This window comes from Lampetra planeri, unplaced genomic scaffold (genome assembly GCF_965212315.1).
Source record: "Lampetra planeri unplaced genomic scaffold, kcLamPlan1.2.h2 scaffold_138, whole genome shotgun sequence".
NCBI lineage: Eukaryota > Metazoa > Chordata > Hyperoartia > Petromyzontiformes > Petromyzontidae > Lampetra > Lampetra planeri.
The window spans coordinates 8,827-150,000 of NW_027614099.1; the positions used below are offsets into that span (position 1 = coordinate 8,827).

Sequence of the window (141,174 nt, forward strand, 5' to 3'; positions counted from 1 at the left end):
TCCGATGCACATTTCGTCGTTTCTTTCTTCTCTGCTCGTCATGTGCATTAGCGACATCGTCACAACAACTGATGACGTCACCCTGCTGCTGCTCTATATAAGAACGGGAGACACAGCAGAGCCTCACCATTCTGGCGAATTGCCCGATGATGCTGGATGCAATTACCAGCGAAACGTCGTACTCAAATTGTAAATGTTGTGGCTTCAACACACCGGTGGGCTAAAGCAGTGAACTATTTGTCTTTTGTCAACGTGACACATTTTTGCTGATTGGCCGTGTCGGGTGGTGGAGGGTTACGACACATTTATAAATAACGCGATCTAAACCCAAAAACGTTGATTATGAATAACATTGGTCGCGAAAGCCTACGTGTTAAACTGACAACTGACCTACTGAATAATAACAACAACAATAGTGGAGCTGCTCACCCCGAGCTCTCATTACTCTGGCAGTGCGTTGTCTTTGAACTGTGCGCCTTTTGGCGTCATCTGGTCGAACACCATATGAGACTAGGCTCTAAAGAAAGCTGTCTCTGGTGTGGACCAATCAATTTCAAAGACAATGCATACATTATCATAGTATTGTTTGCATTTGACTGCAAGAATTGTGGTTAATGTAAGCATGATTCCTTGCAAAAGGTGTCCGTTTTGTTGCCAGAAAAAAAGGGGGAAAAACCCTATTAGTATATTTTGGTACTGGCAAAGGAGGTCCCATGATAAAACAACAACAATAGTGGTTTAAAACAGAGAGAGAGAGAGACTCAGGGGCGCGAGGAGGAGGAGGGGGAAGAGGAACCACTGACGATAAGCGAGAAGGAAGCAGCCACGCGTTGAGTAACACGGAGCTACCAACAATTTCCCAAGCTCTGCATGTCCTCTATATATATTGGGAGTGTCACCGGTCAATTGATGAGCGTTCACACGCAGGTGGGAAAGCCGAGCAGCCGCAGGAAAACCAAGCGTGCGAGGGGGAAACACTCTATGCCACACAGACGGAGCATACTCTTAGTTCTTTCAGGTAAAGTCACGTAGGTAAAAAATGAAATTAAAGTTAATAAAAAAAAATGAAAATTACGACGTTTCGGAGGCAACACAAGCTTCCGTCTTCAGGTGCATCTGCAGCGCACACCGCTTGCTGTCCTCCCCACATGTTTTCAGTGTTGTGGGTTTACTCTCCGACACACCCGGTCACTAATTGGCACGTTTTGTCTACGTGACAAACCTCACTAATTGGCCGTATCGTGCGGTGGTGGGTTTTTACGACGCATTTATATTTAGGCGATCTTACACACACACACAAAAAAACACGTAATTGTGCAGCGTTGTAGAATTGTAGTCAATACGACCGCGTGGTTATGAAAATGAAGAGGATATCGTCTTTGGTGCTTCGGGCAAGCCGCAGGCCAGAGAGTAAGAGCGGCAGATTTAAATTGATGACCGGACATTGGGTACCGTATGTACTGTACGCATGTTGAACTTCTTTCGCGCCGTACGTAGCCAACGGTGGTTAGCACCACGGTGACGTGTGATCTTGTAGTCGACGCTGAACCGGATTGGGGGGGGGGGCCGTAGAGGAGGGTGGTGATGGGGGGGTCTAAGACAAGGCCGTAGCCATGGAGTCAACATTGGGGGGGACCAAATCTTCCAGGGGGGCTGGAGGTCCCTCCCCCCCCCCCCCCAGAAAAAATCTAAATTTGAAAACGAATTTCCTGCCATCTCCGGCCTAAAATGTTAAAACATTGGACTTTTTATTTATTTTTTACAATATTGTCTACTAGTGTATTGTATTACATTCCTCTGTTTTTTTTCTTTATTACCTTTTCTTGTTTCATTGTATGTAATGGCAGAGATTAGGGATCAATAAAGTACAACCATAACCACAATCACATAAACAGAAATCTATTTTATAGCAATATATTTGGGGGAGGGGACATTTTGAGCGCAGGGCCGGTCCAGATAATCGTCACCGGTGTTGGCCGTGAGCGGGAATCGAACTCGGGTGGCCGGGTTCGTAGCGCAGCGTAGCGCTAACCACTGTGCCACCGTTCCCCACTGCATACACAAAGACAAAGATCCCCTGTATAGACTTAACAGACTGTAGGGGCAAGTGCTGTTAGCGAGTACCTCACACACTCGCACACACACACACTCTCGCACACACATAAACTCCCACACACACAATTGCACACACACGCACACACAAACTCGCACACACACGCACACACAATCGCACACACATACACTCGCACACACACACACTCGCACACACACAAACTCGCACACACACACACACTCGCACACACACACTCGCACACACACACAAGCACACACACACTCGCACACACACACACTCGCACACATACACTCGCACACACACACTCTCGCACACACACACTCGCACACACACACTCGCACACACACACTCGCACACTCACACTCGCACACACACTCACACTCGCACACACACACACTCGCACACACACACACTCGCACACACACAAACTCGCACACACACACACTCGCACATACACACACACTCGCACACACACACAAGCACACACTCGCACACACACACTCGCACACACACACTCGCACACACACACTCTCGCACACACACACTCGCACACACACACTCGCACACACACTCGCACACACACAAACTCGCACACACACACACACACACTCGCACACACACACACACTCGCACACACACAATTGCACACACACGCACACACAAACTCGCACACACTCGCACACACACAAACTCGCACACACACAAACACACACTCGCACACACACACACACACACTTGCACACGCACAAACACACACTCGCACACACACACACACACACTCGCACACAAACACACTCGCACACACACAATCGCACACACACTCGCACACACACACACTCGCCCACACACAAACTCGCACTCACTCACTGGCGAGCGTGTGTGCAGCTCATCTCCACTTGATGCTGGAAGGCGAAATGGAAATACATTGAAATTGGAGTCAATCGCTATCAGCTGCGTGTGTGGCGGACATGTAATCCTCTCTCTCTCTCTCTCGCCCCCCCCCACTTCCCTCGTCCCAATTTTGTTCGCCCGTTCCACGCTGCTGCTCTTCGTATGCGGGCAGCTCGGTGATTTCCCGCTGCCCGCAGGGTGTCCACTCGAGACTCGCGAAGGGGCAGCAGCAGCAGCAGCATTGACGGGGTCGTCAGGACCATCTGACCCCTGACCCGTCCCCTCTGCCGTGCCCGGGGTACCAAATGCCCCAGGAGTCGGCAAGCTAAGGCCCCGGTGACGAATGCGGTGGATATTTTGGCTGCCCCTTTGCGGGCAGCCGTTGAACAACAACAACAACAAAAAACGTAAATCTGAAAACACAATTTGACGTAATGATAATTGATTTCATTAAAAAAAACTGGCAGGGAATGATGGGTCACTATGGAATGTCTTGGTGACGGCAAGATGTACAAACCCGATTGTGAAATAATTACTAAGGTGGGAGGGCAGGGATGAACGCCTTGTATTCCATCACCTGTTGTGTATGAGTCAGCTTGTGGTTGTTGTTGTTGTTGTTGTTGTTGTTTATGAGTCAGGTTGTTGTTGTTGTTGTGTATGAGTCAGGTTGTTGTTGTTGTGTATGCGTCAGGTTGTTCTTGGTGTGTATGAATCAGGTTGTTGTTGTTGTTGTTTATGAGTCAGGTTGTTGTTGTTGTTGTGTATGACTCAGGTTGTTGTTGTGCATGAGTCAGGTTGTTGTTGTTGTGCATGAGTCAGGTTGTTGTTGTTGTGTATGAGTCAGGTTGTTGTTGTTGTTGTGCATGAGTCAGGTTGTTGTTGTTGTTGTTGTGTATGCGTCAGGTTGTTGTTGTTGTGTATGAATCAGGTTGTTGTTGTTGTTTATGAGTCAGGTTGTTGTTGTTGTGTATGACTCAGGTTGTTGTTGTGCATGAGTCAGGTTGTTGTTGTTGTGCATGAGTCAGGTTGTTGTTGTTGTGTATGAGTCAGGTTGTTGTTGTTGTGTATGAGTCAGGTTGTTGTTGTTGTTGTTGTGCATGAGTCAGGTTGTTGTTGTGCATGAGTCAGGTTGTTGTTGTTGTGCATGAGTCAGGTTGTTGTTGTTGTGTATGAGTCAGGATGTTGTTGTTGTTGTTGTTGTTGTTGTTGTGCATGAGTCAGGTTGTCGTTGTTGTGCATGAGTCAGGTTGTTGTTGTTGTGTATGAGTCAGGTTGTTGTTGTTGTTGTTGTGCATGAGTCAGGTTGTTGTTGTTGTGTATGAGTCAGGTTGTTGTTGTGCATGAGTCAGGTTGTTGTTGTTGTGCATGAGTCAGGTTGTTGTGTATGAGTCAGGTTGTTGTTGTTGTTGTTGTGCATGAGTCAGGTTGTTGTTGTTGTTGTGTATGAGTCAGGTTGTTGTTGTTGTGTATGAGTCAGGATGTTGTTGTGTATGAGTCCGGTTGTTGTTGTTGTGTATGAGTCAGGTTGTTGTTGTTGTGTATGAGTCAGGTTGTTGTTGTTGTTGTTGTGCATGAGTCAGGTTGTTGTTGTTGTGTATGACTCAGGTTGTTGTTGTTGTGCATGAGTCAGGTTGTTGTTGTTGTGCATGAGTCAGGTTGTTGTTGTTGTTGTGCATGAGTCAGGTTGTTGTTGTTGTGTATGAGTCAGGTTGTTGTTGTTGTGTATGAGTCAGGTTGTTGTTGTTGTTGTTGTTTATGAGTCAGGTTGTTGTTGTTGTGTATGAGTCAGGTTGTTGTTGTTGTTGTCTATGAGTCAGGTTGTTGTTGTTGTTGTGTATGAGTCAGATTGTTGTTGTGTTTGAGTCAGGTTGTTGTTGTTGTTTATGAGTCAGGTTGTTGTTGTTGTGTATGAGTCAGGTTGTTGTTGTTGTGTATGAGTCAGGTTGTTGTTGTTGTGTATGAGTCAAGTTGTTGTTGTTGTGTATGACTCAGGTTGTTGTTGTTGTGTATGACTCAGGTTGTTGTTGTTGTTTATGAGTCAGGTTGTTGTTGTTGTGTATGACTCAGGTTGTTGTTGTTGTGTATGACTCAGGTTGTTGTTGTTGTTTATGAGTCAGGTTGTTGTTGTTGTGTATGACTCAGGTTGTTTTTGTTGTGTATGACTCAGGTTGTTGTTGTTGTGTATGACTCAGGTTGTTGTTGTTGTGTATGACTCAGGTTGTTGTTGTTGTGTATGACTCAGGTTGTTGTTGTTGTGTATGACTCAGGTTGTTGTTGTTTATGAGTCAGGTTGTTGTTGTTGTGTATGACTCAGGTTGTTGTTGTTGTGTATGACTCAGGTTGTTGTTGTTGTTGTTTATGAGTCAGATTGTTGTTGTTGTGTATGACTCAGGTTGTTGTTGTTTATGAGTCAGGTTGTTGTTGTTGTGTATGACTCAGGTTCTTGTTGTTGTGTATGACTCAGGTTGTTGTTGTTGTGTATGACTCAGGTTGTTGTTGTTGTTGTTTATGAGTCAGGTTGTTGTTGTTGTGTATGACTCAGGTTGTTGTTGTTGTGTATGAGTCAGGTTGTTGTTGTGTATGACTCATGTTGTTGTTGTGTATGAGTCAGGTTGTTGTTGTTCTAGAGTCAGATTGTTGTTATTGTTGTCGCTCTGCTGTGTACTCGCTGTGTCTGTGGCTCAAGTGGCTTCGCGGCGTGTGACGCGGCTCTCCAACTCTGTCGGTCAAAGACAAAAACAAACGAAATCATGTCTCCTTCTCCTCTCCTTCCTCCTCTTCTTCCTCCTCCTCCTCTTCTTATTCTCCTTCTCCATTGAAAGGTTGCCGAGCTCTGCGACACCCCGAGACGTTGACGCGAGGCGAGAGGCGTTCCGTGCACACAGACGACCTCGTACTCTTTAGTTCTTTCGGTAAAGTCACGTGGGTAGAAAATAAAATAAATAAAATACATATATCCAGCAATGCAACTGCTGGATATTTGTATTTTTTTCCGCCTGAGGATGACCGCTCGTGTTGCGCCCGAAACGTCGTGATTTATTTTATTTCTCTACCCACGTGACTTTGCCGAAAGAACCACAGAGGATGGATTCCTGCAGTCACGAAAGCTTCAAATCGAGATTGAGCAGCTGCTTGCCCTGCGCATTGTCCATCACACGTGGCCGTGATTCGTGGGATCGCCCCCATCGAGCCGCTGTTGTTGTTGTTGTCTTCATTGTTGTTGTTGTTGTTGTCTTTGTTGTTGTTGTCTTCATTGTTATCGTGGTTGTTGTTGTCTTTGTTGTTGTTGTCTTCATTGTTATCGTGGTTGTTGTTGTCTTTGTTGTTGTTGTTATTGTCTTCATTGTTATCGTGGTTGTTGTTGTCTTTGTTGTTGTTGTTGTTGTTGTCTTCATTGTTATCGTGGTTGTTGTTGTCTTTGTTGTTGTTGTCTTCATTGTTATCGTGGTTTTTGTTGTCTTTGTTGTTGTTGTGGTTATTGTTGAAGTTGTTGTCTTGGTCGTTTTGTAGCTGTTCATGTAGTTCTTGTCTTTGTTGTTGAAATTATTGTCTTCGGTGTTTTTGTGGTTGTTGTTGGAGTTGCCGTCTTTGTTGTTGTAGTTGTGGTTTTTGTCAACAACCGCAATTCGTCACCACGGCGCTTGTGCCAGGCTACGTGCATGTTAAGGCGACGCGAACTGCCCAACGCCCGCTGGCAGCAGGTCACGGGAGAGACCCAGCAGGTGCCGTGGGTCGACTGACCGAGATGATTGGCCGATGCATCAACAACAAACAAAGATCCCCCGTATAGCCTGAACAGACTGTTGGGGCAGGTGCTGTTCGCGAGCACCTTTGAAGGCCGGCAAGGCACACGAGGGGGTGGGTGGGCAGCACCACGCCCGGTCACCTTTGTCTCCCTAGTGGTGATTTTTCTACACCGCAACCACGGACTCATTTAAGGTTGAGTCGACCTAGGGGAGGCTCAGAACCGATGCTGATAATCGTCACTGGTGTTGGTCGTGAGCGGGAATCGAACTCGGCACGCCGGGGATCGTAACGCAGCGCGCTAACTGCTACACTACCACTGCCCACACACACGCACGCACGCACTTTAATTCCAGATTAAAAGCTTCGTCCAGATCGCAATTAATCCAGTAACACGTGTACACGTGGGTTGCCTTTTTGGGTTTTTTTTGCCTTTCCATAAAAACACGGATTGAGCCGTTGTGTAATCCCACAGATGGTCCGGGCCGTTCCCGCCACGGATTTAGGGGGAGCAAGCAAAATGGGCTTAGGATCCCCGTTTCCCGATTTGGGGTTCTGACTGCTTCGTGCCGAACACAGAGCTGGTGCCACGGTCGAGGGGTTAAATGGTCGAGTGGCTGAGTAATCTATTGGTCAAGTGGCCGAGTGGTTAAGTAATCGAGTGGTCACGTGGCCGAATGGCTTACTAAGCGAGTGGTTAAGTGGTCGAGTGGCTGAGTAGTTGAGTGGTTACGTGAACGAGCGGTTTTAGTAGTCGAGTAGTTTATTAGTAAAGTGGTTTACTGGTCCAGCGGTCAAGTGGCCGAGTGGTTTACTGGTCGAGTGGCTGAGTAATCTATTGGTCAAGTAGCCGAGTGGTTAAGTAATCGAGTGGTCACGTGGCCGAGTGGTCTCGCGGTTGACCACGTGTGGCAGACGTTTGCGGATCGTCGTGTCGCGCTACAAATCGCCATCAACAGGCGGCCCTCTCGCTTGGCTACCGTTTGTTGGGTGCCCGTGAAAGTTTAAGTGGAGGAAAAATTACCTGGAGGGGGAACCAAACACGGATACAATTTATATATATATACACGACCTGCAATGACGTGATTTATGCAACATGTTCAACAACAACAAATAGCAACAAAATACGGAACTAAAGTTTTTTTAAAGCGTGCAAAGAAGCGTGGAGAAATGCGTGCTTGTGGAATTAGACTGGGAGACGGACAGAGGAACGCGTGGATCAGAGAAGATGCGCCGGTTAATGGAATAATCTGATGAGGAAGGCCAGTGGTGCTTTGGGAAGGCCGCGTCTCGGATAGACGGGACATTGGTGAGCGGTCAAGAATAATAACGGAGCGGCAGCCGAGGGATGGAAACGCTTCCTAGACGACGTCCACCATCAGTGGATGGACCACGGCTGATGATCACTATATACAGGATCTGACGAGAGTGCTCGTGATCTCAATGCGCAATGTTGCGGTGTGTGTTTGTTTGTCTTTGTGCCTGTTTGTGTCGGTTTGTGTGTGGTGCTGCCCCCCCCCCCCCCCTCGTGTACCGTTCTGGCCTTTCATAGGTGCTACTCGCTAACAGCACTTGCCCCAACGGCCTGTGAAGGCTATACGGGGGATCTTTGTCTTTGTTCCATACCCTGCTTTATCATTCATTGGGCAAAGTCGGCCACGTGCAGTTGTATCAACAGAAGCCCGCTGTGGTTGTGATCTGGAAAATTAGTTTAACAACAACAACAACAAAAACATTCAACTGAGAGAAACTAAATCCGAGAATCCTATTCGCAACGTAAAGAATTCCTGAATCGACCCCAAGACAATCGATTGTATATATTTATTCTGGAGGCTTCAAATATAGATTTCACGAGAGATTCCGATAATTAGGCCCAAGATGTATTTCTTAAGACCGCAAGAATTGGCGACGGCTAGGGGAAAGGCCATCATACAGCAGTGGATCTAGAATGGCTGCTGCTACTGCTGATCATGACGATGATGACACAAAGTTTACAATAATTAGAAAGCATATTATCAGTATCCGCCTTGTCCCATGTCTCGATAAGAAAGTTAAAACGAGTCCGAGCGATTTCATGCAGCTCACATGAGCTGCATTGAAGCATCGGTGCTCATTCATTTCTTGTTTACAGCCCTGCAAGAGCCCGTGGTGGAAATTCCACATTCCTATGGCAGGGGCGAGTGTTTTCATAGGACACCCGCCGTTCATTTCTCCACGAATTAGGACCAATGTTTAATCCACACCTCCAAACAAGATTTGACCTCACAACCTTCTGACTGCGAGCCATTCGATGTTGCGCTGGCCGGCAAAACAACCGAGAAAATACTCCGAAATATAACAACAACAACAACAACAACAATAAACAAGGTACATGGATATACATTTACAGCAATACCCCGATTAACATCTCCTCATTTTACGTCGTTTCGAAAACACGTCCTCACCTTATCTCGAACATCGCCACTACCCGAATTGCGTCACCTCAATCACACACTCACGTCGCTGACGGCATCGTCCCATCCTGTCTCGTTATCCGTCGCCTCTCAGCCTTCGCCTCCACCACCGCCGTACCCTGTACACGAACCACTTTGCGTCGTGCATCAAGAAACGCACCGCAGAATGCAATATATTATTTACGTTCGGTATGTTGCGTGTGTGCAGTGCACGTTGAACTTCTTTCGCACCGTGCGTCGCCGACCACGATAATCGGAGGCGCGGGCAGAAGGACAACAAATCGAACAGAAACAAAGGCAGTTCTACAGGCACCAGTTTTACATTTAGATTTAAAAGTGCGTAACTCGAGGGGCCTTTTGGTGAAACATCGCTTCGACGGACGTCTTCTCGACATCCGCCGTCGAAGCCGCACCTTCCAAGAACGCGTACCCGACGGATGAACACGGCCTATTGATTCTAGATTTGAAGCTTTCGTGACTGCAAGGATTCATACTCGTAGGTTTTTTCGGGAAAGTCACGTAGGTAAAAAATAAAAAAAAATTAAAAAGATTACTTTTAGAAATTTTTATTTAATAAACATTTTTATTAAAATTACTTGTATGAATTTTTTTTTTTTCCCTACGTGACTTTACCGAAAAACCCTAAAAGTACGGCCTATTGTTGTCCACTCGCACTGGACAGTGAACGCGCGCTGCAAGCGGTGCTGGCGAGCGCACCGTGTCGGTAGCGCGGGTGCCTCCGACTCGGTGTCATCTTCATTCGCGTCGCTCTCGGGGTCGCGGAGGTCACGGAGGTCACGGGGTCACGGCTCTGCGCACGTTCAACCTCCGGGCGAGACGCGAGCGGGGGGGGGGGGCGGTCGGAACACAACGCGGGGCGATGGGTTTTGCTTGGCTTTCATTGGACGGGACTCTCCGATACGATCTTTTCATTACCATTCAACGCGTACCACCGAGGGCGCGAAGCTATCGCGGCGACATAATTGTTGTCGGATGGTAAGTTTAAACAAAAAAAAAATATTTACGGCCCGTGAAAATAAATCATCGAGGTTATTCCAACCACCCTCCCCCATCCCCCAAGTCCCAACCAGCCCCCGGTGAAACACAAAGCCGCAGGCACCGTCCGTGGGCGTTATCTGGCGGTCCGCGCGGCGCGAGAGTGTGCCGGTCATTATCTGAGCCGTAGATCAACCGGGCGCATTCGACGGGAGCACACGTTTCGCCGTGCGGCAGACGAGGAGGAGGGGAAGGAGGGTGGCGAGAAAGAAAAAAACCCGAACAAATAGCTCCATACATCAGCGGCCGGTGACTGGCTGAAAATGAGCTTTCTGGCCCGGAGCCAGAGAATAGGCCCTGGCCGTTTGTACGCGCGGATACACACTTTGGTGGGACATCGCCCCCACCACCACACACCCACCACCCACCCACCACACACACAAATGTATTGGCTGAATGTGGCTCGCGGTGGCAGCGGCGGCGGTGGTGGTGGTGGTGGCGGTGGTGGGGAGAAGAGACGGGGGTGGAATTCTGGCAGCTGGTGATGTACTCAAGACAGCATAATAGATAGCGGCTTTCATGCGCGCTCAGGGATTGCGGAGGCGGTGGGGAGGGGGTGGGGGAACCCCGAAGAGTATCGGAGATATGCAACCCGAACCACTCACCGAACAGAATCGTTAATACTGCCTTAGCACCTTCGGGGAATTGTTATTTTAAATATGCATGTGTATTGTTCCTGATAATAGGTGTTTTCCCTTTTTTCTGGCAACAAAACAGGTTAAATTTGTATTTAAAGCTTTCGTGACTGCAGGGATTCATATTATTGGTTCTTTCGGTAAAGTCACGCAGAAGGGAAATAATAAAATTATAAAAATATAAAACAATAAAATTCTCACGACGTTTCGACTGCAACACAAGCAATCGTCATCAGGTGTGAAAAACACCTGATGATGATTGCGTGAGAATTTTATTGTTTTGTGTTTTTTATTATTTTCTTATTTTCCTTCTACGTGACTTTACCGAAAGAACCAAGAATAACAAAACAGCTGTGTTAAGATGTTAAAACACCAAACTGAAACCTTTTACGAGGAATCACGTCTGTGAAGTACCGGTGAAGACGCTGGACACCCAGGTTGAGGCACACGTATATTTATTTTAGCTTGTCGGTACAGGACAACACTAGAGGGGGTAGCGGCCCCCTCACCCGGATAACTGGGGATACCCCCTAGCTACTCTCACCTATCCCCAAGTCCTCCTCTAACGGGCTAGGGGAGGCTAACTGGCCCGACACTGGTGAGACGGGCTACGGTCTCCGGAGTCCCAGGGTCTAACCCTGGTTCACGGAACCACGCCTCTGGCTCGATCCTCTGCAGCCCTGACAAGGGCGGCGTCGAGGGGAGTCCAGGGCTCTAGCTAGAGGATCTTCACTCTTCCTCCTTCGTTCCCAGACTGAGCCCCGAGCTCTCTCTGTCCTCCCCCTTTATACCCCTCACCAGGATCCCAACCCCCCAGGCTGCCTGACGCGGACGTCGTTGCGGGCACCCCCCGTGTACTCCCGTAACTCCGCCCACTGTGTTTGTTACCCATTGGATCGTATGCACTTACAGCCCTCCCGTAACAGCCCTACATCACCCCCCCCATTACAGCTCGCAGCCGTCCCGGCTGCAACAATTCCAAATAAAGGAACATTTACCCCTCGACCCCGTGTGTGCCTCATTTTTTTCAACAAAATGCAAATTGAAGAACAACAACAAGAACACCAACCATACCCCCGAAAGGAATGTCCGACGCACCCCCCCCCCCCGCATAAATACGAAATCCGTAAAAGCACGTATATACAACTAGCCAGGAACTCCCCCCAGCACACACAGCACACCCACGACACACAACGCACCCACAACACACACACCGCGCCCACACAACACAACACACACAGTGTGCAAGGAGCACACCACCGACGCAGCATACAGTAACCATGACACGTGAAGGAAAATAAAATAAAAAAAAGTTTTTTTTTTCTTCTTTTTCTTCCTGCTGTATATTATAAGAGTCTGCGCATTTTAGCGCGCGTCCTTGCCGCAGGCCCGTCACACGGGGCAACCCCGGACGGCGGACCATCCGGTGGCGGCTGTCCCATTCGAGGTGAGGTCGCGATTGAAGTCGCGCGACTGTCGGCATCACCTGTGGGGGTTCCAGGGCGTGAGCCCGTCATTCCCGGTGCACCTGTGGGTGGGACAGCCGGCAACACATCAGGCGAGAGCAGCGACGGACCCTCCGAGTCGGTCGACCCCCCACATGCTTGGCCTCGCGTGCGTGGCGTGGGCCCCCGCACCGCAACAAACGGCTTCAGCCTAGAGGGGTGTACAAACCACCGGCGCCTCCCCCATTGGATTCGAACGCACTGAGGCCTCAAAACCTCAACAACCTCGACGGGGCCCCGCCACGGGCGTACGAGTTTAGAGGAGGTCGCGAGTGGTACCTGGGGACAGTGCAGCCATGCCCTGTCCCCCGGCTTCCACTGCAGCACGTGCGCGCGAGCCAGTCTGAGGCGCTCGTTCGCCTTCTGACGCCTGTCAGAATTTAGCCTCGCCGCATCCCGCGCCTCAGTCAGTTTGTCAAGGTTAAATTTAACGTGATCGTCCAATTTAGATTTGCCCAGCGGCACGGGGATCTGCAGCTGTGCCCGAACAGGTGGGTCGGGTTCGCGGCCATACATAAGAAAGAAAGGTGAAAACCCCGTCGCAGCATGGGGAGCCAATCTGTATGCCGCTAGAACCCCTTGAATTTGTAAGTCCCAATCAGCCTGTGAGTCCGAAACTTGCTGCGACAACATAGACGTGATGGTGCGATGCAGACGCTCGACCATCCCGTCCGTTTGCGGGTGATAGGGAGAGGTTCGAATTTTTTTCGTTCCTAGGAGATCACAGACTTGTTTTAGGAGTTTCCCCGAAAAATTTCTACCCTGGTCGGTCAACAACCGCTCCGGGGCACCTTTGTCCATGACATAACCTTGGACAAAGGCGTCGACGATGGCTGCTGCCGACTGATTCGCCAGGGGCCAGGCCATAGGCCAGCGCGTAAAATATTCGACCCCAGTAAGCAAATATTTATTTCCCCTGGAGGTGGCGGGGAATGGCCCCAGAATGTCCAGTGCGACCAGTTCATTTATTCTGGAGACCTGGATGGATTGCAAGGGCGGGTTCGACTCCCGTGCCGGTGGTTTGCGCTGCGCACACTGAGGGCATGCCGCCAACAGATCAGCGACATCCCTTGTCATACCCGGCCAAAAAAAATTCAGCTGGAGCAAGGCGAGTGTTTTCTGGGTACCTAGGTGGAGGAGGCGCTCATGAGCAGCCCACACCACCTTACCCCGTAGGCCAGAAGGGACCACCAGCCGGTGACGCTGGGATTTCCCGTCCCAATGCATAAGTAAGCCCGCATGGGTTTCCCATGCGTCGGCATGACCCGTCACACGCCCCCTCTCCCCGGCGCGACGACGCAACGCGAGGAGGGAGGCATCCTCCAACTGGAGGCGCCCCCATTCATCAACGGGCAATCCAAGCAGGGAATCTCTCCCCTGTTCGGCGATATCAATGGGGACTACCGTTTCATCGTCGGCGGCCGCCGCCAGGACCGGAACCATCATGTCCCCTACTGGCTTGCAACGCCCCGACCCCAGGAGGCATGCGCATTCGGAGGCGGTTGGCATCCGCGACAGAGCGTCAGCGTTGGTGTGGCGAACGCCCTTACGATAAGTGGTTTCAAAACTGAAATCCTGGAGGACCTCCAACCATCGGGACAATTGTCCCGATGGCTGTTGAACCTTCAGGGCGTACTGCAGTGCCGCATGATCTGTGCGGACGGTGAAATGCCGACCGTACAGATATGGGCGATACTGTTGGATGAAATAGACGATTGCCAACAGTTCCCTACGGGTGACACAATATCTTTGCTCCGTTGGAGACAACACCCGACTGCCGTACGCGACCACCCGTTCCACGCCGTCAACCACCTGGGAAAGCACGCCTCCAATACCTGTGTTGCTCGCGTCGGTGTCGAGCAAAAACGGCCTCGAAAAATCTGGGTAAATCAAGGGAGGAGCCTTCACCAGCGCGTCCCGAAGGGAGCAGAAAGCGGCTTCCTCATCCTGACCCCAGTGGAACCGGACCCCTTTTGATGTTAACGCGTGTAGGGGTTTTGCAATCGTTGCAAAATTAGCGACGAAGCGTCGGTAATATGATGCGAAGCCAATAAAACTCCTGACCTCTCCCACCGTGGTGGGAGTCGGCCAGGAGCTGACACACTGCGTTTTGGCGGGATCGGTAGCAATACCCGAGCGCCCTACGATGTGCCCCAGATAACGCACCGACTCGCGTAACAAATGGCATTTCTGGGGCTTAAATTTCAAATTAGCAGCCCGCATCTTTAGGAAAACCGCCCGCAACCTCTGGAGATGTTCGTCAAAAGTTTTACCAAAGACAATAACGTCATCCAAATAAATCAGGCACGACTCCCATTGCAATCCAGCCAAAACCAATTCCATCAATCGCTGGAAAGTTGCCGGCGCTGAGTGTAAGCCCATCGGCAACCGGTTGAATTGGAACAGGCCGTGCGGTGTACGGAAAGCAGTTTTAGGCTTAGAATCATCGTCCAGAGGAAGCTGCCAGAATCCCGAAAGTAAATCTAGTGTGGAGAAGAATCGCGCTCCCGCCAAGGCGTCCAGCGATTCGTCCATCCGTGGGAGCGGGTATGCGTCGGCAACCGAAATTTTATTAAGGCGCCGAAAATCCACGCAAAACCGCAACGAGCCGTCCTGTTTTTTAACCAGGACGATCGGCGCTCCCCAAGGGCTGGTGGAGGGAGAAATGATGTCGGCGGCTAACATGTCATCAACAGCCGATTTGACATGGTCCTTTTCGGCGGGACTTAACCGAAACGGATTTTGGCGAATTGGCGGGCTGTCACCCGTGTCAATATGGTGACGCAGCAGGTGAGTGCAACCCAAATCATATTTATCTCGACTGAAAACGTCGGAAAATTCCCTCAGTAGCGTTCTAAGCTGTTGGCGCTCTGAATTTGTCAGGTCCGTCGATCCCGCACAAAGCGCGTCGAGCCACCCTTCATCGCTGTCTGAATGTGGGAGCATCCGGGAAGCAGTGCCAACGTGGTTCGCGACAGGTTCCTCGCAGGGCACTGGCGTCGCGTGAGCGAGCACCGTCCCTTGAGGAACCACCACCGTCTGCGATCCCACATTGAGGACCGCGATGAAAGGGTCCCCGTCCCCTCTTACGACGGTCTGGGCCGGAATCAAATGAGGCCCATTAACCCCGGCCCTAGACGGTCCCAGCAAAACACCCTGATCCCCTATGCCCTTAGCGAAGGGCTTACGAAGTTTCAGAGGCACTAGCATTTGAGCTCCCGGCGGCACACGAACAGTTTTAACGACGAACGCCGGTACCGTCGCGAACGCCGACCGAGCCGCCGCAGGGGATGGCAGGAACGCCATGCGCCGCCCCGATGGAAGCTCAATGCATCCTTGGTCGATCAAAATACGAATGGGCATTTTACCTAAGAAATCCGTCCCCAGCAGGCACGGAACCGCCAGCGAGGAGGAAACGAAAATCGGCCCCGACAATTTGATGTCCCCTATAGAAATTTGCGCTCGAATCTGTCCCATGATGCCGAGAGAGCCCCCGTTAGCGGCATAGAACGGGACGTTAACCGGCAGTAAAGGCCGGCTTTGTACGGGCAGAATATTGTAAATTAATTCCGAAATGATTGTCGCCGATGCCCCCGTATCGACCAAGATGCGTACTTCTACCCCGTCAATGTGTCCGACCACGGCCGACGACCCTGACGACGCGGCTACCACGCGATGGGCCAACACGGACCACTGTTTGGGCTCGATTTGAGTCCCCGCAGTGATCCGCGTTGGCCCCTCGCAACGCGACATCGGCCCCCCGTTTGTTGTGGTGCGAGAGCGTGCAACGGGTAGGTGCTTTGGCCAAACATGTGTGGTGCCGCGACTCGCCGGGTCATGTTGCTGGAGCTTGGGAGGAGGAGGCCCGGCGTCCCGTCGAGGCGTCGTCCCGCGCTGTCGAGGAGAGCGGCACCCCGAGGCGACGTGGCCCCGGACGCCGCAGTTGAAACACCGCGGGAGCCCCGGTGGAGACGACGGGCGGTTGAAACGGCTTGACCCGTCCCGGGCCGACCGTACTTCTTGCGCCTGTTGCCGTCGATGGTCGACGGCGAAGAGCTCCTCCGTCGGAAGGGTGGCTGCAGCCACCGCACGCCCTGCCGATGCCCTGCTGGCTTTCCGCCGCAGGGACAGAAGGTTGGCGTGAAGGAGGCGCGCCGCCTGAAGAGAGGTCATCTCGGCGTCCTCCTGTGCGACGACAGCGATGTCCAGGTCGTCTGCCAGGAGGAGTATTTTCTCCGTGACCATCGCGTCCACGCCATCGTCGTCCATACGGGGAAAAGCCGTCTTAGCCAGCGCTAGGAGGCTCGTCCTGTATGCCAGGGGCGACTCCTTCTCACCCCGCTTGCGCTCGTAGAACTGCTCTCTGCATTCCGCTGAAGGTCCATAGACCCCGGCCAGCAGTTGTAGTGCCTTCGGCAGAGTAGACCGCTTCTCTTTCGGCGCCGATGTGAGGGCGGCGAGCGCGTCTGCGTCGAGGAGCGCCGGCAGCGCGCAGAGGGCTTCATCGTCGGACCACCTTGCCATTTCTTGGTGGGCGATGAAGCGTCGCTGGAAGCCGCCCCAGTCGCCCTCTGCACCAACAAATTCTTTCAGCGGAGGCAGCCGTTGTTGCAGCGCAGCGTTCGCCTTGGAAGTCTGTAGGCTGCTATCCTCGGGACTCGGCTGTGCGTCGGCGCGAATGGCAGATGGAATCGCCTGTCGCGGATGTGATGACGCTCCCTCCGCTGGAGATGACGCCGCTGTCCCAGCGAGAGCGGTGTCGGACCCAAGGTTGAGCCCGGCCACGCCCTCCGCAGCTGCCGTGACGATGGCGGGAAATTCAAAGTTGGAGTCTTCAGAAATGGCGGGAAGGCGCTCAGGTCGACGACTCCCCTCGCCCCGTGGTGGACCACCAGCCCCCAGCCGCGTGATGTATTCCAGCGTGGCGGCAGCGGCGTACAGTAGCTCCGCCAGTCTCTCGTGAGCCAGCCGTAGCGCGTCTGGCCGCGGCCCCTCTTCATGCCGATGCCCCGGTAGGAACGCGTCGGCCCCCGGCTGCGCCATGTCTTGGTGAGCCGCCTCGGGCTCAACGACTTCAGCAGTGTCCTCCTCCGGTACTCTGGCTCGAGCTGTCTGACGTGTTTCCATGTCCGTAGTACTTCTGACACCAGATGAAGTACCGGTGAAGACGCTGGACACCCAGGTTGAGGCACACGTATATTTATTTTAGCTTGTCGGTACAGGACAACACTAGAGGGGGTAGCGGCCCCCTCACCCGGATAACTGGGGATACCCCCTAGCTACTCTCACCTATCCCCAAGTCCTCCTCTAACGGGCTAGGGGAGGCTAACTGGCCCGACACTGGTGAGACGGGCTACGGTCTCCGGAGTCCCAGGGTCTAACCCTGGTTCACGGAACCACGCCTCTGGCTCGATCCTCTGCAGCCCTGACAAGGGCGGCGTCGAGGGGAGTCCAGGGCTCTAGCTAGAGGATCTTCACTCTTCCTCCTTCGTTCCCAGACTGAGCCCCGAGCTCTCTCTGTCCTCCCCCTTTATACCCCTCACCAGGATCCCAACCCCCCAGGCTGCCTGACGCGGACGTCGTTGCGGGCACCCCCCGTGTACTCCCGTAACTCCGCCCACTGTGTTTGTTACCCATTGGATCGTATGCACTTACAGCCCTCCCGTAACAGCCCTACATCTGCATCCATTTGGTGTTTTAACATCTTAACACCTGTTTTGTTACCAAAAAAAAGGGGAAAACCCGATTATCATATTTTGGTACTGGCAAAGGAGGTCGCATGCTTTATTATTCATCTTCATTATCTTCTTGTTTCTTCCTCTTCTTATTCCTCTGCTTGTTCCTATTCTTCTTCCTATTCTTATTAATAATCATAAAAATATCGCACTCCTGCTGACAAAGTCTCATAGGAATGGTGGCGCTTCGAGACTCAAATTGCGTGAACTGCGTGCACGTGGACATCACTCTGCCACAAAAAATGATGTTTGATGTTTTCCTCCATGCTGGGAGTTTCTTCGACGATGCATGCATGTTCAACTTCTTTTGCACAGCATTGGTTCGAGCACGGAATCGACCTCGTTATCATGTCTAATGTCTATCTATTCCTGTTCCATAAGCTCCTTATATGGGCAAGCACACGCTCAGGATAACGTGATTATCCCGCACCGCCGATGAGCACGCTTAGCTATGTACGGTGCGAAAGAAGTTCAACACACATCACAAGCTCTGCGGTCCTACATGCATGAAGGTGTCATCGCCATCTCCTGACGAGTCAGGGTACATCACACCACGCCCACAGTTTGGAAGGTAACAGCAGCCCCAAGTTGTCGAACACCCCGTTCGCTTAGCAACGACGCGTTCCCAATTTCAAGTGCGACATCGGTAGAGGGCCAAAGAGCGGCCCCGGGCAGTGACAGGGACTCGAAATCGGCCCAGGAATTTGTAAACACAGCGGCCCCAACTTCGGTCTATGGGTAATCAATTACACTGGTCAACACACTTTTTCTGGCATAAGGTATTCCAGCGGGTTTAAGGTAATTTTGGGGTGCTGATTCCAAATCTGGCATCAGTTTTTGTCTATCACAGGTTTTTGAGATATCAAATATTGCATTTTCAATAAAAACTGCAGAAGAAAAATATTAAATAAATGTGGAAATCTACATAAAATGATATTATAAACACACTATCCTAAAAATACAGCACCATATTTTAACACTAAAGCAGTCACTGACTCGCAACAACTTGCAATCATAAGTGACAGAGTTAATTTCGGGTAAAATCAATGAAAATGGGGTATGCCGATAGCTTAAAAATGAGATGTGATAGAGCAAATCTGAGATCAGATTTGGAATCAGCACCCTGAAATTAGTCTAAAACAGCTGCAAAAGTCCAGGCCAGAAAAAAATGTTTTTTTTTGTTGACCAGTGTCATTTATCTGCATTCATTTCAACGGTTGTAGTTACTCGTCGTAAGTTGCGAGATGTTGCGATGGTGACGACGTTCTCGCGTGATCTTCGCCGTGAGATCCTCATTGATGCCATTCGGTGCTGGGTCCAACAACAACAAACGCAAATGGGGAGCCGGTGAGGGAAAATCTTTGGGGCTGCCCCGATATGGGGACTTAAAATGCCAACTGAGAGCGTAAATGGGCAATGAAGCGTACACAAACGATGTAATTAAATACATGTTATATTGAAACAAAATTAATGTTTGTATAATGTGTGTATTTTTTTATTATATTAGTATGTTAATATTTATATCTGAATATTATTATTGTTTTTACTCTGATCCCCCACCCAGACCGGGCTCACTGGCCATGAGCCCCATCACCCACCAGCCATGAGCCCCATCACCCACCAGCCATGAGCCCCATCACCCACCCGCCATGAGCCCCATCACCCACCCGCCATGAGCCCCATCACCCACCCGCCATGAGCCCCATCACCCACCGGCCACGAGCCCCATCACCCACCCGCCATGAGCCCCATCACCCACCGGCCACGAGCCCCATCACCCACCAGCCATGAGCCCCATCACCCACCGGGCATGAGCCCCATCACCCACTGGCCATGAGCCCCATCACCCACCAGCCATGAGCCCCATCACTCACCGGCCATGAGCCCCATCACCCACCGGCCATGAGCCCCATCACCCACCAGCCATGAGCCCCATAACTCACCAGCCATGAGCCCCATCACTCACCGGCCATGAGCCCCATCACCCACCAGCCATGAGCCCCATCACCCACCAGCCATGAGGCCCATCACTCACCAGCCATGAGCCCCATCACCCACCAGCCATGAGCCCCATCACCCACTGGCCATGAGCCCCATCACCCACCGGCCATGAGCCCCATCACCCACCAGCCATGAGCCCCATCACTCACCGGCCATGAGCCCCATCACCCACCGGCCATGAGCCCCATCACCCACCAGCCATGAGCCCCATCACTCACCAGCCATGAGCCCCATCACCCACCGGCCATGAGCCCCATCACCCACCAGCCATGAGCCCCATCACCCACCAGCCATGAGCCCCATCACCCACCAGCCATGAGCCCCGTCACCCACCAGCCATGAGCCCCATCACTCACCAGCCATGAGCCCCATCACCCACCGGTCATGAGCCCCATCACCCACCAGCCATGAGCCCCATCACCCACCAGCCATGAGCCCCATCACCCACCAGCCATGAGCCCCATCTCCCACCAGCCATGAGCCCCATCACCCACCGGTCATGAGCCCCATCACCCACCGGCCATGAGCCCCATCACCCACCAGCCATGAGCCCCATCACCCACCAGCCATGAGCCCCATCACCCACCGGGCATGAGCCCCATCACCCACCAGCCATGAGCCCCATCACCCACCAGCCATGAGCCCCATCACCCACCAGCCATGAGCCCCATCACCCACCGGGCATGAGCCCCATCACCCATCGGGCATGAGCCCCATCACCCACTGGCCATGAGCTCCATCACCCACCAGCCATGAGCCCCATCACCCACCAGCCATGAGCCCCATCACCCACCGGGCATGAGCCCCATCACCCACTGGCCATGAGCCCCATCACCCACCAGCCATGAGCCCCATCACCCACCAGCCATGAGCCCCATCACCCACCAGCCATGAGCCCCATCACCCACCAGCCATGAGCCCCATCACCCACCAGCCATGAGCCCCATCACCCACCAGCCATGAGCCCCATCACCCACCGGGCATGAGCCCCATCACCCACTGGCCACGAGCCCCATCACCCACCGGCCATGAGCCCCATCACCCACCAGCCATGAGCCCCATCACCCACCGGCCATGAGCCCCATCACTCACCAGCTATGAGCCCCATCACCCACCGGCCATGAGCCCCATCACTCACCAGCCATGAGCCCCATCACCCACCGGCCATGAGCCCCATCACCCACTGGCCATGAGCCCCATCACCCACCGGCCATGAGCCCCATCACCCACCAGCCATGAGCCCCATCACCCACCAGCCATGAGCCCCATCACCCACCAGCCATGAGCACCATCACCCACCAGCCATGAGCCCCATCACCCACCAGCCATGAGCCCCATCACCCACCGGGCATAAGCCCCATCACCCACCGGGCATAAGCCCCATCACCCACCGGGCATGAGCCCCATCACTCACCGGCCATGAGCCCCATCACCCACCGTGCATGAGCCCAATCACCCACCAGCCATGAGCCCCATCACCCACCTGCCATGAGCCCCATCACCCACCCGCCATGAGCACCATCACCCACCGGCCATGAGCCCCTTCACCCACCGGCCATGAGCCCCATCACCCACCGGTCATGAGCCCCATCACCCACCGGCCATGAGCCCCTCACCCACCGGCCATGAGCCCCATCACCCACCAGGCATGAGACCCATCACTCACCGGCCATGAGCCCCATCACCCACCTGCCATGAGCCCCATCACCCACCGGCCATGAGCCCCATCACCCACCAGGCATGAGCCCCATCACTCACCGGCCATGTGCCCCATCACCCACCGGTCATGAGCCCCATCACCCACCTGCCATGAGCCCCATCACTCACCGGCCATGAGCCCCATCACCCACCTGCCATGAGCCCCATCACCCACCCGCCATGAGCCCCATCACCCACCGGCCATGAGCCCCTTCACCCACCGGCCATGAGCCCCATCACCCACCGGTCATGAGCCCCATCACCCACCGGCCATGAGCCCCTCACCCACCGGCCATGAGCCCCATCACCCACCAGCCATGAGCCCCATCACTCACCGGCCATGAGCCCTTCACCCACCGTGCATGTGCCCCATCACCCACCGCGCATTTGCCCCATCACCCACCCCTGCGCCATGGCCCAGCCATGACCGATTTGGCACTTGAATTGGGAGAAAGACAAAAAAAACTTCACTGTTGGTGAACGGGGTGTCCAAATCGACAACTTGGGGTTGTTATCTTGTTGACCCGTGAACGTCGAGGCTCGCCAGGGGATGGCGATGACAGCTTCACACATAGAGGACCGCAGAGCTTGTAGTGACGGTGTGGGGGGAGAAATGGTCCCTGATGCGTAAATTATGATAGTGTGTCATGCCCAAATATTCACGTATGTTGAACGTGTTTCACACGGTACGTAGCCAACCGTTGTAATCGGAGGTGCGGGGGGGGGTTAATAAGGTTGCCCTGAGTGTGTGTGCTTCTCCACACGAGGAGTTATGGAAGAGGAATAGAAATAACTAATAGTGATGTCGATTCCATGCCCGATCCCACGATCAAATACACACAACACCTCCGACTCATGCTCGAGCCCATGTTGTAACCGAAACGAAGGCGCATGCATTAATAATCCCACCACTTTGCATGTTTCACCACAATTACGTTCTGCTTAATGCAGACTTGATTCCTTGCAAAATGCATCTATTTGGTGTTTTAACATCTTAACACATCCTGGCTTATTGCCAGAAAGGTTAAACGCTATTCTTGGTTCTTTCGGTAAAGTCACGTAGAAGAGAAATAATAAAATAATAAAAATAAAAATAAAACTTTATAAAATAATATAATAAATTATGTTTTCTTTTTATTATTTTATTATTTCCCTTCTACGTGACTTTACCGAAAGAACCAAGAAGATGTGGCTTCTTCTTCTTCCTATTGACATCGTCTTACAGCTGCTGATGTCGATGTAGAGCACCGACTACAATGTCACGTCCAGGTGGACAAGCTCAGACAACCGCGTCAGGAGCAGCAGAGTGTACCACCGTCGCCGCGGTTTGTGGATCGGGGCATCGCGTCGTTACACATTGCACGGTCTGTTCTGGATGACAACAGTCGCCTACTGGAGAGTGTGTCAGCTTCCGCTTGTGAATCAGGGTATCCGCGTGTCGACTGCCATGGCCTGCGCAGTGGATGCGGTTGAGGATGGACCATGAGCTTCGTGGAAGATCAAACCCAGAGGGATCTTCTGCGTTGGCTCTTTCACAGCAAGGCGGTGTTTGTTCGCGAGTTCTTTTGAACTCCGTTCAGCTCTCCAATCTCCATCGAGGGGGTTGAACTTGCACCGTTCGAAGGTTAAAGCGCGCGGGGTCCAAACGCGGCTTGCGGCGTCACTTGAAGCGAGGGGCGTTACTGAGGTCCTGGTGGATGGGAAGGCGAACGGTTTCCTCGATTCGCACCACTTCCCAAAGGGTTGCAGCATAGCTCCTACTGCTGCTACTGCTGCTGCTACTGCTGCTCCTGCTGCTGCTGCTCCTGCTGCTACTACATTCCCGCTCCCTCTCCGTGGTTCCTTCTCCTGGCTACTCTCAGTCGCCCTCCCCCCTCCCCCCTCGTATATTCGAGAGCGAGCAGACACCGTGGGGCGGTGGTGGTGGCGGCGACGCAGCCTTGCAAGTTGAAATAATGAAGCTGATTCACGAGTGTAATATACCTGTGAGCGCAGGTGGAAGGAGCGCGCATTCGTTGACTGCACTCTCCCAAAAATAGAGTCTCCCTTTTCGCGTTCGGGGTTGGTGACAGAGACACGCGCGGATGGCTACGGGCGTCATGACTCACGGTCTAAATACACGCGCGAGCATGTACCCGGGTGCACGCGTGCGCACGTGTGCACACGTGTGTGTGTGTGTGTATATATAGAACGGTGTGCTCATCCGTGTTGTTGTGTTGTGCATGGTGGAGTGGCTACGAACCCCGGCGACCCCAGTTCGATTCCCGCTCACGGCCGACAACCAGTGACGAGTGTGTGAACCGGTCCCTTGGCCTCCCCCCTGGGTCGACTCAGCCCTAAATTAGTGACTTGTGCGATGTGTGGACATTACTACTGGCCACTCACCCTATCGTGTGCCGTGCCCGCCTTCATAGGTGCTCGCTAACAGCACTTGCCCCAAAAAGTATGTCAAGGCTATGCGGGGGCTCTTTGCTTTTATTGTCGATGGTAAACGCACGTGGTGGTGGTGGTGGTGGTGGAAAAAAGCGATGAGGACAAGAGACAGAGTTGCAACGAAATGGGAGAAGTGTGGGTTAAACAAAGAGGCGTAATGAGATGAGAGCGACGAGAGATGGAGTGAATTGGCAAGAGATACACAAAGAAGAGATACAGAGATGGAGTGAGTTGCGAATGGAGATAAGGAGGAGGGGGATGGAGTCAAATGAGAGAGATTTAAGCACGAGACGGGGGCAGAGTGAGTTGAGAAGATAATTGCTGTATACCTTACATGAAAGAGAGAAGCAACGCATTGCTACAGATGTAAACAAGAGCGGAAACGCAGTGAGTCGAGGCGCGTATGCGAGAGATTAATTAAAACTCACTATGCTAATGGTCCAGTTGTCTTCACGAGGGTCTGAATTCCAGCTGATGTTTGAGGCACCCCTTGTATTTATTCTTTCCGTCATTCAGCGGCACCGTGAGCTGCTTAGGAGACTCTCAGCATCTGCCGTGTGTCCTCACGCCCAACGGGGAGGCCACCACGTATTTAAGAAGAGCTGTTAAAAGCCGCATACCCAGTGACGGACTGGGCCTACGACAACAACAACAGCAACAACAACAACAGCAACAAAATGCGCCCAGACATTTTATTAATCACACAGCTGGACCTAAATGTCCGTACCGATCTCATTGGGCATCCGACTCGTCCCCCTCTTAATGTAGTAACCCGCACTGGCCAGCGTGGTGAAGTATGGTCAAAGAGCTGCCCTGAGAAGGCCTTAACAGATTGTTGGGGCAAGTGCTGTTAGCGAGCACCTATGGCACACGAGAGGGTGGGTGGCCAGAACCACGCCCGGCCGCCTTTGTCTCCCCAGTGGCGATGCTTACGCACTGCACCAGGTACTCATTTGAGGCTTAGTCGACCTTGGAGAGGCCCAAGACCGGTTCGTAGAATCGTCACCGATGTTGGCCGTGAGCGCGAATCGAGATTGGGATCATCGGGTTCGTAGCGCAGCGCGCTAACCGCTGCACTACCGCCCGAAACGGTATTTAAAACGCACACACGCGCACATACACACACGCACGCGCATGCACGCACGCGCCTGCACGCACACACACGCACAAAACACGCGCGCACACACGCGCACACACACGCGGACATACACACACGCACAAAACACGCGTACACACACACGCACACACGCACACACACGCGCACGCACGCGCACGCACGCACACACACGCGCGCACACACACACGCACGCACGCACACACACGCGCACACACGTACACTCACTCGCGCACACGCACACACACGCACGCGCGCACACACACACGCACACACACACACACACGCGCACGCACGCGCACGCACGCGCGCACACACACACGCACGCACGCATGCACACACGCACACACGCACGCACGCGCGCACACGCGTACACTCACGCGCGCACACGCACACACACGCACGCGCGCACACACACACGCACACACACACGCACACACACGCCACAATGCGGTGCTTAATGGAGCTGTAGGTCCGCGTGGATGTTTATCGATTTGCATCGCAGTGTCCAAATGACTCCTGCGCGGCGTTCAGCCATCGAGTGGCAGCGAATAATGGATAAATAGGCCCACTTAATTAGCAAGGGGGGTGGAGCCATTGAATGGTTCAGCGTAATCAATGTTCATTGCATTCATCTAGAAGATTGGATATTTTTTTCTTCCTCTCTAACGCGTTCGCGTGGCCGTTAAATAAATGTGTCCGTGTAAACAAACTGTTGGCCTGGAGGATGCGAGCGATTGAGAGATGAATAATTAACGACGACGCAAGGGGGAAGCGAGGCGAACGTCGATGGAGAGTGATGATCATCTGGCCGTGATGGAGATGATCTGTGGCAAGCCCTACGTGCTGCTGATAATGGAGATGATGATGATGGATGGATGTTAGTGTTGACGAATGGAGGCTATTAATTGATGATAGTGTTGATATTGAAAAAAAAACAGATGGTGGTAGACTCTTGATTTAAAGCTTTCGTGACTGCAGGGATTAATATTCTTGGTTCTTGTGTTGCAGTCGAAACGTCGTGAGAATTTTTATTGTTTTATATTTTTATTATTTTATTATTTCCCTTCTACGTGACTTTACCGAAAGAACCAAGAACATGGTGGTAGACTCGTTCGCTGCTTGTTGCAGAGAGCGTGCGGTTCGAATCGGGCAGGCAACCCTGATTTATTTTTTAATGTTTCACCATCATCATGATTACAGTAAAGTATTACGTGCCACCTGCTTCCCAGTGGATGTCAAAGGTCCCGTGATGTCATGCGTCGCGGCGTCATTGGTCCGAATATGAAACGTCGGCGATGATGTCGATGTGGGCGCTCCGTTTCATGAGCACGGGTCTCCCGTTTGAGTCGCTTAGCGAGTCACGTGTCGAGTTTGGGACCAAACCGCCGGTGCGCATGGGGCCAACTCTCTCCCGAATCACCGTCGCGGATCGAATCTTCGTTAATCCCTCTGCCGATCTCGACGAGGTGCATCGAACCGTCATCCTCGTAGCAGCAGTAGCGGCGGCTTTTTACTCAACGCTCGAGCAAAGACGGCGGTCATCGCATCGCGCGCTTTCAGATGCGCCTCTGTGGCCGTCTGGAACGCTCTTCCCTGCGATATTAGGAAGACACTGGAGCTGCGCACTTTTAAATCGTCATCTAGATTGACAAACTTTTTTCTTTAGAACTGCTTTGTCCGTTCAGTTTGTTGTCCTTCCCCCGAACCTCCGATTATCACGGTTGGCTACGTACGGTGCGAAAGAAGTTCAACATGTGTACATCATGTGCGCATCATACATATCCACCGTGACGCAAACGGCACGTGGTATTTCACGATTAATCCACCGCCGCGGTATTACCCAGTTCTAGATTTGAAGCTTTCGTGACTGCAAGGATTCATATTCTTAGGTTTTTTCGGTAAAGTCACGTAGGTAAACAATTTTAATTAAAATTAATAAAAGTAAAATAAAAAAAATAAAAAAAATCACGTCGTTTCGGAGGCAACACAAGCTTCCGTCTTCAGGTGGAATTTCTCATTTGATACAGCAATCGTTCTGTGACGGTTCCACCTGAAGACGGAAGCTTGTGTTGCCTCCGAAACGTCGTGATTTTTATTTTACTTTTATTAATTTTAATTTTAAATTTTTACCTACGTGACTTTACCGAAAAAACCTAAGAATACGTATTACCCAGGTCGGCCGCGTGGGTTCGAACCGCGACGAAGCCTCGTCGCGTCACCCGCCGACGTCAATCGGCGCTGTTTGTTACCGTCCGCTTCGTGTTCAGTTGGCCACGTGGGCTTCGTGCTCTCTGGGGCATTTGGACCCGTGCTCAGTCAACATGATTACAAATTGTTTTTATTTTAAAATACCACCGATGGCAAGGCAACCCGGCGACCCTGGCGCGTGACTCCTCCTCAGTCACAAACAACCACGAGAATTTTAAATTTCGATTTAAAGCTTTCGTGACTGCAGGGATTCATCTTCTTGGTTCTGTCGGTAAAGTCACGTAGAAGGGAAATAATAAAATAATACAAATAAAACAATAATATAATTCTCACGACGTTTCGGCCACAACGCAAGCAGCCGTTAAATCGAAAGCCCACTTCGTTGAGTTGTCATCTGTGATGGCAGAGCTTCTGAAAAAGAGCAACGTAGCTCAGTGGGACATTACCCGGTAAAAGTAAATAAATAAAATGGTTGAATCATGTTCATAGTTTTACCCCATTATGTTCGTTATCTTTCCCGTCGCCCTTCCCTCCCCGTAGCAGCTTCCTCGTTCTCGCTCGTGGTCCCCACTTGGGTGTGTGGGGGGGGGGGGCAGAGAGCCCCCCATCGTCCCCACGGCCCCCTCGTTAAGCCCCTGGCACTCCGACCTCGGGGTTTTGGCTCGCGGAGTTTGGGTGGTCCCCAACCACCCCACCCACCGGCACTGTGACCGGTGCTGTGTACTGGGCTCGCGTTGAATTCTCAATTGAAACAAAACAATAACAAACCAAAAACAAACAACCATTTGCATAGAAATAATGGGCTGGGACGCAGGGAGCCATCGAGCGCAGCGTTCCGTGTTCAGCGGTGACGGTGGGAAAGTGAACTCTGCTAACGAGCGGTCGTTGTTGTGCGCCAAAAAGTGATCGCGATGATCGTGAAGGGTGGCCTGACCTACGGGGAAACAAGCCCCTCAACAAATGAAATTGACAACACGACCGCCGTGCACACGGGTGGCTTGCGCATGGAACGGGGGCGCCATGGTGGCTAGGAGATGTTAAATACTTCGCCTGGTATACAGGAGGTCGTGGGTTCGGTGCCGACTCTGACGCTTGCTGTACATTTGGAGTTTGCGTGTCTCTCTCTCATCATCATCATCATCACGGTGGCTAGGAGACGTTAACTACTTCGCCTGGTATACAGGAGGTCGTGGGTGTTCGGTGCCGACTCTGACGCTTGCTGTACATTTGGAGGTTGAGTGTCTCTCTATCTCATCATCATCACGGTGACTAGGAGATGTCAACTACTTCGCCTGGTATACAGGAGGTCGTGGGTGTTCGGTACCGACCCTGACGCCTGCTGCTGTATATTTGTAGTTTGCGTGTCTCTCTCTCTCTCTCTCATCATCATCATCACGGTGGCTAGGAGATGTTAACTACATCCCTTGGTATACAGGAGGTCGTGGGTTCGGTCCCGACTGACGCTTGCTGCTGTATATTTGTAGTTTGCGTGTCTCTCTCTCTCATCATCATCATCATCACGGTGACTAGGAGATGTTAACTACTTCGCCTGGTATACAGGAGGTCGTGGGTTCGGTCCCGACTCTGACGCTTGCTGTACATTTGAAGTTTGCGTGTCTCTCTCTCTCATCATCATCATCATCACGGTGGCTAGATGTCAACTACCTCGCCTGGTATACAGGAGGTCGTGGGTTCTGTGCCGACTCTGACGCTTGCTGTACATTTGGAGTTTGAGTGTGTGTCTCTCTCTCTCCCCCCGTGGTTTTTACCGCAGTGTTTAATATGTGGCTGCTGTACATTTCGACATCAATAAGCTACTTCGCTGAGGTATAGCCATGTGTGGCCTGGTCGCCTCTGAAACAGCGCTATATAGCTCAGTGGGCTCCACCTGGTAAGTAAAATAGCTTAGTTTAATTGTGTTGCGGTCTCGTCAACTGCACCGTGAAAGAATAACGTGAATGCATTTCACTTTAACGACAGTTACTGTTCCACGATATACCAATTTCAAATAAACAAAATCACTTTTTCTCACCACTCCCGCCCACGCAACATTCCTTTCCCCCATTGTGTTTTTTCGCGACAATTATTTTTCTCTCTCTTTCTCTCTCTGTCCATAACGGGGCGGTTGAAATGGAAACCATTGGGGCCGCACACGGGAGACGCGACGTCGCATCTCGCCTTGGGGTTTCTAATCGCGTCGCCTTTCTTCGTCCGCGATTGTCGGAGCCGCCGCTTCGGCAACTTCGCAGCGATCCGGCTGGTGGGTGTTCATATACTTAGGTTTTTCGGTAAAGTCACGGAAGGTAAAAAAATAAAATTAATAAAAGTAAAATAAAAAATAAAATAAAATCACGACGTTTCGGAGGCAACACAAGCTTCCGTCTTCAGGTGGAACCGTCACAGCACGATAGCTGTATCAAGTGAGAGGATATTTGATACAGCTACTCGTCGTGATTTTTATTTTATTTTTATTTTACTTTTATTAATTTAAATTTTTTCACCTACGTGACTTTACCGAAAAACCCCAAGAATATACATCCTTGCAGTCACGAAAGCTTCAAATCTAGAATGGTGGGTGTTCTTTTTATATTTTTTCACGGCTGCCTCTGGTCACAGCGGTGAAAGGCGCAGCCCTCCAAGAGCTTTGCTCGCGCCAACCGCCGGCGGATGCACCTCCACTCAGAGGATGCTTTTAGAGAGGGACATTTTTCGTTTGTTTGTTGGCCTTCTCTGCTGTTGCGTGATAAGACGGCGCCTAAGATGATAAAATAAAAAACAATGTTTATTTGATCAGGTAAGGCCCCACTGAACTGTATTGCTATTTTTCAGAAGCGACCTGGCGTCTATCACAATTTATGACTCAACAAAGTGGCTTGTCATCACGTGGAAATTCATAGCAGCCAAATACTCTCAAAACGCGCGATGTTCATTCTAAACGTGGAGAGAAAAAACCGGAGGTACACGGACGAAAAATCCACGTGACCACGGGGAAAGACCGTGCAAATAGAGAATACAGCAGGCGTCAGAGTTGGGATCGAACCCACAACCTCCTGCATACCAGGCGAGGGAGATAACATCTCCTAGCCACCGTGGCGCGTCTGTGAAGGCAGCAGCTTGGGAAAGATTTCATCAAACAGTGTATCGACCATGGCTGACGATGGCGACGTTGACGATGATGCTTGTTGGGCTGCACGACAGGCAGATGAAACAAAACGCTTGAGAGCCCTGACTTTTAAAAGTCAAAAAGTTCAGCTTTTTCATGTTTGATATATGTACGGCTGCACCGCTGTCCCTAAGCACGAAATTCTGCGATGTTACGCGGCCACCACAGCCACCTGTAGTGTGCTGATCTTAAAGGTGCATTGAAAAATGTTGATATTCCGACTGATGCTCATGCTGTTGTGGAGTGACTCATGCAGCCAGCTATGATTCTAGATTTGAAGCTTTCGTGACTGCAAGGATTCATATTCTTAGGGTTTTTTCGGTAAAGTCACGTAGGTAAAAGATTAAAATTAATAAAAGTAAAATTAAATTAAATAAAAATCACGACGTTTCGGAGGCAACACAAGCTTCCGTCTTCAGGTGGAACCGTCACAGCCACGACAGCTGTATCATGTAAATGATACGGAAGCTTGTGTTGCCTCCGAAACGTCGTGATTTTTATTTTATTTTACTTTTATTAATTTTAATTTTTTACCTACGTGACTTTACCGAAAAAACTTAAGAATATCAGCCAGCTATGGCTGCAGAATTTGGTAGTACATGTTGTTTATGTCGTTTATTGTGAAAAATCGGTCACAGTTCCTATGACCTGCACTGTTTCATTGCTTTTATGGCTTTATTTTGGTGATTTTCGATACGTTTTTTGGTTTGGCCATGTTTGTTTGTTGTAGTACAGAGTTAGACTGATGGCCTTAATTTAAGTTGTCTTGTGGTTGTTGTTGTTTGACTTGCATCCCACTGGGATTTTTGCACATTTTTGTGTACGGTGCTTTTTCAGCAATATTTTACTGTCTTTTCTTGGATTTTCTGTTTGCACTCAGTCACATAGTCACTTTAAGATGTTTTTTGTTCATGTTTTTGTTTTTTATTTGTTGCGGTTGCACCCGATTCAAGAGCCGAATGGCTCACAGGACTATACTTAATAAATGAACTTGAACTTGAACCTGCTTAGCAAGTCAGGTACAGACTGACAGTCCACCTGAAGCTAATTACGTACGCGAAGGAAAGTCATATTTACGACGCTGTTAATGAAATATTTGTTTTATCTATTTTTAATATATATACACACACATCAAGCGCGTAATGAACATGTCGCCCAGAGAATGAAATCATAAATAACGCAGAAAACGCGAGCGCATTTATTCGAGCAAAAAATATATATATATATTTTTTTAAACACAAAGTAAGCTTGAACCAAACATTGTAAAACACCAACACAAAAATTCCCCGTACATACAGCTGCACACGTGACCCTAAGAAACGCTAATTCTGTTGTCCCGCTACGTACAACAACAACAAACACAACGATGCAACGTGACGCAACGCTTTTTAAAACTTCCCAATTCGCCCCTCGGCTGTGCCATGAGAAGGGCTTCCCGCGCACAGCCGAATGGCTCGCCCAGGGTCAGACGTCGCAAACGGATTTTGATTCCTTACCCGTACCCGGCCGCACCAGGGTCGCAAATGGGTACCCGTACTCGGCCGGGTACGGGTACCCGTTCCCTACCCGTACCCTACCCGAAATGAGTGACAAACGGTTACTCACCAGTGACTCACGGCCTACCCGTACCCGGCCGCACCAGGGTCGCAAACGGCTACCCGTACCCGGCTGGGTACGGGTAGCCAGGTATCGGGTAGGGTACGGGTATCGGGTACCCGGTTGCGACCTCTGCCCAGGGGTCGCCAACAACGACATCGCAGCCGCGAATTCTCTCGCTCGCTCGCTCGGCGTTCTACAGCAGCGCCCGTCACCTCGTCACGTGCACAACAAAGGTTGTGTTGGGTCAGATCGCGTCAATAATAACTAAGCTAAAACAATTGTTTGTTTTTTTTGGATTTTTTTCTTTTTTTTAACCAGGTTAGGCCCCACTGAGCTATTTAGCTTTGTTTTTTTTATCCCCGAAGCGAACCTGGCGATCACAAATGATAGCTTGCCATCGTCACGTGGACATTTATCGCAGCCAAATCAGTCGAAACGCGTTGACGTTGATTCTAAATGTGAAGCGAAAAACCGGAGGACCCGGAGAAAAATCCACGCGACCACGGGGAGAACATGCACACTCCAAATATACAGGTGAAACCACGCGCTCCTGTATACCGGGCGAGGTGGCCAACGTGGTGCCCCAAATGTGTCGTGAATATAATCATATACATTACAATAGATCATGTTCATCTGGGAATATGCAGTAACCTAGTATCTACTGAGTTAGTCACAGTTAATCAACACGCAGTGGAATGATGTTTGTGGTTGGTGTCCTTCCACACACCTCCGATTAGCGCGGTCTGCTACGTACGGTGCGAAAGAAATTCAACATACATACACGCCCTCCGTGTGTACCTGCATCGTTTGTTCAATTACATAAATTACGTTAATCCGTGAGTTAACGACACATTTATATTTACGCCATCTAACCCGCCCCCCCCCCCCCCCCCCAAAAAAAAAAAAAACACCTTTACTACGGATAATATCGGTGGCGAAAGCCTCCGTGGTAGACTGACGAATCTTGCCATGTGCGTCGGAGGTGGATTGTTCTCCGCAGAAGAGCATGCGGAGGAGCAGGAGGGAGGGGGAGTGTGAGGTGGGCTGGAGGTGGGGGGGGGGGGGCTGGGGGGGGGGCCTCCCTCCCCCCCCCCCCAGCCCCCCATGCTTCTGCCACGCTCAGAAATGAAGCGCGACTGACGATAGGGGAACGTGGGGCGGCCCTCGTTGAGTGACAGAGAGGACAATCGGTGTAATGGGATGTCAGGATGGGCTGGCATGCGAACAGGCGAGTTGGTCTGTTTTTCACGGGAGAAGCCCTCCGTGTCTGGCAGCTGATGATGCTGCTGCTGATGCTGATGCTTGCCCGTGGCGGTGGTAATGGTAAGCACGCCGCCGCATTTGCGATCGTGAGGTTTGACAACTTCGATCTCTCCGTGTGGCAGTTTCGTGTGCGAGTTTTTAAACTGTCCCCCCCCCCATGTCTACCCAACGATATAGGTGAGAGCGCGCCACAATTTGTCGTTTGGCAAGCCGCCTTCGATTTCATCTCCCGTCGCGGGAATTGTCATCATCGGCTGGAAACCGGAGGTTTTTTTTTCATTCAAGAAAAGCAAAATAAGTTTGTTGGCAAAACAAAAACGAATCCTGCCGTGGTGTAAATCGTGAACGCGCTCGATCCTGCAATCCGGATGGTCGCCTGTTTGGAATCCAGGAGATTCAATTTTGGCGATGTCAGAGTCAGCTGGCAAAGAGAGGGCTGGGCTTGCATTGCAAGAGAGCCACTCTGTCGGGCCGATGCCGCAACTGTGTCACGATTCACGCACTGAACTTGCAATCCAGAGGTCGCTGATGAAATCTCTCTGCCTCTCCTGAGCCAGCGGTATAAATGGGTGCAGCAATGCATATCGTGTGCGTGGTGGGGTAAAAGTGTGGGTGCTGCTCTCCCCTCTTCCAAGGTGTACGGCTGGCGGAAGGGAGTTCTAGACCAAGGGTCAGCAAGCAAAATAACAATAAGATATTTTTTTGGAATTCGGTAAAACAAACTTAATACAATAAAACCTTGGATTGTGAGCATAATTCGTTCCGGAAAACGTGCTTGTAATCCAAAGCACTCGTGTATCAGTTGTGATCACGTGACGCTCGGCAGACAAAGCGTATTCACGTACTACTCGTATTGCAAGGCCTCGCTCGTTTAGCAAATTAATATTTATTAAAAAAATTGCTCGTCTTGCAAAACACTCGCAGACCAAGTTACTCGCAATCCAATGTTTTACTCTATTTCAAGAGCCGCAATGCACTAGGGTGGTGCCTACGATACGTTGCTGGTCCTTAATACGTAACGGTCACGAAGCAAGTCCTTAAAGAGCCGCATGCGGCTGCGAAGTATCACTGTTCTCGACGATGGCAGGAGGAGCAGCCGAGGAGAAGGAGCGACCTCCTACTGAGAGAAGGTTGCCTGGAGGGGACTTCGACTTGGAGCCATTGGTTGGTGCCGCGAGAGTGGAGATTCGTGAACGAAGCATCTGTGTACTTTCATGACGCCTCCTTTGCCAGTACCAAAATATAAGAAAAGGTGTTTCCCCTTTTTTCTGGCAACAAAACTGAAACCTTTTTACGAGGAATCACGTCTGCATTAACCACAATACTTGTGGTCAGAATGCAAACAAAAAACACGCTCTGATAATATATGAATTGTCCTTGAAACTGATTAGTCCACACCAGAGACAGCTTTCTTCGGAGCCTAGTCTCAAAACGGTGTTCGACTTTTGGCGTCCTCTGGTCTAACACCGTTTGAGACAAGGCTCAAAAGAAACTTGTTTCTAAAGTGGACCAATCCGTTTCAAGGACAATGCATATATTATCAGAGTATGTTTTTGTTTGCATTCTGACCACAAGCATTGTGGTTAATGCAGACATGATTCCTCGTAAAAAGGTTTCAGTTGTTAAATTTCGATTTAAAGCTTTCGTGACTGCAGTGATTCATCTTCTTGGTTCTTTCGGTAAAGTCACGTAGAAGGGAAGTAATAAAATAATAAAAATAAAACAATAAAATAATTCTCATGACGTTTCGGCCACAACGCAAGCAGCCGTCCTCAGGCGAAGACCAGGTCTGTCGGGGAGACTGCCAGACAAAAAGTGGAAAACTCTATTCTTACATCTATTTACTCTTAAGCTGGACTATTTTTTAATCTCTTTACAGAAATACTGTCCGTCACAGGCCGAGGTGAATGTATAGAAAGGCATTCTGCCGTAGAAGGGCACTGCAGATCGTAGATGGGGCGGAAGAAATATTTGGAGTGCAGCTGTGCCAAGATGTTAACTAGCTCGCCTGGTACACAGGAGGGCATGGGTTCGATCCCGACCCTGGCGCCTGCTGCTGTATATTTGGAGTTTGTGTGCCTCTCTCATCATCATCATCACGGTGGCTAGGAGATGTTAACTACCTCGCCTGGTATACAGGAGGTCATGGGTTCGATCTCAACCCTGGCGCCTGCTGCTGTATATTTTGAGTTTGCGTGTCTCTCTCATCATCATCACGGTGGCTAGGAGATGTTAACTACCTCGCCTGGTATACAGGAGGTCATGGGTTCGATACCGACCCTGGCGCCTGCTATATATTTGGAGTTTGCGTGTCTCTCTCTCTCTCTCCGTGGTCGCGTGGATATTTGCCCGGGTCCCCCGGTTTTTCCCTCCACATTTAGAATCAACATCACGCGTTTAGAGTTATTTGGCTGCAATGAATGTCCACGTGATGATAAGCAACTCCGTTGAGCTGTCATTCGTGGACCGGACGCTTCTAAAAAAGAGCTACATTAGCTCGGTGGGCCTTACCTGGTTTAAAAAAAATATCGTGAAGAGTAAACAGTAACAACAACAATAACAAGAACAAGAACCCCAAGCTACCCATCGATAAAGCCTCGGGGCGTTGTTTGGAAGTACCGCACGATGCATGCACTCACCCTTCAGATGAAACCCTCTCTGCCCACATCAATTTCACTCCCCCAGATCGCCACCATAACCTTTAACAGGCTGTTGGGGCAAGTGATGGTCGCGAGTAGCACCTATGAAGGTCAGCACGGCACACGATGGGGAGAGTGACCAGCACCACGCCCGACCGCCTTTGTCTCCCCGGTGGCGATGTTTACACACCGCACCAGGTACTCATTTGAGGCTGCGTCGACCTAGGGGAGGCCCAGGACCGGTTCAGATAATCGACACTGGTGTTGACCGTGAGCAGGAATCGAACCCCGGTCGTCGGGTTCGTAGCGCAGCGCGCTAACCACTACACCACCGCTCCCCACGCACAGACACACACAAAGACACACACAAAGACACACACAGAGACACACACAAAGACACACACACAGAGACGCACACAGACACACACGCACACACACGCAGAGACGCACACAGACGCACATACAAAGACACACACACACATAGACACACACACACAAAGACACACACAGACACACACACAGAGACGCACACAGACACACACAGATACACACACACAGAGACGCACACAGACACACACGCACACACACACAAAGACACACACAAAGACACACACGCACACACACACACAGAGACACTCTCACACCGCGAGCACCCACCCCCACCCCCGGGGTGGCGCCAGTGATTGAAGAGAAGGCGGCGAGCGAGTGGCGTGCCCAGCCCGCTATGAAATTGAGCGGCGCACGATGGGCAAGCGAGCGCCGCGTCGGCTGCAGGCGCGGCCAGGTGGCAGCCGGGGGGGGCGGAGGGGGATTGGTGGCGATCGCAGCGGCCAGGTTAGTGCCACTTGCAGGGAGGGAGTCGGAGGGAGGGAGTTGGAGGGAGTTGGAAGGAGGAAGGGAGTTGGAGGGAGGGAGGAAGGGAGTTGGAGGGAGGGAGTTTGAGGGAGTTGGAGGGAGGAAGGGAGTTGGAGGGAGTTGGAGGGAGGGAGTTGGAGGGAGTTGGAGGGAGTTGGAAGGAGGAAGGGAGTTGGAGGGAGGGAGGAAGGGAGGGAGTTGGAGGGAGGGAGTTTGAGGGAGGGAGTTGGAGGGAGTTGGAGGGACGCAGTTGGAGGGAGTTGGAGGGAGTTGGAAGGAGGAAGGAAGGGAGTTGGAGGGAGGAAGGGAGGGAGTTGGAGGGAGGGAGTTTGAGGGAGGGAGTTGGAGGGAGTTGGAGGGACGCAGTTGGAGGGAGTTGGAGGGAGGAAGGAAGGGAGTTGGAGGGAGGGAGGAAGGAAGGGAGTTGGAGGGAAGGAGTTGGAAAGAGGCAGTTGGAAGGAGTTGGAGGGAGGGAGTTGGAGGGAGGGAGAAAGGGAGTTGGAGGGAGTTGTAGAGAGGCAGTTGGAGGGAGTTGGAGGGAGGGAGGAAGGAAGGAAGGGAGTTGGAGGGAGGGAGTTGGAAAGAGGCAGTTGGAGGGAGTTGGAGGGAGGGAGGGCGCGTCATTGTTATTAAAGTTTTGCTACCTTAGGTGGTCCAAAAAAATAGGAGGGAGGACCTCCGTTGGACGTGAAGGCACGGAGACCAGACGCAGCAGCATCAGCAGCAGCAGCAACACGTGCCGGCTTCCGATCATTTATTTCTGCACGCGTGTCCTCAAAGGTGCAAAGCACCACTGGGCCTCCCTACGGTGGCATCGTCATCGGCCATGGTCGCTCCACTGCTGGATGAACATCGAACCTATATGCCCAATCTATTTTGCGTATTTAATTTTTAAGCAAAATATTTTTTTTTTCGCATCGTTTTTTTCTTGTTTAGTTCTGACCCGGTGCCCCCTACCGGACATCTGTGCGATAAAGAGCTCCATAGCTCATCGGATTCCTCGTGGATTCTAAATAAATATTGTGATTCTGATCTAGATTGTTATTTCACGTTGTTACAAAAGCGACGTGGCCGTGACTATTGCCCCACGTGGCCTGCATCTCATTTTAGGCGCGAGGCAATTATTTTCTTTCCAAGATAGGAATTTCTCATCTTTGCCAAGCGCGTTATGGGAGTATAACAACTGCGTGCGCGCGTTATTTGATTATTTAATACGCAGTTGTTCAAATCCCGGCCCAAAGTCAACTCGGGACACGGTTGCCCCCCAGGGGTCAGAGTTGATTATTCTGGCATCGTAACGCGCAACTCACTGCGCGTTTGCGATGGATGAGAGAAACGTGGGCAGAAAAACTCGGCGTTGCCCCCACACACAGCCACGCGGAGCCACGCTGTGGTGGTGGCGATGGTGGTGGTGGTGGAGATGGTGGTGGTGGAGGTAGTAGTGGTGGTGGTGTTGGAGGTAGTTTTGGTAGTGGTAGAGGTAGTGGTAGTGGTTGGAGGTAGTGGTGGTCGTGGTGGAGAGAGTGGTGGTGGTGGAGGTAGTGGTGGTGGTAGTAGTGGTGGTAGTAGTGGTGGTGTTGAAGGTGGAGATAGTGGTGGGAGTGGTGTTGAAGGTGGAGGTAGTGGTGGTAGTGGTGGTAGTGGTGGTGGTAGTGGTGGTGGTAGTGGTGGTGGTAGTGGTGATAGTAGTGGTGGTATTGGTGTTGAAGGTGGTGGTAGTGGTGGTAGTGGTGGTGGTATTGGTGTTGAAGGTGGTAGTTGTGGTGGTGGTGGTGGTGGTAGTGGTGGTAGTGGTGGTAGTGGTGGTAGTGGTGGTGGTAGTGGTGGTAGTGGTGATGATAGTGGTGATAGTAGTGGTGGTATTGGTGTTGAAGGTGGTGTTAGTGGTGGTAGTGGTGGTGGTATTGGTGTTGAAGGTGGTAGTAGTGGTGGTGGTAGTGGTGGAGGTAGTGGTGGTTGTAATGGCGACGCTGCTGCTGCACGCGGCTGTCCGTAATCCAGCACTGTGGAGGTTGGTGGATCACCGCGTGAATGTTGTGAGACTCCCTTCGACCCGTGGGTGTCGAGGAGGAGCCGTAGCCCCCGGCTCACCAGGAGATGGCGGTAATAGCAAGAGTGTAGACTCCATCTGTTCCATCTGCACGGGATCGAGCATTGCCCCCTCTCACGCGTGCGTTTTCTCTGGGTGTTCCGGCTTCCTCCCACTTGTGACCACTCATTAAAACCACTCGCTAATTGGCTGAAACATCTTAATGTGGAGAGGACCGCAGAGCTTGGGCAGTTGATGCCCCCCTACATCCTAATCAGGATTCCAAGTCGCAATACCTTGCGATCGTCAGCCGCTCGCTCGAGCGCTGAAGTCAGCCTGCCTGACAAGACTCAGCATCGCCAGCGGCGAATTTAGACTCACCTGCCAAACGCCTTGTCTCCGGCCACTGTGTGTGATTAACTGATGCGCAGTATTTCAATTCTAATTTAAGAAGAAATGCTAAGTTTGATAAATGGGATTTTTAAGTACATTTTAATTTAAATATATAAACTCTGAAATTGGAAAAAAAATGCATTCGAAGGTTTAAAAGCGACGAGGTTCTGATCCCCCCAACAACATTGTTATCGCTTTGTAATTGCTATTCCAAGCTCGAATTCCGACTTAAACATTCAAAGGGACAATTATGTGCGAATACAATTATGAAGCCGAGTAAAAAGACGCCAATTTGTTGGTTCCAGCCGCTCAGGTTATAATGCAATCGTAACTCTCCGCGCATACAGAGGGGAAACTAACTGTGGGCCTAATAGCCACGGACTCCACGCAGTCAGTGCATATATTTGCTTGCTATGGACAAGAGAGTTCAAGTTCAAGTTCATTTATTAGGTATAGCTCTGTGAGCCATTCGGCTCTTGAATCGGGTGCAACCGCAACAAACAAAAAACAAAAACATGAACAAAAAAACATCTTAAAGTGAATATGTGACTAAGTGCAAACAGAAAATCCAAGAAAAGACAGCAAAATATTGCAGAAAAAAACACCGTACACCAACGCTGTGTGCAAAAATCCCAGTGGGATACAAGTCAAACAACAACAACAACCACAAGACAACTTAGATTAAGGCCATCAGTCTAAGTCTGTACTACAACAAGAGGCGCAGATTACGTAACGAGCACAAGACGCAAAGCAGCGGCGTTCAAGCCGCACAGGCTGCGGCATGGATACCGTGCAAGATAAAAAAAAATGTAAACAAAGATCAGCCCCACAGGCTGCATTGACAACGCTTATCGACAACGTGAAATTAATTCCTTATCAACACAAATACACTGATGTACAATGTTAAACGCGTGCCGTACTAACACGTGACTTGCTCGAGTTTCCTGTCTGGCTGCTGTCAAGGCTCCTGTCCAATCCCAACGGTAACTCGATAGCCAGGCGGCTGCGGCCCGTTGCCGCGAAACTAGCCGGGTAACTGGCGAAACGGAACGGAAACCATGTAACCAATAAACACTGAGTTCAAATGGCGAAAGAAAAACTATGAATTCTAGATTTGAAGCATTCGTGACTGCAAGGATTCATATTCTTAGGTTTTTTCGGTAAAGTCACCAGGTAGGTAAAACATGTCGTGGCTGTGACGGTTCCACCTGAAGACGGATGCTCGTGTTGCCTCCGAAACGTCGTGATTTTTATTTTATTTTACTTTTATTAATTTTAATGTTTTACCTACGTGACTTTACCGAAAAAACCTAAGAAAAAGAACTATGAACTATAATTTGTTTTTCATTTGACCGGGTAAGGCACCACTGAGCCACGTAGCTCTTTTTCAGAAGCGACCCGGCCACAAATGATAGCTCAGCGAAGTGGCTTATCACGTGGAAATGTATAGCAGCCAAACACTCTAAACGCGTGACGTTGATTCTATAAATGTGGAGGGAAAACCAGAGGGCCCGGACAAAAATCCACGCGACCACGGGGAGCGAGAGACACGCAAACTCCAAATATACAGCAGCAGGTGTCGGGATCGAACCAACAACCTCCTGCATACTAGGCGAGGTAGTAAACATCTCCTAGCCACCGTGATGATGATGAGAGAGAGACACGCAAACTCCAAGTATACAGCAGCAGGCGTCAGGGTCGGCATTGAACCCCTGACCTCCTGCATACCAGGCGAGGTAGTTAACATCTCCTAGCCACCGTGATGATGATGAGAGAGAGAGAGAGAGACACGCAAACTCCAAATACACAGCAGCAGGCGTCGGGATCGAACCCCTGACCTCCTGCATACCAGGCGAGGTAGTTAACATCTCCTAGCCACCGTGATGATGATGAGAGAGACACGCCAACTCCAAATATACAGCAGCAGGCGTCGGGATCGAACCCACGACCTCCTGCATACCAGGCGAGGTAGTTAACATCTCCTAGCCACCGTGGCGAGATGGTTCTTCAACTCGTTGAGTGCTAAACCCTCGTTCGGTGCCACGGTCGTCTTCGACGCGGGCAAGGAGTGTTGCTGCCATCTGCTGCCAGCTTCTCAAAGTGACGTTCACAAAGCCACGGCACATGCGGGTGGAGAGTCGAGTTTCTACCACCCACAACAGCATTCAATTGACCCTCTCAATGAAGTCGAGCCAACGCGGTGTGAGTAAGCATCAGTTTCACGTTGTGCGTCAGTGTGTGTCGTGTTAGCAAGCCACGTGTTTCACGTTGTGTGTCAATGTGTGTCGTGTTAGCAAGCAACGTGATCCACGCTGTGTGTCAATGTGTGTCGTGTTAGCAAGCCACGTGTTTCACGCTGTGTGTCAATGTGTGTCGTGTTAGCAAGCCACGTGATCCACGCTGTGTGTCAATGTGTGTCGTGTTAGCAAGCCACGTGTTTCACGCTGTGTGTCAATGTGTGTCGTGTTAGCAAGCCACGTGTTTCACGTTGTGTGTCAATGTGTGCCGTGTTAGCAAGCCACGTGTTTCATTCTGTGTGTCAGTGTGTGTCGTGTTAGCAAGCCACGTGATTCACGTTGTGTGTCAATGTGTGACGTGTTAGCAAGCCACGTGTTTCACGCTGTGTGTCAATGTGTGTCGTGTTAGCAAGCCACGTGATTCACGTTGTGTGTCAATGTGTGTCGTGTTAGCAAGCCACGTGTTTCATTCTGTGTGTCAGTGTGTGTCGTGTTAGCAAGCCACGTGATTCACGTTGTGTGTCAATGTGTGACGTGTTAGCAAGCCACGTGTTTCACGCTGTGTGTCAATGTGTGTCGTGTTAGCAAGCCACGTGATCCACGCTGTGTGTCAGTGTGTGTCGTGTTAGCAAGCCACGGGTTTCACGCTGTGTGTCAATGTGTGTCGTGTTAGCAAGCCACGTGTTTCACGCTGTGCATTTGCGCGCTCTGTCTCCCCCGCTTGGCTCACATCATTGTTAACGCATTAACACACGATTCTCCTGCACAGTCTCCACGCCGCCGCCGCCGCCGTAGCAGCAACATTGGGTCCCCCTCCTCCCAAGAGCATCGTCTGTCCGGAGCGCAATGATTTCTAGTCAACAGCCGCGCGCGTGAGCGCGAGGTTTCGTGTCCGTCTCGCTGCGCCGTGCGGACCACGCATTCAGCTCGTCGACAAACAAACTCGCATCAAGCAAATCGGTCGATCGCCCGCCTCGGGGGAGGGGGGGGGTGGCGGGGTTAACCATCATCGTTCGCGTTCTTTGTCGACTTGTTTATCGGCCTTGAAAAACAAAAGTCGCGCCGACGATTCGGACGAGCGCTGAACGCTGCGAACATCCCGTCGCCAGATGTCGCGAGGTGCCGTCGTCCCTGGCTGGCTGGGGGATATCTTCCGCGTGTGCCCTCTTCGCGTTCTTCCTCCCCACGTGTCGAATTTTATTGTCGCATTTCGTACGGGGAAAAAAACATGCTTCGATTCAAGTCCTTTCGATTTGCGTTCTTGTTTCCAGGTAACGCATCGTGGCCGTATACCGGGTTTTGCCTGTGTTTGGCCTATTGGTTCATGGTAGCCGATCGTCTTGGAGGAGCTGGGAGTACCCACAATTTACCTCCCCCTCCCACCCTGCCGACCCTCGACTAACTGTGCTACTGAGAGGACGAAAGCCGACGTGGATCTGACAACCTTTGCGCCGTTGCTTCGACCGCCCCGCCGGGAGAGAGAATCGAACCGACGATGACATCTGGTTCGCAAGGCTGGCGTTCAGACCCTTACAATTTATCTTCCATTGAAAACCCCCTGAAAAAAACCACGCAAGCTTATCAATAACTATCTTAGCAACGTGAACAAGTGTGCCGCACCGCGGGTTAAACATTTTATTTGATTTCTGTTGGCGCGGGCCAATTTGCTCATCACGTTTATATTTTTGATGCTTTTGAAAATAACGACCTCCCCCCCCCCGTAATATTCGCCCACGCGTCTTATAAACTTGGCTCGAAAGCTTTGCACTTTTCTTTTTAAATATTCAGACTCTGGGAATCTAATGGGGAGTGGTGGTGTAGCGGTTAGCGCTCTGCGCTACGAACCTGACGAACCAGGTTCGCTTTCCGCTCACGGCCAACGCCAGTGACGATTATTTGAACCGGTCCTGGGCCTCCCCTTGGTCGACTCAGCCTCAAATGAGTACCTGGTGCGGTGTGTAAACATCGCCACTGGGGAGACAAAGGCGGCCGGGCGTGGCGCCGGCCACCCACAGCCTCGTATGCCGTGTCGGTCTTCATAGGTGTTCGCTAACAGCACTTGCCCCAACAGTCTGTTACATTCTATACGGGCGATCTTTGTCTTTGTGCTATTTTCAAGGCCATGTGATGCTTGCAAGGCAGCCCTGCAACCATCGCATGTCTTTGAAGCAAAGTTGGTGAAACAAAGATTTAAAAGGCGTGCCTACTTGAGCTCGCACGGCTTTAATGGTCCCAATTACCATCGTTTTTTTTTATAAACAGGTCCCTGCGGGGTGGGCTGGTAGGAACGAATAACCAAAGAATATAAACATAATAATGTATTATTACACTTGTTTAGCCAGGAAAGCCTCACTGAGTCTAAAGGTTTTTGTAGGGTCCTGCCAAGTGTTTGCAGTAGGGGGCGATGTTGCTACACGGACGGACGGACGGACGAAATCATCTATTGTAGGCTGGTTCACTTCGTTCCTACCAGTATAATCACGATGACAACTTTGTCACGCAGCGTCGCCGCAGCTCCACAGTAGAGAGCGAGAGGAGGAGGATGAACCACAGACGATGAACGGGAAGGCAGCAGCAGAAGCAGCAGCAGCAACAGCAGCAGCAGCAGCCACGCGCTGCCAACAATCGCCCAAGCTCTGCGATCCTCCGCGTGTCACGGCGCGTATCGGCCAACGATCGGTGGGGCCTTTGGGTGTGGGAGGGAAACCAAACCGGAGAAAATCCACGCGTGCGACGGGGCAACGCTATATCCCCCGTTACAGAGGCGACAGGTTGAGTTCGCAGTGCTGCTGATCGCTGCCGACTCCTGGTATGGACACCCTCCGGGCAACGAGAGTTTTCGCGATGTTTGTGTGATCCATCAACCATCATTCGGGGTGCCACGGTGGCTATGAGATGTTAACTCCCTCGCCTGGTATGCAGGAGGTCGTGGGCTCGAACCCGACCCCTGACGCCTGCTACTGCTGTATATATTTGTAGTTTGCGGTGTCTCTCTCCCTGTGCTCTCTCCGGGTCATCCGGTGTCTCCCTCCACGTTGAGAATCAACCTCACGCGTTCAGAGCATTTGGCTGCTGTACATTTGCACGTGATGGTGATGACGACGTTGAGCCACTCCAGTGTCGCGTCTGCAAACGAGCTGCACTCCAGCTCAGTGTGGGCTTTGTTAAATCGAGGCCGATGACTTCTCTGTTTACGGCGAATTTCCACCCCCCCCTTGCCCCAGCCCACACCAGAGGTGGGACAAAGTCATTGTTATGCAAGTCCAAGTCGAGTCGCAAGTCATCAAATTCATGACTCGAGTCTGACTCGAGTCCAAGTCACATGACTCGAGTCCACATCTCATAGGTGGGACAAAGTCATTGTTATGCAAGTCCAAGTCGAGTCGCAAGTCATCAAATTCATGACTCGAGTCTGACTCGAGTCCAAGTCACATGACTCGAGTCCACATCTCATAGGTGGGACAAAGTCATTGTTATGCAAGTCCAAGTCGAGTCGCAAGTCATCAAATTCATGACTCGAGTCTGACTCGAGTCCAAGTCACATGACTCGAGTCCACACCTCTGGCCCACACTCCCCTGCCCCTCACCTCCCACCCCTCCGTCTTCAAACTGCACTTGATGCCGTACTTGCAGGGCCGTACAATTTAGACGCTTCGCATAATCCACGTCCCATTGTCTGTGGTGTCGCATTGTCTGTGGTGTCTGTGGTGTCGCTTTGTCTGTGGTGTCTGTGGTGTCTCATTGTCTGTGATGTCGCCATTGTCTGTGGTGTCGCTTTGTCGCCATTGTCTGTGGTGTCGCATTGTCTGTGGTGTCTGTGGTGTCTCATTGTCTGTGATGTCGCCATTGTCTGTGGTGTCTGTGGTGTCTCATTGTCTGTGGTGTCTGTGGTGTCTCATTGTCTGTGGTGTCTGTGGTGTCTCATTGTCTGTGGTGTCGCATTGTCTGTGGTGTCTGTGGTGTCGCATTGTCTGTGGTGTCTGTGGTGTCTCATTGTCTGTGGTGTCGCCATTGTCTGTGGTGTCGCATTGTCTGTGGTGTCTGTGGTGTCTCATTGTCTGTGGTGTCGCATTGTCTGTGGTGTCTGTGGTGTCGCATTGTCTGTGGTGTCTGTGGTGTCTCATTGTCTGTGGTGTCGCCATTGTCTGTGGTGTCGCATTGTCTGTGGTGTCTGTGGTGTCTCATTGTCTATGGTGTCTCATTGTCTGTGGTGTCTGTGGTGTCTCTGTCTGCTTCTTGAGGAGCCGCTGAGACGCTCCTGGCACTGCCAGCCAGATCGAGCGAGGGGGCCGCGCGTGTGGGTCCCACGCAGCGCTTATCAACCACTTTTACTCCCGACACCCGCAAAGACAAAGATCCCCCGTATAGCCTTAACAGACTGTAGGGGCAAGTGCTGTTAGCGAGCACCTATGAAGGCCTGAACGGCACACGAGGGGGTGGGTGACCAGCACCAGGCCCGGCCGCCTTTGTCTCCCCAGTGGAAATGTTTACACACCGCACCAGGTACTCATTTGAGGCTGAGTCGACCTAGTGAAAGCGCGAGGGCCGGTTCTGCGAATCGTCACTGATGTTGGCCGGGAATCGAACTCGGGACGCCAGCGCGCTGACCGCTACACCACCGCTCCCCACACACCACCGCTCCCTCCCCCCAATGTAACTAAGAGACACAGTACACACAGAGAGAGGTCACGTGTTTCGTGTGTGTCGCTGGTGTCTTGTGGCTGCTGGTAAAGTTTTTTTTTAATTTCACGTTGAGCGCGCAACGTCACGCCGACGGCATTCGAGACTTTTCTCCTGCACGGTTGCCGTGCCGCAGCCGGGACAACTCAACACCCCCCCCCCCACCCCCCCGCCACGTGGACGGCTACAACCTGACGAGTGTTGCCGCAGCAGGATCCCCTGCGAATCACGCGCCGATCCGTGGACCCCTCCATCGCCGCCACACTAGACAAAGAAGCCCCCCCCCCCCGTGTATAGACAAGAGGTCGCAACCGGGTACCCGATACCCGTACCCTACCCGATACCCGGCTACCCGGGTACCCGTTTGCGACCCTGGTGCGGCCGGGTACGGGTACGAGGTAGACCGTGAGTCACTGGTGAGTAACCGTTTGTCACTCATTTCCCAACATCTTGTCTCTTCTCACAATGCAAGTTCCTAGGATCAACCCACCCGCGCCTGCAACATGGCTTCATCCCAGAGGTCGCAATCAGGTACCCGATACCCATTTGCGACCCTGGTGCGGCCGGGTACGGGTAAGGAATCAAAACCCGTTTGCGACCTCTGGTATAGACCTGTCAACGGACCGTTGGGGCAAGTGCTGTTAGAGAGCAGCAGCACCTATGCAGACCGGCCACAGCACACGAGGAGGGGTGGGGTGGGTGGGTGGCCAGCACACTGCACCAGGTACTCAGTTGAGCCCGAGGCGACCTAGGGGCGTCAACTGGACAATCGGACGACAGCTGATGCCGCCTCTCACTTTACACTGACCGTACCCTCGTACCCAAAAATAGCCGTGCCGCTCTTGGCCTATTTATGGGATGGGCGCTCCACGCGAAGCCGACAATCCCACACGAGCCGCTTCAGACTCACTGCAGCCCTCGGCCGTGGCGAAACGGGGGGGCCCTTCGTGTGATTTCACGGACTTCAGCGTCGGCAGCGAGAGGCCACGGAGTTCGTCCGTCGTCGTTGAAGCACCTCGCCCCCGTGGTTGTTCAGCCGTGGCACGCGGTTGACGCTCGTTCGTTTAAGCATAAATTCACCCCCCCCCCCCCTAAATCATTCATTTCACCCCTCCCCCTAAATCATTCATTCCCCCCCCTAAATCCTTCATTATATTTATTTGTTTCAAATCCGCGACTTTTGCTGCCGCGTGTAGTGGGGTGGTGGTTGGGGTGCCGCCGGCGACGACGACGACTCCATTCGCAGTCGTCGACCTCCGTGTTCGCGCGACGCGGGGAGCTGCAACTGGGCGCAGGGAAGCGCCCCCCCCTCCTCCTCTCACCGGCCCTCACTCGCACCCTCGCGCTCGGGATGTCGAGGGACCAGGAACGAGACGGATCGGACCACCGCAACGGCGACGAGGACGATGACTTCGACGAAGATGCCATCCTCGCCAACCTGTCGCCCGAGCAGCTGCAGCAGCTCGCCGAGGAAGTGGCCGCGAACGACGACGACGAGAAGCAGGAGGAGGATGAGGAGGAGGATGAGGAGGAGGAGGAGGAAGAGGCCACAGGAAGTACCGACGATGATGACGACGGTGACGGCGACAACGGGAAAGAGTTTGACGAAGACGAGATCCTCTCGGCGTTGTCCAAGGATCAGCTGCGGGAGCTGGAGAGGGACCTGGACGACATCCAGCCGGACGTCTCCCTGCCCGTTGGCATGCGGCAGAAGGACCAGACGGAGAAGATAGCGACCGGCTCCTACAGCCACCACTCGCTCATCGACTACATGCAGAAGCAGAAGAAGCTGGTGGATCTCGAGAGGATTCCAGAGCCTCTGGCCGACGGACAGGTGAGAGGAGAGAGATTAAGAGGGCCCTAACGCTGTCAAACTTAACACTGACTCCCACCGACCAGCCGGACGTTTTAATTCTCTCCTTCTGGGGTGATGGAGAGGGTTTAATTTTTTTGCTTTTTTGCGGATCAATTGGGAAAAGAAAGGACACATCTCGAGTGGGAACAGAGCCCCCACGAGAGGCAGACCCAAACAGGGGCCCTCGGTACAGTCCAACTGAGCACTTGCCGAGCGTCAGGAGACTCAGAACCGTCAGGAAAATAAAAATTAATTACGCGACGAATGAGAAGCGTTGAACGCGGCAGGATGGTTTCTTTTTTTTCAGCGTGTGAAAAAAAACGCCGATGCACGCATAAAGAAAGATGTACGTATAAATCTTGATTTAAAGCTTTCGCGACTGCAGGAATACATATTCTTTGGGTCGTTCGGTAAAGTCACGTAGATGGGTTAAAAGAAAATCACAAAAAATAACAAAAAACTACGACGTTTCGATCGCAACACAAGCGTTCGCCATCTTCCCGATGACGAACGATGACAAACGCTTGTGTTGTAGTTTTTTGTTATTTTTGTTGCTATTTTCTTTGAACCTATCTACGTGATATTTAAGCTTAAATATACGCTCCAAGCTTGGTGGTGTTTCATTCTTCACCTGAGGACGGCTGCTTGCGTTGTGGCCGAAACGTCGTGAGAATTATTTTATTATGTTTTATTTTTATTATTTTATTACTTCCCTTCTACGTGACTTTACCGAAAGAACAAAGAAGATGAATCCCTGCCGTCACGAAAGCTTTAAATCGAAACTATCTACGTGACTTTATCGACAGACCCAAAGAATAAGATGTACGCGTGTTGAACTTCTTTCGCAGAAGGAAGTTCAACATCGGAGTTGCGGTGGAAGGACAACAAACTAACGACAAAAATCTGTTCTAAAGCGATGAGTTTCCAATCGAAATTATTTCAAAGTGCGTCGCTCCAGTGGTGTCCTAACATCGTAAGGGAGAGCGTTCCCGACGGCCACAGAAGCTCATCCGAGAGCACGCGGTGATGGGGTGACCCCCGTCTTCGTTCGAGGTTGTCGAGGAGTCGTGCCTGTGAGGTCACTTTCTGTCACATCTGGGAGAGCCTTTGAGAATTGCTGCTCGTGTGTCGTCAGTGACGGAAGTTGCCAGCAGCAATGTTACCCAGCGGCAAACGTTACCCCTGGTAACTTCCCCCATTTGCAACGTTCCCAGTGCAAATCCTCTCGCGTGCACCGTGGGTCTTCTCTGGGCACTCCAGTTCCACCCCTCCACAAAGGCAGAGATCCCCCGCGTAGCCTTCAACAGGCTAGTGGGGCAAGTGCTGTTAGCTAGTAGCACCCTATGAAAGGCAGCCACGGCACCCGAGACGGTCCCGTTGTCAGCACCACACACAAACTAACACAAACAAGCACAAAGACAAGCAGGCACACACAAATACATACAAACACACACAAACATACAAACACACAAACACACAAACATACATACAAACAAACACAAACACCCACACAAATGCATAAACACCCACACAAACACATACACAAACACACATACACACACATACAAACACACACACATTTTTCGATTTAAAGCTATGACGCTGTCTTTCCGACAGACCTGTTCTTCACCTGAGGACGGCTGCTTGCGTTGTGGCCGAAACGTCGTGAGAATTGTATTATTTTATTATGTTTTATTTTTATTATTTTATTATTTCCCTTTTACGTGACTTTACCGAAAGAACCAAGAAGACACACAAACATACCGACATACAAACATACACAAACACCCACACAAATGCACAAATACCCATACAAACACCCACACAAACACCCACACACAATTTCGATTTAAAGCTTTCGTGACTGCAGGGATTCATCTTCTTGGTTTTTTCGGTAAAGTCACGTAGAAGGGAAGTAATAAAATAATAAAAATAAAACATAATAAAATTAAACAATTCTCACGACGTTTCGGCCACAACGCAAGCAGCCGTCCTCAGGTGAAGAATGAGACACTTCAAGCTAGGAACTAACATATAAGCTGGGTTGGGGGTGGTAGAAGAGCGCCTTAACAAAAAGAATGTGCATATTGTTTAATTTTATTATGTTTTATTTTTATTATTTTATTACTTCCCTTCTACGTGACTTTACCGGAAAAAACCAAGAAGATGAACCCACACACAACAACAACAACCGCCATTCGCCACTAAGTGGCGGTGACGTCACCACGACGCTTGTGCCAGGCCATGTGCACCTTGAGGCCACGTTGAGTGTCGAACGCCCGCTGGCAGGAGGTCACGGGGCAGACCCAGGTGCCACGGGTCGACTGACCGAGATGACCGAGATGACTGGCTGATGCACCACCTGTGCCCCCTACTGTGCCAACTTGCTATGCTTTAACCACCCGGCGCTCCGCTCGTTGTTGTGAGCGTCGCTCCTCCGTCCTCCGTTGTTGTTGGAGGGCGACTGCCTCCAACTGCCCAGTAGCGTCCTTCACGAGCCTCCTCCACTGAGGCCGATCTTGACACCGCTGGTACCAGTCATCGGCAAGTCCACTCAGCTCCACGTCCTCCTGTACCACATCACTCCATCTCTTCTCTAGCCCGTACCGCGCCCGTTTAGCCCCCTCGATCCAGCCGAACAAAAGCTGTTTAGGCATGCGCACACACATACAAACACACGTGGTAGGGATTCTCCACTCGGACTCGCCGACTGACCCATGGAGACCTTCCCAGATCTTTCGGCCGGCCGACGGCCAACGATCGGAGTTCAAAACTTTAAAATGCTGCCTCTGCTGCCGCCAGAGCATTCCCGGCTCTCATTCAATCGCGGGGAGGCTGTCGTGTTTAGTTTTGGTGAAGGTAGTCAACAACACGGCCTCGTTACTTAGCAGTGTATCTACGAGATGTCTGTGCCCAGTTCCTCTCCAGGGGAGTTCGGGGGAGGGTGTGTGTGGGGGGAAGGCCATCTGAGTGGAATGGAAAGTGACGGGGGGGGGGGCAACCTACACCCCACCCCCACCACCCCCCCCCGGACCCACCATCCCCCCACCCCCGTATTTTCCAGTGGCTACCCACCTCAAAACTATTCAAACTATTTTTTTTTATTTTGCCACGCAAGTCCCCCGACTGAGCTGCGTGGCTATTTTCCAGAAGCGACCGCCGCTGTCACGAATCAGAGGGCTGCTCAAAGAAGTGGCTTATCACGTGGGAATTCATGGCAGCCAAACACTCTAACGGCGTGTTTCTACAGACCCAAAGAAACCCATAGAGACCCACAGAGATCCAGATAATCATTTAGAACCATAGAGACACGTAGAGAGACTCACATACTCAGTGTTCCTATGTCCATGCTAAAGAAACGCGTTGCAAAATTTTATTTTTTGGAACTAAAAATATAGATTTCTCAAAAGAAGCCAACAGCAAGTGAGAGTTCATCTTCTTGGTTCTTTCGGTAAAGTCACGTAGAAGGGATATAATAAAATAATAAAAATAAAACATTATAAAATAATTCTCACGACGTTTCGGCCACAACGCAAGCAGCCGTCCTCAGGTGAAGACCAGGTCTGTCGGGGAGACAGCGTCTGAATGCCATGAATATGCTAAATTCCTCTTGATATGCACATTCTTTTGTTAAGACGCTCTTCTTCCACCTCCAACCCAGCTTATATATAAGCTCCTAGCTTGGTAGTGTCTCATTCTTCACCTGAAGACGGCTGCTTGCGTTGTAGCAGAAACGTCGTGAGAATTATTTGACTATGTTTTATTTTAGTATTGTATTACTTCCCTTCTACGTGACTTTACCGAAAGAACCAAGAAGATGAATCCCTGCAGTCACGAAAGCTTTAAATCGAAATTCAAGTGAGAGTTATTTCCCGGCTCAAATGAAGCCGAATTGCTCATCTCCCCGCTTACAGCCCCTGCAGGCCTCTTAACTCCATCGACAAACAAACCCAAGTCTTTTATTCTCACCTTGCTCCTCATTCATTCTCACCGGCCGAATCGGTTGACAATCAAAGAGCGGCGCCGTTTGTTGCCGGCTGCTTGGCGTTTTCGGCGCCCGCGAGCGATCAGGGAACGAATTGAGAGCGAAGCGAAATTCGAGTCGCAGGTTCACGGGGGGGGGGGGCGATGTCTGTCAGCGACAGCAAGGACGATACGGAATCAGATCATTTTGGAGGAATCGCATGAGCTATAAAAGCGCTTAATCACAGACGCCCACTTCAAATGTTGGGGCGATCAAAGGCCAAAGAATTCGCGAATCGGATATCCAATATCCACGTGTATGTATGCACGCATTTTTATTAACCGTGTGGAAAGCGGTGGCGCCGTGGTTAGCGCTGCGCTACGAACCCGGCGACCCGAGTTCAATTCCCAACACCAGTGACGATTATCTAAACCGGCCCTGGGCCTCCCCCCTAGGTCGACTCAGCCTCTCATGAGCACCTGGTCTAGTGTGTAAACATCGCCACTCGGAAGACAAAGGTGGACAGGCGTGGTGCTGGCCACCCACCTCCTCGTGTGCCGTGCCGGCCTTCGTAGGTGCTCGCTAACAGCACTTGCCCCTACAGTCTGTTAAGGTTTTGCGGGGGATCTTTGTATTAACCATCATACATTCGCAGTCAGGTTGCTTGCCGATATAAACGGGGATAGAGCTTTGCACGTCAACGTTTAAAATCGTATTATTAGCATTTTATTATTTTTAAAATATTTATTTTTCACGAGAGTTGTTGCCAAAGCCGAATTCCTCGCCCCCCCCCCACCTCCTCCCCCGTTTCGTTCCCTCCGCAGAACAAAAACGGGGACGGCAAAATCGATTCCCGGCGACCGCTGGCGGAAGACGAGGAAGCGGTCGACGCGGAGGAGAGCAGCGGCCGCGCGGCCGAGAACGGCACGGCCGAGCGGACGGCTCACGCGGCGGGGCCTCCCGGCCACGTCGCCGGGAGGCCCCGCGAACGTTCGTCCGAGAGTTCCGACTCGGGCGGCGAGGAGCGCGAGAGGTGCGCGCCGGGAGAGGCCTCCGCCCGCGGCGAGAGCCATTCGGCGGCGGGAGGAGAATTGGCGTTGCCGGCGAACGGCGTTCCGAACGGCCGCGGCTCCGTCACGCCTCCCCAGGAGGGCTCGGGTGAACCTGCCTGCGCCACCGCCGCTGACAACGCAGATAACCCCACTGGTGAACAGAAGCAAGGCGATGGTGGTGGCGGTGGCGACGACGACGCCGAGTCATTCAAACCGAAAGAGCCTCTCAAGCTCCCCGGAGCGTTGGCCAACAGCCTGAAGGATCAGCTCGCGGCCAAGTTTGGGGCCCTTCAGAAGGGGCCCATGGGCAAGGGGCCACCGGGCAAAGGGCCTGCGGCGAAGGGACCCGGCCGTCTGTCGGGAAACCCGACGATCGTGGACGACGCCCTCAGGGGGGTCCAGAACAACGACCCCGAGCTGACGGAGGTCAACCTCAACAACATCGAGAACGTCCCCATGGAGACGCTGGTGCAGTTCGCCGAGGCGCTCAAGAAGAACAAGCACGTGAAGGTGTTCAGCATCGCCAACACGCACTCGGACGACAACGTGGCGTACGCCATCGCCAACATGCTGCGTGCCAACCGCAGCATCGACAAGCTTAACCTGGAGTCCAACTTCATCTCGGGCCGGGGCATCGTGGCCATCATGCGCTGCCTGCAGTTCAACGAGGCCCTGCTGGAGCTACGCTTCCACAACCAGCGGCACATCCTGGGCACGCAGGCCGAGATGGAGATCTCGCGCCTGCTCAAGGCCAACAACACCCTGCTCAAGATGGGCTACCACTTCGAGCTGCCGGGCCCGCGCATGATCGTCACCAACCTGCTGACGCGCAACCTCGACCGCCAGCGGCAGCAGCGGCTCATGGAGCAGCGCATCCAGGAGGAGCAGCAGCAGATCAGGAGGATGCTGGCTGCGGGCCTGGCCGAGATGGGCGACGTGGGCAAGGAGGGCCACTATGACGAGGAGGAGGAGGAGGGCGAGGAGGAGGAGGAGGGCTGGCCGGACGGGCTCGCCGCGTCCCCGCGACACAAGGTCCTCCGTGGCTCCCAGTCGCTTCCGGCGTCGCCGCCGGCGCCGAGGTCTCCGCGGCCGCCCGGCTCGCCGGTCCCGGCCGATGGCAGGAAACCGAGGAGCGTCGGCCGGACGCAGGCCGAGTCGCACAGATCGTCGTCGGCCAGCGGCGAGGACGCGATGGGCGGCGGCCGCCGCGGCGGCGAAGGCGGCGGCGGGTGGAACATGCAGGGGGTGCTGTCGCAGGAGGAGACCGGCGGCACGGGGGGTCCCAGGCTGAAGAAGAGGCCCGAGGGCGAGAAGGATTCGTCGTCGAAGGCCCAGTCGCGTTTTCTGCTCAAGCGCGAGCAGCACGACTTCCGGCACGTGCTGCAGCCCACGAGGAAGCGGAAGGTGAAGCAGAACCCCAAGCCCAAGGAGAACTGCATCCACGAGGACCTCATGTCGGAGATTCGGACGACGAACGTGGCCATGCTGAAGATGGTAAGGGGCCCGCCGCGTGCTCGCAAGAGAATTGCGCGCGGCCGCGCCGTTCGCTTGTCCCCTCTCGCTCTCTCCGTGTGTGCGTCTGCCCCGTAGAGTGGGCCACGATCCCCTCGTACGTTCACCGCGTTATGTCCGATTCTCGTCACGAGACCGCTCGTCATAGAGACAGGTTGTGCGGTTGAACTTCTTTCGCACCGTACGTAGCCAACTGTGCTAATCGGAGGTGACCGCCTTTGTTCGATGGCGAGCCAAAAGCCCCCTGCGAGCACGACCGGAGTTTGGCGTGAAACGAGGTAACGGTAAGGTGCCGACACCGCGACACCATGGGGAGGCAACAGAGTTCACGTTGATGATGATGCTGATGATGCTCTCTCACGCAAACCTCCTCAGCCCTCCGCACGCCAGCAGAGCCGCCCGGATGGAGAGTGGGGGGGGGGGATGGTGGTGGAAAAAAGTGACCCAGGGCCTCACACAACAAAGGGCCTCACAACGACCCTCTTAATGGTCGCTAATGAGTAAGGGGGCCAGATCCACGTGGCCGTCTGCCAGGGGCCTTCAGGGAGCTCTGTTGGGTGGCCCTGAATGCCAAAATCAAAACCAAACAAACACTGGCTTGAGTTCATGATATTTCCCCACACCTCCGATTAGCACGGTTTGGCTACGTACGGTGCGAAAGAAGTTCAATGTACGTACGTACGTATGGTCAGCGCGCTGATCCGGGCGTGGAAGTTGAACCAACGGTGAGCGAACTCCGCTCACCGCTGTCCACCGGCGTTAATGGGTGCACTGTAGTTAGTTGGGCGCCACGGTGGCTAGGAGATGTTAACTACCTCGCCTGGTATTCAGGAGGCCGTGGGTCCGATCCCGACCCTGACGCCTGCTGCTGCTGTATATTTGGAGTTTGCGTGTCTCTCTCCCCGCGCGTGGATTTTTCTCCGGGTTCTCCGGTTTTTCCCTCCGCAATATTTGGCTGCTATAAATGACCACGTGATAAGCCACAACATTTGCGATAGCCAGGTCGCTCAAAAGAGCCATATAGTTCAGTGGGGCCTTACCGTGGTTTTTGTGGATTTTTCTCCGGGCCCTCGGAGTTTTCCCTCCACATTTAGAATCAAACATCGCGCGTTTACAGTAATTCGGCTGCTATACACTTCCACACGACGGTGACGATGACGATCATGAGCCACTTCGCTGAGCTATCGGGGTCACCGGCGGCGGCGACGTCGCCTGCTCGTGTCTGCCGCGTGTCCCTCCCCGGCTCTCGCCCCCTGTGTGTGTCCGACGAGAGGCTGTGTCCAGCATTGCCTGCCTCGACCGGGGGGGGTGGTTCGGGGGGGTGGTGTCGGCGAACCAAAATAACAAGATGAGATTAAACGACAAAATTTCGGTCAAAAAAAGTAAAAAAGCAGCTCAATATTTCGAGAGCCGCAACAATGCTGCGCTGTGGTGGTGAGTACGAAACGGCGGGTCCGGAATGAGTCACGAAGCAGCAGTCACTTAGAGCAGGGGTCACCAACCCCCGGGCCGCCGACCGGTACCGGTCACGTGGCCTGTTAGGAACCGGGCCGCACAGCAGCAGGAGGTGAGAGCGGTGAGTCCGTGCGTGGCCCGCCCCCATTGTTGTATTATTGACCACTTCCGTCCACGCCTCGTCCCCGCACTGCGTACTTGTCTCAGTCACGGTGTTGGTCAGCCCACAAGCTCTAACCCCTAGTAGCCACAATGAGTCAAAAACAAACGTCGCCGGAGAGCTTCTTTGAAAAGGGGGAAGACCCAATAATGACCACCCCCCACCCCCCGGTCCGTGAAAAAAATTGTCTTCCACGAAACCGGTCCCTGGTGCCGAAAAGGTTGTGGACCGCTGCCTTACAGAGCCGCGGGTTGCCCACCCCTGGGCTCGACTGAAGCCAGGATCGCACCTGGGCGAGTAGTTGCACACGGTTGCGCAACTGTTCGCAACCGGTTGCAGACGTCCACGTGGTTAGAGATTGGGGAAATAAAAAGAACAACTCAACGCATCCGTCGATGCCACTGTGCGCTGTGAAGAAGGGCCATTGCCCGAAACGTCGCCCACTATATACAATTTTGTTTATTTTTAAGTCGAGTGTCGTTGGCGTTAACTGTGCTTGCACACCGCTGCCAACGCAGCAGCAGTTTGCGGAAGTAATAGTGAATCGTTTGTTGCGCGTGCAACCAAGGTGCGCAAAATGATTTCCCAGGTGTGGACCCAGGTATAGAATTAGAAGGGGGCAGAGCCTCCAGCAACGAGGGGCCTCAGCCAATCCCCCACACTCCCCCCCCCCGCCGTCCCCGATGTGACAGGGCTGGCGTGAGTGTGTGCGTGCGTGTGTGTAGCGGTTAGCGCGCTGCGCTATGAACCCGGCGACACGGGTTCGATTCCCGCTCACGGCCAACACCGGTGACGATTATCAGAACCGGTCCCGGGCCTCGCCTAGGTCGACTCAGCCTCGAATGAGTACCTGGTTGCAGTGTGTAAACATTGCCACTAGGGAGACAAAGGCGGTCGGGCGTGGTGCTGGCCACCCACCCCCTCGTGTACCGTTCCGGCCTTCATACGTGCTCGCTAACAGCACTTGCCCCTACAGTCTGTTAAGGCTATATGGGGGATCTTTGTCTTTGTTTGTGTGTGTGTGCACGCATGCGTTTTTAAATCCTTTATATTAAGTTCTCTTGCTTGCTTGCTTGCGCGCTTACGACCGTGCAAATCTTTCGGTCGTTTTTTAACCCACTTCCCGTGATCCAATCGAGCTGACATTTTGCACACAGACTCGTTGTGCGTGACAATTTATTTTCGTGAAAATTTTTTTCCAAAATTTTACACTTTTTAGGAAAATAAAATTATATTGAATTACCAATTGCTTAATGGTGGCAGGCAATCATCTGACCCATAGGTGGCAGCCATCTCAAGCCAGAGGACGAGAGGACTCTAGCCGCCACGCATATAAAGGATTTATAGTGAAAAACTTTGTTTTTACGGGTTAATTTTTTCTCCCACCTGCGTTCGCAGCTTCCCAACCTAATGCTCCTCGTTACGTCGGTGCACGCTTCGCACGCCCATTCAACTCCGGTCTGCGTTACAATGACGAGCGCGATGACGCCGCCCCACGGGGCTCGTGCGTGCCGCTGAACGGTCGTTTCTCACCGCGCGCGCCACCACCGACGAGGGAGCAACTCGCGTCCTCGCCGTGACGCCGCGTTTGTATTTCTCGCGAGAGAAACAAAGACACGCGCGGTGTGTGTGTGTGACCACCGCGTGCGATGTGTGCGCTTGTGCGTTTGTTTGGTTTGTTTTTTTTGTGCACGGACGCTTAACGACCTGCTTTCTCTTTTCCAGACCCCGAAATCGATGGAACAATTGAAGGAGGAATATCTGAAGTAGCGAAGACGTGGCAATGAAAGTCCCCACTCTTAAACTTTCGCGGACATTTCGGAGACGCCGCGTCGCGACACCCTGCGGAGGCAACGGTGTTCACTCTGATGCCCTCTCACGTGACCTGCTTAGCGCTCCGCACGCCAACGGAGCCGCCCGGATGTAGAGCGGGGGTGTGTGGGGTTAGCGCGCTGCGTTATGAACCTGGCGACCCGGGTTCGATTCCCGCTCACGGCCAACGCCAGTGACGATTATATGAACCGGTCCTGGGCCTCTCCTAGGTCGACTCAGCCTTAAATGAGTCCCTAGTGCGATGTGTAAATATCGTCACTGGCGAGACAAACGCGGCCGGGCGTGGTGTTGGCCACCCACCCCCTTGTGTGCCGTGCCGGCTTTTATAGGTGCTCGCTAACCGCACTTGCTCCAATAGTCTGTTAAGGCTAGTTTTGGTGGCAAAAGTGATCCGGGGCCTCACACAAATGTGGGTCCCACAACGGCCCTCTTAATATGTTTTGGCACGAATGGGTCAAAGGGCCGGATCCACGTGGCCGTCTAAACTAAACTATTTTATTTTACCAGGTAAGGCCCCCACTGAGCTATATGGCTGTCTTCAGCGACCTGGCTATCGCAAATGATAACCCAATGAAGTGGCTTATCACGTGGTCATTTATAGCAGCCAAATATTGTGCAGGAAAAAAAACGGAGAACCCGGAGAAAAATCCACGCGACCGCGGGGAGAGAGACACGCAAACTCCAAATATACAGCAGCAGGCGTCACGGTCGGGATCGAACCCACAAACAGGCGAGGTAGTTAACATTTCGCCCCCTGCCAGAGACCTCTCTTGAGTGGCCCTGAATACCAACATCCCAAATCCACTGGCTGCCGCCAAATGTATTGGCCGTGTTCAATATAGGGTCAGAAGAAAATGTAAAATCTGCATTTCTGAGAAATTCGTCTTGAGCGGTGCATCATCGTTGTTGTCAACATTCTTACACAGCACACGGGGGGAAGACTTCACAGGACAGCAGCTGCCTCAACAAGAGCATGATCCTAGGGAAACACCACGAAGTTAAGGCAACCCGAGTTAGAATGTTCGTGGACATCATCGCTCCACATCAAGCGAGCTTGTACCTCTTCTTGGTTCTTTCGGTAAAGTCACGCAGAAGGGAAATAATAAAAAAATAAAAATAAAACATAATAAAATAAAACTCTGTCTTCTCGACAGACCTGTTCTTCACCTGGGGACGGCTGCTTGCGTTGTGGCCGAAACGTCGTGAGAATTATTTTATTATGTTTTATTTGTATTATTTTATCATTTCCATTCTACGTGACTTTACCGAAAGAACCAAGAAGATGAATCCCTGCAGTCACGAAAGCTTTAAATCGAAATTTTATTATTTTATTTTTATTATTTTATTATTTCCCTTCTACGTGACTTTACCGAAAGAACCAAGAAGCTGAATCCCTGCAGTCACGAACGCTTTAAATCGAGCTTGTACCTGTTCACACGTCTACTGTTAGCCGGCAGACTCCTGTGGTTTTAAATTTTTACTTTTTTGTTTACGATTGGACCCAGACATCCGCCGAGTTGCTCTCACCTCCTGACATTCACAATGTTGCCATCGCCGCCACCAAACACCAACCTGCCCCTGACCCACTGCCGCCACCTTCGCTACCCACTCTGGGCTAAACGTAAGCAGCTAAAAGTGGCCGTTGTGTTCTTTTTTTGTTGTTTCATTATAATTATACTCTTTGGGTTCTAGATTTGAAGCTTTCGTGACTGCAAGGATTCATATTCTTAGGATTTTCGGTAAAGTCACGTAGGTAAAACATTAAAAATAAAAAAAGTAAAATAAAAATCACGACGTTTCGGAGGCAACACAAGCTTCCGTCTTCAGGTGGAACCGTCACAGCCACGACAGCTGTCGTGATTTTTATTTTATTTTACTTTTATTAATTTTAATGTTTTACCTACGTGACTTTACCGAAAAAACCTAAGAATATACTCTTTGGGTCTTTCGGTAAAGTCACGTAGATAGAAAAATATATATTTTTTAATCACGACGTTTCGATCGCAACACAAGCAATCGTCTTCAGGTGAAAAAACACAACAGGAGAACTGCTGAGGCAAGAGAAAATCTGATTAAAATTATCACAATTTATAATTATCACAGTTTTGGGATTTACCACCAGTGACGTAGCCTCGGTGGAATTGAATTAAGTGAGCCCCCCTCCCCCCCACAGCCGCTGTGTACGTATGTATGTTGAACTTCTTTCGCACCGTACGTAGGCAAAACGTGCTAATCGGAGGTTCGCATCTTCAATGTCCCAGTGCCCCACGGGTTCCGCCACTGATCACCAAGCCCCCATATTTCTGCATCACCTCCCTCGCAATGTATTTGAAGGCCCCTACAACGTGTTTACACTTTGACCCCCAGGGTACGAATGCGAGATGTTAACTACCTCGCGTGGTATACAGGAGGTTGTGGGTTAGATCTCGACCCCGATGCCTGTATATTTAGAGTTTGTGTGTTCTCTGTACCTGTGATTGCGTCTCCCGGTCCACCGGTTTTTCCCTCCACATGTGGAATCAACATGCGTTAGGAGTTATTTGGCTGCTATAAGCTCCCACATGATGATGATGATTGGCCACTTCCTTGAACTATCATTTGTGATCGCCAGGTCGCTTCTGAAAAAAGAGCTGCAACACAGCTCAGTGGCGCCTTACCTCGTCAAATAAAACAAATAGATGAGTTTAGTTTAGAAAACCGGGCCACTCTGCTTCACGTGCAACGGCATCGATGGTTGGCACGGGCCCTGTAATGAGTAAGCATGTGGGTTCACCACCACCGGCGTAGCCTGATTGGCATGGGCCCCGGGGCAAGGGATTACCTGGGATCTGCATTCTGTCGAATTTATTACCCACCCAGCCCCCCGATCTTCGTCGGCCGGCTCCTGGGCCGCTCCGACCCGGGGAAAGCTGGCGCAGATGCACCGCCTGCACACTCGATAGCTACTCTCGCTGATGTAGTAGTAGTAGCAGTATGATGATAGTGTGTGTGTGTTGTGTGTGGTTTTTTTGTACTAAATGTGACTGGTAGATGCGTGTTGGTCAGCCTATGCGCTTCGGATATCATACAATGACTCTGCGGATGTATTTGTTTGTTTGTTTTCGATCTTCTCCCTGTAACACGTGGACATGCGTTGTCGTAATTTAACAAACGAGGCCTAGCAGAAACACCGACAATAAATTTGCGCTATTCGGACGGAAAAAAAAAAACTGATTGAATGACAGCTTTGCTTCCTTGCGACTGCGTTTGCCCAAGTCTGCACCGATGGATTTATCATTGAGGTACCTCGACGACAATTTACAGCCCTTTGTCAATCCGCTGCTGGATGAAGGCCTGTCCATACGTTCCAGTCATGGCGGTTGACTGACCATACTTCACCACGCGGGTCACTGTGAGTTGATGGATGGATGGCCTGGGGGGTGAACCAGTCTGGATTTCACTCACCACTCATTCTGACTGTGGCTGGGAATCGAATGCGGGCCATTGGGTCGATAATTAATTCAATGCGCTAACCACTGCGTCGCCACTGCTCCCCTATCATCTATGTAGCACCGGTTAATGGATAAAGGGCTGAATTAAATATTTATATTTTGCAAAAAGAAAAATTGGCAGAGTATGGAACGCGTCTAAATTTAGACTTTGTGAATGTGTTTATTCAGGGTAACGGTCAAGAAGCTATTTCAACTCACGCAAGCTGCGTCTGATCATACTTTGAGCTGCCCCACGACGTCCGCTTGCTGCGATGATAATGCGACGCAATTTGGGCTTGCGCAGCAGCAGCAGCATCTGAATAAACAGTCGGGGCTACCAAACCGCGCCTCATTGGCGTGCAGAGTTACCTACCTAACGCTGCTGCTTGCGTTGGCAGTGGTGCACAAACAACAACAACAACGACAACAAACCTCAATACATTGCGTCAATAACGCTCGTTTAAATAGCTTTGCCCAGACTCCACGTCGTTGCACCAAGATGCCAACTTGGCCCGCGCCGCGGGTAGGGCATCCGTGTGCTGTCGGTCTCCGTTTTGCACCAAACGGCGGCTGCATTCAAAGGTGGCGACCCTATGGGTGGGTCACGCTTGTGTAGCTGTTCGTGCAAAAAAACAAAAACCGGTCAAGCCAAAACGATCCGTTGTGCGTGAGTCCTCGTGCAAGGGAACACCAGGTAAGTCCCTACTGAGCTACGCAGTTCTTTTTCAGAAGCGACCTGGCCACAAATGACAGCTCAAAAAAAAGTGGCGTATCATAACGTGGGGCATTTACAGCAGCCAAACGCTCGAAACGCGTGTCGTTCCTAAATGTGGAGGGAAAGCCCCGGAGGATCCAGAGACATATCCACGCGACCACGGGGAGAAAACATGCAGACTCCAAATATACAGCAGGCGTCGCGGTGGGCATCGAACCCACAACCTCCTGTATACCAGGCGAGATAGTCAACATCTCCCAGCCACCGAGGCGCCCTAGTGCGGATACTTCTCACTTCTTCCAAGTAGTCTGGCGAGCATGGAAGAGCAGACCAAAGTGCCTTCCAACACAATCAGGAGGGAGCTCTGGAAAGAGTTCCCTGTAATTGCGAAAAGCCCTTCCAGTAGCGGTGACACGAGCATGGGCTGCGCCTCCGTCTTGCTCTTAGGGGGCGTCCATAAATGACGTCACGCACCTGGGGGGGGTCAGACATTTGTGACGATGTGTGACGAGGGGGGGGGGGGGTGAGAAATGTGACGTCACTTCAAAATGCGCAACTTTATAAATAAATATAGATAATTAAATATACTTTTTAATAAATGTTTTCTCCTATAACATCAGAGTGCAGCGGCACATTAAATACGCACTGCAATGACGATAGTTTAAAGCGATTTGAAGCATGTTTTATTTTTGGGGGGGGGAGCAGAGCTCTGTGAGGTCATATTTGAGGGGGGGTCTGACTTTTTGTGACGCCGGGTGACGATTGGGGGGGACGGTCAAAAATCGTCTAAAATCGCGTGACGTCATTTACGAACGGCCCCTTACTCCAGTAGGCTGATTCGAAAAAGCGCATTGGGCAGAGTTTCTCCGACGTGAGATCGCCAAGCGAGTTTGCGAGCCGCGTTCAGGGGCGTCGGATGGTTGCAGCGCTCTCTGAAGAGGGCGCTTTGAGACGTTCAAACTCAAATGCGCGCTCGAAAAAGCCCTCCCGCCACGTTGAGCTGATGCATTTTTGATGCGCGCGAGAGCGAACCGGGCGCGTGTTAATGTTTAAACGGCGCTATTTGCGATTTGCGCGCGGATAGCGCAGAGAGGAAGAGAAAAAATTAACCCGTAAAAACAAAGTTTTTCACTATAAATCCTTTATATGCGTGGCATCGGTTTTCGGGCGGCTAGAGTCCTCTCGTTCTCTGGCTTGAGATGGCTGCCACCTATGGGTCAGATGATTGCCTGCCACCATTAAGCAATTGGTAATTAAATATATATATTTTTTTCCTAAAATGTTAAAAATTTTGGAAAAAAATTTTCAGGAAAATAAATTGTCACGCACAACGAGTCTGTGTGCAAAATGTCAGCTCGATTGGATCACGGGAAGTGGGTTAAAAAACGACCGAAAGATTTGCATGGTCGTAAGCGCGCAAGCAAGTGAACTTAATATAAAGGATTTAAAAACATCCCTCGATGCCCCCACCATCACAGCTTACAAGAAAGCACCAAACCGCTGCTTGGAATGTGGCCGCCCACTTTTGGAAGGGCACATTTCTGCGCCAGTTGTTGCCTGGAGGCAGTTGTTGGCCAAGAGCCGAAAACCGTCGCAGTTCACAACTTTGCAATGTGCCAGCTGTTGCAGCCATTATCCCATGGTCTAGAAATCATGTCACACGATGCAACAGCAAAGGTCCCCCATGTAGCCTTAACAGACTCTAGGAGCAAGTGCTGTTAGCAAGCACCTATGAAGGCCGGCACGGCACACGAGTGAGTACGTGTATATACTTATGTACGTTCAACTTCTTTCACACCGTACGTAGCCAACGGTGCTAATCGGAGCCGCGGTGGCGAGCACCGCGCCCGGGCTGTCTCCCTAGCGGCGATGTTTACACTCCACACCAGGTACTCATTTGAGGAGGCTGAGTCGACCTAGGGGAGGCCCAGGACCGGTTCAGATAATCGTCACCGGCGTTGGCCGTGAGTGGGGATCGAACTCGGGTGGCCGGGTTCGTCGCGCTCCCCACGTGTAGTGACAGCATATCAGCCTTCAAGACGCTACTGCGCCTGGTAATTGTCATTTCTCCCACACGGTATCCATGCCGTCGTCTACGCGACCGCTGTGTTGAGAAACCGCTGCTCCAGAGTGAACCCACCATCGAAAATACGACCCGTGTAGCTGCAGCGTCGTCGCACCGAGAATTCCGCACACGCGCACACAAGACTGATGCCCTGCCCGTGATGTTCCATTCCGTGATGATGATGATGATGGGGCAGGTGGGGGGGGGTATAGCAGGAGGGGGACACGTCTCCTGTTTCTCCACTGGGGTGAGATTGCCACGGGCAAGAAGACGGTGGTTGGGCTGTACGAGGTTGCTGGTGATGTTATTGTCATCGGCCTCACAGTTAGTGTCAATGTTGCTTTCGTTGCGCTCGGGGATGTTTAAAAATAGAAGCGCCACTGTTGGCGGCTGTCGGAGTCTCGGACTGTGACGCCTCCCAACCGCCCCCGGTAATTTTCTCACCGCTCGACCACGGCGGCCAGAAATAGCGACTGTCTCATCAGGCGCATGCACACTGCTAGAACATTCCATGTGCTACTGCTGCTGCCACGACTACGACTCCTGCTGCTGCTTCTGCTGCTTGCTGTTGTGTTGCAATGATGACGTCGTCACCTTTCAATCCAGCCTCCGGTCCCGATGTGTTTTCTGGTTGTGCTCGGGACGAAGTCCGACGATTCGGGCCACGTGCTCGGTTGCGGAGCTCTGCTTCTTCGGGAATCGTCGAATATATCTGGTGCACGTGGTTAGAGCCAAGAAACATGGGTGGGATATCAACTGCGTTTGTCTAGAGCTGGGGTCGGCAACCTTTCTAAGAAGGAGGATAACCATTCTTTAACCGCATCAGACGCTGCACAGCCACTTGTACACACACAGCGGGTGTACAGCAGGTGGCAACAACTACACACATTCTCACTTAAACACAACAGGTAATGGGATACACGGCGTATATTTAGCGTTTGTTCCCCATTAGTTGTTCTTTAACAACACAGTTTGTGACTGTTGTACTTGTTCTTCTCACCAAGACATTCCACAGTTGACCCCATTCCCTTCCATATTTGATAAATTATCTCGACTTTAAATTATGTTCAAATTATACGGATTTTTTATAAAACGGCTGCCCGTCAGGGGGCAGCCAAAGAGCCCCAGGTTGGTAGCCCCCTGGTCGAGAGAGAGTGGCACTCTGTCTGGGTCGATACTTCAGGACGTTAATCCACACACGCGCTAGAATATTAATAGCAGCGCCCTGGTTTACTGGGGTTATACGCCTTGGTGAGGCTTAAGACTCATTTTCCAGGGGGGTTCTGCATTGGCATCTTTGATTTTATTAATGAGTGGTTTGGCTTCATAGCTCCACGCGGGATTAAAACACTGAAAGGTCCGCACAGATGGATTCCAATGCCCTTGCTGTACTGCTGCCTCGCAAACCCAATGGGTTGAGGATTCATCCACCAACCTTCACTTTAAAAGAGCTGTGCTTACAGTACTACACCAGCACACGTGTGTATCTGTGTGTGTGTGTCGGGAATGAGTACCTGGTGCGGTGTATAAACGTTGCCACTGTGATGACAAAGTTGTCCGGGCGTGGTGTTGGCCACCCACCCCCTCGTGTGCCGTGCCGGCCTTCATAGCTGCTCGATAGCAGCACTTGCCCCAAACGTCTACTAGGGCTACACGGGGGACCTTTGTATTTGTACACGATCATGGGGGGGGGGGAGGGGGGGGGGTGTAACGGTTAGCACACTGTGCTCCTCTTGACGAGCATCAGTGGCGAGTGACATCTGAGTCAGTTCCGCGATGCGATGCTCAAAAATAAGTGTTGTCGGGTGGGGCGTCAAACAGTGGGCAGCAGCGACACCACAGTGCTGATTCTACCTAAGCCAAGCGGAAGCTTCGAGTCGCCAAACGGCTCCATGTGGGTCATGGATTCATGAACACAAAAAAATTAACCCGTAAAAACAAAGTTTTGCACTATAAATCCTTTATATGCGTGGCATCGGTTTCATTTTATTATTCATTTCTATTTTTCTTAAGTAAGCAAGCAAGGAAGCAAGTGAACTTAATATAAAGGATTTAAAAATGAAAGATCACCTCTTGACATGCCCCGTATATTCCCGAGGGCACTAGCGTTGACCCGTTTTACCACTTTCAAGAACCTGGCGGCTTCAATTTAACTGCTCTATAAATAGTCTCCACTATACAGCGTGGGGGCAGGGATTTCATGCCATGTGGTTAGTCAACATTTGCGTCATCATGAAATGGGCGGCTAGAGTCCTCTCGTCCTCTGACTTGAGATGGCTGCCACCTATGGGTCAGATGATTGTCTGCCAGCATTAAGCAATTGGTAATTAAATATTTAAGTTTTTTCCCTAAACAGTGTCAAATTTTGGAAAGAAAAATTCACGAAAATTAATTGTCACGCACAACGAGTCTGTGTGGAAAACGTCAGCTCGATTGGATCACGGGAAGTGTGTTAAAAAACGACCGAAAGATTTGCACGGTCGTAAGCAACCAAGCAAGCACGCAAGCACGCAAGCACGCAAGCAAGCGAACTTAATATAAATGATTTAAAAAACAGGGGTGCATAAAATATCTGCTTGAATTCAAATCGGGATTAACATAACAAGATAATCAACATGAATGGATTGCGAGTAAATTGGTCTGCGAGTGTTTTGCAAGACGAGCAAACATTTTTTATGAATATTAATTTGATAAACGAGCGATGTCTTGCAATACGAGTACTGTAGTACGTACAGTATACGCTTTGTCTGCCGAGCGCCACGTGATCACAAGTGAGCCGATGGTTCTTCTCTTTCTCTCTCGCTGCGGGATTGTGGGTAATTGTCTCCCATGCTTGGTCTCAGTCGGCGTGTCTCACTCGTATAGTCAACATCCGTGCGAGAGTATACTGTTTACTATGGTGTTGTATAGTGTTGTGACCACGAGTGTGTGCGTAAAGCATCTTTTTTATTTTGTGTCCAAGTGTAGTGACTGTTCTTTAGTAACTGTACTGCAAGTGAAAGTCGTCCTACACAATAACCCTCCTCCTCCTCTCTCTCGTCTCCCTCACACCAGCCACGATTAAATTTGATGAATAAATTTGATTACTCTATATTAAATAAAACACATAAAAAAGTAGTTTTGTATTCATCATTTTTATATGAATACATTATTTTTGGGTTGTGGAACGAATCATCTGAGTTTCCATTATTTCTTATGGGGAAATTCGCTTTGATATACGAGTGCTTTGGATTACGAACACGTTTCCGGAACGAATTATGCTCGCAATCCAAGGTTTTACTGTAAATGTATCTCATCTCTACCTCTTCTGTCATCTCAACGCACCTCCATTTTTATCCATATCCATCTCGTCTCACCACATCTCTGCCTCTTGTCTATATCTTAGCTCTTCTCTTATCCCACTAGGAGTTCATATCTTGAAAAGAGGTGGGGGGGGGGGTGGTGGTGGCAGGCCAAAAATAAATTATGCTTAGGGTCCCCAATGGGCCAGCACCACCACGGACCGTGGACGTCTCGAGACGAACAAATCACTGCAAACACCAGTGCAGAATTCCCCTCCATTTTTAGCTCAGCACCAATGAGAGGCCGATCTTAAAAAAACTTGTCCAGAGATTGTCTGCTTAGGGGGCCATCCATTTAGTCGGTACGCCAAAAATCTGTCAAAACTTGAACCCTCTGCCCCTCCCTGTGCTCACGCATACTTTATACACCCCCCCTCCCCCCCCCCCCCGAATCCTATAGAACGTCCGATATTTAATCCACGCAGAAACGATCAAGGATTAATAATATTAACGTGTTTAAGCAAACAGATAGTCCACCGCCGGACTATCTAACTCATTTGAAGGCCAATGTAGACAAATTATTATCGGGGCTTCACCGCCCCCCCCACCCGTTTCCTATGCGTACGTAACATTGTCAGAAGACCGCCCCATACGCAAGCGTACGCATTTGGGTTACCCCCTCCCTCCCCCCTCCATGCGTACGTACTCAATGGATAGCCCGTTAAACACACGCTGATGGAAAATATTGATATGCTGGTGAAACCAAAGTGTAACCTCGCCTGGTATGCAGGAGGTCGTGGGTTCGATCCCGACCCTGACGCCTGCTGCTGTAGATTTGTAGTTTGCTTGTCTCTCTCTCCCCGTAGTCGCGTGGATTTTTGTCGGGGTCCTCCATTGTTTTTTTCTCTCCACATTTAGAATCAACAGCACGCGTTTAGAGTATTTGGCTCCTATAAATGTCCACGTGATACGCCGCTTCGTTGAGCTATCATTTGTGGCCAGGTCGCTTCTGATAAAGAGCTACACAGCACAATGGGCCCTACCTGGTAAAAATACAAAATATAGTTTAGCAGTTTATTTTAATTTTTTACTCAGTGACCCTCTTTCGGAAGAGCTCTATACGGGTGGTCGTCAATGTCATTCTGCCAGTAGTGTTGCGAGCAACTAATATACGCAGGGCTGAAGCTCGGCCTTTTAATTTACCGTTGCACAGTGAAGTGTGCCACCCATGTGTCTGTTTGCTAGACATCCATTAGCATTGTATTTCAGTTTTTCAGTTTCATTTATTTGGTATAGCCCTGTGAGCCATTTGGCTCTTGAATCGGGTTCAACCGCAAAAAACAAAAAACAAAAACATGAACAAGAAAACATCTTAAAGTGACTAAGCGCAAACAGAAAAATCTAGGAAAAACAGCAAAAAAATATTCCAGAATAAGCACCGTACACCAACGCTGTGTGCAAAAATCCCAGTAAGATGCAAGTCAAACAACAACCACAAGACAACTTAAATTAAAGCCATCAGTCTAACTCTGTACGACAACAAACAAACATGGCCAAACCAAAAAAACTTTTCGAAATCACCAAAATAATACCATAAAAGCAATGTAACAGTAATCATAGGAACTGTGACAGAAATTTAACAATAAACGACATAAACAATAAGGGTACCGACAGTCCCCTACTTACGAACCCCCGACTTGCGAACATTTGCACTTACGAAAACGAACTTCCACATGATATTCATTTTGTCACGTGAACTCGCTTCCGAACCGAACCACGGGAACTGTTTATGGTGTTTTCGTTTGCAGTGTTGCATGCAAATGTACAACATTTCTTCTTATTTATGCGTTTAACAATGCTTCCTTTTGTAGAACCGTAACACGTTTCATAACACTTGCCGTATGGGCATTTAAATACATATACATTATTGTGTACCGACTTACGAACGGGCATTAGGAACGTAAACCGTTCATAAGTTGGTGTGGCACATTAGGAATGGACCACTCTTTTAATTATTTCCTTGTGCAGCAAGGGAGTAAAGTGTGGTTCTGTGAAAGTCCTTATGTGCTGTGCAGTGCATCAATGTACGTGTGTACAGCAGCATGTGATGACTGGGTTGGGCCTGTAGGTGGCTGGCAGGGTTATTGAATAACCGCACTTGTACGCCAGTCACGTGGTTAATGGCGACTCGGTTGCGGATTGCTGTGTGTGACACCACGTGCTCTTACATTTTACAGATTAACCACAATAAATGTCTTCTTGGTTCTTTCGGTAAAGTCACGTAGACGGGAAATAATACAATATTAAAAATAAAACATAATAAAATACAATTCTCACGACATTTCGGCCACAACGCATGCAGCCGTCCTCAGGTGAAGAACAGGGCTGTCGGAAAGACAGCGTCATTCAGACGCTGTTTGTTCATTCAGACGCTGTCTTTCCGACAGACCTGTTCTTTACCTGAGGACGGTTGCTTGCGTTGTGGCCGAAACGTCGTGAAAATTGTATTTTATTATGTTTTTTTTTATTTCCCGTCTACGTGACTTTACCGAAAGAACCAAGACGATGAATCCCTGCAGTCACGAAAGCTTTAAATCGAAATTTCACAATAAATGTGTTTGCCCTCGATTTGGTACACCTGCCCACATCCTTCATTTTGAGTGTGCAACATTGGGGTCTGTCTGTACTTTAAAGGCACAGATTTAAGAAAAAAATTCCTTTGATTCAAGCTGTACATTTTTCTAAAGGGGGTAAACCCCCCTGAAATATTGCCAGATAGACACATCATACGGGATTATCCACACCTGCCATAGAGTAAAATCCTGAGTGCAGACCGGATTTCATATTACTGTATACCAATGTCTGTTTCCACTACACAAACGTGAGAGGTCTGAGACCTGATCAAAGCTTAATTTCCAAAAGGCTGCTTAGGCCGGCTTGGACTAGCGATTATCAACGTAAGGCACTATCACCAGACTACAAGTTACACCCATCCATACTAACCCTGTATTATTGTACCGAATATTCCTAAAATCCTCTAATAGCACAGTACCACGAGGCAGAGGTCGCAAACGGGTTTTGATTCCTTACCCGTACCCGTACCCGTCCGGGAACCCGTTCCTTACCCGTACCCGGGGTACCCTACCCGAAATGAGTGACAAACGGTGACTCACCAGTGACTCACGGCCTACCCGTACCCGTACCCGGCCGCACCAGGGTCGCAAACGGCTACCCGATACCCGTACCCAGCCGGGTATCGGGTAGGGTACGGGTATCGGGTACCCGGTTGCGACCTCTGCCATGAGGACAAAATATGGCGAGATGGCTGTGAGCCTGATTACATCCCTCTGCGCGTGCAAACATTTGATGGCGCTCATAATACACCACGATTGGCTCGATCAACATTGCAATCCGTTACAGGTGTCAAACACTACATACGGAGTCCATACGTATATCCTGTTGTTCATTTTAATCAATGTCTATAAGTTTTAGTAATACAGTAACGTAAATTGTTTAATATAGTATAATAGACATTACATGTGTTTTAAGACATTTGTAAATTAATTGGCGGATTAAGTTTCTCCGCACACTTTGTCAAGAATTTCACGTTGCCATAGAAACACAATAATCTCATGTTGTCATAGAAACCCAATTTTCTTATTCACGTTGTCATGGAAACCCAATATTCACTCACGTTGTTAGGGAAACCCAATAATCTCACCCACGTCATAGAAACCCAATGATAAAATGCCTTATAAACTCAATAATCTCACCCACATTGTCATCGAAACCCAATACATGAATATTACCACGTTATCATATAAACCCAAGAAGCTCACCCAAGTTGTCATGGACACCCAAGAATCTCATGTCACAGAAATCCAAAAACTTCACGGCAAAGAAACTCAACAATCTGAACCACGTTGTCATAGAAACACAATATTTTAATGTTACCATAGAAACCCAAGTTTCTCACCAACGTTGTCAAGGAAACCCAAGAACCCCCCACCCCACCCCTGCGTTGCCGTGGCAACCCGCCAAAACTCCATCGTGGTGTGACGTCACCAGAGTTTGATCTCTATGATTGGTCGACACGCACGCGAGCCGGCCGCTGATTGGCTGATGGGGGTGTCTCCGTCATTTCTTTGATCTGCAAAAGAAAAAGAAGACGAACCTCGGAACGCCTCTGCGAGCCGGGCTGCAGTTCCTTTTAAAAGTATTCTCCCTCTTTTTCAAAGTGTCCGTATCTTTAATAAGCAATAAGCGAGCGGCAAGGTCGGTTGGTCGTTCAGACGACGGCGTGTGTTCTGTGGGGAAATGTTCATCCGGTGCGGGCATCCTTGAGGCCTGTGACCCGCTCCACACAAAGCCTGAGACAGCCTGGGCCAAGCGCTGTGCAGGACGGGGCCGTCCATAAATGACGTCACGCAGCTAGGGGGGGGGGTCTGACATTTGTGACGATGTGTGACGAGGGGGGGGGGCGTTTGAGAAATGTGACGTCACATAAAAAGGCGCAACTTTAAATAAATACGGACAACACGTTCTACTTAATTAAATAGACGTTTTTATGAATGTTTTCTCCTACAACGTCAGAGTGCAGCGGCGCATTAAATACGCACTACAATGACAATAGTTTAAAGCGATTTGAAGCATGTTTTATTTTGGGGGGGGGGGGGGCAGAGCTTTGTGACGTCATATTTAAAGGGGGGGGGGTCTGACTTTTTGTGACGCCGTGCGACGATGGGGGGGGGGGGAGGGTAAAAAATCGTTCAAAATCGCGTGACGTCATTTATGGACGGCCCCCAAGTACTCATTTGAGGCTGAGTCGACCTAGGGGAAACGCAGGACCCGGCGCGCGCGTGACGTCACTAGTTTTGTCGTGAGCGGAAATAGAACGGGGGTCGCCGGGGGGGTCACGGCGCAGTGGGCTAACCACTGCGCCACCGCTCCTCGCGGTACAGACTCACAAAAGCCGTGCGTAGTCCACTGCTGGATGAAAACCTCCCCAAGCAAAACGATTTCACCGCTCCGTCTCCTCTCGTGGACGATTTTCTCTCTTGGGGGGGTTCCGTTCATTGAGCCCTCAGGGTGTTTTTCCTCTCCACGTTTAGAATCAAACTCGCGCGTTGAAGATTATTTAGCTGGTGCTATAAATAGTCCACGTGATGATGGTGATGATAAGCCATCATCTTTGGTTCTTTCGGTAAAGTCACGTAGAAGGGAAGTAATAAAATAATAAAAATAAAATAATTCTCACGACGTTTTATTTTTATTATTTTATTATTTCCCTTCTACGTGACTTTACCGAAAGAACCAAGAAGATGAATCCCTGCAGTCACGATAAGCCATCATCTTTGGTTCTTTCGGTAAAGTCACGTAGGTATGAAATTTTATTTTGATAGAAATTTAATTTTAATAAAAAAATAATTTTTATTTTATTTTACCGAAAGAACCAAAGAGTATGGATCCCTGCAGTCACGAAAACTTCAAATCTAGATTGATGATAAGCCACTTCGTTGAACTATCATTTGTGGCCAGGTCGCATCTGAAAAAAAACCTTGTAAAATGAAAATAAAACGTGACTTTACCGAAAGAACCAAGAAGAAAACAACGTTTTTAGTTTTAAAAACGTGTGAAAAGCACGCCGCCTTTGTGCATTGTCCAAATAAACCATCGGGCACCTTTCTGAAGATGTCCACTTAGGTCATCTTCAAGATGAATATGAGCGATCCTACACTGCCGGCAATCATCCCTTCTAACAACGTGGCCTGCCCAAGTCCCGCTTAGTTTTCTTAACAGTAAATAACACAGTCATGTAATCATCTCACTGGAAGTTTGTGCATCGCTTCTACATACGTATCTACTTTTTTTGTTCTAATTTAGAAAAATTCAAAACAATTAAGTGAATTTCAAGAATGTGCGTTTCATAGGCAACGTTTTTCCCTTAAAATAAAAAAAACCACATGGTTGACAATGCTGTTGATTCTCTCTTCAACACACCGGTGGGCTAAAGAAGTGAATTATTTTGTCCTTTGAAAAACGTGACACATTTTATACTGTTTGGCCGTGTCGGGTGGTGGAGGGTTACGACACATTTATAAATAACGCGATCTGACCCAAAACCCTATATTATGAATAATATTGGTCGCGAAAGCCTACGTGTTAAAATGCACACAGTGTAATAATGACCAGTGCATTACAGAATGACAGTGCATGTTCAGGTGGTTATCTCTAAAACACTCAAAAGTTTAGCTGCTAAAGGTCATTCATCGTCAATTATTAATATCCACGTAGCTCATCCTCGCGGCGGATTTTGGTTAGCCATCGAACAAAGACGGTCACTGCATCGCACGCTTTCAGATGCGTTTCTGTGGCCGTCTGGAACGCTCTTCTGATATTAGGAAGCCACTGGAGCGTATGCTCTTTAATTTGTATTAAAAACTCGTTTTATTTTTAGAACTGCTTTCTGCGTTTCGTTTGTTGTCCTTCTCCCGCACCTCCGATTAGCACGCTTGGCTACTTACGGTGCGAAAGAAGTTCAACATATGTAATAATTTCGTGACAAAACGCGAGATTTGCAAGTGCAATTTAAAGCAATATTGACCATCTGTGACTCGAGGATTTCACGTCACTACACAGGGTCGTAGGTTATATATTCATCAAGTGTATTTTTTTCCACGTCCGACTTGCACAATCGAACGAAGCCTTTTAATCTGTAATTGCCATCACCGTTACAGCTCGTTTATGGCGATTACAATTCAGCGGTGGGTTAACAAAAGCGCGATTACATGCTACATGCCAAGCTAGTTCATGTCCAGTGACAAGCAAGCAGGGCTTGATTCAAATTCTGCAGCGTGACCTTGCGTTGAAGTGGTGCAAACACAACCTTAGCGAGGGGAGGAACGACCCGGTCGTTGTTAAACAAACATGAAACATAATGTTGCACGCTGAACAGCGCTAGCAAGAGATGCAATCTGCCTGTGTCTGCCGAACATTCTGCTCGTGTTCTCACCACCACTGAGGACAGGCCGCAATAACCTAATCTATTTTCTTTGGTTCTTTCGGTAAAGTCACGTAGATGAAAAAAAAATGAAAATAACTCAATTAAATCACGACGTTTCGGAGGCAACACAAGCTTCCGTCATCATGTGGAACAGCCACAGCAAAATTACTGTAGTGAGTGAAATTACTGTAGTGAATAGTGAATAATTTGTCTGTAACGTTTCCACCTGATGACAGAAGCTTGTGTTGCCTCCGAAACGTCGTGATTTAATTGAGTTATTTTCTTTTTATCATTATTATTAAATTATTTTTTTCATCTACGTGACTTTAACGAAAGAACCAAAGAGTATGGATCCTTGCAGTCACGAAAACTTCAAATCTAGAATTAACCCAATTTATTAATTGTACTTTGACACACGCGGTACTTCGTAGGTGAATCTGTGTGTCGTAGCGCCTTCAGTGGCCGCAGTTCAGCCCCCAAGTGTTTGCCGCTTCGCTGAGCTGAACCATTATTCGTCCATCTTCTTGGTTCTTTCGGTAAAGTCACGTAGAATGGAAATAATAAAATAATAAAAATAAAACATTATAAAATAATTCTCACGACGTTTCGGCCACAACGCAAGCAGCCGTCCTCAGGTGAAGAACAGACTCTGTCTTCTCGACAGACCTGTTTTTCACCTGAGGACGGCTGCTTGCGTTGTGGCCGAAGCGTCGTGAGAATTTTTTTATTGTTTTATTTTTATTATTTCCATTCTACGTGACTTTACCGAAAGAACCAAGAAGATGAATCCCTGCAGTCACGAAAGCTTTAAATCGAAATTTTATTATTTTATCTTTATTATTTTATTATTTCCCTTCTACGTGACTTTACTGAAATAACCAAGAAGATGAATCCCTGCAGTCACGAAAGCTTTAAATCGAAATCATTCGTCCAGTCATGGGATTCTTTTCATCGCGTTACAGAGTGATTCACGCGGCACACAGACGCGCGTTTGTTATTTTATGACGGCGGGGCCTGTGGGTGTTCGCCAAACCGGTGAACTTTGAAAAGAAACCGCCACTGCTGTTAAACATTATTCCGGAATTCTAGATTTGAAGCTTTCGTGACTGCAAGGATTCATATTCTTAGGTTTTTTCGGTAAAGTCACGTAGGTAAAACATTAAAATTAATAATTAATTAATTAATTTTAATGTTTTACCTACGTGACTTTACCGAAAAAAACCTAAGAATATTATCCCGGAATTGCATTTCATTTGACTCTAATGACAAACGAGAAGGGGATAAGGGAGGGGTTTAGGCTTCATCATGGGGGGGGGGTGCACATCCCCCTCGAGTCACTCGACGCCACGAGGCCGTTTATTTCCACGTGTTGCATTGACCTCCGAACCCGCTGTGATAGCATCCCCTTTCGCTGTCGAGCAGGGAGCGGGGACGAGAAGTGGAGTACTCGGCCCGTGACCACCGGTGCCTGAGTGTGGCGCACGGCAGACGGCACGGATAGCGAGCGAGCGGGTGAGCGCGCGGGAGAGCGAGCGAGCGAGCGGCATGCTGGCCAAAGAGAAGATCGTCATCGGCATTAGTGGGTGAGTGTCTTGATGCAGATTATCACTGAATCGTAATCACAATGATTCCCGTAATCCGGTCATTTATTTATCCAGGAACGACTCGCCGGGCCTCAAGATGTTCTGTTCATTTGAGTCGTGCACTGGGCTGGTTTGAGCAATCTGTTCACTTGGGCTTCGTCAATGTTTATTTATTAACACAGTTGCTGAGCGCAGGGGGCCCCGAGGTCAAGGGGTCAGCGACGATTGCACACACCGTGCACACAAGAGACGTTAACACTCAAACAGGGCCACAATTGCACTCAAAAGTTCACAAACCCACTTGCTTATACAACGGTTGTACTGTAGGTACTGTATGTTGAACTTCTTTTGCACCGTACGTAGCCAGTCATGCTAATCGCGCATTATTTGGCACGTTGTGGTGGCGAGATGTTAACTACCTCGCCTGGTATGCAAGAGGTCCTGGGTTCGATCCCGACCCTGACATTTGTATATTTGGAGTTTTCACAGTCTCCCTATGGTCGCGTGGATTTTTCTCCGGGTCCTCCGTTTTTTTTCCCTCCACATTTAGAAACATGCATTTAAAGTGTTTGGCTGCTGTACATTTCCACACGATGAGCCACTTCGTTGAACTATCATTCGTGGCCCAGGTCGCTTCTGCAGCAGAGCGATATAGCTCAGTAGGCTCGTTAAACAACAATAGCTGACTAATTTAGTTTCATTCTAGATTTGAGGCTTTCGTGACTGCAAGGATTCATACTCTTTGGTTTTTTCGGTAAAGTCACGTAGGTAAAAAATAAAACAAAATAAATTAAAACAACTAAATTAAATCACGACGTTTCGGGCGCAACACAAGCGTCCGTCATCAGGTGGGAAAGCGTGGCCTGCTGCTACAGTCTGCATCAGCAGTAGGCCACGCTTTCCCACCTGGTGTTGCGCCCGAAACGTCGTGATTTAATTGAGTTGTTTTCATTTATTTCATTTTGTTACCTACGTGACTTTACCGAAAAAACCAAAGAGTCATTTAGTTTAGTCGATATTTTTTTGCTGTGCCGCCATCTCCTGGCGAGCCAGGCTATGTCACTTCGACTCACACGCGCGGGGAGTTTCGCAACATCTGTTGCGGTGATCCATCAACCCTCGCTGCTGCATCCACAGTGATGGATTCCAGGCGTGCGCCACCACCACCACTACCCGTTCATTCGCAAATTGATGTCGCCAGGAGACACGGGCCTCTCAAACGTAGCCAACATTGACACAGAGCGCAATCTCTCCCAGTGTGACCAACGCAGGTAAAACCTCCTTAAGCCTCCGACTTCAAAAGGCACTCCCCAATTGCAAAGTCATCCACCAAGATGACTTCTTCAAGGCGAGTACAAAGCAACGTACAGAGCAGCGTAAAACATTAAACGCTTGAATTCGTGCTGCCTGTTCCAACGGGAAAGGTGGGGTTATCGGGACCTAGGGATATATGTCAGAGAGGAGTTGGGCTACAGATTTACAAAAGAAGATTGGAATGAACGGTGGAAGTTGCGGGGAGATATGAATTTTCAAGCCGTGCAAAGGTCCTCACACGTATACATTGAAATACACGGGTGGTGGGTGGCTGCGGTAGCACTGTGCCACCATGGCCATGATCCGGGTTTGCAAATCTGGGTTCTCTCCTCGTGTGATTAACCGTTTCCCATTCCAAGGATGACCGCAAGTGGCAGGGTGGGTGTCCCGTTCACCGCTGAATCTCGGAACACGCAAGCGGTTCAGATATTGTAACTCACCGCAGAGAACTGTAGCTACACGACCGCGCTCTATGATAGCTGGCGCCGAACTGTGCCACCGCACGCACTCCCGCGTGGCCTTGTGGGAGCATCGGTACCGAGAAAGTTGTTTTATTTTAGTGTTGCTTCCAGACATACACGTGCATCATCGGACCGGGAAAGGGTTGAACCGGGTTCTCAGTTGAAGTGAGTTGATGGTTGGTGGTCTCGGCCCGGTAACTAACAAATGCAGGTACAAAAACACCGAATTACATTTTATCTTCCAACAATTTATCAACAAATTCCAGATTCAAATTAAGAGATTATAGTTTTTTTGTCTTCTTGGTTCTTTCGGTAAAGTCACGAAATAATAAAATAATAGAAATGAAACAAAATAAAATATTTTATTATGTTTTATTTTTATTATTTTATTATTTCCCTTCTACGTGACTTTACCGAAAGAACCAAGAAGGTGAATCCCTGCAATCACGAAAGCTTTACATCGAAATATATTTTGTTGCTTTCACCGTCATGTGGAGAACATCTCTGCAGCAGGCCGCGCGTGTGGGAATAGTGAAACACGGCCACAGTCTAATGAAGAGCACACTGGACTTGCGATCCAGAAGTCCGCGGTTCAATTCGACATCCTGGTGCGGCGGTTGAAACATTGGGACAGGTTTCTAAAATCCCCCTCCCCTCTGCTGATGTCCACGTGGTGGTGTGAAGTGGTTTCCCCACACAGTTATAGTCCATAGACAGGTTTAGTAGGTGAAAGTGTTGCCACTCCTGCCCCTTTGAAGACAACTGACCGTTGTTGAAGTGTAGAGACCACACATTACCACCTTTGAGCTCCCTCGAGTGGAGGCCCTTCTGCCAGAAGTGGTTGTGAGCAAACAATTGCAGGGCCGCACCTTTTCCCCAGAGGTCGCAACCGGGTACCCGATACCCGTACCCTACCCGAAACCCGGCTACACGTACCCGGCCGGGTACGGGTACGGGTAGCCGTTTGCGACCCTGGTGCGGCCGGGCACAGGTACGGGTAAAGAATCAAAACCCGTTTGCGACCTCTGCTTTTCCCCTAACCTTTTAACTAATTGCACGACTTAATTTTGGCATTGTATTCTAAATGGTCAAATGCCAGGTTACTTGTGAATTTTACTATTTTTCAGCCTCCAGAAGAAGTCGTGATGGATTCAAATGGCTTCTACCAGTATGACGGTACGAACCGATTTGCTATCCACCTTTAAAGTTTATTATTCACCGCAACAATGTGTATGTATGTTGAACTTCTTTTGCCCCATACGTAGCCAACCGTGATAATCGGAGGTGTCGGGGAAGAACAATAACAAACACACATTTTTGCGTCTTATGTTGGTTGTAGTCACTGCGTACATCTATGTGTGGGGCACCACGGTGGCTAGGAGATGTTAACTACCTCACCTGGTATGCAGGAGGTCGTGAGTTCTACCCCGACCTTGACGCCTGCTGCTGTATACCTGGAGTTGACGTGTCTCTCTCTCATTATCACGGTGGCTAGGAGATGTTAACTACCTCGCCTGGTATGCAGGAGGTCGTGAGACCTACCCCGACCTTGACGCCTGCCGTATATTTGGAGTTGGCGTGTCTCTCTCTCATCATCACGGTGGCTAGGAGATGTTAACTACCTCGCCTGGTATGCAGGAGGTCGTGAGTTCTACCCCGACCTTGATGCCTGCTGCTGTATATTTGGAGTTGGCGTGTCTCTCTCTCTCTCCCCGTGGTCGCCTGGATTTTGCTCCGGGTCCTCCGGCTTTTCCCTCCACATATAGAATTAACGTGCGTTCATAGAATTTGGCTGCTATAAATGTCTACACGATGAGCCACTTCTTTGAGCTATCATTTGTGGCCAGGTCGCTTCTGAATAAGAGCTACTTAGCTCAGTGGGCCTTACCTGGTAAAATAAAACAAGTAAACCCGTAAAAACTAAGTTTTTCACTATAAATCCTTTATATGCGTGGCATCGGGGTGGCTAGAGTCCTCTCGTCCTCTGGCAGCATTAAACAATTGGTAATTACATATTTAAAAAAAATTCCCTATACAGTGTAACATTTTGGAGAAAATTTTTTCACGAAAATGCATTGTCACGCACAACGAGTCTGTGTGCAAAATGTCAGCTCGATTGGATCACGGGAAGTGGGTTAAAAACGACCGAAAGATTTGCACGGTCCTAAGCGCGCAAGCGAACTTAATATAAAGGATTTAAAAAATCTTTTTAGTTTTTGCCGTTGGCGAGTGCGCTCCCGCACGACTTTCTATTTCACTCCAGTCATCACCGCCTTGAACATGGACGCGATGATGAACGTTGTGAACGCGTGGATCAAAGACCCCTCTGGATTCAAGGGATTGTCTTCTGAGTCCCACATCGCCAGTCAGCCCCTGCACTACGATCCCGACGCTCCCCACATCCTGATCATCGAGGGCTTTCTCATGTACACCTACAGGTGAGTGAACGTGTACAGGTGTCATCATGTACACCTACAGGTGAGTGAACGTGTACAGGTGTCATCATGTACACCTACAGGTGAGTGAACGTGTACAGGTGTGTCTTGGCCCCACCCCACCCCGGAAAAGACTCGGATCTGTCGCGAGTGTCCTGCAGAGGCTCATCACCGACGACGACGACGACGCGCCGTGACCGCGAGCCAACGGCTTTGACCCTGGAAGCATGTCGAGGGGGGGTAGCGATGAAGAGTCCACCATGTACTCGAACTGTGTTGCTCTTCGAGTTGCTGTGTTCACAAGCTGTGTGACGTCACCACGCCCGCTCCTGTCCCACCTCGCGACTGATGCCACCGGTGTTGTCTCCGCAGGCCGCTTTTAAACGTGTTCGACTTCCGATATTTGCTGACCGTTCCGTTCGACGAAGCCAAGAGGAGACGAAGGTGAGATTGAATTCGGTAGCGACGACTGCACTAATTATTCTTTAACCGGCCCATCAGCCTTACAAAGGGATATAAATTGGGCGCCGCTTAGCGTGTACCACGGAGCGACTGGCTCCTTCCATGGGAATGTAGAATCTGCACCGTTGGCTCAGGTGTAGCGACGGGGTGTGAGCACCCACCCCATTGCTCATGTGAATGGAGAGATTTGTTTGACGTAATCCTGGAGATGGTAAAACCCTCGCTTGCTTAGTGAACAACAGATGCGCAACGCGGACTGTATAAAGGAGTTGAATGTATAGTGATAGGTTTTTACCCTTTCAACTTGTATAAAACTGACACCTTTATAAAAGGCATCATGTTTGCAATAACCACAACACAAGCAGTCAAAATGCAAACAAAAAGAAACAACTCTGATGATGATAATGATATGCACTGTCCTTGAAGTTGCTTGGTCCACACCCGAGACAGCTTTTCTTAGAGCCTAGTCTCCATTGGTGTTGGAGCAGATGACGCCAAAAGGCATATAAAGGTGTCAGTTTTGTACCAGTTGAAAGGGTAAAAACCTATTACTATATTTTGCCACTGGTAAAGGAGATGTCTCATAGTGTAAATGCTTGCCTCGAGCTCTCAATACTCTGATAGTGCGCTGTTTTTGAGTTGTACGCCTTTTGGCGTCATCTGGACCAACACCAATGGAGACTAGGCTCTAAGGAAAGCTGTCTCGGGTGTGGACCAATCAACTCCAAGGACAGTGCATATCATTATCATCATCAGAGTTGTTTCTTTTTGTTTGCATTTTGACTGCTTGTGTTGTGGTTATTGCAAACGTATGATGCCTTGTATAAAGGTGTCAGTTTTGTACCAGTTTAAAGGTTATTAAACCTACTACTAAACCGTGGTGTAGTCATTTATGCAGCTCGTTTGGATAGAGGCCGGCTGAATTTAAGAAAAATCACGTCCGTAGTTTCAAACGGCTGCGCGCAGGGGGATCTAACTGGCGACCAGTGTATGCGGAACGTCTTTCGCACCGCACGTAGCCAACCATGATAATCGGAGGCGCGGGGGAAGGACATTGCACCGAGGCATCATCCTCGCTCGCATCGGCTCGCCAGGTGATTGCGTGTGCGCGGTGTCCCCTTCGATTTTCCCCGGTCCCCAGCACCAGGGTGTACTGCCCCGCGGATCCTCCCGGCTACTTCGAGGGCCACGTTTGGCCGATGCACCTCGAGCACAAGGAAGAGATCCGCAGCCTCGGTGTGCACGTCGGTAAGGGCCCCTAGCGGTGTCAAAGTTTCATTGACCGAGAGGTGGCCGAGTGGCCCACAGGTCGGAGGGTTGAGCCAGCGCTGCTGAGATCCTGGGTTCAAATCAAGGCAGCCGCTGCCTTGTGACACATGCGCTCGGCCTGTTCTCTTGTAACCCGGTAGTCGTTGCGTTCCTGAAGAAAAGCGCGTTATGGGAAAAATTGCGTTGAAATGCTTAACATATAATGTGGGGGTAAAGCACAGTCCGCGATAACACGTGGGATGCGTACGCTGGCTGTACAAAGATCTGAGGTGCGTGGATAGAATCTAGAAGCATCCAGCAGCATCCCAATGCCTTGTGATGACGATGCTACTCCGAGGCAGCCGTACGATCGCTTATTCCTACTCACGCGACGTAGTTCTGTCCACTCAATCGTGTTATATCCACTTCGCGTGATGAAAACACGAGTTGTTGGAGAACAGAGCGTACATAGATATATCCAATAATAATCATTGCTTATCTTCTTGGTTCTTTCGGTAAAGTCACGTAGAAGGGAAATAAAAAATAAAAACATAATAAAATACAATTTTCACGACGTTTCGGCCACAACGCAAGCAACCGTCCTCAGGTAAAGAACAGGTCTGTCGGAAAGACAGCGTCTGAATGAACAAACAGCGTCTAAATGACGCTGTCTTTCCGACAGCCCTGTTCTTCACCTGAGGACGGCTGCTTGCGTTGTGGCCGAAATGTCGTGAGAATTGTATTTTATTATGTTTTATTTTTAATATTGTATTATTTCCCTTCTACGTGACTTTGCCGAAAGACCCAAGAAGATGAATCCCTGCAGTCACGAAAGCTTTAAATCGAAATCATTGCTTATTAACCCAGGTAAGCTGAGTCCGATGGCTCTCTTTCAGGAGGGTCTTGCGTTGGGGTGTTTGGCCAACGCCAGGTGCATTAAATTTCGATTTAAAGCTTTCGTGACTGCAGGGATTCATCTTCTTGGTTCTTTCGGTAAAGTCACGTAGAAGGGAAATAATAAAATAATAAAAATAAAACATAATAAAATAATTCTCACGACGTTTCAGCCACAACGCAAGCAGAGAATTATTTTATTATGTTTTATTTTTATTATTTTATTATTTCCCTTCTACGTGACTTTACCGAAAGAACCAAGAAGACCAGGTGCATTGTTCACGTTTAGCTTGGGGAGGAAAATGGAGAACCCGGAGAAAACTCGTGCCGAACAGGGGGAGAAGATGCCAAATCCCACGTGGATATGAGTCAGTAATAGAACTCGGGTCCTTTGGGATGTGAGGCACAGGTGTTTCCATGTCGCCACATGGTTAAACCGGGTTTTTAAGTGCAGTGAGTTGATGGGCTCAGGCCAATTCATCAATGTCCGCACAATAAGACGTCACATTTTGTTCTGTACTGAATGTCGCTCGATTCCAGTTTCGGGGATTCAACATATTGGTTTGGCTGTCATGCAGCAAACCTTGTTCTCATAAGCAGAGAGATTAGGAAGGTGCTACGTTTTACCGCATGGCATGGAGGTAACTTGATGGGATCTTAGAAGTAGTTATAAGATATCCGCTCCTGTGGACTATTCTCTAACACGAAGAGTCGCACATGCCACTGAGAAGACTAGCAGGATATAATTGGGGAATACCTACAAAAAGGAAAAGATAAAAAAATTAACCCGTAAAAACAAAGTTTTCACTATAAATCCTTTATATGCGTGGCGGCTAGAGTCCTCTCGTCCTCTGGCTTGAGATGGCTGCCACCTATGGGTCAGATGATTGCTTGCCACCATTAAGCAATTGGTAATTACATATAAAAAAAAATTCTTAAAAAGTGTAAAATTTTGGAAAAAAATGTTCACGAAAATTAATTGTCACACACAACGAGTCTGTGTGCAAAATGTCAGCTCGATTGGATCACGGGAAGTGGGTAAAAAAACGACCGAAAGATTTGCACGGTCGTAAGCGCGCAAGCAAGTGAACTTAATATAAAGGATTTAAAAAGATAAGACGTGTGGGTGTGACGATTTGATGTTTCAGCAATTAACATCGCCCCACCAATGTTGGATGTTGATGTCTTTGTAAATCTGGTGGAATGGCCATAAGCCTGACTCGCTCTTGTCCAAAAGCAAGCTTCACATTTTACGTTGACAGTACTGCCAAGAAGAAGGGCCATTGCTCAAAACTTGGTAGGCTTCCCATGGCAAAGCGGTGTTCATGACGCACAACTCCATCACGACGTGTTTTGTGCGTCCCTTAACACCCGCATGTCAGCCAAGACCCAATCTCCCAAACGAGTGGCGTTACGATTGTGGTCGCGCGCTCTGACCCGGCGGGAGAGCGAGCGGATCGCAATCGGAATGTTGCCTGTTAAAATCCCGGTCGTGGTTTGACCGAGCCCATCATCCCTCTGGGGATCGTGAAGTGAGTACTACTTTGTGAGGAAGTTAACATTCAGACGCTGTCTCCCCGACAGACCTGGTCTTCACCTGAGGACGGCTGCTTGCGTTGTGGCCGAAACGTCGTGAGAATTATTTTTTATTATGTTTTATTTTATTATTTCCATTCTACGTGACTTTACCGAAAGAACCAAAAAGAAGTTAAGAGTAGTTTTTTTTTTAACCAATCTTATCATAAAAAACTCCTCTCCAGGTGCCTACCCTGGCTCCTCCCCCCTCAACCAGTATATATACAAGGTCGGGTCTCTTGGAATTTCTCTTTACTTGATACAGCAATCGTGCTGTGATGGTTCCACCTGAAGACGGAAGCTTGTGTTGCCTCCGAAACGTCGTGATTTATTATTTTATTTCTATTATTTTTATTATTTATCTTTTATTTTTACCTACGTGACTTTACCGAAAAAACCTAAGAGTACTAACAGTAGTTGTCCTATGGATAGACTCACCCCTTCCACCACTGGGTCAGGGCTACGAACAGGAGGTGAACACCACCTCCAACGCTCATATGAACAGATGACCGCTTTGGCTTTGAATCTCAGACGGGTGGCATTGCTGTACCATTGGGGTTCCTGTGCCCCACAGAACCTTACCTGGACGGGACGAGTTCCCCGGACGAACTGTTCCGGTTGGCGTACGACGACATCAGTGCCAAGGTCCGTCGATTGTCGTCCGGCGTGTAATGGCTTCCGTTGGACTAAACTAAACACTGCACTGTTTATGTTGTCAGGTGGGGCCCACTGAGCTGTATAGCGCTATACTCTTAGGTTTTTTCGATAAAGTCACGTAGGTAAAAAATAAAATTAAAAATGATGAAAGTAAAATAAAAATAAAAATCACGACGTTTCGGAGGCAACACAAGCTTCCGTCTTCAGGTGGAACCTTCACAGCACGATTGCTGTTTACAGGTGAAACCATCACAGCACGATTTCTGTATCAAGTAAAGAGATACCGCAATCGTGCTGTGACGGTCCACCTGAAGACGGAAGCTTGTGTTGCCTCCGAAACGTCGTGATTTTTTTATTTTATTTTTATTTTACTTTTATTAATTTTAACTTAATGTTTTACCTACGTGACTTTACCGAAAAAACCTAAGAGTATGAATCCTTGCAGTCACGAAAGCTTCAAATCTAGAACTGTGTAGCTCTTTTTGAGAGCTGTGTTCGCCTCTAAAGCCATCCGCTGGATTCATAACAATCCACCCAAACACCTGAAACTGAGCCAATCTTATCGCTCCTTCTCCACGGTGGGCACACTCTCCCATCGGCATCATGGTATTGTTACAACTTTTTAAACTATAACTAAACTATACACTTTTTATCTTACCAGCTAGGCCCACTGAGCAGTGTAGCTCTTCATTTTGAAGATTGGCGTTCGCCCCTAAAGCCATCCACTGGATTTCTAACTAAGACGTCAACTTATATTTCGATTTAAAGCTTTCGTGACTGCAGGGATTCATCTTCTTGGTTCTGTCCGTAAAGTCACGTAGAAGGGAAATAATAAAATAATAAAAATAAAACATAAAATAATTCTCACGACGTTTCGGCCACAACGCAAGCAGCCGTCCTCAGGTGAAGAACAGGTCTGTCTTTCCGACAGACCTGTTCTTCACCTGAGGACGGCTGCTTTGTCTTCCCGACAGACCTGTTCTTCACCTGAGGACGGCTGTTTGCGTTGTGGCCGAAACGTCGTGAGAATTATTTTATTATGTTTTATTTTATTATTTCCCTTCTACGTGACTTTACCGAAAGAACCAAGAAGATGTCAACTTGTGATTACTACCCAATTTAGAGATACTGCCACGGTTATGTGCAGCTCGTTTCCATCTCTTGGCACAGCAGTTGAAACAATACGTAGTTTTTGTTTTGTTATTCCACCCCCCACCCCCCCCCCCCCGCTTCTGTCCACACCTCCGCTCAGCATGGTTGGCTACGTACGGTGCGAAAGAAGTTCAACGTACGTACATCGATTGTTGTCCTTCCCCCACACTTCCGATTAGCACGATTTGGCTCCACGTGGTGCAGAAGTTCAACATACATATATGCATAGTTTGTTGTCCTCGCACCTCCGGTTATGACGGTTGGCTTTGTATGGTGCGAAAGAAGTTCAACATACATACATTCAGACGGACACAGCAATATAAATGTGTGCATCACAGGTAGTCGACTGGCAAGACGTGCGGGGGTAAATGTGGGATTTTTGCACACAGCGTTGGTGTACGGTGCTTTTTTTCCTGGAAGACTTTGCAGTTTTTTCCTGGATTTTTCTGTTTGCGCGTAGTCACTTGAAGATGTTTTCTTGTTCGTGTTTTTGTTTTGCTGCGGTTGCACCCGATTCAACAGCCGAATGGCTCACAGGGCTATGCCAAATAAACTGAAACTGAAAAAGTACTCCAACCCCTTCCAAGCGTGGAAGAGCAGGCAAAGAATGACCCTCTAGATCAGCGGCCCCCAAACTTCTTGGCACCAGGGGACCGGTTTCGTGGAAGACAATTTTTTCACGGACCGGGGGTGGGGGGGGTCATCATTGGGTCTTTCCCCCTTTTCAAAGAAGCTCCCCAGCGACGTTTGTTTTTTAACTCATTGTAGCTACTAGGGGTTAGAGCTTGTGGGCTTACCACAACTGTGGCTGAGACAAGTGCGCAGTGCGGGAAAGAGGCGCGGACGGAAGTGGTCAATAAGACAATGGGGGCGGCCCACGCCAGGGGTCGCAACCGGGTACCCGATACCCGTACCCTACCCGATACCTGGCTACCCGTACCCAGCCCCTGGTGCGGCCGGGTACGGGTACGGGTAGGCCGTGAGTCACTGGTGAGTAACCGTTTGTCACATTTCGGGTAGCGTACGGGTAGGGAACGGGTACTTGTACCCGACCGGGTACGGGTACCCGTTTGCGACCCTGGTGCGGCCGGGTACGGGTACGGGTAAGGAATCAAAACCCGTTTGCGACCTCTGGCCCACGCGCGGACTCACCACTCTCACCTCCTGCTGCTGCTGTGTGGCCCGGTTTCTAACAGGCCACGGACCGGTAGCGGTCTGCGGCCCAGGGGTTGGGGACCCCTGGTCTAGCGGGACTCTCTCTCGAGGGGCTCTCCAGAGCTCCGTCCAGTGCAGTCCCTTCTGCCAGCAGTGGCTGGGAGCAGACAAATGCAGGGCTGCACCTTTACCTTTTTACTCAATTGAGAGCGATACGGAAGGGAGGGCGAGCATGGCAGTGGTAATCTTGTGTGCTTCGTTTGAACTCGTAGGGACTGTTATTGTGACACGACGCAGTGTTGTCGTCTGCTCGTGATTCGTAAAACTTGAAAAACCATGAAGGATTTTGTAAATGACGTCGCCGCCTTTTATTAAAATGCTGCTGAGTAAATGGTTGTTACTTTTCAATGAAAACTTGTTTTTGCACGCGACAATAATAACTTTGGCAAATGTTTATCAGTCAAATTAAAATGTAAAAAAGGAACATGTATAGCTTCATATGGAGCAAGGATACAAATATCTAATTTCTCATGGGGCAAGTGGAGGCACAACGACTGACACAATGCACTGTTCGCAAACCATCACGTGACCTGAGTTTGATTCCCAGGCACGGCAAACATCGGTGGCGAGTGATACATGAACCGATCCTGTGCACCCCCCCTCCCCAATTTCGTATCAACCTGCGCTGATCAACGCGGTGAAGTATGGTCATACAACCCCCACAGCTCACATACAGTGGGGGAGACTGATTTTGATAAAAACGTGTAGCAAACAAAAAAGTAGAATGTTAGTTCGTAAACTGTCCCCAATTCCAACTGCGCCGTTGCCATCTTACGAGACGACAACATCCATGATGCAATCTCACAGAGAGCAGCGCTTCACACAACAGGCTGCAGAAGCGGCAGAGGTCGCAAACGGGTTTTGATTCCTTACCCGCACCAGGGTCGCAAACCCGTACCCGCCCGGGTACGGGTAGGGTACGGGTATCGGGTACCTGATTGCGACCTCTGGGATGAAGCCATGTTGCAGGCGCGGGTGGGTTGATTCTAGGAACTTGAATTGTGAGAAGAGACAAGACGTTGGGAAATGAGTGACAAACGGTGACTCACCAGTGACTCACGGCCTACCCGTACCCGGCCGCACCAGGGTCGCAAACTGGTACCCGTACCCGGCCGGGTACAGGTAGCCGGGTATCGGGTAGGGTACTGGTATCGGGTACCCGGTTGCGACCTCTGAGAAGGGGGCAGGGGCGGTGGGGCGGGTCAAAGGGCAATTTAAAAAACTCCTTCAAGTGCCCTCGTTCTCCTGTCCCCCAAACTCCGCTATGAGATTGTTATCGCTCCGCAGTCAAGCTGTGATGTTTTAACTCTGGCAGCTGCCACACAGACAAATGAAGCCTACGAAACTAAATTGACTGCAATGGGTGTTTTTGTTGTTGTTGTTGTGTAGTCATTCGGTGACCGTGCTGAGACCAGTAACTGTGACCGCGTCCGTCCAGTGCTCGCTGAGCTGCATTGGCTGCTGGTTGCCGAACGAATAATTCGTCATCAGGTCGCACTCGTTACACGCGCAAAGTGCTCGCCACAAATGAACCACAGTAACTTGTGTGAGCTCGGCAAGGTGCGTAAATCATCACGCGAACTCCGGTCATCCTTGCAGCAGCGGATTTTGGCTCGTCGTCGAACAAAGACGGTCACCATCTGCAACCGTCTGGAACACTCTTGCTTCCGATATTAGGAAGCCGCTGGAACTGTGCACTTTCAAATCATCGAGATTGAAAACTCAATTCTTTAGAACTGCTTTTAACACGCTTTCTATTAACTCGCTCTGTCTGTTGTTGTTGTCGCATAGCTTCCAAATGCAGAATCGCCAAATGATGTGTTTCATACTTGATTTGAAGCTTTCGTGTCTTGCAGGAATTACCAGGCTCTCATAGGGCCATTCGACCTTCTTCATTCCCTCGGTCCCTTCGGGGTGGATTCATTGACATGCTAATTTCTCTGCGCCACCAGCAGCCACCAGCAGACCCACCTCTCTCTCTGCCCAACCCCCACCCTGCCCCCCTCTCTCTATTTAAGGCCTCGACACAGCGGCATTGGGTCTCTGTGTGTCTATGTTGTGTGTCTCTCTCTGCTTGTGTCTGTCTGTGTGTCTATGTTGTGTGTGTCTCTCTCTGTCTCTTTGTTTTCTCTCTCTGCTTGTGTGTCTGTCTGTGTGTCTATGTTGTGTGTCTCTCTCTTTGTGTCTCTGTGTTGTCTCTCTCTGCTTGTGTGTCTGTCTGTGTGTCTATGTTGTGTGTCTCTGTGTTGTCTCTCTCTGCTTGTGTGTCTGTCTGTGTGTCTCCATGTCTGTGTTTTGTCTCTCAAATTTAGCTATACCTGCTGACGACTGCCTGTGTTGCAAACGAAACGTCGTCCTCTATAATTGAATTTCCTTTCTTTCTACGTGACTTCACCGAAAGAACCAAAGGGTGATGTGTTTCATTTTGAGACCATCAATCCGTTACGCTTGAACCCAGTTTATCCGCGGGCATCAGCTTCAACCCGGATTCAAACCCAGGCCCTCAGCGTTGCCGGCTCGACACTCTACCCTCTGAGCTTTGTGGCCTCCCCGTAGATCCATATATATTTGTAAAGAAATTGCATCTTTTTAAAAAAATCCTTTATATTAAGTTCACTTGCTTGCTTGCTTAGGACCGTGCAAATCTTTCGGTCGTTTTTTAACCCACTTCCCGTGATCCAATCGAGCTGACATTTTCCACACAGACTCGTTGTGCCAGACAATTAATGTTCGTGAAATTTTTTTTCCAAAATTTGACAGTTTTTAGGACAAATAAATTATATTTAATTACCAATTGCTTAATGCTGCCATGCAATCATCTGACCCATAGGTGGCAGCCATCTCAATCCAGAGGACGAGAGGACTCTAGCCGCCACGCATATAAAGGATTTATAGTGAAAAACTTTGTTTTTACGGGTTATACTTGTTATGAGTGTTTGAAGACGACTCAGACTTGAAAACATGGACGAGTACAAAATGTTTAATGTCCCACTGCATCAGAATTCTGCAACGGTAGAGTTGCTCCGGTAATGAACGATATTCTGCCGTCAGCCTCTGTAATTGTCGTGTCGTTCTACATCAGCCAACACGCGGCGTTTCCGCTAAACGTTTTGCTTTACAAATCCCACGGAAGCAGTGCTTAAAATACAAAACACGTGAATTCTCAAGCCGATAAGTGTCCCGTCCGCTGAGCTGTGTCAAGGAGCATGAACCAGCATCACGGCGAACTCCGCTTATCCTCGCAGCAGCAGCAGCAGCAGCAGCGGCGGCTTTTGTGTGGCTATCGAACAATGTGACCGGTGCTGTGTACTGGACTTCAAAAAAATTAACCCGTAAAAACAAAGTTTTTCACTATAAATCCTTTATATGCGTGGCATCGGTTTTATTTTATTATTCATTTCTGTTTTTCTTGAGTAAGAGTTTCATTTTTATCACATTGGTATTTTAAATTAAATATGAAAAAAAAAAAATTCCTAAAAAGTGGAAAATTTTGGAAAAAAATTTTCACGAAAATAAATTGTCACGCACAACGAGTCTGTGTGCAAAATGTCAGCTCGATTCGATCACGGGAAGTGGGTTAAAAAACGACCGAAAGATTTGCACGGTCGTAAGCGCGCAAGCAAGCAAGCAAGTGAACTTAATATAAAGGATTTAAAAAAGAAAAGTCCTCTATCGCAGAGAGCTTCCCTGAGCCTGCTGAGCATGCTTTATAGGATACAATTGCCGATTAATGTCCCCGCATGTGCGACACAACCAACACAACTTGAAAATGCACGCTTGCAATGGAACAACACCAGCAATAAATAAATCCATACAAACATCACCGGCCAACGCAGCCTTCACCGTTCTGCCATGACGCCTGCGGCTTCAAAGTCTCCAACCAGCAGTCCCCCCCCCACCTCCGTATCCTAAAGCAACAGCCGCCATTCGCCACGAAGTGACGGTGATGTCGCCACGACGCTTGTGCCAGGCCAGGTGCCCGTGGTGAGGCCACGTGAAGTGTCGAAGGCTCACTGCTGACAGGAGGTCACGGAACAGACCCAGGTGGTGCCATGCGTCAACTGACTGAGATGACTGGCAGCTGTAGGCCCCTTACTGTGCCGACTTGCTCCGTTCTAGCCGCCCGGCGCTCCGCTCATTGTGAATGTCACTCCTCTGCTCTCCACGTTGTTGTTGGAGGACGACTGCCTCCGTAGATTTTTGTGCAGTTCTCCTATAACGCGGTGGATGTTCCTGAAGAACAACGCGTTACGGAAAAATCGCGTTGTACTAATTAATATATTGTAGGGTAAAGCACGGTCCGCGATGACACGTGAGATGCGTACGCAGGCCGAACAAATGCTTGAGGCGCGTGGGTAGCATCTAGAAACATCCAGCAGCATCCCACTGTCTCGTGCGATGATGCTACGCCGAGGCAGCCGATTCCTACTCGCGTGACACAGCTCCGATCGCTCGATCGCGTTCCACCCGATTCGGCAGCCCACGTCACGAAAAACAAAAATTGTGTTCCCTAACACGTCCGTCGCAGCGCGTCCAATTCCCGTCGCGAAACAAAAACCCCAAACGCACTTCGCGACGGGAGACCGGAATGGCACCCGGCCCCCGCTCCCCCGCTCTCAGAAATCCGCCGGCCTCGTCTTCATCTCCACGAACTTGAAGGTGTACTTGCGCCCTGAGCGGTAGTCGCTCAGCAGGTACCACGTGCCCCAGAAGATGCCGTCGGTGATGGCTCCGCGGTACCGGCCACCCCGGTAGTAGCGGCCGTTGAGGTTGGCGGCGAAGCAGGCGTCGAACCACCAGCCGGCGGCGTAGTAGGCGGCGCAGCTTCCCGCCGCATACGCGTCGTGGTCGCGGTCCGGCGTCGAGAAGGGCCGCCCGTCGTGGCTGTAGCCGCGCCGGTAGGTGAGGGCGTTGCCGGCGTCGCCCCGGTAGGCGCGCGCCGTCAGGCGGTAGCGCTCGCGCTCGGGCGCCACGCGGAAGCGAGCGTAGAGCGCGTGGCGGCGCACGCCGTGCCAGTCCTCGAGCTCGACGCGCAGGCTCGCTCCGCCGGCGCCGGTACCATCGCCGGTGCCATCGCCACCGCCGCCACCGTTACCGCCGGCGCCATCGAGGCGTCTCGCACGGCGCTGGCGGGTCGGGGTGGGGGCACAAAGAACGGCGATGGTCAATCAGTCACGGTCAGTCGTTATCTGACGTGCCGACATCGCCCTCGATAGAGTCGGCTTCGGTGCACTTTGCAGCGTAACGGGAACGGTACAGGGCCATGGAACAACACAATGATGACTGTGACCATGGTGATGACTGTGACCATGGTGATGACTGTGACCATGGTGATGACTGTGACCATGGTGATGACAGTGGCCATGGTGATGACTGTGACCATGGTGATGACTGTGACCATGGTGATGACTGTGACCATGGTGATGACTGTGACCATGGTGATGACAGTGGCCATGGTGATGACTGTGACCATGGTGATGACTGCGACCATGGTGATGACTGCGACCATGATGATGACTGTGACCATTGTGATGACTGTGACCATGGTGATGACTGTGACCATGGTGATGACTGTGACCATGGTGATGACTGTGACCATGATGATGACTGCCCATTGTGATGACTGTGACCATGATGATGACTGTGCCCATTGTGATGACTGTGACCATGGTGATGACTGTGACCATGGTGATGACTGTGACCATGGTGATGACTGTGACCATGGTGATGACTGTGACCATGGTGATGACAGTGACCATGGTGATGACTGTGACCATGGTGATGACTGTGACCATGGTGATGACTGCGACCATGGTGATGACTGCGACCATGATGATGACTGCGACCATTGTGATGACTGTGACCATGGTGATGACTGTGACCATGGTGATGACTGTGACCATGGTGATGACTGTGACCATGATGATGACTGCCCATTGTGATGACTGTGACCATGATGATGACTGTGCCCATTGTGATGACTGTGACCATGGTGATGACTGTGACCATGGTGATGACTGTGACCATGGTGATGACAGTGGCCATGGTGATGACTGTGACCATGGTGATGACTGTGACCATGGTGATGACTGTGACCATGGTGATGACTGTGACCATGGTGATGACAGTGGCCATGGTGATGACTGTGACCATGGTGATGACTGTGACCATGGTGATGACTGTGACCATGGTGATGACTGTGACCATGGTGATGACAGTGGCCATGGTGATGACTGTGACCATGGTGATGACTGTGACCATGGTGATGACTGTGACCATGGTGATGACTGTGACCATGGTGATGACAGTGGCCATGGTGATGACTGTGACCATGGTGATGACTGTGACCATGGTGATGACTGTGACCATGGTGATGACTGTGACCATGGTGATGACAGTGGCCATGGTGATGACTGTGACCATGGTGATGACTGTGACCATGGTGATGACTGTGACCATGGTGATGACTGTGACCATGGTGATGACTGTGACCATGGTGATGACTGTGACCATGGTGATGACTGTCACCATGGTGATAACTGTGACCATGGTGATAACTGTGACCATGGTGATGACTGTGACCATGGTGATGACTGTCACCATGGTGATGACTGTGACCATGGTGATGACTCACCCGTCAAAGGGACAAGTGGGAGTCTGCACTGTGCATGATGGGACCCGAATAAAAAAAATGTATGGGTGCCCCACCGTGTATCGTGCAGTCTCCAACTATTATCTCCCAGGCCTCGATAGCTGTTTGCTGTGAAATGTTACGTTTTGTCCGCTTTTTTTTCTCAAGGCCACACTGTTTTTGACGAACGTGTTGAATTTGCATCGCCTGTGCAAGCAGGATATATCACCGAATGCTCTGCTATGGTGGCTCTCTGTGCATTCGGGCGTTCCAAGCTCCAAAGTTTAGTTTCATCGGAGATCGGAGCCCGATGAAACTCAAAGATCCACCGGGCGTCTGCTCAAGAGCGCAATGAAGCGGTTGAACGCGATGACGCGATGTGTCCTTGTGTAATCCACCGATGCACGTGAAAGTGGATGGGCGGGCGGGCGGGCGGGCAAGCGGGCGGGCAGATGGACGGACAGACGCACACGCGTGTGGGCTGCCGGTTGGTATATACACGCAGTCCCGGAGATACGAAGGTCCGACTTACGAATATCCGCACTTACGAAAGAACCTCCATCAGTTTAAATTTCGATTTAAAGCTTTCGTGACTGCAGGGATTCATCTTGGTTCTTTCGGTAAAGTCACGTAGAAGGGAAGTAATAAAATAATAAAAATAAAACATAATAAAATAATTCTGACGACGTTTCGGCTGCTTGCGTTGTGGCCGAAACGTCGTGAGAATTATTTTATTATGTTTTATTTTTATTATTTTATTATAATAAAACATAATAAAATAATTCTGACGACGTTTCGGCTGCTTGCGTTGTGGCCGAAACGTCGTGTAAATTATTTTATGTTTTATTTTTATTATTTTATTATAATAAAACATAATAAAATAATTCTGACGACGTTTCGGCTGCTTGCGTTGTGGCCGAAACGTCGTGAGAATTATTTTATTATGTTTTATTTTTATTATTTTATTACTTTCCTTCTATGTGACTTTACCGAAAGAACCAAGATAAACCGCCATCAGGTTTGGTCGTGCTTACGAACCGAACCGCGGAGCTATTTTGTTTGACGGAGTGATCCTCCGAGAGCATCTGGCTGGGACTCATTACACCCCTTCCAACAAGCGATCAAGATAAGTGAAAACAAAGCAGATTTTTTTACTTTCATTGTTACTTTATTTATTGTTATATTTACTATACAGCATTTATTGCAGTGTTACAAACAAATCTGCAATATTTCTGATTTACGAGTTTAACGCTTCACTTTTTTCATTGAACCATAACACATTTTATAAACACTTACCATACGTGTGCACTCCACGGTACAATTAAATATCGAGTTCCGACTTATGAACCGTTCGTAAGTCGGGGACTGCCGGTGTCTATATATACAGTGATACCTCGGTAAACGTCGTTAATTCGTTCCAGAAGATAGGACTTATACCGAAAATGACGTATTCCAAACGAATATTTCCCATAAATAAAGGGAAAGGAAATAATCTGTTCTGGAGTATAAGAAATTATATTTTATATGGCATATTATACATTCATTGGGTTGTATAAATAATTTAGACCCTACTTATTACTAAAATGCATAAATAAATTAAAATAAATTGAAATAAAAAATTTATTTAGCATCACTTTACGTTGCTGAGAGGAGTTGCTAGCCTACGAGGATGGTGGTGAGGAAGGGGAGGAGGAGGAAATGTTATTTTTTGGAAGGAGAGTCCCCTTCCATTAAAACTTCAGGAAGCTGAAATTCTGGGGGGTTTTTCTCTTTTCCGTCTTTTTTCTTGACTTGGACCTGGTTGAGGCTCACCAGGTTTGAGTTTTACTAAAAACCTGTCCATTGAAGTTTGTTTTTGCCTTCTTCTAAGAATATTCCTGAAGTGTGACATTGTCTGGTCATTCCACACAATACTGTTACAACGGCTTGTTAGAGCCGTAACAGTATTGTGTACACGGGTACTGTACGCAGTGACTCATCCCGACCCATACAAGTTCTAGCAAGCGCGTCGTATCCCAAGCAAGACGTCGTATACCAAGACATTTTTTTCTCGTCAAAACACGACGTATACCAAATTCGACGTATTCCAACGCGGTCGTATACCGAGGTATGACTGTACATTTTTAAAAGCGCGACCGCTCTTACCGCCGCGCCGTGCCTCGCCAGGTGAGCGCCGGCAGGGCCCCAGGTGAGCTCGTGCAAGCGGTCGTTCCCCAGCCAGTGCTCCCCGCTCGGCACGCCGAAGCCGCGCTTGTACTCGCCCCACGTGCGGTTGAAGTCGACGGCGCCGCTCTGCCGTCGCTGGAACACCGTCCAGCCACCGCCGTCTGTCCCCATGTCGCAGAAGGCCTGCGTGTGCGCGCACGCGTGTGTGCGCACGTGTGTGTGTGTGCGTGCGTGTGTGTGCGCGTGTGCACGTGTGTATGGGGGAGCGGTGGTGTAGCAGTTAGCGCGTTGCGCTATGAACCCGGCGACACGGGTTCGATTCCCGCTCACGGCCAACACCAGTGACGATTATCTGAACTGGTCCCGTGCCTCCCCTAGGTCGACTCAGCCTCAAATGAGTACCTGGGTGCGGTGTGTATAAACATCGCCACTGGGGAGACAAAGGCGGTCGGGCGTGGTGCTGGCCACCCACCCCCTCGTGTACCGTTTCGGTCTTCATAGGTGCTCGCTAACAGCACTTGCCCCTACAGTCTGTTAAGACTATATGGGGGATCTTTGTCTTTATGTTTGTTGTGTGTATGGGAGAGCGGTGGTGTCGCGGTTAGCACGCTGCGCTACGAAACCCGCAACCCGAGTTCGATTCCCGCTCACAGCCAACACCAGTGACAAATATTTGAAATGGTCCGAGGCCTCCTTTAGGTCGATTCAGCATCAACTGAGTACCTGGTGCGGTGTGTAAACATCGCCGCTGGGGAGACAAAGGCGGTCAGGCGTGGTGCTGGCCACGTATACACTCGTGAAGGCTGGCACCTCTGCTCTGAATCCCTGCAGTCACGAAAGCTTTACATCGAAGCTTAGTGACTTCTCTGTTTTCCACTGCTGTCGTTTTTTTATTGTTTGATATAACTCGCCGACCCACGCCCGCTCGTTGGACACCTGTGAAAAAAGAGCTTCATAGCTCATCGGATTCCTCCTCCAGTCCAAACAAAGACTCCCCATTCCGATTCATCCGTGGGCTTCCATCGGACACCGTGATGCAATCTAAAAGCCAGCAGACGGCACGGACGGTTGGAATTTCACGTCTTGACTTTCGAGCAAACATCTGACGGAGTCGCCGGGGCCAGATCAGAGGGTCCGGCCCATGCGGCGTTTCAAGGTTCAAGTTTAGAAAAGTTTATCTTTGGGGCCTCTCTGTGTTATTTTTGGAAACTTGGCATCGCAGCTCGCCACGGTCGGTCGCGAAGCTGCTGAAACTCGCGATTGTGCGTGGCATTTCAGACGTTCTACGAAATATTTCATCACAGGGTGCGTTTAAAAACTAAACTGGAAAAGCAATTTTTTTTATTTTATTTTACCAGGTAAGGGCCCCACTGAGCTACGTAACTATTTTCCAGAAGCGACCCTGGCCATCACGAATGATCGTCACGTGGAAATGTAGAGCAGCCAAATACTCTGAACGCGTGGTGTTGATTCTAAATGTGGAGGGGAAAAGCCGGAGGACCCGGAGAAAAATCCACGCGACCACGGGGAGAGAAACACCGCAAACTCCAAATATACAGCAGCAGCAGGCGCCAGGATCGGGATCGAACCCACGACCTCCTGCATACCAGGCGAGGTAGTTAACATCTCCTAGCCACCGTGATAATGAGAGAGAGAGACACGCAGACTCCAAATATACAGCAGCAGCAGGCGCCAGGATCGGGATCGAACCCACGACCTCCTGCATACCAGGCGAGGTAGTTAACATCTCCTAGCCACCGTGGCGCCCCACTTTTAAAACAAGATTTGATCATACGTCAAAGGTGATCTCCTGCTGCTCAAATAAGCAGTGAGGCATTGGTGCTCATCTCCTAGGTATAGCCCTGCAAAGCTAATGGTGGGAATTCCACATTCCTATGACGGGGTCGAATATCTCCACAGGAGACAAACCATTTGACTCCCCCCACAATAGCACTGCTGTACTCATTCGATTGACCCCGGAGGGATGTTTGTATGCATATTGAACATCTTTCCCATCGTACGTAGCCAACCTTGCTAATCGGAGGTGCGGGGGAAGAAGTGATGGGCCAAATCAACCCCCACCCCCCCCCCTAACCAGGATACGACCCGACAACATTTTTCGATCGCGAGCCGCTCTCGGCCTTGTCTAAGACGTGCACGCAATGCATGATGGGAGTCGTGCCTTTTCCGTTTGTGAGCAGCACCTCTACGCTCTGTGGAACCAAGTTGCTCTTCCAGCCTGCCCTGGTGCATTCTCCTGCTGACAACATTTTCTCATCGATGGCTTTGAATCCTACTGCTTTGTGTTCTGGCTTTTAGCAACACCGTCCGTCTGTCTCCCTCTCTTTTTTTTTTACGATCAGTGGAAACAAGAAGATGCTCGGTGTATTCGGCACTTTGCCTCGTTCATCATTTCGTATTTTTAAAAAATAATAACTTTGCTTTATGTAAACCCCCACCTCTCGCTCACTCTCTCGCTCACTCTCTCGCTCACTCTCTCGCTCACTCTCTCGCTCACTCTCTCTCGCTCACTCTCTCGCTCACTCTCTCGCTCACTCTCTCTCGCTCACTCTCTCGCTCACTCTCTCTCGCTCACTCTCTCTCGCTCACTCTCTCGCTCACTCTCTCTCGCTCATTCTCTCGCTCACTCTCTCGCTCACTCTTTCGCTCACTCTCTCGCTCACTCTCTCGCTCACTCTCTCGCTCACTCTCTCGCTCACTCTCGCTCACTCTCTCGCTCACTCTCTCTCGCTCACTCTCTCTCGCTCACTCTCTCGCTCACTCTCTCTCGCTCATTCTCTCGCTCACTCTCTCGCTCACTCTTTCGCTCACTCTCTCGCTCACTCTCTCGCTCACTCTCTCGCTCACTCTCTCTCGCTCACTCTCTCGCTCTCTCTCTCGCTCACTCTCTCGCTCACTCTCTCGCTCACTCTCTCTCGCTCACTCTCTCGCTCACTCTCTCGCTCACTCTCTCTCGCTCACTCTCTCGCTCACTCTCTCGCTCACTCTTTCGCTCACTCTCTCGCTCACTCTCTCGCTCACTCTCTCGCTCACTCTCTCTCGCTCACTCTCTCGCTCTCTCTCTCGCTCACTCTCTCGCTCACTCTCTCTCGCTCACTCTCTCGCTCACTCTCTCTCGCTCACTCTCTCTCGCTCACTCTCTCGCTCACTCTCTCGCTCACTCTTTCGCTCACTCTCTCGCTCACTCTCTCGCTCACTCTTTCGCTCACTCTCTCGCTCACTCTCTCGCTCACTCTCTCGCTCACTCTTTCGCTCACTCTCTCGCTCACTCTCTCGCTCACTCTCTCGCTCACTCTCTCTCGCTCACTCTCTCGCTCTCTCTCTCGCTCACTCTCTCTCGCTCACTCTCTCGCTCTCTCTATCGCTCACTCTCTCGCTCTCTCCCTCTCTGTGCGACTGTCTGTCTGCGATGGGAGGGAAACGTAACCTCGAATGGCTCCCGAGACGCTGCGGGCTGGATGGTGTAGATGCCATCGTCGGTGATTCCCTGCTTGAAAATCTCGGCGCAGTCCTGGGGGAAGCCTCCATCGAAGTAATCCGCGTCTTCGCCTGCAACGAGCAGCAGGGCCGGGTAGGGTCGGGGGGGGGGGCAGCCACAGGTGTCAAGAGGTCCGTGGATCCGGCAGCGCACGTGGTTTCACCAGTTGATGGTGCCCAACATGTATGTATAGTTTTAAACAAGTTTGTCAATCATGCTACACACGTCACCCTTCTGTTGCTCTATATAAGAACGGGAGACAGAGCAGAGCCCTCACCATTCTGGCGAATTACCCGATGATGCTGGATGCAATCACCAGCGAAACGTCGTACTCAAATTGTAAATGTTGTGGTTTCACGCTTCAACACACCGGTGGGCTAAAGCAGTGAACTAATTTGTCTTTTGTCAACGTGACACTTTTTTACTGATTGGCTGTGTCGGGTGGTGGAGGGTTACGACACATTTATAAATAATAACGCGATCTAAACCCAAAAACGTTGATTATGAATTGTCAATCATGGTTGATGATTTAAAAGTATAATATCGAAATGAAGGGCGATCCGGACAGCAGCAGAAAAGCGCATCCAAAAGCGAGCGGCAATGCGGTGACCGCCGCCGTTGTTTGATGGCCAGCCAGAAGCCACTGCGAGGAGTGCACGTGATGTTTTGATGTTACAGCCAAGAGCTGTGGATGCCACCGTCACCGCCTCGCTAGCAACGCGTTAGACCCGGCGCCAGATCCCGCAGCAGCAGCTGTTTGCACAGTGGACACGCAGAGACCCACTCGCACAGAGACCCACACACTCGCACAGAGACCCACACACTCATACAGAGACCCACACACTCACACAGAGACACACACACTCACACAGAGACCCACAGACTCGCACAGAGACACACACACTCGCACAGAGACCCACACACTCGCACAGAGACCCACACACTCATACAGAGACCCACACACTCACACAGAGACACACACACTCACACAGAGACCCACAGACTCGCACAGAGACCCACACACTCACACAGAGACCCACACACTAACACAGAGACACACACACTCACACAGAGACCCACAGACTCGCACAGAGACACACACACTCGCACAGAGACCCACACACTCACACAGAGACCCACTCAATCATACAGAGACTCACTCACATAGAGACCCACACACTCACACAGAGACCCACACACTCACACAGAGACTCACACACTCACCCATATACTCACAGGGAGACCGATAAACTCACAGAAACTCACACAGATACATAGACTCACAGAGAGACCCATAGACTCACAGAGAAACCCATAGGCTCACACAGAGACCCATAGATCTGGCCTCCAACGCCGTTCTGGGTGCCAGTGCCTCTCCCGACATCCTGCACCACGCGTGACACCCACCCAGCGCAGCTGCTTTTTCGCAGCTGCTTTCGGCGAAAGTGGCTGCCCTCTGACAATGAGTGAACACTGCTGCCGAGGGTATTTGGCCTACTCTTCCATGCTGGACACGTGTCCTGGAAGGGTCGGCAGAAGCCACACTTAACCCCACCCCTCATAACCCGCCGATCAACTGTCTGCGGCGTGCCAATTAATACGGTGACATCGTCATCGTCATTATCATCAGACGTGGTTAATCCACTGCTGCATGAAGGCCACCTCTCACCTGCACACGCAAACAAATTTCCTCGCTCGGATGTCCGGTAGGTTTCTATTCCATCCCTCGGCTTCCACTCTGTTGTTAGTCTTGACCATCTGTGATCATCGTCCCTTCGAGCAAACGCGTCCTGCCCAAGCCCGACATACGGGCGCCACGGTGGTGAGATGTTAACTACCTCGCCTGGTATACAGGGGATCGTGGGTTCGATCCCGACCCTGACGCCTGCTGCTGTATATTTGGAGTTTGCGTCTCTCTCTCTCATCATCACGGTGGCTAGGAGATGTTAACTACCTCGCCTGGTACACAGGAGGTCGTAGGTTCCATCTCGTCCCTGACGCCTGCTGTGTATTTGGAGTTTCATGATTCTCTATCCGTGGTCGCGTGGGTATGTCTCCGGTTCCTTCGGTTTTACTCTGCACGTTTAGAATCAGCATTCGTTTAAGAGTATTCGGCTGGTGTAAATGTCCTGCCCAAGCCCGACATACGGGCGCCACGGTGGTGAGATGTTAACTACCTCGCCTGGTATACAGGGGATCGTGGGTTCGATCCCGACCCTGACGCCTGCTGCTGTATATTTGGAGTTTGCGTGTCTCTCTCTCATCATCATCACGGTGGCTAGAAGATGTTAACTACCTCACCTGGTATACAGGAGATCGTGGGTTCGATCCCGACCCTGACGCCTGCTGCTGTATATTTGGAGTTTGCGTCTCTCTCTCTCATCATCACGGTGGCTAGGAGATGTTAACTACCTCGCCTGGTACACAGGAGGTCGTAGGTTCCATCTCGTCCCTGACGCCTGCTGTGTATTTGGAGTTTGCATGATTCTCTATCCGTGGTCGCGTGGGTATGTCTCCGGTTCCTTCGGTTTTGCTCTGCACGTTTAGAATCAGCATTCGTTTAAGAGTATTCGACTGCTGTAAATGTCCACGTGATGATGATGATAAGGGGCCGTTCATAAATGACGTCACCCGATTTTGGACAATTTTTGACCCCCCCCCCCTCGTCACACGGCGTCACAAAAAGTCAGACCCCCCCTCCCTCAAATATGACGTCACAAAGCTCTGCCCCCCCCCCCTCCAAACCATAAAACATGTTTCAAATCACTTTCAACTATTGTCATTGTAGTGCGTATTTAATGTGGCGCTGCACTCTGATGTTGTAGGAGAAAACATTTATTAAGAAGTCTATTTAATTAAGTAGAACGTGTTGTCTATGTTTATTTAAAGTTGCGCATTTTGATGTGACGTCACATTTCTCGAACCCCCCCCCCCCCTCGTCACACATCGTCACAAATGTCTGACCCCCCGCCCCCCTAGGTGCGTGACGTCATTTATGGACGGCCCCTAAGCCGTTTCGTTGATCAGCTATCATTTGTGATGGCCAGGGTCGCTTCTGATAAAAAAAAAGAGCCACACAGCTGAGTGGAACCTTACATCTGGAGAAATAAAAAGTAGTTTACGTTAAAATAGTTTTAGATAAAAAAAAGTTTTAACTAAATTAAGAAGTAATAATAAAAATAATAAAAACTTTAAGAAATAAATTAGAAAAATCTATCAATTTATAATAATCATGATTTACTTTTTGGTTCTTTCGGTAAAGTCACGTAGAAAGAAAATGTATTAAATATAAAGTACGACGTTTCGATTAAACGTTTCGATTAAACGTCGTACTCTATTAGTTCATTAATTAATTTCTACGTGACTTTACCGAAAGAACCAAAGAGTATATTCTTGGTTCTTTCGGTAAAGTCACGTAGAAGGGAAATAATAAAATAATAAAAATAAAACATAATAAAATAATTATCACGACGTTTCAGCCACAACACAAGCGTTGTAGCCGAAACGTCGTGATAATTATTTTATTATGTTTTATTTGTATTATTGTATTAGCCGAAACGTCGTGATAATTATTTTATTATGTTTTATTTTTATTATTTTATTATTTCCCTTCTACGTGACTTTACCGAAAGAACCAAGAAGATGAATCCCTGCAGTCACGAAAGCTTTAAATCAAAAATTAACCAAAGAGTAATTCCTGCAGTCACGAAAACTTCAAATAAAATATGATTTAACAAAATTAAAAAAACACAAATTATAACAAAAAATTCCAACGCTTATAATTTACAAAAAATAAATTATCCGACGAAAAAAACCTCTCTCTGTCTCTCTCTCTCTGCTTTGCAACGCGGTGGGACCGCACCTCGCCTCGAGTGCCCGTCTCGTGCACGCGCGCGCTGCTCCCCCACGCTCCTAGCGGGCACGCGCCGGCTCGCTGGGGACAGCGGCGCGTCTCTTGGCGCAGAGCCACGAAACTCGGAGTTGTTTATCGCCGCTGTCCAGACAGCGCGCCGCCACCGCTACCGCTACCACCACTACAGCTACCACCACAGCCACCACCACAGCCACCACCACCACCACAGCCCCCACCACAACCATCACCACAGCCACCACCACCACTGCCACCACCACCACCACAGCCACCACCACCACCACAACCACCATAACAGCCACCACCACCACAGCCACCACAGCCACCACCACCACCACAACCACCACCACAGCCACCACCACAGCCAACACCACAGCCACCACAACCACCACAACCATAACCACCGCAACCACCACCACCACCACAGCCACCACCACCACAACCACCGCCGCTGGCACTGTGCGCCGTGACCCCCCTGCTGCGCCTTCTGCCTCCCCCCACGTGGGCAGAGTTCCGCTTCGCACCGACAACAACACGGACACGACGACGCCTCTCCCGGTGCCAGGGGACCCGCTCGGGTTGACGTCTTCTCCAAGCGCTTTCATTTCACTCCGATTTTCTACTTCACTTCTTGTTTTTATTTCACCAGGTCGAGCCTCCGCTGAGCTACAGAGCCCTTCTTGAGATGCGAACCAGGTCATCACAAATTATGAGCTTTAACGAAGTGGCTTATCAACATCACGTGGGAATGTATGGCAGCGGAATTACTCTGAATTGCGTGTTGATACTAAATGTGGAGGGGAACAAAACGGAGGACTCGGAGAAAAATCCACACGACCACCGGGGAGGCATGCAAACTCCAAAATATACAGCAGCAGGCGTCAGCGTCAGGATCGAACCCACGACCTCCTGTGTACCAGGCAAAGGATTTAACATCTCCTAGCCACCGTGATGATGATAACGATGAGATAGAGAGACGCAAACTCCAAATATACAGCAGCAGGCGTCAGGGTCGGGATCGAACCCACGACCTCCTGCATGCCAGGCGAAGGATTTGACATCTAGCCACCGTGATGATGATGAGATAGAGAGACGCAAACTCCAAATATACAGCAGCTTGCGTCAGGGTCGGGATCGAACCCACGAACCTCCTGCACACCAGGCGAGGGAGTTAACATCTCCTAGCCACCGTGATGATGATGAGATAAAGAGACGCAAACTCCAAATATACAGCAGCAGGCGTCAGGATCGAAATCGAACCAACCACCTCCTACATACCAGGCGAGGGAGTTAACATCTCGTCGCCACTGTGCCAACCCCCTTATTTTGTCCGACTGCGGATATGGGGACGCGTGGCTTTGTTTATTGAAAATCCGTTCGAGTGAGCATCAGTGACCAAACTCCCCTGATGATTCCTAATATGGACAAAACCGCCGTCATCGCTGCGTCTGGTGAGTCGGTCACATCTGCTGAAATGTATTTTCATGGTGGCTTACGCCAAGAGTGTCGCCAAGCCGCGCTTCGGGATCTGGTGGGTGGTTTCTGCACAATGCACCAAGGTCGAATGCTCTTTGTGCACGCTTTTTTTTAGTGAGGTAATGTCTCACATTAACATCGTGATAATCCCTCACATTAACATAGCCACTTCGGTGCCCCCATCGAGGAGGCCGCTCTCCTCCTATCTTACAGTAACATGCTCATTTATCACGTTAACATCACTAGCCCCGGCCACTTCTTTATGACCCTTGGGCTACACCCATTTCAAACCTTTTAAAATAGTCTGCAGCAGACCATGCTTTCCCACCTGATGACGGACGCTTGTGTTGCGCCCGAAACGTCGTGATTTATTTTATTTTCTACCTACGTGACTTTCCCGAAAGAACCAAAGTGCATAGATTCCTGCAGTCACGAAAGCTTCAAATCAAGATTAATGTCATCAATTAGAGATTTGATCAAAAATATAAATATTTCTGAAATGGCCGTTGTAACATTCTCGTAAGATCGTATTGACCGCTGAGCGATTGGCTAGAGGACGCACACAAATACACGTACTGCCCTTTCTGCCAATCCACTGCTGGATGGGATGCCTCCCAATGCCGTGAAGATGAAGCAGGGATGATTATTGACCAAATGTTGGGACGTGAGGGTTGGTGGAGGCGGGGCGCATACATGTTTGGATTAGAGCACAGCACAACAATGCACTGTGCTGCTTCACTCACTCACTGCTGCATGTATGTTTAACTTCTTTCGCACCGTACGTAGCCAAGCGTGCTAATTGGAGGCGCGGGGGAAGGACAACACACGACACGCAAAAAACATTTCTAAAGAAATGAGTTTACAATTGCGATTTCAAAGTGCATAGCCCCAGCGGCGTCCTAATGTCGGAAGGAAGTGAGTTCCAGACGTCTAAGCACTACCCTGCTTAGCGCCTGAGATCTAAGCAAGAGGTGGGGGAGGGGGTGGGGTGCAAGACATTTGGAAAGGTGGATATGTCAAAGATTGCATACGAGGATGGATACTACCAGAATCCAGATGAAAATCTTCACTCGCATCGGACGCATCTGCAATGAAATGCGGGTGGACAATTAGCGTTCTTCATCGGGGTGGACAATTAGCGTTCTTCATCAGGGTGGACAGGCTCACGAGACGGCAACTGTCGTCAGCCCGCGTCGGGATCCGTTGTCACGTGATGTCTGCTCGATCGAGCGTCTAGGCGGTGCTTCGTTCCTGCTCTGAGCTAGTGGTGGAAATTCCACGTTGGTATGGCGGGATTGAGGGTTAGATTCTGTACTGGACAACCGCCGCTGCTGATCCCGCCTCCCCGCAGATTGGTAGGTATTTTGTCAACCCCCGGAGAGATGATGGGCTGAGTCACGCCTGCCCCCCGCACCCCCCCCCCCCTCCGTTCTCCCCAGCCAGGGATTGAACTCGTGACCTTCTGATTGCGAGCCGCTCGCTCTACGGCTGAGAAGGAGCGAAGCTAAACGTGTGGTTATTTGAATGAAAGGGCTCCCTGTTTGCACTCTTCACGTTGACCTGATATGAGTCGAGTCACTTCCCGTTGTCCGAAACAAAATTGGCTCCCCTTAGAAGCCCCTACACTGGCTTCATGAACAACAACAACCACAACAACCACAACAACAGACTCAACGCGATCGTCAATACCACTTTTGGCGTCATCTGATCCAACACCATGTGAGACTAGGCTCTAAGGAAAGCTGTCTCGGGTGTGGACCAATCAACTTCAAGGACAGTGCATACATTATCAGAGTTGTGTTTTTGTTTGCATTATGACTGCAGGTATTGTGGTCTATGCAAACATGACTCCTTGTAAAAAAGTATCAGTTTTGTTGCCAGATAGAAGGGTAAAGAACCAATTATCAACACTATGGTCGTAAAAGAAAATATATTTATAAAACAAGCGACATTAACTCCCGATGGCCACAGTCAACTCCCGATGGCACGTGGTGTTTGGCGAGAAGCTCATCCAGCAGTGGATCGACGTACCGAGCGTGCCGTCGTACTCCTCAGAGTCTGGGATGAAGCTCTCCGTTTCCTCGAGGGACTTTGGCTGGAGGCTTCCTGAGGAATGAGCCGAGAGACACGAGAGAGGGGGGATGGAGAGTGAGAGAGACTTTCTTGACTTTTAAACAACTTGTATTGCCGCCAGCAGCAACAGCACTGGAGGCGATTCCGATACGAAGTACACAAATTCACCAGCAAACAAATAACAAACATAATAAAATAAAACATAATGAAATAATTCTCACGACGTTTCGGCCACAACGCAAGCAGCCGTCCTCAGGTGAAGACCTGGTCTTCACCTGAGGACGGCTGCTTGCGTTGTGACTTTACTGAAAGAACCAAGAAGATGAATCCCTGCAGTCACGAAAGCTTTAAATCGAAAAATAACCAACACTTTAAATCAACTCGCTGTGGCCCTAAATGCGCCGCGCACATCGGTGCAGAAGACGGGGAGCTCTGCATGCAGATGTGAGCTACCAGTCGAAGGCCGTTGGACTGCGAGAAGGGCTGCGTGCAGATGCTGCACTTGTCGTAAAATATATTTTAAAAAATATTACAAATATTACATATAAAACATAGGGGGAACATAGACATGGAGTAGGGAGAGAGGGGGTCGAGAGAGGGGATAGAGAGAGAGAGGGTAGAGAGAGGGGGTAGAGAGAGAGGGTAGAGAGAGAGGGGGTAGAGAGAGAGGGGGGGGGGTAGAGAGAGGGGGTAGAGAGAGAGGGGGTAGAGAGAGGGGGGGTAGAGAGAGAGGGGGTAGAGAGAGAGGGGTAGAGAAAAAGGGGGGGGGTAGAGAGAGAGAGGGTAGAGAGAGAGGGGATAGAGAAAGAGGGGGGGGGTAAAGAGAGAGGGTAGAGAGAGAGGGGGTAGAGAGAGAGGGGGGGTAGAGAGAGGGGGGTAGAGAGAGAGGGGGTAGAGAGAGAGGGGGTAGAGAAAAAGGGGGGGATAGAGAGAGAGAGAGAGGGTAGAGAGAGAGGGGGTAGAGAAAGAGGGGGGGGGTAGAGAGAGGGGGTAGAGAGAGAGGGGGTAGAGAGAGAGGGTAGAGAGAGAGGGGGTAGAGAGAGAGGGGGTAGAGAGAGAGGGGGGTAGAGAAAAAGGGGGGGGGTAGAGAGAGAGAGAGGGTAGAGAGAGAGGGGGTAGAGAAAGAGGGGGGGGGGGTAGAGAGAGGGGGTAGAGAGAGGGGGTAGAGAGAGGGGGTAGAGAAAGGGGGGGGTAGAGAGAGGGGGTAGAGAGAGGGGGTAGAGAGAGAGGGGGTAGAGAGAGAGGGGGGGTAGAGAGAGAGGGGGGGTAGAGAGAGGGGGTAGAGAGAGGGGGTAGAGAGAGGGGGTAGAGAGAGAGGGGGTAGAGAGAGAGGGGGGGGTAGAGAGAGAGGGGGGGTAGAGAGAGGGGGTAGAGAGAGGGGGTAGAGAGAGGGGGTAGAGAGAGGGGGTAGAGAGAGAGGGGGTAGAGAGAGAGGGGGGGTAGAGAGAGAGGGGGGGTAGAGAGAGGGGGTAGAGAGAGGGGGTAGAGAGAGGGGTAGAGAGAGAGGGAAGGGGTAAAGAAAGCAGAGCGTGAAATCTTTCATTTAAAAAGGGGTGGGGGGTTACATGAAGCAAAGCATTGGAAAAAAACGAAATGATGAACGAAGCAAAGTGCCGACTACACCGAGCATCATCTTGTTTCCTCTGATCGTAAAAGAGAGAGAGCGAGGGGGAGCGAGGGGGAGAGAGAGAGCGAGGGAGGGTCGCCGTGAGAGTGTAAACGCAGCATCCCAACACCCGATAACCGTCGTCAGTTGATCCCCGAAATTTCGTGGCTTCAACTTTTTAAATCCTTTATATTAAGTTCACTTGCTTGCGCGCTTACGACCGTGCAAATCTTTCGGTCGTTTTTTAACCCACTTCCCGTGATCCAATCGAGCTGACATTTTGCACACAGACTCGTTGTGCGTGACAATTAATTTTCGTGAAATTTTTTTCCAAAATTTTACACTTTTTAGGAAAAAAATAATTATATTTAATTACCAATTGCTTAATGGTGGCAGGCAATCATCTGACCCATAGGTGGCAGCCATCTCAAGCCAGAGGACGAGAGGACTCTAGCCGCCCGTTTCAAAGACCAATGTCCTTATATACGACTTTCCTTATATTTAATTTAAAATACCAATGTGATAAAAAATGAAACTCTTACTCAAGAAAAACAGAAATCAATAATAAAATAAAACCGATGCCACGCATATGAAGGATTTATAGTGAAAAAATTTGTTTTTACGGGTTAATTTTTTTTCCCACCAGGTGAGGCCCCACTGAGCTGTGTAGTAGCTCTTTGTGTCAGAAGCGACCTGGCGATCACAGATGAAAGCCCAACGAAGTGGCTCGTCATCATCATCACGTGGAGATTTATAGCAGCCGAATAACTCTGAACGCGTGACGTTGATTCTAAATGTGGAGAGAGAAACCGGAAGACCCAGAGAAAAATCCACGCGACCACGGGTAGAGAGACACGCAAACTCCAAATATACAACAAGCGTCAGGGTCGGGATCGAACCCACGACCTCCTGTAGACCAGGCGAGGTAGTTAACATCTCCTAGCCACCGTGATGATGATGAGAGAGAGACGCAAACTCCAAATATACAACAAGCGTCAGGGTCGGGATCGAACCCACGACCTCCTGTAGACCAGGCGAGGTAGTTAACATCTCCTAGCCACCGTGATGATGATGAGAGAGAGACGCAAACTCCAAATATACAGCAAGCGTCAGGGTCGGGATCGAACGCATGACCTCCTGTAGACCAGGCGAGGTAGTTAACATCTCCTAGCCACCGTTATGATGATGAGAGAGACACAAAAACTCCAAATATACAGCAGGCATCGTCAGGGTCGGGATCGAACCCACGTCTCCTGCGTACCAGGCGAGGTAGTTAACATCTCCTAGCCACCGTGATGATGATGAGAGACACGCAAACTCCAAATATACAGCAGCAGGCGTCACGGTCGCAGATGTCCAGATGATGGGTACGGACACGATACAATGTGGATTCATATTCAGCATCTAAATACAACGACATCTCAACACACTGAGAGAGAGAGGGAGAGGCGGGGAGTAGAGAGGAAGTTCTTGAACCTAAACAGGGGCAAGGAGTGAGAGGTAGGGGAGTGCGTGGAGGGGAGTAGAGTGAGATGAGAGGGGAGAGGCAGGAGAGTGCGTGGAGGGGAGTAGAGTGAGATGAGAGGGGATAGGTAGGAGAGTGCGTGGAGGGGAGTGGAGTGAGTTGAGAGGGGAGGGGCAGGAGAGTGCGTGGAGGGGAGTAGAGTGAGATGAGATGGGAGAGGTAGGAGAGTGTGTGGATGATCTTGGTGACACTGCGATCTTGGGAGTGACCGGGGTTTGGATTAGGAGCGAGTGGAGGGATCGAGGCGAGATGCATTCCTCCGAACGCGCTTACCGCTCAGCAGAGGCTTGGGCCCACCGCTCACCACTCGTGCCACCGAATTGAGAAGGAGGATGAGTGAAAGCTTCATCGTGACTTTCTCCAGAGCTTCTACGAGACAAAGACAAAGATCCCCCGGTAAGCTTTGACCAGACTATATTCAAGTGGAACCGTCACAGCACGACTGCTGTGACGGTTCCACCTGAAGACGGAAGCTTGTGTTGCCTCCGAAACGTCGTGATTTTATTATTTGGTTCTTTCGGTTAAGTCACGTCTAAAGATAAAATAATAAATTAAATTAAATATTATTTAATTTAATTGGTTAAGTCACGTCTAAAGATAAAATAATAAATTAAATAATATTTAATTTAATTTATTATTTTATCTTTAGACGTGACTTAACCGAAAGAACCAAATAATAATTCCTGCAGTCACGAAAGTTCTAAAATTAAGATTGTCGTGATTTTATTTTTATTTTACTTTCATTAATTTTAACTTTTTTGCCTACGTGACTTTACCGAAAAAACCTAAGAATATGAATCATTGCAGTCACGAAAGCTTCAAATCTCGAACTTGACCAGACTGTTGGGAAAAGTGCTGTTAGCGAGTAGCACCTATGAAAGCCGGCACGGCACACGAGTGGGTGGGTGACCGGCAACACGCCCGGCCGCCTTTGTTTCCCCAGTGGCGATGTTTTTTTACGCACCGCACCAGGTACTAATTTGAGACTGAGCCGACCTAGGGGAGGCCTAGGGCCGGTTCAGATAATCGTCACTGGGTGTTGGCCGTTAGCGGGAATCGAACTCGGGTAGCCGGCTTCGTAGTGCAGTGTACTCTCGCACGCACGCACAGACACAGCGGAAAGGAGCGGCGATCCACATTCCATTTGCCCTGAATTCAGACTCCACTTCGCATCTTCCGAATTTCCCAAATTGGCAGCGCCTGGCATTTGGTGATTTTTAAAAAAGAAAACGCCAAAACGCGTGACGGAGTAGCCAGATCGACTGGACCGGACTGGACGTAGCGCCCGCTCTATCAGCCACACGAATTTGAAATCTCAACGAAAAGCCTTTTTGCGCGGCAGGGCAGAGAAATGCACGTCTGGAATTACAATTACAAAGCGAAAGTAAAATTAATCAACAAGCATAACCGCTAACTTTTATTGCGTACGTTTTATATATAAACACATATGTACACATGGCTATCTATATATAGCCAGGTGTACAGGTGTGTATATATATCGGCAGGTGAGAGAGTTAATGAAGCCAAAAGTCACACAGGTCGCACCTCCAATGAGTGCGATTTCGCACCTCCGATTATCGCGGTTGGCTACATACACCGTGAAAGAAGCCCGAGACACACACACACACATCTACACACACATCTACACACACACATCTACACACACACACATACACACACATCTACACACACACATACACACACATACACACACACACATCTACACACACACATACACACACATACACACACACATACACACACATCTACACACACACATACACACACATCTACACACACACATACACACACACATCTACACACACACATACACACAAATACACACACACATCTACACACACACACAAATCTACACACACATCTACACACACACACATACACACACACTCATCGACACACACACATACACACACATCGACACACACACACATACACACACACATACACACACATCTACACACACACATACACACACATCTACACACACACATACACACACACATACACACATCTACACACACACATACACACACATCGACACACACATCTACACACACATCTACACACACACATACAACATAACAACAACCGCCATTCGCCACTAAGTGGCGGTGACGTCACCACGACGCTTGTGCCAGGCCAAATGCACCTTGAGGCCACGTGAAGTGTCGAACGCCCGCTGGCAGGAGGTCACGGGGCAGACCCAGCAGGTGCCACGGGTCGACTGACTGAGATGACCGAGATGACTGGCTGATGCACCACCTGTGCCCCCTACCGTACCAACTTGCTGTGCTTTAGCCACCCGCTCGTTGTTGTGAGCGTCGCTCCTCCGCCCTCCGTTGTTGTTGGAGGGCGACTGCCTCCAACTGCCCAGTAGCGTCCTTCACGAGCCTCCTCCACAGAGGCCGATCTTGACACCGCTGGTACCAGTCATCGGCAAGTCCACTCAGCTCCACATCCTCCTGCACCACGTCACTCCATCTCTTCTCTAGTCCGTGCCGCGCGCGTTTAGCCCCCTCGATCCGGCCGAACAAAAGCTGTTTAGGCATGCGGTGGCTGGGCATGCGGGCTACATGATCCAGCCAACGCAGCCTTGCCTGCCGGAGGAGCTCACCGATGGGACTTTGCCCAGATCTTTCAAGGATTTGTGAGCTCCTCACACAATCCAGCCTGGTTAAACCCAGGATGGATCGTAGGCAGGCCAGCCTAAATGTTTCCAACCGGCGAAGATGCTCCATTAGGGGGGTCCACGTTTCGCAAGCGTAGAGAAGGGAGGGAATGACCGTGGCCGAGAAGACCTGAAGCTTCGTGCGGAGCGACAGACCAGGTAGCTTCCACACAGCGTTACGCAACCGATGAAAAGATATTGCCGCTCGACTGATTCGGAGTGAGACCTCTGCTGATAAACTTGAGCCGGTCACACACACACATACACACACACATCTACGTGTATGTCCACCCAGCAGCAGCATTACATATGAATGAGTAAACCACAGTTTGCGATCCAGAATGAACACCTCATTCGAGACCCAACCATCATCACAACCTGCTCCCTTTGACATTCACCAAACCTCTTCGAATGCACCGGTGGTGGAACAGTCACGAGCTTGAGAACATCAGAATCACAGAATATGTAATTGGACTGGAATAATCCGATGAGCTATGTAGCTCTTCGTTCACAGATGCCCAGAAGGGGCACGGGGTCAGAACGTAACGACAACACGATCGGAGTGCACAGCAAGAGGCCGAAGCTCACATCTCCTTCATGAATGGAATATGAATGACGCGAGTCACAGGCGTGAGATCGTGGCCATGCAACTCAAGCTATGGACCATGGAGTAAACACATAGAGATACACAGAGATACATAGAGACCCATAGAGACCCATAGAGATACACAGAGACCCATAGAAACCCAGAGAGACACATAGAGATACACAGAGACCCATAGAAACTCAGAGAGACACAGAGACACATAGAGATACATAGAGACACATAGAGATACACAGAGACACTTAGAAACCCACAGAGACACATAGAGACACATAGAGATACATAGAGACACATAGAGACACATAGAGATGCATAGAGACTCATAGAGACTCAGAGAGATGCATAGAGATACATAGAGCCACACTGAGACCCATCGAAACCCACAGAGACACAGAGACACATAGAGATACATAGAGACACATAGAAACCCACAGAGACACATAGAGACCCACAGAAACCCACAGAGATACGTAGAGACACACAGAGATACATAGAGATACTGAGAGATACATTAAAGACACGAGCCACAGCGGTGAGATCGTGGCCATGCGACCCACAGCTATTGACCCCACAGTGAACCCACAGTGTGGTCTGCGCGCTCCTTTAACGGAGGAGGAGGAAGTACAGCGACACGACACGAACTCTCTCTCTCTCTGCTGAAGCTCCTGCACAGAATAGCTGCTGCTACCACCATGATCATCATCATCATCCTGGGCGAGTGTTGACTCGTCTACGATCGCACGTCGCGAGCGGTCGAGTCAAAGTGTATCTCCTACCTCTTCCAAGGCGACGTGGCACAGAGGTGGAAGCTAAATGCCCAGGCGCCTTCCGTCAGCCGTGGCTTGAGCGAGCAATTGCAGGGCTGCGCCTTAACCTTGTGGGTTGGGTGGGGGGGGGTTATCAAACACCCCTTGACATCACCGGGGACGAGAACGCCGATGGTCCGATGGGACTCGTCACTCGCGGCTCGTTCCGGCGCGCTGTTAAAACACGACCGCGGTTCACGTGAAACGAAACTTCCCTCCCGTGCACCGATAGCCCCCGACGTCAACACCAGCAGCAGTGGCAGCAGCAGCAGTTAACAGCAGTAGGAGCAGCAGCAGCAGCGACTGTAACAGCAGGTAATAGGAGCAGCAGTCGTGGCAGATATATAGCAGCAGCAGCAGTTGTAGCGGCAGTCAAAACAGCAGCAGTAGTAGCTAGAGCAGCAGCAGCAGTTGCAGCGAGAGTAAAAACAGCAGCAGCAGTAATAGCAATAGCAGCAGCAACAGCAGTTGTAGCAACAGTAAAAACAGCAGCAGTAGTAGCAGCAGCAGCAACTCGTGCAGCAGTAGCAGCAGTAGTAGCAGCTGCTGCAACAACAGCATCAGCGGCAGCAGTAATAGCAGGAGCAGCAGTCGCAGGAGCGAAAGTGACAGCAGCAATAGCCACAGCAGTTGCAGCGGCAGTACAAACAGCAGCAGTAGTAGCTAGAGCAGCAGTAGCAGAAGTTGTAGCAGAAGTTGCAGCGGCAGTACACACAGCAGCAGTAGTAGATAGAGCAGCAGTAGCAGCAGTAGCAGCAGTTGTAGCGGCAGTCAAAACAGCAACAGTAGTAGCTAGAGCAGCAGTAGCAGCAGCAGTTGTAGCTAGAGCAGCAGTAGAGGCAGTTGTTGCGGCAGTACAAAACAGCAGCAGTAGCAGCAGCAGTTGTTGCGGCAGTACAAAACAGCAGCAGTAGCAGCAGCAGGTGTAGCGGCAGTACAAAACAGCAGCAGTAGCAGCAGCAGTTGTTGCGGCAGTACAAAACAGCAGCAGTAGCAGCAGCAGTTGTAGCGGCAGTACAAAACAGCAGCGGTAGCAGCAGCAGGTGTAGCGGCAGTACAAAACAGCAGCAGTAGCAGCAGCAGGTGTAGCGGCAGTACAAAACAGCAGCAGTAGCAGCAGCAGTTGTAGCGGCAGTACAAAACAGCAGCAGTAGCAGCAGCAGTTGTAGCGGCAGTACAAAACAGCAGCAGTAGCAGCAGCAGGTGTAGCGGCAGTACAAAACAGCAGCAGTAGCAGCAGCAGGTGTAGCGGCAGTACAAAACAGCAGCAGTAGCAGCAGCAGTTGTTGCGGCAGTACAAAACAGCAGCAGTAGCAGCAGCAGTTGTAGCGGCAGTACAAAACAGCAGCAGTAGCAGCAGCAGTTGTTGCGGCAGTACAAAACAGCAGCGGTAGCAGCAGCAGGTGTAGCGGCAGTACAAAACAGCAGCAGTAGCAGCAGCAGGTGTAGCGGCAGTACAAAACAGCAGCAGTAGCAGCAGCAGTTGTAGCGGCAGTACAAAACAGCAGCAGTAGCAGCAGCAGTTGTTGCGGCAGTACAAAACAGCAGCAGTAGCAGCAGCAGTTGTAGCGGCAGTACAAAACAGCAGCAGTAGCAGCAGCAGTTGTAGCGGCAGTACAAAACAGCAGCGGTAGCAGCAGCAGGTGTAGCGGCAGTACAAAACAGCAGCGGTAGCAGCAGCAGTTGTAGCGGCAGTACAAAACAGCAGCAGTAGCAGCAGCAGTTGTTGCGGCAGTACAAAACAGCAGCGGTAGCAGCAGCAGTTGTAGCGGCAGTACAAAACAGCAGCAGTAGCAGCAGCAGTTGTTGCGGCAGTACAAAACAGCAGCGGTAGCAGCAGCAGGTGTAGCGGCAGTACAAAACAGCAGCGGTAGCAGCAGCAGGTGTTGCGGCAGTACAAACAGCAGCAGTAGCAGCAGCAGGTGTAGCGGCAGTACAAAACAGCAGCAGTAGCAGCAGCAGGTGTAGCGGCAGTACAAAACAGCAGCAGTAGCAGCAGCAGGTGTAGCGGCAGTACAAAACAGCAGCAGTAGCAGCAGCAGTTGTTGCGGCAGTACAAAACAGCAGCAGTAGCAGCAGCAGTTGTAGCGGCAGTACAAAACAGCAGCGGTAGCAGCAGCAGGTGTAGCGGCAGTACAAAACAGCAGCAGTAGCAGCAGCAGGTGTAGCGGCAGTACAAAACAGCAGCAGTAGCAGCAGCAGGTGTAGCGGCAGTACAAAACAGCAGCAGTAGCAGCAGCAGTTGTTGCGGCAGTACAAAACAGCAGCAGTAGCAGCAGCAGTTGTAGCGGCAGTACAAAACAGCAGCAGTAGCAGCAGCAGTTGTAGCGGCAGTACAAAACAGCAGCGGTAGCAGCAGCAGGTGTAGCGGCAGTACAAAACAGCAGCAGTAGCAGCAGCAGTTGTTGCGGCAGTACAAAACAGCAGCGGTAGCAGCAGCAGTTGTAGCGGCAGTACAAAACAGCAGCAGTAGCAGCAGCAGTTGTTGCGGCAGTACAAAACAGCAGCGGTAGCAGCAGCAGGTGTAGCGGCAGTACAAAACAGCAGCGGTAGCAGCAGCAGGTGTTGCGGCAGTTAGGGGTCGGCACGGTTTGGCTCAAACCACCAAACCGCGGTTTGAACCGAACCAAATCGGTTTGGTTTGGCTCTGTTTGAACTGGTTCGGTTTGGTTTGGGGCTACGAAAACCGACTCGGTTTGGCTCGGACAGGGTGGAACCGGCTCAAACTAGTTTGGTTCAAGCCAACTTAAGAGGTTTGGTTTAGCTTAGTTTGGTTTGGTTTTGGTTTGGTTTGGTTCAGTCGTCGCTGGTTTGGTTTGGATTGCTCAATTTGAAACCAGTTTGAGTCGGTTCAAACCGTGCCGACCCCTAGCGGCAGTACAAAACAGCAGCAGTAGCAGCAGCAGGTGTAGCGGCAGTACAAAACAGCAGCGGTAGCAGCAGCAGGTGTTGCGGCAGTACAAAACAGCAGCAGTAGCAGCAGCAGGTGTAGCGGCAGTACAAAACAGCAGCAGTAGCAGCAGCAGTTGTAGCGGCAGTACAAAACAGCAGCAGTAGCAGCAGCAGTTGTAGCGGCAGTACAAAACAGCAGCAGTAGCAGCAGCAGTTGTAGCGGCAGTACAAAACAGCAGCAGTAGCAGCAGCAGTTGTAGCGGCAGTACAAAACAGCAGCAGTAGCAGCAGCAGTTGTAGCGGCAGTACAAAACAGCAGCAGTAGCAGCAGCAGTTGTAGCGGCAGTACAAAACAGCAGCGGTAGCAGCATCAGTTGTAGCGGCAGTACAAAACAGCAGCGGTAGCAGCAGCAGTTGTAGCGGCAGTACAAAACAGCAGCAGTAGCAGCAGTTGTAGCGGCAGTACAAAACAGCAGCAGTAGCAGCAGCAGTATGAATGCACCTCGCTGTCGGGGGAGCGTAGTGGATGCAGCAGCCCCCGCTGCTGGTGTCGTGTTGTTGGCAGCAGTTGCGGAGACTTTTGCTTTCGAGAAATAACTTCGGAGGCGCCACGCGGAGTCGTGGACTCGAGAGGTCCCCAACGCAGCGAGTGGCGTGCGGGGAGCGGTGGCGCAGCGGTTAGCGCACCCGCGCTTAGACCCCCCCCCTCCTCCTCCCCGCCAACAAACTCACCCCACCCCCTCGCCCCATCGGGGGCGATCCGAGTTCGATTACAGCTCAAGGACATTTCAAACAGCAGCAGCTGCAGCAGCTGCAGCAGCAGCGGCGGATATACGAAACGGTCCTTCGACCACCCCCCCCTAGGTTGACTCGGCCTCAAACGAGTACCTGGTGCTGTGTGTAAAACTTCAGCGGTGCTGGGGAGACAAAGGCAGCCGGGCGTGGGAGCTGTCCACCCCCTCCACCCCCCCCCCCCCCCGTGCTCCCCGCAGAACTTCTTCAAAGGCGTTCGCTTACAGTAGGCATGTCCAAAGTCCGGCCCGCGGGCCAATAACGGCCCGCGGGCAGATTGCATACGGCCCGCAGCTTCGATTTTATAATGTGTTAGTTATGGCTCGCCAGCTCTGTTAGAATAAATACATCATAAAACTCATGGAAATGTAAGGTGTTCTATACGGTTTGTTCAATGTTATCTGACTGAATGAAAGGCAGAATTGCGTTTTTAGAGTTGTTCCCGTCTGCCTGAGTGGCTTATATTTGGTTACATTGTCATTTGAAAAATAAAGGTAATTGTGACGATGAAAATTGTTTTATAACGGTGTGTGTATTTCCACGTAACTTTTGTGGTTAAAAAAATGTCAAAAGGAACTATTGGCCCCCCCGGGGCATCTTCACTTTATCAAATGTGGCCCTCTTTGCAAAAAGTTTGGACACCCCTGGCTTACAGCACTTGCCCCCCAATCGAGCTTGCGAGCTATATGGGGCGAGGAGGAGGATCGGGGGGGGGGGGGCCGTCTTTAACTCTCCACGCGACTCACGCGACAAGACACCGTTCGCATCGCGTGAGCGCGGCCGCCCAGACAGCCTCACAGCAGAGCCAGACTATATTTAGAGCGAGCTCTCAAATGCTGGCAGCCGGTGTTATGGGGCGAGCGAGATCGACGCAACGATACACCCCCACCACCCCCAACAACAGCACCACCCCGCTGATTAAATTCGAGTCGTTCTCCAGGCACGGCACTTGGAACAAACGCACGCGCATTCCGCTCTGCGGCATTGGCACGGCAGTGGCAATTGGAACGCAGGTGAGAGAGACGGGTTCGTGTGCCAGTCGTTCAGGGGGGGGGGGGGGTGGTGACACTTTCTCTGCACAGATGTCATCATCATCATCGGTGTGTGTGTGTGTGAGGGGCCGCAGCACAAACAAAAACAGTCCTCTCCGCCTGATGAAGACCGCTTGTGTTGCGATCGAAACGTCGTGGGTTTTTTGCTTTTATTATTTTAAATGTATTTAAATCTTTAATTTAATTTTACTATTCTTTGATTGTGGTTTTTTGTTTTTATTATTTTCTATTTTTTGTTTTTATTATTTACATTTTAATTTTATTAAAACAATATATTTTTTTTTCATATCTACGTGACTTTAGCAAAATAACCAAGAATATGTATTAGGGATGATATTGGTCACGAAAGTCTGCGTGTTAAACTATGCGGTGGGTGTTGTTGTTGTCACTGTTGGCGTTGTCGGGGGGGGGGGGGCGCACGCAAGGCCACGTGGTCCACGTGGCCTTGCGACGAAGACCGCTGGGAGGGGCGAACGCCCAACACGTGATGTTACCACCATGGTGGTGATGGTGGTGGTGATGATGGTGATGATGGTGATGATGGTGGTGGTGGTGGTGATGATGGTGATGATGGTGGTGGTGGTGATGGTGGTGATGGTGGTGGTGGTGGTGATGGTGGTGGTGATGGTGGTGGTGGTGGTGATGATGATGGTGGTGGTGGTGATGATGGTGGTGATGATGGTTATGGTGGTGGTGGTGATGATGGTGATGGTGGTGGTGGTGATGGTGATGATGGTGATGGTGGTGGTGGTGATGGTGGTGATGGTGATGATGGTGGTGGTAATAATGATTATGATGGTGATGATGGTGGTGATGATGGTGGTGATGATGATGATGGTGATGATGGTCGTGATGATGGTGATGATAGCGATGATGATGATGGTGATGATGATGATGATAGGACGAGCGATGTTGGCTCCACTACTGCGTCACGCGGCCGTCTGCAATCCAGGACTGTGAAGACAGCAGCGAAGGTTTGTGGATCACCGCACGGATGGGTCGTGGAACTTCCCTCTACCCGTGAGCGTCGAGTCGATGTCGTAACCATCCCTGACTGTGCCACGGGATGGACGACACAACGAGACCGACGGCCGCGGTGGCGAGATGTTAACGAGCTCGCCTGGTCTACAGGAGGTCGTGTAATGAAGAACACTGGTCTTCTTGGTTCTTTCGGTAAAGTCACGTAGAAGGGAAATAATAAAATAATAAAAATAAAACATAATAAAATAATTCTCACGACGTTTCGGCCACAACGCAAGCAGCCGTCCTCAGGTTTGTTTCCACCTGAGGACGGCTGCTTGCGTTGTGGCCGAAACGTCGTGAGAATTATTTTATTATGTTTTTTTTGTAATTATTTAATTACTTCCCTTCTACGTGACTTTAGCGAAAGAACCAAGAAGATGAATCCCTGCAGTCACGAAAGCTTTAAATGGAAAGAAGAACACTGGGTTACAGGAATTATATTGGCAGGTCGCGTATGGTGATGATGATGGTAGCTGCTAATGCGGTGCAGCAGCTCAACTGATGCTGATGCTGCTGCTGCTGCTGCTCACGAAGAGAGGGCTTCAGCAGAGAGAGAGAGTTCGTGTCGTGTCGCTGTTCCTCCTACGTTCAATGTCCCTCCTCCGTTGACTCGAGTGATTTTACGACATCGTTGTGTGGGTTGCAAATTGTCTCATGGTTGTTATTGTTTGACCTGCATCACACTGGGATTTTTGCACACAGCGTTGTAATACGGTGGGTTTTTTTTTCTGTAAGATTTGCTGGTTTATCCTGGATGTCTCTGTTGCGCGTCGTCGCTTTAAGATGTTTCTGTGTTCATATTTAGTTTGTTGCGGTTGCACCCGACTCAAGAGCCACATGGCTCACAGGGCTCTACCTAATAAATGAAACTTGAAAACTTGATTGCCAAAGGCGCACGGCCGTAGCTTGTGTTGTTAATGCATCTCTGGGGGTATTTATGTAACGCTACATAACTCGATGAGTTTGCTGTGTGGTTGTATCGGTTGCAGAGCCACTGAGCGAGATGTACCAATGTTTCAGAAGCGACCTGTCTACAAATAATAGCACAACGGAAGTGGCTTATCACGTAGAAATGTATAGCAGCCAAATACTCTAAACGCGTGTTCGTAATGTGGAGGTGAAAACCGGAGGACCCGGAGAAAAAAATCCACGCGACCACGGGGAGAGCGAAACTCAAACTCCAAATATGCAGCAGCAGGCGTCAAGGTTCTGGATCAAACCCACGACCTCCTGCACACCAGGTGAGGTGGTCAACATTTCCCCGCAAAGCAATGGCACAGGAGTGTGAGGTGTGCACGTGAAACTACGCCGAGAACGCCGGGACGAATCGCTTAAGGATGAATACAAAGTGTCACTGCGGAAAGCTTCCACCGGCCTACTGAGCACAACGCAGGCGCTGCAGGCTGCTGCGGCAAGACGCTGTGGTCATTTAACGCGGCGGTGCAGCGACATCAACTATTGTATTGCACTGTGCTCCCACGTGTCTGCTAACCGCCTTCATGAACCTGCACTGACCGGCGTGGTGAATATTCATATTCTTAGGTTTTTTCGGTAAAGTCACGTTGGTAAAAAAATGTAAGTAATAAAAGTATAATAAAAATAAAATAAAAATCACGACGTTTCGGAGGCAACACAAGCTTCCGTCTTCAGGTGGAACCGTCACAGCACGATCGTTTGATACAGCTATCGTGCTGTGACGGTTACACCTGAAGACGGAAGCTCGTGTTGCCTCCGAAACGTCGTGATTTTTATTTTATTTTTATTTTACTTTTATTAATTTTAATTTTTTTACCAACGTGACTTTACCGGAAAAAACCTAAGAATATGAATCCTTGCAGTCACGAAAGCTTCAAATCTAGAATTACGGCGTGGTGAAGTATGGTCAAATAACCCCAGCGAGCCGCAGTGGCACGCGGGGGTCCACATCCAGCTGTGGATTTACAACAAGGCCCTCGCCTGTTCATTACGTACTGTACGTTGAACTTCATTCGCACCGTACGTATCCCGCCGCGTTAATCGCAGGACAAGAAACTAAACGCGAGAAGCAAGTTCTAAAAAAATCAGTTCGTCAAATCTCGATGATATGACGGACTGATTTCATAGTGCGAAGCTCCCGTGGCTTCCTAATGTTGGGAAGGAAGAGCGTTCCAGACGGCCGTTATGCTGTGAGGTTGGGAGCGGTGGCGCAGTGGTTGGCACACCCGCGACACCGATCCTGCAAACGGAGTTCACCACCAGGTCGTGGCTAAAATTAGTTGCGAGCGATATCGAAACCAGTCCCGGGTGGCCATCGTACACGAACGCGCATTGTACCGGCACGGTGAAGTATGGTTAAACAGCCCACGTGACCACTGCATCAGAATATTTATTTACACTGGAGGAGGAATCCGATGAGCTAGGAAGCTCTTTTTCAAAAATGTCCAGCAAAGGGAACGGGGTCCGAACGTTACAATAAAAAAATATTCAATTATACTACAGAAGTGCAAAGTGTAGGCAAGGTGAAAAAATCACTTTAAAAATATATACAAATTTAAACTAAACAATGTTTTTTATTTTTTTTGTTTAAAGCTTCCGTGACTGCAGGGATTCATATTCTTGGTTCTTTCGGTAAAGTCACGTAGAAGGGAAATAATAAAATAATAAAAATATTAAACAATACAATTTCACACCTGTTGATGATTAGTGGTGTTGCAGTCGAAACGTCGTGAGAATTTTATTGTTTTATATTTTTATTATTTTATTATTATTAAACGTGACTTTACCGAAAGAACCAAGAATATAATGTTTTCTATCTCACTACGTAAGGCCCTCTAAGCCATTCGCTTCCTTTTCAGAAGCGACCTGGCCACAAATGATAGCTCAACGAAGTGGCTTATCACGTGGGAATCTACAGCAGCCAAATCATCGACATAATCGAGATCAACCCTGCACAGAGAGACGTTCACAGAGCGACTCTTTTCTCTCCACCTGAAGAAGGCCGCTCGTGTTGCGATCGAAACGTCGTGGGGTTTTTTTGCTTTCAATTCTGGCCACTCACTCACGTGACTTTTATCGAAAGAATCAAGAATTCCAATTCCTGCAGTCACGAAATTTTACGTCTAAATTTCGACACTGATGTTGCTTTTATTTGCATCATCACGTCGCGAGACATTTTACTCGGCACACAGAGGCGAGCCCGGTACAATATTTGGCCACCATCGTGAGCCGTGATTGATCCACTGCTGGATTGGAGGACTGTCAGTCACACACTCACCACACTGCAGGTCACGAAAACACACTCACTCAACTACTCACTCAACTACTCACTCACCCACTCAACTGCTCACTCAACTACTCACTCAACTACTCACTCAACTACTCACTCACCCACTCACTCAACTACTCACTCAACTACTCACTCAACTACTCACTCACCCACTCACTCAACTACTCACTCAACTACTCACTCACCCACTCACTCAACTACTCACTCAACTACTCACTCACTCACCCACTCACTCAGCCACGACACTGCAGGTCACAGCAACAAAGACAAATACTAAGATCCCACGCATAGCCTTGAACAGACTGTTGGGGTAAGTGCTTTTAGCGAGCACCTATGAAGGCCGAACGGTACACGAGGGGGTGGGTAGCCAGGATCACAGTAACACACTCACCCACACACCCACTCTCTCAACTGCCCACTCACCCGCTCACTCAACTGCCTACTCACTCAACTGCCCACTCACTCACCCACTCCCTCAACTGCCCACTCACCCAAATACCCACTCACTCACCCACTCACTCAACTACCCACTCACTCACCCACTTACTCAACTACCCACTCACCCACTCAGCCACGACACTGCAGGTCACAACAAATCACCCACTCACCCACTCACTCACTCACTCACTCACCCACCCACTCACTCACTCACCCACTCACTCACTCACTCACCCACCCACCCACCAACTCACCACACTGCAGCTCACTCACCCACTCACTTACCCACTCACTCACTCACCCACTCACCCACTCACCCACTCACTTACCCACTCACCCACCCACTCACTCACTCACACACTCACTTACCCACTCACCCACCCACTCACTCACTCACACACTCACCCACTCACCCACTCACCCACTCACTCACCCACCAACTCACTCACCCACCCACCAACTCACCACACTGCAGCTCACTCCACCTTTCTGTCCGCTCCATCCCTCGCGCTGTGCCACCTTGGCATTCCCTCCTCCCACCACCACCACCATCGCCTCCCCCACCCTAACTCCCCACGTCCGCGTAACCTTGCTGCGATCAAGAAATGCGTCCTACAATTAACGCTTCGAGGAGTGCCGTTTGTTGCTGGTCACTCGGCAAGGTTGGAGCTTCTGGACCTTTGGGACCTGCGCTACACTGATCTTGACAAGAAGATGAAGAAGAGGAAACCCAAACCCGGCCACAGCAAATCGTAGCCACCGTGAAGCAATACGGCCAAAGATGTCGTCCGCCCACTGAACTATATAGCTATTATTTCAGAAGCGAGCTGGCTATCACAAATAATAGCCCAAAGAAGTGGGCTTATCATCATCATCATCATAGCCACTAGGAAAAATTATATCAGCCAAAAACTCTAAACGCGTGACGTTGATTCTAAATGTGGAGGGAAAACCCCGTGGAGCCTGAAAAAAATGCGCGCGACCGCGGGCAGAGAGAGACAGAGAGAAAGACTGCGAGACGGGCTGCGTGCTGAACGGGAGAGAGAGTGAGCGAGAGAGTGAGCGAGAGAGTGAGCGAGAGAGTGACCGAGAGAGTGACCGAGAGAGTGACCGAGAGAGTGACCGAGAGAGCGACCGAGAGAGCGAGCGAGAGAGCGAGCGAGAGAGCGAGCGAGAAAGCGAGCGAGAGAGCGAACGAGAGAGCGAACGAGAGAGCGAGCGAGAGAGCGAGAGAGCGAGCGAGAGAGCGACCGAGAGAGCGAGCGAGAGAGCGAGCGAGAGAGCGAGCGAGAGAGCGACTGAGAGAGCGAGCGAGAGAGCGAGCGAGAGAGCGAGCGAGAGAGCGAGCGAGAGAGCGAGCGAGAGAGCGAGAGAGCGAGCGAGAGAGCGACCGAGAGAGCGAGCGAGAGAGCGAGCGAGAGAGCGACTGAGAGAGCGAGCGAGAGAGCGACCGAGAGAGCGAGCGAGAGAGCGAGCGAGAGAGCGACTGAGAGAGCGAGCGAGAGAGCGAGCGAGAGAGCGACCGAGAGAGCGAGCGAGAGAGCGAGCGAGAGAGCGACCGAGAGAGCGAACGAGAGAGCGAGCGAGAGAGTGAGCGAGAGGTGGGGGTTTTACATAAAGCTAAGTTTAAAAAATTTATTTACGAAATGATGAACGAAGCAAAGTGCCGAATACACCGAGCATCTTCTTGTTTCCACTGATCGTAAAAAAAAAGAGAGACACACACAGACTCCAAATATAAACCAGCAGGCGTCAGGGTCAGGATCGAACCCGCGACCTCTTCCCCGTACACCAGGCGAGGTGGTAACCATCCCCTAGCCCCCCGTGGAGCCCCCATTTCGCTGACACGACCATTCCCCGTGCAATTAACATCACGTCTGCTGCGGGCTTTTATTATTTTTTATTTTGTTGTTTCTTCTAAGGACGGCGTTCGTGTGTTCGTACAGACTCAGCAAAAAAAAAATATTATTATTTTTTCTTTTCTTTTTGACTCCGAGGGCTGCCGATTTTCGGGGCGCCACCAATACCACCCTCGGCGATCCGCTCGCCTATTTAAGGGAGGCGAAGAATTCACGGGTGGCGAGAGGTGGCGGAGCCGAGCGGGTCGACTACGTACGGCGCGAAAGAAGTTCAACACGCACAACGTACGCAACGTACACAACACAACAGCCACGCGTGGGTTTGGGGCCGCGTGCCCACGTTCTCAACGCACGCTGCAAGCCCACGCTGCCAGATAATCCGAACGTAAAATTCCAAAATTCAAGTGACGAAAAAACGACAGGACAACGACGACAAATTTCGATTTAAAGCTTTCGTGACTGCAGGGATTCATCTTCTTGGTGCTTTCGGTAAAGTCACGTAGAAGGGAAGTAATAAAATAGTAAAAATAAAACATTATAAAATAATTCTCACGACGTTTCGGCCACAACGCAAGCAGCCGTCCTCGGGTGAAAACTAGGTCTGTCGAGGCGACAGCGTCTGAACGACGACAACTTTTCGCGGAAATCGTTCGACGAACATCGGACGATGAGCGCTGGAGCGCTGATTCCGTTCACGCCGCTATTCGTGACCTTAGCGGTCACGGGAGCGGTGGGGAACGCGGGTCTCCTGCTGAGCGTCAAGCGCCTTGCCACGGGGCCCAGGTGCCATCTCTCCCCGCCGCAGCCGCCGCTGCTACTCCCAGATGCGATCGTCGTCCACCTGGGCACCTCCTGCCTCCTGCAGTCGCTGTGGTCGAACGCGGCCATCCTGATGCAGGGCCGCGTGTGCTGCACGGACGTGAGCGACGCGGCGTGTTCCGTCACGAGCTTCATGACCAGGTCGTTGCAATGTCCACAGATGGGTATTTGTTTTGTTGTTTCGATTTAAAGCTTTCGTGACTGCAGGGATTCATCTTCTTGGTTCTTTCGGTAAAGTCACGAAGAATGGAAATAATAAAATAATAAAAATAAAACATGATAAAATAATTTAATAAAATAATATTTTATGTTTATTTTATTTTATTATTTTCATTCTACGTGACTTTACCGAAAGAACCAAGAAGATGTTTTGTTGTTGTTGTTGCTGCTGCTGTTGTCGTTACGCTTCTTTAACCCGGGAGGGCCTCGAGATTCTTCAACAGGAAGGTTCATGCCAGGTGGGTTTGTTTTTTATGAGTTAGGGTGGTCGATGTTTCCGCTGTATAATCCCAATTGAGTAATTTGTAGATGCATTTTTTTTCAGCATTGGAATGTTTTTATGACCAATATCAGTGACAGCGTTTTTTTTGTTAGCTATGAGAGAAAGAACTGGAAAACCTAACACCTGGCGGAAAGCCGTGCAGAACAGAGGGGGACCGGGACATGCAGACTGCATTGTAGTCCTTACATTTATACTGCACTCGTAATGTAAATACATGCCTCGGGATGCAATTTAAAATGTTCTTTATCCTATGGGAGCCCCTTAATGGCAGCTGCTTCGTGGGCATTAGGCCGTGCGTGTTGACTTCCGTTTGAGTGAAAACAGTTTGACTGTTTTCGTTTCTCCGCGTTTCTCCATCACATTCAATGCGTGCTGTCCTTGTCGTGAGCGGAATGCATTTCTGCAGCCAGCAGTTTCATCACCCTCCTGTTGTCAATGATGGAGCCCAGAAGAGGACGTGACAGAACTACGTCTGAGGTCACTTCAGTCGGCCTCGTTATCCCCTGGCCTCTCAATTTGTGTGCTAAGAAGAAGGACCGTTGCCCGAAACGTCATCTGTTATGTTTACGGTTACTTCTGAGACCGCGAATGTGTTGAGTTGAGTTGGGGTGATGCGGTGGCTAAGAGATGTTGACTACCTCGCCTGGTATACAGGAGGTTGTGGGTTCGATCTGTATGTTTGGAGTGTGCGTGTCTCTCTCCACGTGGACTTGTCTCCGGGTTTTTCGGTTTTTCCTTCTACATCTAGAAACGTGCGTTTCGAGGATTTGACTGCTGTACATTTCTCCCATGATGAGACACTTCGTTGAGCTATCATTTATACCTAGAAGGGGTAAATAAAGGTCGTTCTTGTTTTTTCATCGTAATTTTATTACTGGCAAAAAGGGTCCCAAATGGGAGGAAGAAAAAATACTAAAAACATATATAAACTATAAAGTCTGATTTGTCTTTAGCGGCGATTTCTTTTCCCCCACCCCGACCTCCTCCCCCCGCCCCCACCTCCTCCCCCCACCTCCTCCCCCCACCCCACACCTCCTCCCCCCCACCCCCACCTCCTCCCCCCCACCCCACACCTCCTCCCCCCAACCCCACCTCCTCCCCCCACCTCCTCCCCCCGCCCCCACCTCCTCCCCCCACCCCCCACCTCCTCCCCCCACCTCCTCCCCACCATCCCACACCTCCTCCCCCCCCGCCCGTCACCTCCTCACCCCCCACCTCCCGCACCCCCCCACCCCCCACCTCCTTCCCCCCAACCCCACACCTCCTCACTCCCACCTCGACCACACCTCCTCCCCGAACCCCACACCACCTCCTCCACTACCTCCCCCCACCCCCCCACCTCCTCCCAGATACCTCTCCACCGCGGGCGGCTGGTTCACGCTGCTGCTCAGCCTCTACCGCTACGCGAAGCTGCGCACGCTGGACCGACCCTCGCTGGCGATGACGCGTCTCGAGGGCGCCACGTGGCCTCGTCGCTGCTGCGCGCTGCTCTGGGCGGCGCTCGCCCTCGTCCACTCGCCCACACTCTGGTTCGCGTTCGTCATGCGGAACGAAAACGACTACGGCGGCGGTGGTGGCGGTGGTGGTGGTTACCCTCTGGCTTCGTCGGCCAATGCCACCGGGGCGTGCGGCACGGGTCCGTGCCTCTGCCTGTCGGACAGGAGCCCCGGCCTGCTGCGATATTGGCAGGTGGACGGCGCCACCAGCGGCGACACTTTGATTTAGCCCCGCGCGAGAGAGCGAGAGGGACACGGGGATAAGGGGGGGGGGTCTCATTTGTTTGCAGGAGTCTTGTCAGTTAGAGAGGTGGCGGGGTTGGGGATGATCCCTGTCGCCGCTGCTGCTGCTGCTACTGTGTGCGGTGGCTAGGAGATGTTAACTACCTCGCCTGGTGTACAGGAGGTCGTGGGTTCGATCCCGACCCTGACGTCTGCTGCTGTATATTTGGAGTTTGCGTCTCTCTCTCTCTCTCATCATCATCACGGTGGCTAGGAGATGTTAAATCCTTCGCCTGGAATGCAGGAGCTCGTGGGTTCGACCCTGACGCCTGCTGCTGTATATTTGGAGTTTGCGTGTCTCTCGCTCCCCGTGGTCGCGTGGATTTTTCTCCGGGTCCTCCGGGGTTTCCCTTTCACATTGAGAATCAACGTCACGCGTTTAGAGTGTTTGGCTGCTCTACATTTCCACGTGATGAGCCACTTAATTGGGCTCTCATTTGTGATATCCAGGTCGCTTCTGTATAGCTCAGTGGGTCTTACCTGGTAAAATAAATAAATAAATGCAATGTAAATTGTTTAGTTCAGTGTGCGTGTACGATCCCAGCTGAGCAATGGTGTGGGGTGACTTCTTTGAATTTTGCCAAAATTTGGGACCATGAAGTGGGCACGTGACGGCCCTCTCTTGCCAAACACAATCAATCATCATCAGGTGTGAAATCCACCAGGTAAGGCACCCCCACTGAGCTGTAGAGTTCGGTTTTTTTTGCAGAAGTGACCTGGTCATCACTAATGATAGCTCAAGTAAAGTGGATTATGGCGTGGAAATATATAGCAGCCAGATACTCTAAACTGCTAAAGTGCCCCCCAGTTTTCGAAATACTTTTTTGTGTCTAGTTTGTTGTCGTTCACCCGCATCTCCGAATAGTACGCTTTGGCTACGTACGGTGCAAAAGAAGCTCAACATACATACACACAGACATCACCTCGACAGGCACTTGCCCCAACAGTCTGTTAAGGCTATACGGGGGATCTTTGTCTTCGTGTTCAACCGGGAGTGGAGCGGTTAGCACGCTGTGCTATGAACCCAGCGACCCGAGTTCGATTACCGCTCACTGCCAACATTTGTGGCGAATATCTGAATAAGTCCTGGTCCTCCCCTAGGTTAACTCAGCCTCAAATGAGTACCACGAGGGAGACAAAGGCGGCCGGGCTTGGTGTTGGCCACCAACCCCCTCGTGTGCCGTGTCGGCCTTCATAAGTGACAGCACATGACCCAACAGTCCGTTCAGGTTATACGGCGGATTGTTGTCATTGTGTGTGTGTGAATCACCCTATGTGTGTGTCACCCTGTGTGTGTGTGTGAGTGTCACCCTGTGTGTGTGTGTCACCCTGTGTGTGTGTGAGTCACCCTGTGTGTGTGTCACCCTGTGTGTGTGTGTGAGTGTCACCCTGTGTGTGTGTGTGGCACCCTGTGTGTGTGAGTCACCCTGTGTGTGTGTCACCCTGTGTGTGTGTCACCCTGTGTGTGTGTGTGAGTGTCACCCTGTGTGTGTGTGAGTCACCCTGTGTGTGTGTGTCACCCTGTGTGTGTGTCACCCTGTGTGTGTGTCACCCTGTGTGTGTGTGTGTCACCCTGTGTGTGTGTCACCCTGTGTGTGTGTGAGTCACCCTGTGTGTGTGTGTCACCCTGTGTGAGTGTCACCCTGTGTCTGTGTCACCCTGTGTGTGTGAGTGTGACCCTGTGTGTGTGTGTGTGTCACCCTGTGTGTGTGTCATCCTGTGTGTGTGTGTCACCCTGTGTGTGTGAGTCACCCTGTGTGAGTGTGTGTCACTCTGTGTGTGTGTGTCACCCTGTGTGTGTGTGTGTGTCACCCTGTGTGTGTGTTTGTCACCCTGTGTGTGTGTGTGAATCACCCTGTGTGTGTGTGAGTCACCCTGTGTGTGTGTGTCACCCTGTGTGTGTGTGAGTCACCCTGTGTGTGTGAGTCACCCTGTGTGTGTGTGTATCTCACCCTGTGTGTGTATGAGTCACCCTGTGTGTGTGTCACCCTGTGTGTGTGTGTGTGAATCACCCTGTGTATGTCTGTGTGTAAGTCAACCTGTGTCTGTGTGTGTGCCAGGCAACCGTGACACACACACACACACAGACAGAGCGCGAGAGACAAAAAAAACCCCGACAGCCAAAATCAGGCCACGGACTCGAACGGAAATCGCTGTTTTTTTTGCTTCCCTCATTTCCCTCGAACGAGATCGGCTTCTCTTTCTCCATCACGTTCGCGTCTGTTGTTTTGTCTCCGCGGTGTTTGGACAACGAGCCCAGTTTCATTGTTTCATTATATTCTATTCTCCCTCTACCCCCCCCCCCACCGCACCACCCCACACCACACACCTGCCCCGGCCGAGGACCCAGGTGGTGAACTACTGCGGCACGTGGCTCCCCGTGGCCCTCATGCTGCTGAGCAACACGCAGATGGTGCGGCAGCTGTGGAGGCACCGGCGCTCCGTGGACGCGGAGTCGAACCTGGGAGCGGCGGTGGGGAGCGGGCGGGCGCGCGCCTGCGTGCAAGCGGCGAAGGTCGTGACCTGGGTGGGGGGTGGGTGGGTGGTGAGGGTGGTGATGGTGATGATGGTGAACGTGGTGATGATAGTGATGATGATGATGGTTTTTGTAATGATAGTGATGGTGATGATGATGGTGGTAAAGATAGTGCTGATGATGATGGTTTTTGTAATGATAGTGATGGTGATGATGGTGGTAAAGATAGTGATGATTGTGATCGTGGTGATGATGATGATTTTAGTAATGATAGTGATGATGGTGATGATGGTGGTAAAGATAGTGATGATTGTGATCGTGATGATGATAGTAATGATAGTGATGATGGTGGTAATGATAGTGATGATGGTAATGATGATCGTGATGATGGTGTTAATGATGGTGATGATGATGGTGTTAATGATTGTGCAAATGATAGTGATGATGATAGTGAGTATGGTGGTAATAATAGTGATGATTATACGAGTGATGATGATGGTGATAATGATGACAGTGATGGTGGTGCTAATTATAGTGATGATGATAGTCATGATAATTATGATGATGATGGTAATGATGAAAGTGATGGTGGTGGTGGCAATAATAAGAGTGATGATGATGATGATAACGATGATGGTGATCATGTCCCATTCACAAAAACGAACAAGGAGTAGCACCACTCCGCTCGCTAAACTTCCACGTCAGAGTCAAATTCACAGCCGTCGCTCTACACAAATACGTTGAACTTCTTTCGCACCATACGTAGCGAACCGTGCTAATAGGGAGATGCGAGGGGACGGACAACAATCTAAAAACGAAGTTCTAAAGCAATGAGTTCGTCAATCCAGATGATGATGTTAAAGTGCGTAGTTCCAGTGGCTTCCCAAATATCTGGAGGAAGAGCGTTCCAGACGGCCGCAGAAGCGCATCTGAAAGCGCCGGGGGACGATTCGGTGGCCGCCGCCACCTTTGTTCGACGGTTCAGCCAAGAGCCTCCGCCTCTGGAGCTCACGTGATGGTGGTTTGTAACTCCCTGACGAGATCAGCGACGTTAGTTGGGGTTTCGTTTGAGCCAAGCGCTTTGTGCATGCAAATCGGCAAAAAAAACGATTCCCGTAGACTGTGGGGGGGGGGGGGGGAGGGGGCCTGCTGTCGAGCAGTGACCCACGCATGCATCTGAACATGCGCGATGCAGTCTGCGAAATCTATGGATCGCTGTGTACGTATGCTGAACTTCTTTCGCACCGTACGTAGTCAACCGTGATTGTCAGAGGTCCGGGAAGGACAACAAACTTAACGCACAAAAAAAGTGATCATCATCATCATCATCGTCATCGCTGTGATGAACATCAGCCCGAAGGAGATAATCGACGAGATTGTATCTCGCGACCGATATTGTCCATAATAATGGGGTTTTTTTTGGGCGGGGGGGGGGGTAGATCGCATAAATGACCAATCGGTAAGATCTGTCATGTAAACAGACCGTGCCAGTTAGTTTCTACTCCAACACAGCGGTGTGTTGCACAGTGAACCCACGACGTTTGCAATTCGTCACGTTTCGCTGGCTGTCACAACAACAACAGCAACAGCAGCAGCCAGCTACATCGAGCGATTCGCCACCATTGTGAACAGCTTCTCCCTCCTGTTCCTCTCCAGCAGGCCCGCTGGGTTCTAGATTTGAAGCTTTCGTGACTGCAAGGATTCATATTCTTAGGTTTTCGGTAAAAAATTCAAATTAATAAAAGTAAAATAAAATAAAAATCACGACGTTTCGGAGGCAACACAAGCTTCCATCTTCAGGTGGAACCGTCACAGCACGCTTGTTGTATCAAGTAAATGAGAGATTAAAAGAGATACTACCCCGTATATATATACTGGTTGAGGGGGGGGGGGCAGGAACGGGCCACTTTTTTTATTTTACTTTTATTAATTAAAATGTTTTACCTTCGTGACTTTACCGATAACCTAAGAATAGGACCACTGGGTGCTTGCCGTAGTCCTCCTGGCCACGTGGCACGTGCTGCCCACGTGATGCGTGACGCGTGCTTGTCCACGTGACATGTGTCACGTGCTGTCCACGTGACAAACGTTTCGGTTGGTGCTGGGTGGCGGGTTAACGATGCATTTACATATTTACGCGCCCTAACCAACCCCTACACACCCCTACAAACAAAACACGATCATGACACACACACAGGGTGACTCACACACACACACAGGGTACACACACACACAGGGTGACACTCACACACACACACAGGGTGACACACACACAGTGTGACACACACACAGGGTGACTCACACACACAGGGTGCCACACACACACAGGGTGACACACACACACACACAGGGTGACACACACACACAGGGTTACACACACACACAGGGTACACACACACAGGGTGACTCACACACACACAGGGTGACACACACACACACACACAGGGTGACACACACACAGGGTGACACACACACAGGGTGACTCACACACACAGGGTTACACACACACACAGGGTACACACACACAGGGTGACTCACACACACACAGGGTGACACACACACACACACACAGGGTGACACACACACAGGGTGACACACACACAGGGTGACTCACACACGCACAGGGTGACACACACACACAGGGTTACACACACACAGGGTACACACACACAGGGTGACTCACACACACACACACAGGGTGACACACACACAGGGTGACTCACACACACACAGGGTGACTCACACACACACAGGGTGACACTCACACACACAGGGTGACACACACACAGGGTGACTCACACACACAGGGTGCCACACACACACACAGGGTGACTGACACACACACCGAGAGTGAAAAAGAAAACCGCGAGCGAGATGGTGACCACCCCCGCCTCCCGCGAGACACCCACCACCACCACCACCTCGCCCCCACCACCACCACCACCACCTCGCCCCCGCCACCACCACCACCACCTCCACCACCACCTCGCCCCCACCACCACCACCACCTCGCCCCCACCACGTCTCCCCGCTATGCAGGTGGTGCTGGCCACCGTCACCTTCTACGTGGCGTGCAAGGGCGCCCTGGGAGCGGCTCTCACCGTCTCCATCGCCAAGGGAGGCGTGGGCGTCCCGCTCGCGGCCACGCTCACCATGTTCGTGGCGGGGCCGCTCTTCTCCGCGCTGTGTCCCTTCGCCATCCTCACGGGGGACGCCAAGAAGAGACGCGCGCTGCGAGCGGTGCTGCAGCGCGCGCGAAAGCGCAGCGGGGGGTGCTGAGTGAACGACGTGTGTGTGTGTGACTGTGTGTGTGTGTGTGACTGTGTGTGTGTGACTGTGTGTGTGAGACTGTGTGTGTGTGACGGTGTGTGAGTGTTAGACTGTGTGTGTGACTGTGTATGTGACTGTGTGTGAGTGTTAGACTGTGTGTGTGACGGTGTGTGTGTGACTGTGTGTGTGTGACGGTGTGTGTGTGACGGTGTGTGTGTGACGGCGTGTGTGAGTGTTAGACTGTGAGTGTAACTGTGTGTGTGACTGTGTGTGTGTGACGGTGTGTGTGAGTGTTAGACTGTGTGTGTGACTGTGTGTGTGACGGTGTGTGTGTGAGACTGTGTGAGACTGTGTGTGTGACGGTGTGTGTTAGACTGTGTGTGTGTGACTGTGTGTGTGACGGTGTGTGAGTGTGTGTGTCTGACTGTGTGTGACTCTGTGTGAGTGAGACTGTGTGTATGACGGTGTGTGAGTGTGTGTGTTAGACAGTCTGACTGTGTGTGGGTGTGACTGTGTGTGACGGTGTGTGAGTGTGTAAGACTTGTCTGACTGTGTGTATGTGTGAGACTGTGTGTGTGAGACTGTGTGTGTGTGTGACTGTGTGTGAGACTGTGTGTGTGAGACTGCGTGAGTGAGACTGTGTGTGAGACTGTGTTAGACGGTGTGTGTGTGTGACTGTATGTGTGTGAGACTGTGTGTGTGTGACTGTGTGTGAGTGAGACTGTGTGTGAGATTGTGTTAGACGGTGTGTGTGTGACTGTGTGTGAGTGAGACTGTGTGTGAGACTGTGTTAGACGGTGTGTGACTGTGTGTGTGTGACTGTGTGTGTGAGACTGTGTGTGACTGTGTGTGTGTGTGGGGGGGGAGCGGTAGTGTAGTGTTCAGTGCACTGCGCTACGAACCCGCCCACAACAGTGACGTTTATTCGCATCGGTCCCGGGCCTCTCGTAGGTCGACTCAGCCTCAAATGAGTACCTGGTGCGGTGTGTAAACATCGCCACTGGGGAGACAAAGGCGGTCGGGCGTGGCGCTGGCCACCCACCCCCTCGTGTGCCGTGCCGGCCTTCATAGGTGCTCGCTAACAGCACTTGCCCCTACAATCTGTCAAGAGCAAGCCTGGTAATCTTCGTCTTTGTGTGCGTGCGCGTCTGTTTGCGTTGTGTGCGGTATTGTGTTTTAATCTAATTCAGGTGGATAACCTGCATCCTATTCCTTAACACCCGTCGATATTGAACGGACTTTAATCTGAAGAGGCGAATGCTCAATAAAGTAACGGAGAGAAATATCCGCACGGCATCGATCACAGGCGTCGTCATCCACCTTTCAAACTTCTCACCAACCCTCCTGACTGGAAGCCGAGCCGATGTTTCCTTTGCGCCTTTAGCTTGAGAAATAAAATAAAATTCGCGTTGGCCACACGGAACGACGGTGTCACGGGATGTGGTGTCAGAGCGAGCTCGTAGGAAGACTAACGACAACAAACAACAACAAAAAACAACAATAAACAAACAACAACAAACAACAACAATAAACAACAATAAACAATAAACAAACAACAACAATAAACACCAACAATAAACAACAAAACATCGCATCGGACAATTTGGCCTAGAAATGACTATGTATGCCAGCGTTCTTCACTCATTTTCGGAGGGGATGGGGGGGGAGGACACTTTCGCCGATAAGACATCGCCACGATAAGACATCACCACCGGGGGGTTGACAGCAACACGATGACGACGATGATGATGGTGATGATGGTAATGATGATGATGATGGTGATGATGGTGATGATGATGGTGATTATAATGATGATTATTATGATGGTGATTATGATGGTAATGATGGTGGTGGTAATGATCGTGATGATGATGGTGATTATGATGGTGGTGATTATGATGGTTATGATGATGATGGTGATGATGATGGTGGTGATTATGATGATGATTATGATGGTAATGATGGTGGTGGTAATGATCGTGATGATGGTGATGATGATGATGGTGATTCTGATGGTGGTGATTATGATGGTGAAGATGATGGTGATTATGAATGTGGTGGTAATGATCGTGATGATGGTGATGATGATGGTGATGATGATGGTGATTATGATGATGATGATTATGATGGTGGATTATGATGGAAATGATGGTGGAGATAATGATCGTGATGATGGTGATTATAATGATGATTATTATGATGGTGATTATGATGGTAATGATGGTGGTGGTAATGATCGTGATGATGGTGATGATGATGATGGTGATTATGATGGTGGTAATTATGATGGTTATGATGATGATGGTGATGATGATGGTGGTGATTATGATGATGATTATGATGGTAATGATGGTGGTGGTAATGATCGTGATGATGGTGATGATGATGATGGTGATTATGATGGTGGTGATTATGATGGTGAAGATGATGGTGAAGATGATGGTGATGATGATGATTATGATGGTGATGATGATGGTAATTATGATTATGATGGTGATTATGATGGTGGTGGTAATGGTCGTGATGATGGTGATGATGATGGTGATGATGATGGTGATTATGATGATGATTATGATGGTGGATTATGATGGTAATGATGGTGGAGGTAATGATCGTGATGATGATGATGGTGGTGATTATGATGGTGGCGATTATGATGGTGATGATAATGATGTGTTTTAGAGTCGACGGGTGGGGAGGTGGATGCAGGTGTAAGGGGGGAGGTGACAACCCCTTGTTTTCAGGGTGCCACGGTGGCTAGGAGATGTTAACCACCTCGCCTGGTGTACAGGAGGTGGTGGGTTCGATCCCGACCCTGACACCTGCTGTATATTTGGTGTTTTCGTGTCTCTCTCTCTCCCCCGTGGCCGCGTGGATTTTTCTCAGGGTCCTTCCGTCATTTCGCTCCGCAGTTAGAAACACGCGTTTACATCATTTGGCTGCTACACATTTCCACGCGATTCGCCACTTTGTTGAACTCTCAGTTGTGATGACCAGGTCGCTTACGAAAAAAAAAAACACCTCTACAGCTCAGTGGGGCCTTACCTGGTAAAATTAAATTTTCAATAAATTATCTATCGGGCGTCTTCCCGAGGAACCTGATGGTGCTATGAGGTCGCTCGTGCCAATATCCCCGCGGGCTACGATACCCGCGCGCGCACACCCACAACACCTACCCCCTTCCCTCCCTCGCCTCCAGAGCGAAGCGTTCGTGTGGATTCGTGGGATGAGCTCCAACTGGGCCCCTGAGCCAAGCCAAATCCTCTCCCCAGACCGCCCGCCCGCCACCAGCATGCCCCACTGCCAGGTTCACGTCATACACACGAAGCACAACAACTCAGCGGTCATCATTTTTAAATCCTTTATATTAATTTCGCTTGCATGCTTACGACCGTGCAAATCTTTCGGTCGTTTTTTAACCCACTTCCCGTGGTCCAATCAAGCTGACATTTTGCACACAGACTCGTTGTGCGTGACAATTAATGTTCGTGAAAAAAAAATCCAAACTTTTACACTTTTTAGGACAAAAATATTATATTTAATTACCAATTGCTTAATGGTGCAATGCAATCATCTGACCCATAGGTGGCAGCCATCTCAAGCCAGATGACGAGAGGACTCTAGCCGCCACGCATATAAAAGATTTATAGTGAAAAACTTTGTTTTTACGGGTTATACTTGTTCTAGCCCAGGACTGCTGCTGCGGGACGCCAATGATTAAGGACCCGCCGTCTCTCGTATTCACCACCACAGTGAATTGCTACGGCTCTGGAAATATTGAGCGGTCTTCTTTTTTTTTAAGCCGAATTCGAAAAATGTTTTGCTCTTCTTGATTTTTTGGTTTGCCGGCCCCTGGCTAAGCCCATGATGGCAGCAGCTTTGGACTAACATTGCCCATAGACTAACATTGCCCATAGACTAACATTGCCCATAGACTAACATTGCCCATAGACTAACATTGCCCATAGACTAACATGGCCCATAGACTAACATTGCCCATAGACTAACATTGCCCATAGATTAACATTGCCCATATACTAACATCGCCCATAGACTAACATTGCCCATAGACTAACATTGCCCATAGACTAACACTGCCCATAGACTAACATTGCCCATAGACTAACATTGCCCATAGACTAACATTGCCCAGAGACTAACATTGCCCATATACTAACATTGCCCATATATTAACATTGCCCATAGACTAACATTGCCCATAGACTAACATTGCCCATAAACTAACATTGCTCATATATTAACATTGCCCATATAATAACATTGCCCATAGACTAACATTGCCCATAGACTAACATTGCCCATAGACTAACATTGCCCATAGACTAACATGGCCCATAGACTAACATTGCTCATAGACTAACATTGCCCATAGACTAATGTTGCCCATAGACTAACACTACCCATAGACTAACATTGCCCATATACTAACATTGCCCATATACTAACATTGCTCATAGACGTACATTAACCGTAGACTTATATTACCCATGGAATAATATTGTCTGCAAGTAACATTTCCCATACAATGGCATTGATCTCGCTACCGTGGCGAGATGCCAACTGTGGGTATGGTGGTGGTGGGGGGTGGTGGTTGGTGGTGGGTGGTGGTGGTGGGTGGTGGTTGGTGGTGGGTGGTGGTGGTGGTGGTGGTGTCAAGCTTCACGTTAATTTTGTTTGACCCAGGTGAGAAGTCGCGAACCGAGACTAAGAGTCTCATTTGCGAGGATGGACCCGGAGTCATTCGCCAAAATCACAACAACGTCAACACAATAAATCGTACGGACGATAGTACGACAATTGAAACACACAGAAGTCTGCGCACAAAAACAACAACTACAACGAGGCATCCAGAAACAGCGCACAAAACAATAACGGTGTTAAAACAAACATTTCCTGACAGCAAAGGTCGGCTTGAATAAATAAACTACCTTAAAAACCGCTCGAGGCGTCGGTGGTGGTGGGTGGTGGTGGTGGTGGGTGGTGGTGGTTGGTAGTGGTGGGTGGTGGCGGTGGGTGGCGGTAGTGGCGGTGGGTGGTGGTGGGTGGTGGCGGTGGTGGGTGGTAGTGGTGGGTGGTGTTGGGTGGTGGTGGTTGGTAGTGGTGGCAGTGGCGGTGGGTGGCGGTAGTGGTGGCGGTGGTGGTGGGTGGCGGTGGTGGTGGGTGGTGACGGTGGTGGGTGGTGGCGGTGGTGGCGGGTGGTGGTGGTGGGTGGTGATGACAAAACCGCCTCTCGCCGTCCGCGAGCCATCACTAAGACGACCGCCCTCCCACTCGCTCGCTCGACTCGCTCACTCATCCACCACTCGCTCACTCACCCACACGCTCGCTCACTCACCCACCCACCCGCTCACTCACCCACCCACCCACTCGCTCACTCACCCACTCGCTCACTCACCCACCCGCTCATTCACTCACCCACCAACTCGCTCGCTCACTCACCCACCCACTCGCTCACTCACCCACCCCACTCGCCCCGCGTCGTTCACCCCCACGCATCTCGATGGCGTCTGGCACCCTGACCCCCTTCATCTCCGTCTTCGTCGTCCTCATGGTCGTTGGAGGGGTGGGCAACGTGGGCCTCTTGGTGAGCGTCAGAGGGGACCACGCCAGGGCACCGCTGCAGCAGCTGCTGCTGCTGCCTGACCTCGTGGTCGTCCACCTCGGCGTGGCGTGCCTCCTGCACGCGCTCAGCGGAGGCGTCTCCCTCCTCGTCACCGCCACCGTCTGCTGCCAGGAGCTGGCCGACGGCTTCTGTGGGACCATCAACTTCTTGATCAGGTCAGCTGATGATATTGATGATGATGATAATAGTGATGATGATGATGATGACAGTGATGATGATGATGATGAAAGTGATGGCGCAAATGATAGTGATGATAATGATACGAATGATAGTGATGACGATGATGATGATAGTGATGATGATGATAGTGATGATGATGATAGTGATGATGATAGTGATGGCGCAAATGATAGTGATGATAATGATACGAATGATATTGATGATGATGATGATGATGATAGTGATGATGATGATAGTGATGATGATGATAGTGGTGATGATGATGATGATAGTGATGATGATGATGATAGTGATGATGATGATGATAGTGATGATGATGATAGTGATGGCGCAAATGATAGTGATGATAATGATACGAATGATAGTGATGATGATGATGATGATGATAGTGATGATAGTGATGATGATGATGATGATGATAGTGATGATGATGATAGTGATGATGATGATAGTGATGGCGCAAATGATA

At 50.3% G+C, this 141,174-nt stretch overlaps 3 protein-coding genes across 3 annotated transcripts; 2 read left to right on the forward strand and 1 right to left on the reverse strand.

The window, feature by feature from the left end:
- The first annotated feature begins 47,635 nt into the window (after window positions 1–47,635).
- LOC144739233 (leiomodin-3-like) lies at window positions 47,636–59,946 on the forward strand. The gene is made up of 3 exons (XM_078622202.1): window positions 47,636–48,242; window positions 53,052–54,773; window positions 58,132–59,946. Exons 1-3 carry the CDS (start codon window positions 47,760–47,762, stop codon window positions 58,174–58,176), a joined length of 2,250 nt encoding a protein of 749 aa, XP_078478328.1. The 5' UTR covers window positions 47,636–47,759; the 3' UTR covers window positions 58,177–59,946.
- An 11,964-nt stretch (window positions 59,947–71,910) lies between these two features.
- LOC144739234 (nicotinamide riboside kinase 1-like) lies at window positions 71,911–86,297 on the forward strand. Its single transcript, XM_078622203.1, has 8 exons — window positions 71,911–71,986; window positions 76,196–76,356; window positions 77,614–77,704; window positions 79,259–79,307; window positions 80,395–80,569; window positions 80,939–81,010; window positions 82,170–82,276; window positions 85,320–86,297. Exons 2-8 carry the CDS (start codon window positions 76,319–76,321, stop codon window positions 85,415–85,417), a joined length of 630 nt encoding a protein of 209 aa, XP_078478329.1. The 5' UTR covers window positions 71,911–71,986; window positions 76,196–76,318; the 3' UTR covers window positions 85,418–86,297.
- Window positions 86,298–92,385: 6,088 nt separating this feature from the next.
- Window positions 92,386–110,965, reverse strand: LOC144739235 (fibroleukin-like). The gene is made up of 5 exons (XM_078622204.1): window positions 110,890–110,965; window positions 107,444–107,518; window positions 100,015–100,136; window positions 96,546–96,749; window positions 92,386–92,895 (listed from the first exon to the last, which is right to left on the reverse strand). Exons 1-5 carry the CDS (start codon window positions 110,963–110,965, stop codon window positions 92,386–92,388), a joined length of 987 nt encoding a protein of 328 aa, XP_078478330.1.
- Window positions 110,966–141,174: the final 30,209 nt, after the last annotated feature.

Excerpts from the sequence above, each read along its gene's own strand:
- LOC144739233 (XM_078622202.1), top strand. The coding sequence starts at position 47,760 with ATGTCGAGGGACCAGGAACGAGACGGATCGGACCACCGCAACGGCGAC. Across the intron at positions 48,243-53,051 it reads AGCCTCTGGCCGACGGACAG|AACAAAAACGGGGACGGCAA; the intron begins GTGAGAGGAGAG and ends TTCCCTCCGCAG. Across the intron at positions 54,774-58,131 it reads ACGTGGCCATGCTGAAGATG|ACCCCGAAATCGATGGAACA; the intron begins GTAAGGGGCCCG and ends TCTCTTTTCCAG.
- LOC144739235 (XM_078622204.1), bottom strand. The coding sequence starts at position 110,965 with ATGAAGCTTTCACTCATCCTCCTTCTCAATTCGGTGGCACGAGTGGTG. Across the intron at positions 107,519-110,889 it reads GCCCAAGCCTCTGCTGAGCG|GAAGCCTCCAGCCAAAGTCC; the intron begins GTAAGCGCGTTC and ends CTCATTCCTCAG. Across the intron at positions 92,896-96,545 it reads TGGCGAGGCACGGCGCGGCG|CGCCGTGCGAGACGCCTCGA; the intron begins GTAAGAGCGGTC and ends CCGACCCGCCAG.
- LOC144739234 (XM_078622203.1), top strand. The coding sequence starts at position 76,319 with ATGCTGGCCAAAGAGAAGATCGTCATCGGCATTAGTGG. Across the intron at positions 76,357-77,613 it reads ATCGTCATCGGCATTAGTGG|TGTGACCAACGCAGGTAAAA; the intron begins GTGAGTGTCTTG and ends AATCTCTCCCAG. Across the intron at positions 79,308-80,394 it reads TGGCTTCTACCAGTATGACG|TCATCACCGCCTTGAACATG; the intron begins GTACGAACCGAT and ends ATTTCACTCCAG.